At 41.7% G+C, this 144,179-nt stretch overlaps 5 protein-coding genes across 7 annotated transcripts; 2 read left to right on the top strand and 3 right to left on the bottom strand.

Moving 5' to 3' along the window:
* The first annotated feature begins 48,280 nt into the window (after window positions 1–48,280).
* On the top strand, window positions 48,281–50,620 carry svbp (small vasohibin binding protein). The gene is made up of 3 exons (XM_083972759.1): window positions 48,281–48,410; window positions 48,980–49,103; window positions 49,266–50,620. Exons 2-3 carry the CDS (start codon window positions 48,990–48,992, stop codon window positions 49,350–49,352), a joined length of 201 nt encoding a protein of 66 aa, XP_083828885.1. The 5' UTR covers window positions 48,281–48,410; window positions 48,980–48,989; the 3' UTR covers window positions 49,353–50,620.
* An 856-nt stretch (window positions 50,621–51,476) lies between these two features.
* On the bottom strand, window positions 51,477–56,505 carry fbxo2 (F-box protein 2). 2 transcript variants are annotated; one of them, XM_083971057.1, is made up of 6 exons: window positions 56,416–56,505; window positions 54,384–54,449; window positions 53,872–53,998; window positions 53,632–53,724; window positions 52,769–52,910; window positions 51,477–52,677 (listed from the first exon to the last, which is right to left on the bottom strand). In XM_083971057.1, exons 2-6 carry the CDS (start codon window positions 54,418–54,420, stop codon window positions 52,543–52,545), a joined length of 534 nt encoding a protein of 177 aa, XP_083827183.1. In that variant the 5' UTR covers window positions 54,421–54,449; window positions 56,416–56,505; the 3' UTR covers window positions 51,477–52,542. The 2 variants fall into 2 exon arrangements, with proteins under 2 accessions (XP_083827183.1, XP_083827182.1); XM_083971056.1 differs by having other exon boundaries at window positions 56,359–56,473.
* A 1,307-nt stretch (window positions 56,506–57,812) lies between these two features.
* LOC310985959 (integrin alpha-5-like) lies at window positions 57,813–96,323 on the bottom strand. Its single transcript, XM_083971642.1, has 30 exons — window positions 95,971–96,323; window positions 88,584–88,708; window positions 86,499–86,599; window positions 85,629–85,752; window positions 84,944–85,005; window positions 84,705–84,750; window positions 84,384–84,509; window positions 83,971–84,015; window positions 83,623–83,666; window positions 83,434–83,490; window positions 80,860–80,912; window positions 79,823–80,031; window positions 78,650–78,841; window positions 78,512–78,557; window positions 78,309–78,422; window positions 76,441–76,496; window positions 75,715–75,872; window positions 74,399–74,536; window positions 68,971–69,038; window positions 65,290–65,440; window positions 64,688–64,780; window positions 63,892–63,971; window positions 63,666–63,746; window positions 63,449–63,554; window positions 62,915–63,073; window positions 62,688–62,789; window positions 60,121–60,234; window positions 59,695–59,796; window positions 59,451–59,573; window positions 57,813–58,572 (listed from the first exon to the last, which is right to left on the bottom strand). The coding sequence occupies exons 1-30, from the start codon at window positions 96,171–96,173 to the stop codon at window positions 58,489–58,491; spliced, it is 3,162 nt and encodes a 1,053-aa protein (XP_083827768.1). The 5' UTR covers window positions 96,174–96,323; the 3' UTR covers window positions 57,813–58,488.
* A 14,768-nt stretch (window positions 96,324–111,091) lies between these two features.
* Window positions 111,092–120,293, bottom strand: bin2b (bridging integrator 2b). The gene is made up of 12 exons (XM_083971921.1): window positions 120,105–120,293; window positions 118,953–119,033; window positions 117,844–117,898; window positions 117,297–117,391; window positions 116,197–116,292; window positions 115,969–116,076; window positions 115,795–115,880; window positions 114,953–115,028; window positions 114,732–114,814; window positions 113,969–114,644; window positions 113,596–113,688; window positions 111,092–111,472 (listed from the first exon to the last, which is right to left on the bottom strand). The coding sequence occupies exons 1-12, from the start codon at window positions 120,195–120,197 to the stop codon at window positions 111,365–111,367; spliced, it is 1,650 nt and encodes a 549-aa protein (XP_083828047.1). The 5' UTR covers window positions 120,198–120,293; the 3' UTR covers window positions 111,092–111,364.
* A 4,427-nt stretch (window positions 120,294–124,720) lies between these two features.
* On the top strand, window positions 124,721–137,570 carry txnrd3 (thioredoxin reductase 3). Of its 2 annotated transcripts, none has more exons than XM_083971585.1 (16): window positions 124,721–125,100; window positions 125,865–125,925; window positions 126,794–126,903; window positions 127,912–128,013; window positions 128,261–128,333; window positions 128,438–128,557; window positions 128,659–128,801; window positions 129,243–129,358; window positions 130,788–131,013; window positions 131,150–131,242; window positions 132,110–132,186; window positions 133,134–133,290; window positions 133,439–133,546; window positions 134,266–134,361; window positions 134,466–134,600; window positions 136,329–137,570. In XM_083971585.1, exons 1-16 carry the CDS (start codon window positions 124,984–124,986, stop codon window positions 136,389–136,391), a joined length of 1,797 nt encoding a protein of 598 aa, XP_083827711.1. In that variant the 5' UTR covers window positions 124,721–124,983; the 3' UTR covers window positions 136,392–137,570. The 2 variants fall into 2 exon arrangements, with proteins under 2 accessions (XP_083827711.1, XP_083827712.1); XM_083971586.1 differs by lacking the exon at window positions 124,721–125,100 and adding an exon at window positions 125,271–125,329.
* The last annotated feature ends 6,609 nt before the right edge of the window (window positions 137,571–144,179 follow it).

Here is a 144,179-nt window from a genome sequence, read left to right as displayed (position 1 = left end):
TTGATCATACCTTTGATTTTGTGGTGGAAAACTTATTGTGATTGTGGAGTTTGTTTGCCCTTACTGTTTTAAGAGGCGCGTTGTTGTATAGAGACTTCTTTACACTAAGCCAGGCTACCAATTTCTCCATTTGCAACCCATGCACTAAGCTAACTGGCTAGATGTTATCTCCTTATTTACCATATTCAGCCATGCGGGTGTCCATGTTCTCATCTAACTCTTGGCTAGAACGCAAATGCATTTTACCAAAAATAAAAAGTAACAGTGACAGAACTTTGAATGACATTGTGGGTTGTCATCTGATTCTTTGACTAACACCGACTGTTGGTATCAAATATTGGTTTGGAGTGTTTTCCCAGCATTACGTCCCAAATTCCCAGCATCTGACCCTGACCCAGGGGAGCCTTTGACAACCCAAACAAACTGTTACTAACCACTTAGACTTAAACCCTGTCTGACTTCTCCCTTTCTCCCTGTAACACTGTGTTCTTCTCTGTTTTCCTTTTGCTTCCATCTCTCTTAACTGTTTTTCTCCTCCTCTTATCAGCCGGCACCTTCATTGCCTCTTTCTAAAATAAACTAACTAACCCCGCTTGTGAAACTCAATACTTGACAGCACAACACCAATAGTAGTACACCTCATAAAAGGCATGGGGGGTTTGAGCACTTCAAACAGAGGCTGGGATTTAAAGGCCATGTCTGTTTACTTACAACCCTCTCTGCCGCTCTTTAGATTCCAACCACTTCCTAATTCAATTACAGAGGCAAGCGGAAGATGAGGCTGAATCTTCAAGATACACTCTGACGTGGATTTTCCCATCCTACTGACTCACGTTAAAGGGGCTTTGCTGGTTTTGTGGGAGTCATGGAGGTCTGTGATGGAAAAAAATGGCCTTGGTGTGTTAAAGAGCTCAACCCTGGATGTTTTACAAACATAAATTTTGCAAATAACTAGAACAACAGTGATGAAATCGTTATCTGATTCATGACAAGTTGTGTGTTCGCTCCTCCAAGCACCTGGTGTCTGGTCAGTCTTTCCAAGTAGTAATAATCTGGTACAGAGCAGAGGAAGTGATTTGTTCTACATTCATTGCTTACATTGGAAAAGCAGAGAAAGAACTGGACACTTTGTGAGCAATGACAGCCGCAATAACTGGACAGACAGGAGAAAGACCACCACCTACTGAAGAAGTTGGAAAAAGAAAATCCATGGGAACGACGTCATTGTAAATGGATGGAATCGTCCAAAACTGGATACGGACAACTGACACATGGTCACATGTTTGTCTGGGCTGCACAGTGTCCAGACATTTGCAGACTAGGCTAAATCTAAATTGGGATGATCAACTGTGTACTGACAATTCAACATTTAAATTCAACTGAATTACTTTGTGAAAAGGTCTTATACTCATTCACGTCTGACACCATTTAGGCTTCACTTTGTGCCCTGGGCATATTGGATATCTGTGCTCACACATTATAAACACAATCAAGAACCATTAAATATAGTAGTCTGAAATCCAAGAAGGTGGGTCAAACAATCCAAGGCATAATCTTTCTATCTGCAGTCATGGATCATTCTACATCAATCATTGTCTGGTTTTCTAATGATAATGATAATAGCTGAGTCTCAATTCGGGGCTGCATCCTTCACAGGACACCTTTGAAGGCCGATTACACCACAGCACCGCGAAAAGGTCTGTCCCAATTCGAAGGCTCCTCCAAATGTGGCCGACAAATCCAGCCTTCTCTTGCCTGTTCTAGAAGGACTTATCCTTCGTGGCCTCCCGTATGCCAAGATTCTTTATGCCGTTAATTATTAGCTACTTAGCATGCTAGCTATCAGAAAGTTGAAGCAGCTCTGTGCTGTATCCATGGTAGCCCCACTTTGCAGCCAGCTTGGAGGTGTGAGCAGGTCTCTACAGGCCACATACAGTACTGTAGCACAAGGCAATTATCTGTGGAGCCGTTGGAAATTTAAAAACCCGTCACTTTCAAATATTTAACATTAGAACGTTGATTGCACTTGGAATTGCAATCAGGAAATGCTCTGAAGGCTTGACCATCCCATTTTACCAACGGTTGACATGGCCGTCGGAGGTGCATTCGAAGACGTTGCCTCCATAGACCACATAGAGTGGGTCCTCCGAGTGATGCAGCCCCTGAATTGGGACACAGCTAATGATCATGGCAGATAAAATTACACAAAAATGACTAAATCATAATTAAATTGGCAGTTTGGAAGCAACAGGGAAAAATGGCTCAGCATATTCCTGCACATACAATGAAATGCAAATGCAGAACTGTCTGTGTGGCTAAGTACTGTAACTAGACTGGCTAGTCAGTCACTCAGTGACCTGCTTAGCTGAACTATTACTGCTATGAGTCAGTTCAAAAGTGTAGATCTCTTTCTTCTGCTGTTTTGATGAACAACTTGAAGTGCAACTCCACCTTCTTCTAAGTAAAGAGGAACCAAAATGGATTTCAGTCAGATTTATGTTGTGGACACCAAAAGCTGGTTATTTCCAAGAGGTGAAAGTCTCAGTAATCGGAATTTGGTCCAGATACACGGTACTTAAGATGACAAATGTAGGAGACATTTTTATTACCAATTAGAAATTACAGTAACTGAATTTAACCCGTGACTGGTTATCAATACAGATGGAGAGGAAATATATTTCAGATTTGCTGGTTATCATGAATGTTGTACATTAACCTTTTTTTTTTTTTACATAAAAGCTTGTATTAAAACCAGACCAGCTACAGAGAAGTGGGTCTGCCCTTTCAAGCTGCCCTTTGTTATGCAGCAGCAGGCCCACATTCAGTGGTGGCATTGGGGGTAGTTTTCAGAACCGCGACAGCTGAGAAAACACAGCTCATATGTAGCTCGGTAGGATGCTCGTATGGATGATATTAGCATAGCTGCTGTTTACTCTGCACTGCTATGGAGCCAACCGCAGGCAAACACACACACATTACACAGCGACTCTGCTGCATATCCTCTGTTTAACAATATTAGAGCCAAACCCAAAAGATTTGGCCTTGCATGCAAGTGAGACCACAGGCTGTTAACCTCTGGACACACACACACACACACATAAACATACGCACACACACAGCTGCATCGTTCAGGTCGATCAACAGTTCAGTTATGGGGAACATGGTGTAGCTGTGAGACAGTGCTGTAAAGTGAAGTTCTTGTCAGCAGTAAAACAAGTGATGAGTGATTAAACTAACGACCGGTGCACAGCTCATTGAGGACTGTTGGTAAGCTGAGGATGATTTAGCTTCCAGTTAAAGGAAAAATCCACATTAAAACTATTAAAAAGTAAAACAATGTATATGTCTGTAAAATAAACACAACAGAATCAATGGAAGAAATGGGCTGCAAGTAGTACAAATGATCTACCTGATTCGTTTAAATGTGATTTTATATAATTTGACAACAATGCGTATAGCTGACGTGTGTTGTTTTGCGTTTGCATGAGTTCCTCTTTTTGTTTTGATGTGGAAATAAACAGCCTGTAGTGAGATGTGCTGATGGGTGCTCCACTGTGTGATGGAGAGATAACTGATGTGTGAGGAAATTGAGCACAATCCTGGAGTTTGAGCAGCACAAAGAGTGGTCTATTTAAATAAAATGTGTATGTGAGATAATATCATCATCTGTTTTCTGTACATACAAGTAAATTATACAGTAGCTTTTCTTATAGAGACTTCAAGCTATTGACTATGTAATAGAAATTAACAGGTGAGATATTCAGCATGGTCCTTTAGCAGGGCTAAATATAGATAAAGCCCAAAGTGAAAAATCATCTGACTCAGCAGCATTTTGGCTGATTGTTTTGGTTTTTCTGGTGCACCTCAGATTCATCATTCAAAATCTTGAGCTGATCCATTGCACTACCTGCGGTCACCATAACAGCAGAAATACAAAGTCAGACATAGAGCTAAAGTGACATTTGGTCTGTTCCTTCTAACAATATGTCAGTGTTGTGGTTAACAGTAAATGTAGATATTAAAAAATATTATGAAATAGATACTAAACTCTTGTTTTGTCTTGCACCCTCTTATTAGAAGGTTGCTGTGACCCTTTTGTTGTGTTATACCAACTTAGACTGTTCCCAGGTCACCAGAGGAATCTGGGTCTACAGCACTACAGCAGCATCTGATGGAAACACCCTTAACTCATTGTTTGTTATAAGCTAATGTATCTTGACACAGGTCATTGTAAGTCGTGTAAATTGTCTAAATTCTCCACAAAAACAGCAACTTCATCACATTTGCTCCTCAGTTTGGCAAAAACCTGACAACGGAGCTGTCACCACTGTTTTACAGTCTATTTCAAATTAAAAGTCTCAGTGACTGAGTGCAACGAGCCACGCCTAGCTGACTTGCAAAAAATACACAGTCCATCTCATCCTTTGCTGCACTAACTCTGCTTCTGTTGTTGTTCCCTTTACAGTATACTAACATGAAATGGAGGAACGTAGAGATAATCATGACAACAATCGACAATCTCAAACATGTAATTTAATTAAAAATATTTACAACCGCTTGTCTATCATGTGAGCAATGTAAATGAAATGTATAAATTTTACATTTTTGAGATTATGGATTGTTACATTCAAATTACGGTAATGTGTAGGATTTGAAGACCAAAAAGTCGCCCATTCAGAGCCTGTAATCTACACAGTGTCATTATACACTTTATATATAGATATATTTGTAATACTGCTATGTTTTTTAAAAAAAATTGTAGAAACAAAAGTTTGTGTGAAGCTGTAGTAATGTACAATACTGTGCAACCTGTGTTCATGTGGTGTCTCGCTTCTACGGCACGTACAGCCTGAGAGTGACTTGTGACAGTTTTATTATTCAATCAATCAATCAAAAACAATTGCTCTTACTCCATGCACAGAGTGAGGTGGGGTTCAATGAAACCTGTGTCAGCAGGAGTAGTATACAGGAATTTCCTACTCATACCGTCACATCCAAACTGCATATTTGTGGATCATCTGCGAAACAAATCATATCATCTTTTTAGTGTTTTTGTTGGCCTGTTTAAGTGTCAGTGAAGCCAACGCTAACTTATTTGGCCGTCTTTGCTGTCAGCAGACAGTAAAATGGAGAGAATTGATAACTTTGTAATGTAACAGGCATATGGAGAAACTCCACGAGGATCTATACCAGATCCCCGACAACGAGCTGACACAGGCCTCTGCTGACGCCTACGATGACCAAAAGCAAGCAGAGACAATCATGGACCTCTGCTGGAAAACACCAAAAATAATGGAAAAGGATGCTAATTATAAGTTCTTCCGAGGCTCAAACCAAAGATGTGTCACACACTAATTTACCATGCAGTCTGTGTGTGTGTTTGTGTGTGTGTGTGTGTACGTATTAGGGAGAGAGAAGAAGGCAGTGTGAAAACATGGATTGGTTTTCAGTAGCTCAGCGTTAATTTGACTGATGCCTCTCTGACAATGTGGTATTTGTGGTTAGTGTGTGTGCGTGTTGGTGGATACCCTAAGTCCAAAATGAAAAAAAAAACTCTTACATGCACTTACATCATCATTTTGGTTTGTGAACGATGCTAAAACAACACAGTCACAGACACACACACACACACACCATCATGCACACACAAACACGCGCGCTTTGGTTTTACCGTACTAGAACCGTAACCGTGCTGTCAGTGTAGTCTGTGTATTTTCAAAGAGCCAGTGTGTGTGTGTGTGTGTGTGTGTGTGTGTGTGTGTGTGTGTGTGTGTGTGTGTGTGTGTGTGTGTGTGTGTGTGTGTGTGTGTGTGTGTGTGTGTGTGTGTGTGTGTGTGTGTGTGTGTGTAACCATCTGTGTTCCACCACTGGTTGACTGTAATTTCATGTCGGTTTTAATCCTGGTGTGTCAATCTTCATTCCTGGATAATTCTGACTGGAAACACATAAAGTCAGCACATAGCTCCTTCAGTAATCACCCTCTTCGTCTATGTGTGTGTGTGTGTGTGTGTGTGTGTGTGTGTGTGTGTGTGCGCGTGTGTGCGTGTGAGGTTGTAAACAGCACCATTTCTCAAAGCAGTAAAACATTTCAGTGACTTTGTGCCTGAAATTGATTTCTCTTTGACCACCAACCTTGCTGTCCATCATGGCCAGTGAAACCAGCCCTAATAAAACAATGACATAATTCTTCATCATAGTAAACCTCTCACTCTAAACTCAGTTTGCTTGTAATGTAATGACCAATTCCACAGTGAACTGGCATTATTACGACTGTCTAATAAGAGAAATAATAAATAATATAATAATAATAAGGAAAACAAAAAAAAAAAGCTAAATCATCTCTCTGTGGTTGCATATTGACGAACACTGGATTAACAACCACATAAAGAGTTTCATGAAAAAATGATGATTAAGTTCTTTATAGGAATTTTAACTTTAAAGGAACTTTAAAACAGATGGATTGTTATATGGTAATAAGGTATATCTGTGGCTACGATCGTCTCAAGCGCCTTCTACAAAGGGAAACGTTTCGGATTTTCAAACTGGCGATAAGACGTCCGGACCTCAATGAAGAAATTGATCATTCTCATTTTCTGTTAAAATAAATTGTATATCCTGCTGCTTGTTATCAAGTGTGTATTTAGTGTTTTTCTTTTTGCTCATCCTGTTTCTCCAGGAGCTATGATGTCACTTCCTGTGATTATCTTGATAGGCTTCACCTGTGTCTCACCACTGATTTGTCACCCTGATGAAGACTACAGTATGTGCCACAACGCGTAGTTGCAGTTTTTACATAATCTTTTTACTATGAAGCCATGTCCAAGAGTGCCTTGGTCATCCTCTCTTTTTTGTGGTTACTATTTGTTTATAAGGAAATACACCTGGCAAATCACATTTGCAGATTTTTTAATATTGGAGTGATACAAAATTGGCTTGGGTAAGTGGTAGCTTCAGTTGCTGTTCAATGATCTGTGTAGCACTTGTATATAGTCTTTAGACTGGTGTGCCTCTATTTATTAGTTATGATGTGAGCCACTTAATTAAATTCTTAAACCATAACGTTATGTCTAGTAATAAGCCCACACTGTTCTAATTAATTGGGAAGGGCTGGGACAATGAAAACATCATTTTCTTTGTATCAGTACAGCGGTGACTTTGCTAAATTTAGAGAAGTTGGAATTTGGACAAGGTAATATTTCCTATTTAGGAAATTCATTCCCAGATTAAATTAAAGCAGGAAATTGGAGGCAAAATGCACCATAATTACTTATTTACATCAATTACTCCAAAGTTCATTTAGCATGTTCTTGTATCTCTTAACGCCCATCTTTATTTATAGTATATGTGCACCTGTTTTTCCAGTATTTACTGAGTAGAGTTGACAGTCAGCCTGTTTGTTACCCCCAGTTTAGGAAAATGTGCAACAGATTTATGACATTCAAAATTATAAGACTTACAAGGACATGTTTGATAAGATGATGTCATGAAACGTCTCACCTTCTCAGCTTCAGTAAATTTCACCATATAACCTGCCAACATCATTTCCATTACATGTATCGCTATGCATATCGCCTTCAAAATCCTGGCTCATCTGCACCATAACAAGCTAAATTGTTGTTCTTTCATTCATAGTTATTCAGCCCATGCATCAAAATGATAAACAACTATTGATCACATATCAGTTTTCTTTTCCTGTAAGAAAAAAAAAGCCCAGTGTGAAATGACTTAGTAAAATTCAATGTGCATTTATTTTTGAGATCCCAGACAGCCACCTGCCACATTTATATTTACACTTTTTTTTTTATTATGTTAGCCGTTATTACATTATGGATGTATTGTGTTATGTTGGCTGCTCAGTGCACTTCCTGTCCCCAACTCATAATGAATGGAAGGTCCCTTGCAAGAACAAATTGACAGCAAGGGGTGATTTATTTATCTCATTTCAGGATTGCTATTGGCTCTGTGTGTGTGTATGTGTGTTTGAGTGTGTGTGCGTCTTGAACCTGGCTTTCTTACATCCTGACTCACTGAGACAAACAACCTGACGTCAGTCCGGAGTTCTGTGGGACGTCTACTGCTCTGGTTCTTACTCTTCTTCTACAAGGTGAAAATGGAGGTTTCGATTGAGGAGGAAATATTGACCTATCTTATGTATGGTAGTGGGCCGGAGTGGGACTCATTTTCAGCTCTGGAGTTTCATGCCTCAGATTTGGGCCTCCCGGTTTACCCTTTGGTTGTGATTAATACTGTATTGATCTTTTTCAACTACATGATAAACCTGCATGTTTTGTATGGCGAGTTAAAAATGAATAATGCCCTGACTGATCAGCTGCTGATTGGCCATTATTCATCAAAGATATGTCATCAGTACATCAGGATTAATGGCTGTAGTCATGATCACACTAAAGTCAATCACATGTGATACTTTGGTTTTTCTAGATTCTTCAATGTCAGCAGGTGACAGGCCACCAAAAAAAAACATGCTGGCTGTGGAACTTTTACAAAGTGTCTGAGACTATAATATCATAAGCCAACTACAATGCATGTCAGTAGTGATCAGTGTCAGCCATGGATTGGCCAATCTCAACTATAGCTGATCAGTATCTGTGTAGGTGACCTAAAAATTGTATTGTACCTTGCAGGATGTGGTTTTTCTGTGTGTTTACATGAAAATCTCTATTTCTCTATTAACTTTGTGTTACCATACCTGTAGAGAGAACAGATTTTTGTATGGATCAACACTTCTAACCAAACGCAATAAAAGTGTAAAATACGGCAGCTTTAAGCTGTTCAGTAGAGACTCCCTGGATTTGTTGCTGTACCAAAGTCAGGCAGCAGACTCAGTGCCTGTTGGCCTGTGGATATTATTTATGGTGCATGTGGGGCTTTGAGAGATTCACTGCTGCACTTAGGTTAAGTTACACATCTTTTACTGCCTGTAAGTGTTAATAATTCTTTTGCCTTTTAAATTCAAATACTTTTATGGATTATAGTTTGTTTGTTTTTTTCCTGCTGCTGTCACGATGCAACATGTGTATAAGTTGGTAAAGCTTATCATTGTGAAGTAACACACTTAAATTAATAAATAATTTCATAATAATCTTCACGTAATTTATTGGTCCATATCTGGTATAGTATACCAAAGGAAACAAACACTAACATCCTGGTACAAGGCTACAGCTGTGCTCTGTTCATTTAAATTAAGATGAAATATGCTGTGGAAATGAAATTGTCTTGCTTTTAAATTAAAACTTGTCCTATACCAGTGCTTGATATGGGGAGTTGAGGGGGTTATTGTGACAAACGTGGAGCTGAAGGGACTCAGTCTGAAACTGTCAGAGGAATGTTCTGCTGAACATGAGGTGGTGCGATGGAATCTCATTCCCACCGTTTAGCGTAAATACCTCGGCATACCACGGTTGGCCAAGGCTGTTTGTTTGGCAGCGGGACGAGTGTTTGCATGTGCATGTGTGTGTTGATGACATACACACAAGCAAAGAAACAACAAAACTATTATGATAAAGTGTCAATGCCTGAGTACTGTATATATCAAGGCTGATTCACAGGTAGTCTGAATCAGAATATTAAAGTATGAATCCTACTGTATCAACTATGTGTAGCAATTTAAATTAGTGTAATTCCCTCAAAACACACACATGCACATAGACCAAACCAGACTGAGGGGAAGGCTGAGTGGTTCATTCATAAGGAGGTCCTGAGGGAGCGAGGTTGTGCCCGGCTTATAAAGGAGGGTTTATAGAGTGACCTGCAGCCCGTCTCACTCCTCTCAGACAGCTCATGACCTGTTTCACATGTTGTGTCTTTCTCTATGCCTCTAACTCTAAATATCAGATTGGATAACCATTACTTGAAATTATGTTTTTTTTTCTTGCTTTTTTTTTTTTTGAAAACCCCAGGTTAGCGTTTTCAAAACAGACCTGATTGTGCGATCGTTTATAAAACTGACAATTTAGATTTTAATTATCTCGGACTGCAGACAATTAGTTTTATCGCAGAGCACGCAAAAGTGTTGACACATTTTTCACCAGCATGACTGATTTGTGACAGTGAAAATAAGATAATGGAGCTGGAGAAACAATATCAAGTGAACATGAAACTGCAGAATTTAATTGTGTTAAATTAGCTAAACTTGGCTCAACACCATCAAAAATATTAACGCATTTTGCTTCCTTATCTGGTAAACTGATCGGAACCGTGAAATTATATTCTAATATACCGTATAATATTCTCAGTTATTTTGGCAATCCTCTGCAAAAGAAGAAGAATAGATGAAGTTGTTGTTAAGTAGCTCAACAAGCTTCGGGGAAGTGCATCAAGCTGAGTACATTGCACACAGGTACAATGAGGTCTTGTCTAGCCAGTGAGCAACGTTGATCATAACTGAAAGCTTTGCGATGATTGGGCCAACTTCTTGTTTGTGTCACTACTGCCAGCGTCCTGTCTGCCAAATGTTCTGCAATAACTTTTTATAAGTGTTTCTGACAGAACTGCAGGAATGTTAAAACTCTTTGGCGACTGCTGTACTATCACTGATAAGCCTTTTTTACTATGGCTCTTTCAAGCTACTGTCATAAGCACGGCAATTAGTCTACATTATGCATGCTCTCAACTGATTAAATGCATAACATGAATTATTTAAATTACTGTTTGTCCATCGTTAACTTGCTTAAAACCAAATGTCTGCAAACTGTACATATAGTTTGAACCATTTATCCAACATCATGAGATTCATGTCACTGCAAAATGGTCGGCATCATCATTTAGTTAAGCAAGATAGTCTACAACTAGGAGATCGCCAAGGATCTATGCACAACATACAGCTGAGGCTTGCAAGTCATTGGCTCTGCAGGTGGTAATGCTTTGAGACAGCAATGATGGAATCATCAACCTTCTAGGCTAACAATTCATCCTGATGATGATTGTCAGAGACAAAATTTCATAACAATCCATCCAGTTTTCAAGATATTCAACTCAACAACCACCACAGATGTGTAGTTCATGATATGAAAATGTATTTTGTGTTTTTTCATCAGTTTACAAAGCGATTTCCACTCAACATTAGCTGTTTTCTAGTTCTGGGTTCTCCTGCTTAATTCCACAGTCCAAAGACATGTAGGCCTACATTAGGTTGACTGGCAGCACTAAATTGCGCAAAGATGTGGATGTGAGCCTGTGAGATTATTTGTCTAGTATGTCAGCCCTGTGATAGACTGGTGATTGGTCCAAGGTGTACACCGAACATGGCAGGTTTTTGCTTTTGTTAGACACATGCACTTTTTATGTGCTAAATTAATATGTAACTCAGATATTAACCTGTGCTCTATGAGACTGTTTTTGCAAATTTGCATGTGAATGTCAATACTTACAAAAACCAGTCCATAAACAGGGATGGTGCTTGGTACTAGATTGAGAAAGGTTATTTTTAAGCAATGAGCCAAACACTAGTCTACTGCAGGCTGCAGTCATTACAGCTTACTTATCAAAGTCATTCAGACTCATTTCAGGGAGCAGAGACATGATGACTGATCAGCACGTGTTTTCGTCTACATCAGTGTGTGAGTAATCAGGTGAAAGGGGTTGCTGTGACCTGGACACACTCATTATGGAACAACCTTGTGTGTGTGTATGTGTGTGTGTGCAGGGTCAGAGGGTCATGGTCTGAGTCCTGTCTCAACAACACAGCGTCTGTGTCCTCCACCTTCAATAAATAGAGACAGTCATTCATACATACCACCCATCCATCAGAGCTCTCAACATATCACCACAGAAAAAGAGGGAGAGAGAGAGAGAGAGAGAGAGAGAGAGTGATGGCTTGTTATTGAACCACAGTGAGATACCTGAAATTATTTTCGTGATTAAAGATAAGTTTGATGTAGAGGGGATATTCTGGTTTTAGATACTCAAATGTGATGAACACATGTGATAGATGGTTGTATATAGTATCACTGTGTCCAACTACTATGGATTTAGAAATTTGAAAATGTAAAGCAGGATAGACTCGTTATCAAAATGGGTGGTATAGGTACATTTTTGCTATTGCTGCAGCTAATGTTAGCATTAACAGCTACCAAACCTGCTATGCCTGGCCCATTTATTGTCATGTAGCTACACTGCTCAGAGGGTGTGTGAAAACCTCTTGTGTTAAAAAGACAACCATGGCAAAGCTACAATCCAGCTAGCTACACTACCAACAGGTCCCAGCTAGAAAACCAGCAGCAGGGAAATCCCAGCCCTAAGCACTACCGGTAATTGTAAAATCCAGAGACCATGTTTTGCATTTGCATCTTGCCTGATCAAAACATTATGTATATATTTTTTATTGATTTTCTACCATCATCAAAAATATTAACTGTAAATATAACTATAGGCATTGCATTACTTTGCTTTGTATCATGTGTATTGTCTTTGTCTTTAAGCCAGGTCTTCAGTAGGTAGGTTAATAGTAGGCTATAGGCAAAAAGAAAAGTCAGTTCAGTATACACTTGTTTGAGCACACTTTCAGGTGAAGGTGACTTATGCAGATTTTTATCACCACACATCTTCTCTCATCTAGATTTTGGCATCTGGATAGTGAAAGCACAACGCTGACAGAAATACTAGTAAGGCAATCTAAAGGAACCTGAAATAAAACAAAAAAATGTCTGAGCACATTGTTTCCATTGTTCCTCCCTCAGCGTGTAATTGACGTTTGTAACCGGCTCACCATGCATGCAGATTTTTCATGGCTATGAGAGTAATCTGAGCTGGACTCAAGGTAGTAAATCTGCCCCTCAAACGTCTTTGCAGCTATAATAGTCTGAGCTCTTTCACATGTTTTATCTTCTCAACCTGTTCCAAAGAATAAGCCCAAACAGCATTTGAAGGAAACTTAGTTCGGCTGCTTGCATGTGGAACAAACCTGGGAGCTCTGGGAGAGTTTCCAATGACCCTGACCTGGCCACTGTTAAAATCCAAAACGAAACAGGTAAATCAACATGAAAACAATGCAGAGAAGCTACGGTCTCTCCTGCTTTAAATCTGATGATACGATCTTTGTCTGTCGCACTTGATTAAGTGTCTAGAAAATGGACAGTTCAGCTGAAAGAGAATAAAAGAAGGATAAAAGATGAGGCTGAGAGGAAGTGCGGTTCACAAGCAAAGCGTATGACAATAACATGCTAGTACTGTAGCAGGGTACCACACCATAATATCACAGCCACCTTACCCAAGTTGATTCTTTGCTTTAAAAAACTAATCAAGACAGCAACATGAAGTGATACTCTGTAGGAAATCAGAAGCAGTGTCTTTTTTATCTGTAAATTGGAACTGGATTAGTGTTCAATTCCCTGCCTGAATTATTATCACTGTCCTGCCCTGGTGTTGTACATCAACTGATAAATCAAGAGGCTCATCTTCTTGACTGTTCCCTCTTCTCCAATAGTCCTGTTCACATAGTCTCTCAACTCATGGAAAAATTCCTTGAGTTATAAGAACTTCTTGAGGTAGCAAATCACTCCCAAGCAGAGAGGAATAGCCTCAAACCTGGAGTTGCTGCAGACTAAACACTGTAAAAAGTTCTGTGAGGACAAATATGTGAACACTGTCTCTTTGATTGAAATACGGGAAGCCTGAGATCATTATTAAAACTTTCATTACCAGGCCAAGTTGATTTCATAAAGTAATAACAAGCATGGCAATAACTAAGACATTATTTCCTTTATCTATTCCCGGGCATGCTATCTATGTACTGCCACCCCCCAACTTGCATTTAGCTCTCAGCATCTCTGCCAGGTACAATTTTGAATCACTCCAATCACACAAGTGCATGACATACCGTCTGACTCACAGACTTTTAATTAGTTTTGCGGGAGTCAGGAAGGTCAATGAGCTGCTTGCAAACCACACACTCTGTATATCTTCAGCAAACAGTGATGATAACGATGATTCCTTTATTACTTTGGATGAGGTCAGTGTAATATCCTGGACTGTAATATGTCAGATTATCACATTAACAAGGCCATAAGACACTGCGATTGTTATCCTATCGCGCTACTTCTAAATCATTTGATGGGAGTGAAGGGAGGCGCTGGAGAGGAGAGATGGACTGACTCGACCCCAAGGACAATTAAAAAAGGGAGACTGAGCGTGAAAAAAAAATGTGTCATCTGAATGTCTGAGTGTACAAAGTATTCACCTCCCTTTAACATCTGGCTCATGTTTAGTATCTTTGTGGATTAGCTTGGTCTTGGCAGAGAAGCTTTTTTCCCATGCAGATAAAAATGCAAGGATGATGTGAACGATTTTATAGCTCAGGAAATGTGAAAGGAGGCAAAACAGGAACTCGTTCAGAAATGTCCGTATTTCTTTTGTTGTATGATTCTATGCAGACTTTGGTTCTTTTTAACCAGACTGAAAGGTCATCTCTGAAACTCAACCTTCACTGCCCTTTGTCAACTCTGAGGAGGTGGACCTTCTCATCTCATCTCATTCAGGTGTCAAAGTTTCCTTGGGAAAGATTTGAAACCCAAATTGCAGTTGCACTGTATGAATATGTATGAATAAATATGCCTTGTAATATAAAGTATAACTGGTGCTGTAAAATCTGTAAGTGCAGTTCATTTATACACTCCCATTTGGCTACGTTATGCAAAGATTGTAGGTATGTTTTTACTGTTAAACTGGACTATACCTACCGTAGACCAATCATGCTGTATGTCATTGAAGCTTTTAGGGATTATGCATAGCGTAATGGTAAATTTATGAGCTGTCAAATGGAGTTTCTGAGTTGTTCAATCAAATATCTTTAAAACACAGTGACACCTTTTTAGCCAGTCTCTCCTATGATGCAATGAACTATAGATCAGACGCATAAAAGTGCCAGAAATAGCTGGGTTAAGAATTTAAAAAATGATGTTCAGCCCCTGAATCCCAACACAACATTTACTGATTAGCATAAAACCAACTACAGCTGAGGCTGATAAAAATGTCATGCTCTGCAGGTATTTGGTCTAAGGGTCTTAATGTACTGGAGGGACAGATGATCACCAAAGTTATTATAATTCATCCTCAGTAGAAAATGAATTTGTGTAGCCTTTCCAGAATAATCTATCCAACGATTGTTTTTCACTGAAAGCCACACAAGGGATGAAGTAGGCTAAATGAGGTATCAACAGAGCCAACAGGATTCTTCCTCTGGGAATTATGACAATGCAAAGGGGCAACAGACCGACATTGCCATTCATAGAGCCATGCTAGGTTAAAAGTCCTTGAAACTTTTAGTGATGGTCCATTCCAAGTCTGATGCCTCGAAGATGTAGAAAGATAGATGTGTATGCGTGTGTGTGCTTTTAATTTAATAAAATCAATTTTCTGATTTAATTTAGCATAGAGTAGTTGTGCGTTTACTACTTACCATTTTCATCCTATGAGGTCATGTCTCCTGTCTAATTTATGCGGCTGCAGCTCTCTCTGTAGTCCTGCATCAGTCAGTACTTCACCCATGTGTCTCAGCATCTTCATTTAACCAGTGCCACATGAATTAACCACATCGACTCCTTTTTAAGAGTTTGATGCTAATATAGATACTGGCTCAGATTAAGGTTAAACTGAAATAAAATGTCTAGTATCACATGACACATCATTGTTCATTCCCTCCGAGCACAGCCTGGTCTTTCCTGTTGGCTCTATTTATTGACCCAACCCTGAATTAAATTATGATATATCAAGTTTTTAACAATGATTCTGAGTTTGAATGACAGAAATCTGTTCAGATCAGATTTTACTGACCACCACAGCCCTACATGGCCCATAGCCCAGACCCAGTCAGGCTGGTCTCAGGCTCAGGGATATAATCTAACCTCTAATTCATCACTGAAGTGGCAGAAATTTGTGATTAGTTCATTGAAACATGCTGCTAGTATGGCTAATGAAAATACCAAATGATGGGAAAATTCTTATGAAATTTAACAAACTAATTCATGTCTCTCAGAGGATGAGCAGTTGATAGTTTCGGCCCCACAGTTGTTAAACTCAAAAAAAGTTTTTAATGTTGCTGCATGTAGCCTACTGTTTTTGACCACTGACCGCATTATTGAGCAGTCTTATTATGTGTTATATTTCCTTCAGTCAATGTGTAAAAGCATGTACAACTGATGTGTATTTGCTTTTACAAATCCTACTAAATCTTAAAATCTGTCACATAAGTGAAAGTTTTTTTTGTTTTGTTTTTTCATTAATAATAACATTTAGATTGTGTTTTAATAGGAAAGGCCTGAGCCCAGAGTCATCTACTGCACAGGGACCTTAATCCCTATATGGCTGCTGCTGCCACTAACAGTATTACTTTTAGGTTTTTTGATAATAAACTCAGAACGTGTATTTGGTGGTATTTCAGGTAGGTTATAATTCAATAGCTAAATGTTTGTCATGGCTTCCTGCTTAGTTCAGGCATACAGAGACCTGATTCCCCTGGGATCCAACAGCTGAGTTACACACAGACGCTCACACACTTACTCACATTCATAACTTAGCAGAGATGGCATGGTTTGCATGCAACTCAAGACTGATGATTTTAAATGATCCTCATAAATACCACTGTACTCCTCTCTGCCTACACACACCCAGAGCCTGACAAGGTGAAAGTTATTGAAAGTAAGAGAGAACAAGAGCACGAGAGAAAGAGAGAGAGAGAGAATCATTCCAAGATGTAAGTGTGTGTGTGTGTGTGTGTGTGTGTAACTCCTCCAGGAGTCGCACTTAAATCAGGCCTTATTAAAACAGCCTTATTTCAGCCACATTCAACCACTGCTGCACTCCCAGGTTATCACAATAATAATAAATCCCATTCACTCTCTGGCTCAACAGACTGCTGTGTGTGTGGGCATGTGTGTGTGTATGTGTGTGTGTGTGCGTGCACGCACGCTCAAGTGTCTGTGAAACATTGTCTTTGACTTTGGAAACTCATTAGGAGTTGTTCAAATGCGGTCCACTTTGGAGGGAGGAGACTGCTGTTGTCTTGCCAACAAGTCATTTCGAAACTGGAAACTGCAGTGCATGTCTATACGTGTATTAAGTATTGATTATCTGCTATCTACTATCAGATGTACAGTGGACCTCATAATAGTGACAAGCTGCATGAGCAGAACCTGCTGTAGGTAGACACAGGGCTGAATGATTTGCAAAACATTCACATATAGGTGCATTGGTGGTCTACAAAGCATCATTGTAAGTCTGTGAAAACCAGAGTCATAAATCCTTCTTATTATGTCATAAAATCAGAACAACTAATGCTCTAAGGTTGTTTGTCAAGGGCTTCAACGTTTAAAAAGTTTAGCTCACTTTCACAAAGATGTTTTGTGGTTTCAGTAAGTCAATAATTTGAGTATAAACTACAGCCATGGGCTTTGAGCTGAACGCTATAGTGTGAGCATGCCAATATAATCAGAGTAACAATATCAACAATGTTCACCATCCATGTGAAAGGCTGACAAATGACTGAATTCCATACATGTTGATATACCTGGTTATAGAGAGAGAGAGAGAGAGAGAGAGAGAGAGAGAGAGAGAGAGAGAGAGAATACTTTATTGATCCCAATGGGCAATTCAGTTTGCAGTTGCACCTAGCCATGGTGAATAAATACATAAATAAACAAAGGACAATACAATACCACAACCAGCATGACGTGAAAAGAGTCTCAGCAACACATTCAAATTGACATTCAACATTTAAAAGTCAGGGGAAATAAGCCAAAGATATGGTGTGCCCCTACCCGCACACACACATACACTTAAGCAAGTAAAAAATAAAAAGGAGAAAAGAACCAAACTAACCTACCTATGCATGACAATCTTATTCAGAAGCCTGATAGAGGATGGGATAATATAGACAACTATATTGAACTAATGATGGTGCTAAATATCAAGACTAGATACAAGACTATAGATTTTATCAAGAGATGACACAGTGTTCAAGAAGAAGCTGGACTTCCCTCTTGTATCATTGCACTGCAGCTGTACGTGTACTGCTTTCAAAAGAAATGAAAGGAACTGATTTGATTGGACATGAGTGACGACCTTAACACTGGTAATGTATTCTGCCTGATTTATTCCCTTTCAAAGCTGCACCTCTTCTGTGCCAATGCCTCTTGTCACTACTAACGAGAAGTCTGTTGGACATTGTCTGCTTTATTAGGACCAGTTGCACGCTTGTCCCAAATATTGGTATCTCGTTTCCCGCCTGCCCTAAAGTTGATGGAGCACAGTAGGTCTGAACAAGAAGGCAGCTCCAACCTTTCTTGAAAGTCCTCAATTTGTGTAGATTGTATGTGTATATAAATACTAAAATAAAATGTCACAATTATTAGAAAAGGAGCGAATCACAAAGATTCTGATCATTTTTCTAAAAATGTAATACTTTAATCTCAATGAAATACAATAAAACCCTGAAAAAACTAGATAATTAAACAATTAGGCTATATCCCATTCCTGTGTGTAGAGAGCCAACAGGTCAGTCATCTTGTCCAGAGAAATTCTCAATTGTGCATGCTCAATATAATCTTACTAATCTTGTTAATCTCAGTTCTTTTACTTATATTAGGTTTTGATGAATTGTGATTGAACCATGCAAAATTCTGGAAATGGAATGAGATTATAAGACATTACATCAGCACAGAGAAAATGTTAGTATTACTACATGATCTGCATTTGCATTAACACCTTAGCTGGCTTGAACGCATATGAGTCGATGGGTTAATGTGATTAAGCATATATGATGGAGTGTGTGTGTTGGGTCAGTGGAAGCCCTCAGATCTATTTTCAGCACAAGTGTTCATTGTCCTGTCTGGAGCCAATTAGATAACCTGAATGCATCACAGACACAGTGTTTTGATACAGTGAAGCTTTGTCCTTTTGGTGTCAATGAGGAGATTCCTGAAGAATGCGCACACACACGCATACACACAAACGCATACACACAAACACACACACAAAAGCCACATGATTACAAATTCCTCATAACTCTGTCGCTAAATCACACTATCATTCTGTCACGCATCAACCCTCTTTGTCCTGTCCCACCCATCCATCCACCCACCCACCCACACACACACATTAAATGTGCTGTTGGCGAAGGTACTGGTGATGTTATTTGACAGAGTTCTGATCTGTGTCTGCCACACGCAAACGTCTGTGGTCCAAATCAAGTAATCTATCAAACATGTGTCCTTTCACAAAGCACAGCAGAGAACAAGGCACTTCACCCACGCACATACACGCACACACACACAGACACACCACAGTCCTAAGCATAGACGATATCAATCACTTCATTGGCATTCTTACATTGTAACACACTCTCCCACAATAAAACTGTATGTGTGGCTGACCACAGGCTCTGTGGGCCAGAGGAATGTGACAGTATCCCAGGGAAATACATTCAAGCCTGAAACACCCAGCCAGACCAAAACTGGTTAACACTTCTGTTATGTTGTGGGTCACTATGACCCATTACTGCTTTTGTTTGAAACAATGGTTGATCCCTTTCATACCTTCCTGACATCCGTTGACTTTTCCTTATCAAAGGTCACGACCTTGCAAACGTAAAGATTTGATGACGCTGATGATGTTACGGGTCGGTTTGATCCAGATGCCTTAATGTTTGCAAATAAAAATAAACTAATGTGTTTTTTATGTCTTTTGTTTGTGTGACTGTACTGTTGGTTCTGCTGTGCATTGGCCTGTCAGGGTAAAAATGACATTTCCCACAGTTTTCAGTGCCAAAGCCGAAAAGGATCCAAAAGCTGGACATGTTTCTGCATGGATGTTAGAGAATGTGGTTCATAAATCGGAGATTGTGGCTTTGCCTTTATACTTATATGTACAACTTATGTACAGCCCATTTTTTTCATCAGTTTTTTTCCAACAAGTCTGCTCACAGACGTTGATTTGACGATTCCTTCCTTCACACGCAGGCCTACATCTTTGAGATGTGGGAGGGTTTTGCGATGCTCTTTTCCAATGTACAGCTTCTATTGGCATTCGTGAACTAGCCTACATCTTGTGTAGCTTAGTTGAGTTGAGCCAGGCACCAATAAAATACTTACTGGTTCCTCTGGTTCCTACTGGCACTTAGATGAAGGTTTGGTGGAAGAAAGCAAGTCTAATGCTGATTAAGGAAGTAACCAGTATTTTTGTAAGTTCTGGGTACTTTTAAGGTACAGCACTGGCAGAAAAAAATGTAAACTGTTTCTTACTGTGTGGTTTAAGAGTAATATGGGGACAGGTTACACATGATGACACACAGCATTACTAACCAGCATCTTCAGCTGGTTCAGACTGTGTATATATGTGAAGTGTCACTTAAAAAACAGGACCTAATTGTATCATGTAGGATAAAATGCAGTGCTGTTTAGTAAATTAGTCTTTACTCACGAAAACATTAACCATTTTTGTTTCTCACTACTTCCCACCACCACACCCCTCTCCCTTCATAGGTAGTAATTTACAGAAATACGTAAAGCATTTTTTTTCTCTCTCTCTCTCTCTCTCTCTCTCTCTCTCTCTCTCTCTCTCTCTCTCTCTCTCTCTTCTACTCTTGATCTCTTGATCTGCATAGTGTTGTTTTCTATCAGTAGGAACAGTAAGTATTTTTATCACATTGCACAAATCAGGTCATGCAATGGAATTACACTGTAAATCACATTAAGTTTTTTATCACATTTTGTTACAGAGTTAGAGTTAATGTAACCACATGTGAATTGTTATTTCATTTTTGCCCAAAAATGAACAACACACACCAGAGGAGGCATCACTGTTTGACACTAGGCTGTTGAAATTGCAAAAAAAAGCAAGGGAGGTTGTGATGTTTGAGGGTCTGTAGGAAATATGTTCTTGGTGTTATTTCTAGACTATCAGTAAATGTAATCATATTGCATCAGCAGAGAGAAACATGTTATCTTGATGCATGTCTGATAACCCCTGTGGTGATACAATCAGACACCTACCACACACGCATACGCATACGCATGCACATACACGTAATCGTAACCGTAGACACACAGATACAAGCATTCATCCCCACAACATGGCAATTGCTTGTTCACGTCAGAGATGTTTATGCTGGCATGAATGGTGCCCGCAGAGCCGGAGGCCCTTACTGCTGTTTCCCCACCCAATAAAACACAAATCTGTTGACATGGATCAGGACTTAAGTGCCCCAATGGAATGTATACAGACATCCTGTATACTGTATATATATATATATACTGTATCCTATACACATGGAGCTCATAGAGTCAATTCTTCTGCAATTGCTACATGTGAACAAAACAGACCTAACTTCAGTAGAAAATGTTTGTATGAACATATTATTGCATAACACTGTTGATTTTATGTTTCTCTCTTCTGTTGTACAACAAATGCCATGGTAATTGACTGGCAGGGTAATGCGGGACAGTAGGGGTCTAGGGAGGTGAGAGCAGCTTGTGTTTATCTTGGATTGTCTCCTATCAAGGTAACATAGTTGATATTTAACTATAAAGTTGGTTTGCAGATGACTTTCTAAAATAACAAAGTCATGTTATCGTCTTAGTCCAATCAGTCTTCCTCATTACAGGAAAGAATGTACTGTACAAAAGGATGGCAGCACAGTGTGCTTACTTTTGTTGTTGTCTTGCAGTGATGTTGCACACCCAAAAGGGAACAGGCAGACAGATGGTGGGAGTTGAAAATTGATTATCATAACCATTGGATGTGTCAGGGGTTGGTTAGGGTCCAATAGATCTCACTGCCTATTATACTTGCTCCAGTTACCGTCTAAAACGCGATGCTGCCACATTCTCTACCACAACTCATCAATCAATTAGCACATAAAACCTCAGTGTGACTATTTGTTAATATTATTCATTTATCGTAGCTTGGCTTATTTACCTAACCTGACTGGGTTACTAGTCATGAACAAGTTGTGTATCTGGTTTCTGATATCAAAATTAAGAGAATGTGTTTAGTGAGGCCCTAGTGGTTGACCAAAGAGAAATGACTGTCTTTTTCTCATCATAGAGTTGTGTGTCTATGAAAATATTGTTGAGATAACTGAATTTTTCAGTTAATCAACACTATCTCTTCACTTTATTAAGATAATAAAACATAATAAAACACTGTCACACTTAGGCCAGTTAGCCAGACAGATCATTTTAATTGATCATTTTTAATCATAACCTGTGTATTTCATGTGTTTTCAATGCCAGAATTGATGCTTGTAAATTTTCAGAGGTGTGTCACTGCTTTTGGATGTAGCAACATTTTCAGAAGACATGTTCCCTCCATAGTTAGTGGGTTGCAATAAGCATTGCCAGCCGCATCAGCCATGTCATCTCATCTTGGGCCTGAGTGATACGATACCACCACACACAGGCTCACACCAGCTCTTGCAGTTGCAAATACCCAGCCGGTCAGTCGGGCCATCTGAGGAGGAGGTTCTGATGGCCGCTGGCCTCTCCTGGTTTCCCAGGGTTCAGTGTTTTTACGAGCAACTGGAAGCCATTATGGAGATGAGGGTGCTGAGCAGAGCGGAGCAGTCCTCTCCCAGTGATGACAGGCCTCTCAGTCTGGGTCCCCTTCCCTCCCAGCGTAAATTAAACACAATTGGCCTCTGTCCTGTCACACACATTCTCTGGACACGCAGTCATATGTACTCACACAAAAACATGCACAGTACCACATTACCATGCACTCTACATGTACCATGCACCATGAACAGATCTAGTGAAAAAAAATGCTTCATATATGACTAAAGCACTTGTAATGTATGCTGCATACTGTAAATGTTTTTTTCTCTTTAATCAAATAATGATAATAAAACCTGAACACAAATAACATTCTTTCTTTCTTTCTCTCTCTCTCCTTCTTTCTTTCACTCCTGGTCTGGCCTTAATTATGAAAGCATCCAAAGTTATGATTCCCAATAGAGGACAAAGTGTTTCCGAGCATCATTGGGATATGTGTGTGTGTGGGGAGGGGGTTATGGAATGTGTGTGTTGCTTAACTTCTGATAGGTAAATTTGGTTTTTTTTGTATTGATCCCAATCCAATACTGATATAATAATGAAGTGCCACATGTTTGTGTCTATGTACGTATCTGAGTTTTTAATCAACGATTTAAGAATTTCAAACGATTGTTTGTCAGTCAACTAGCGTATTAAAAGGCTGGCAGTTTGGTAAGTAGGTGAGTCGAAGGTGAAACTTGTTGATGTCAGTGTTAGGGTACACAGCTACTTTCTGGAGGCAAATACAACATTGTATACTTGTAGCCGAGCTATTCCCTTCACACTGAACAAAAATAATAACTGGGATGAATGGAAATCTGCTCTCACCAAGAAGTCTGATATTTACTTTCTCAGTTCACACTAATTCATCTGCGGAACAATTTACCATTTACTTGTCTGGGGTTGTCATGCAGAGACATTAATAATTTTACCTTTTAACATTTTTCATTTTCACAAACAAAGCTATTATTTTGGCCATTTCATAGGCATCTCACCTCTGGGTGGGATGGTCCCACTGCTCACAATAAATCTACCAGTAGTTCATCATGTCCTCTATATACTTGGAATAAATTTTACATTTTGGCTGCCCAAAAGGCACTCTTCTTAACTGTGATGGGTGGCTGGGCTGTAGTGATGCCCAACAGGGTTGAAGAGATGAAAACAACTCACAGCCAAATTCTCCTTGTGTTTCTTCAACCATCCATAATCATCAGAATATATCAGAGGACAAGCTGAAGTAAGTTTGGCTGCTGAGGATGGTTACAGCATTACATACGGTGCTGGCAAGTGGTTTAAATGTTACATACATGCCAAACTGATTCATGATATATGGGCCCTATGGACTGAAGGCTAAAAATATGCAGGATTTGAATTTATAAGGCAATATCCTTTAGATTGAGCTATTTGTTTTATTAAGGAAGGTTTACAGGGTAAAGAAATACTGCTTCAGTTTTCAAAGGAAGATCAAAGCTTGAGGGAAAACAACTGAATTAAAAATAAAATGGACACAATGTTAGTTGTTACATAACCTCACTGGCCTGTTTTTTATGTACTGTCACACACATAAGTCTCTTTATTGCTTCAAAGACAGCTGCTGGTGTTTGTTATTTATTAATGTTAGTTATTACTGTTTTTTTGTCATAAAATAACAATAAGTTCCTGTCATTTGTATTCAAAAACAATTAGGCCTATTTAGGCCCAATCCCATTTCTCTTTTTTACCCCTACCCCTTCCCCTACCCCTTGCCCCTCGCCCCTTGAAACGGAGCTACAAGGGGTAGGGGTAGAAAGTCAACCCCTCCGAATTGGGACACCCCTTCAACAATCACATACGTCATCACGTAGTCTCACTGGCTTTTACGTAAGCTGATGCGGCGAGCTTTTGCCAGAAATCAAATAGCGTGTTCCATATAACTTACGGTAATAAAATAAGATAAAACTTAATGCAGACTGATCGGTTCATTGTAAAACATTTATTTACTGATGTAAATGTGGTGATTTCTGTACACAGAGCCCAGAGGCAGCGCTGCCTGCTCCTCTGACTGGTACATGAAGCATAACTTTTCATCCAAATAAACTAATGCTACTGCCACAATTGTCAGATTTCATCAATGAGACCAACATTTAAATGCTGAAAAGAATTTAACATGCTGGTGGTAAACCTCTAAAAACCCGCGGATAAGTTAATTAACGACCGCCTTCTCTCCCGGCGGGACCGGGACGAGGACGTACTTTCGCCGGCGGAGCAGCGCTGCAGACCGGCTGCTGCCTCTGTGAGGAGCCGCTCCTCCTGGAGCTTCACTTCTCCGAAAAATCGTCGGAGCAAACTTCTAACCCGCCGTCATTTGGATAAACTAACCGCACATTTGGGACCTAAATAGTTACTTTCTCGCAAGAAAAAATATTAAAACTTAATAAAGTGACGTAATAACCGCGCTACAGTGAGAAATAAAACAGCTTTTCGTTTTACAGCCACCGCTGCCGGCTGCCGCAAGATGCATTCTGGGAAACTTTTCATACCCCTCCGTTTGGAGTGTGCCTCTGAAAAATCTCCGTTTGGAGGGCTATGTAGCCCTACCCCTTCCCCCTACCCCTCCGTCCTAACGGGGATTGGGACACCCCTACCCCTACACGTGAACGCGCAAAACGGAGGGGTAGGGGTAAGTGGTAGGGCCAAGGGGTGAAATGGGATTGGGCCTTATACGAGAAAGCCGCAAGTTAAACATATTGATGTTATTAAGGTGTTCTGTTGCAGTTAATTCACATTTGATGGGTTGAGATGTAAATATGTAACCCGGCCTGATCTGGCCCCATTTTTAATAATGCCTGCCCTATTGTGTATGTCAGCAAACCAATATAAAGCTGAAATGAAATATCTGTTAGTATTTCAAACTGAGGTTCAAGTCTTGGCTGCGTGAGGGAGAGGCCTTGCTGAAGACAACAGGAGAAGAGGTGAGACTGAGAGAGTTGGCTGACAACTGGGGAATGCGTTTCAATCCATCACACTGATGAACAGGTCGAAACAAAACAAGACGGCATACCAGAGGAGAGGAGTGGAGAGGAGAGGAGAGGAGAGGAGAGGAGAGGAGAGGAGAGGAGAGGAGAGGAGAGGAGAGGAGATTAACTAAGAGAGTAAAGGAAAGAAGAGGGGACAAGAGGAGATAAAAAAGGGGAAGACAAAAGAAGAGAGAATGGAGGAAGCAACTGGAAAGGATTAAAGCTGCAAGTAGAGGGAAGTAGAGACGATGAAAAGACAGGACAGAAAAAGAGGGAGATATAAGAGGGTCAGGAGGAATAATAATCAAATTGATAAATGGATACAAAAATAGAAGAACGGTAAACAAAAAGAGAAAAAAGGAGGGAAAAGAAGATGGGAGAGAAATCAAGAAGGAGTAAAGTGAAGAGGATTGAGTTGAGGATAGAAGAGGGGGACAAAGTGAGGATAGGAAATGAGAGCGAGCGAGTGGAAAAGGAGAGGGGACAAAGACTGAAGAGGAAAGGAGATGGAAATACTGTAAGTGAATAAAAATGAGGAAGATTGGAGATTTAGTCTATTTAAAGAAACCTTCCAAACACAAAGCGAAGCCGTGCTCGCAGCTCTCCATCAGCCTCTCAGTCGTTGTTCAAACAAACACCATCACCGCTGCTGCCTCCACCAGTCCTGCTGTGTTAATACGTCTTGAGGTGTTCCAGACCTCTCTAATATCCTGCCCTAAAGAGGCAATGGGCACAACGCCACACACACCATTCTTATTACTCTTCTCTCTCTCACACACACACACACACACACTCGAGACTAAGTTTTATTAGCACTGTGTTAAAGAAGATAAGGAATTCCAGGCTGAGGAGCAGGAGTGAGGAGAGTTCAGGAGATTACGTCGCGTGCTAATAAAGATGTTTGGGAGCAGAAGGCGCTCGTGTCTCGTGATGGATTATGCAGGAATGTTCAGCTATTCTGGTTTTAAAAGAACAAATAGGGGCTGCTCCTTGATGAATAATCAACATGCAGACATCAGACCCCCCCCCCCCCCCCAAAAAAAAAAAAAAGACAAAAAAAAAGACCTCTTCAATGTTTCAGCTGTCCTCAGTGTCTGCACCGCCCTGACCTCATGTTGAGTTCAGGGCCTGGGGACTGATGTGCATCTCAGGCTGTTAAATATGATGATCACAGAGAATTATAAGGCTTATTTTTTTTTAATAGAAACTGGATGTTTTGACTATATGCTATAGGCAGTTTCTGTAGCGGTAATGGGAGACTTCAGGAGAAAACTTTAAAGCTGCAAATTAATATTCAAATCTAAATGGTTCAGATGACTGTGAAAGATATGGCACACTGACATTGCAGCATGTTTAATATCATCAAATTGAACTTTTATCAACCTTATCTCTGCTGCTGTGAGGGGGTGAAATCTGTGCTATTAAACATCTACAATACATTTTCAGACTTGGTGTCATAGCCCCTGTGTGACGGCAGCAGTTCACCATATTTGTTTTCCCTGTGTGTCTTCTGTGTCTCCTCCCCATTGTCAGTGCGCTGCTCAGCAGGGTGTGGCTCAGCACTGACCTGGCTCACCTGTGCGCCATCACTCATCGAGCTCAGTATAAGAACCGCAGCCCAATCCGGATTATTCCACTCTCAATGTGGCAACTCTCCAGGCTACCTGCATGGGCTCTACAGTGAAAGACATTGATCGTTTGTTGTTGTTGTGGGAAAAATACTCACAAGTGTCTCTCCTCCCAAGAGGTCCTGCCAGAATCAGTGCTGTGCCTGCTTCACACCAGCTTTCTCCCTCCTCACTCCTGCAACTGCTCCGATCCTTCAACCTCCAATGCTTCCCAGACCTTTCTCCTTCTTTTGTTACAGCCATCCTGTTCCCCTGTCTGGGAATCTGCTCTGGGATCCAAATTGAATTTAATATCTAATTGTAACAAAAAGGAGCATTCATATCAACAGGTGGTCAGACACACAAGCTAACCCATCCATCCTTATCCCTGCAGAGGCACAGAGGGGCTGGAGCCAATCCCAGCACACATAGGGCAAGGTTGCCAGTCTATCAACCTCATGTCTTTTGATTGCGGAAGGAAAGCCAGAGAACCACATTTTTGGTCAATAAGAGACTCTAAATAGGTTTCCCTCCATATTTCTGTGACCATTTTCAGCTGAAAAGGAGAAAAAAACAATGCAATGACGACTGAAGTCAGTGTTTGCCTTCAAGCAAACTCACTGCTTCCATACAATGAAAAGCAACATTCACACTACTACTACTGATCACAATATCACCACAACAACTCTCACTCATTGTCACAGACTCATCATCCCAGCACCTGTCTCCTCCACTTTTTCACACATTTACCAACACTTTAAACTCGTTGCTCTGAGCCATGATCATTGAGGAAGTGGTTTTTAGGTAACATGATGCAGAGAAAGTTAGTGCTCCCTGAGGTCTTATTTATTATTCCACTGAGATAGTATTAAGTAAGCTGCAATTGTAGATAGCTGCTAATGCAGAACACCTTCTCAAGGGCAACACTGACAACTCACTCACATTTGTACAATACAGATGACAGAAAAAAATGTGTAAGGGAAACCATGAAACCATATGACGGTCAGTGTCTTTCCCAGGCAATGGGGTGCACATGTAGAAAAAAGGCTAGAGAATGAGATGAAATAAAGGGTAAAAAAAAAAAAACAAGTGAAGAAAGGATGGATGTTGGGCAGTATCATGAAAGACACTGTTTGCGTGTCGCGGTCCCCAAGCGTGGTGAATTTAACCCAGCAGGGGAAGCAAACGCTGGCTTTAGTTTGACTGTGAAGCAACAGAGCCAGATGTTGCATAATAGATGTCAAGTTAGAGACAAAAACAAACCACTGAGGTCTGAGGGTTTACAGAGCACGAATCAAGAGTTTTAAAATGGTTTTTACCTGCAGGAACATGTGTGTTAATGTGCCTACATGTATGTGCATTTAAAACCAGTATACACCCACTCCAGGGCCACACACGCACACACACACTTGGGCCTCCATGTTCCTCAGACAAATCTGAGCATTGCGGCTGCATGTTTCTCAGCCTCTGGTGCATGTGTGTGACATTCGGAGCCCATTAAGCTTGTCATCACATCCCATTCATCTATCCATAGCCATGTGATTCTTTCTCTCCGCAGCATGACCTGCTGTCACCATGGATGGAGCTGCGTGATTGGACAGAGACCAGGAAGTCCTCTGAAGGGTCATTAGCATAACGATGTTCATGGGAACATTTCAAAACGAGCGTGGTGGCGTGAGATCAGCAAAACCTCGCTGGAACAAGTTTCCCCTTTGCCTCACGAGTGTTCCTAGTTAGTCTCCATGATGTGTTATTCATCCTTTGGTCTCTGCTGCCTTCAGTGATGACAAGAGAAGCCACAGTCGGGATAAATAATCCCAGACAACTAGAACCGCATTAAAACACAAAATGGCATACACATGAGCACACATGCACAAACACTAAATCGTCTTATTTACGGGGTACACACACTCAGCAGGAAACATCATTTCATTTCTGTGGAAAACCATTGATTTGTATAGACCCACTGAAAACACATGTCAGTGTGATGCACACACAAACATACAAATGTAACATACTTGAGGATGTGCAACCAGTATTTGGCACACAGTACTTTCTGATACGAGCCTACTAGGCTACAGGAAAACACTATTGACAAAGTCCACACACAATGGCTTTAAAGGAAGTTTTCTCTAATATTAATAGAATATCACTGTCAGATTTTGTCCCTACTTACTATCACCGCAGAAGCTGGCCCACAGCCTGTAAAAAACATGTTTTTATGACCCAAACACTACTCAAATAAACAACTAAACATCAAACTTCATGAAGCATCCCTGTGTGGACGGTGTGGACCCAGTCGCCACATTTCTGGCTCGTATAGCCTACTATTGTACATTATGCTAAACACATAAGCTACTGAATATGAAAGAGCCTGCTACAAGGATTGGAGGGATACAGCACCGGCGGCGACACAGAAGCAGACAGAGAGAGAAGCCAAAAACAAGCAAAGTCGAGCAAACACACTGCTTGGCCAAAACATGGTTGTAAATTTCCTCTTACCTTTGCTGTTTTGCCGTGAAAAGTTTGTTTCATGGGTAAATCCACAATATTTCCAGTTTGAACTTCGACCGGTGTTACATCTAATCGGTCCGGAAGGGCTTTAGGAGCCGGGAAACCTTTACGAGCGCCGCACACAACAGCCTGCACGTCACGCATTTCAGGATTCTGCTGATTCTGATTGGCTGCCAGTACTGTCAATCACATCAACGTGGGTATAGCCTCATTCTATTGGCTCTAACGGTTTGAATGAGCTGTCAATCACTCGAATCAACCAATCCACTGCAGAGATAAGAAGGCGTCACTGCACCCAAACAAGCTGCTCTCAGTGCAGATTTACGCAGAGGGACGCAGAGGGCCTAGAAAGTTGTTATTAGTCGGGGTTGATTCTTTTTCAGTTAGTTTATGCAAATTGTGTGAAAATAAAGATTAAACATTGCTTTATAGTGGCAGGTGGTTCCAAGCTGTGCCAAAAATGGACATTTTGGAAAGCTCGCCTGAATATTTTGTAGTAAAATCTCAACAATTTTGTACTGCTTCACTTCATCAGAATCAACCACTGCAGAGATAATGTTTGAGCTTTAGCAGCATCATTCTGAAGGACACTCATCCAAAATATATATTTTTTATTTTTGGGGGGGCGAACATTAAATTTATTTAAATTTTGCTGTGTGTCAACTTCATTGTCCTACTCTTCACCAGTAACACATACTGAAATTTACACATCTCAGCAATTTCTCATTTTTTCCCCTTTACTATGACACCAAAAGTATTCAAATAGACCTTGTGGTTGCAGATATACTAATTTTATTCTTCTGTACCGCTTATCCTCACTAGGGTCACGGGGGAGCTGGACAGGTCACCAGTTAAAGGGATAGTTCAACATTATGGCAAATTTGCCTATTGCCATAATCCCTGTAGTCATAGGTGTAGGACGAGGTTTACCTTTAATTGTTGGTGCGTGTTGTTTTGAGATCTGTGGAGCAGAGACACAAGCTGCTCAGCTAACACGGTTAGCTGTCCCTCAAAAGTAATAACATATACAATCAAACAACTCCAAAATGCTCTAGTGGATTATTTCACACTATGAAATAATCATGTACAACACACAAAGAAAATACTCGGAACTACTTGCGCTTTTGAAATCTCTCCGCCCAGCAGCTGTGTCTGTATTTGATGAGTTTTGAGGGACAGGGCACAACATACTGTTCAGTTATGTTCAGAATGTAGTTCCGGCTGCACATTTGTCTCAAAAACATCTCTGTCTCGTAATGTTACATTACTATTTCACAGCGTGGCCAATGTGCGTCTCTCCCCTACTGATCTCAAAACAACATGCACCGACAGTAATGAACCTACCTCTATGACTATAGAGATTATGGCAGTAGGCAAATTTGCCAAAATGTTGAACTATCCCTTTAATCACAGGGCTAACATACAGACAGACAAACCATTCACACCTACGGGCAATATAGTGTCACCAATTAACCTAACCTGCATGTCTTTGATCTGTGGGAGGAAGCCGGAGTACCCAGAGAGAACCCACCTTCTTGCTGTGCGGTGTTAACAACTGCACCACCATGCCGCCCTGCACCAATCATGACTTAAACCGTCAACCACATAATAGAATTAATAGAATTATGTGACAATGGCTGCTACTGGTGATCTAGTACAGGAGGCTCTTCATGGTAACTGGCCCAGCTGTGTAGGTGAGATGTTTTATAAACTAATAATCCTCTTATCTGGGTCATCTGCTGCACTGCTGTGCTTGCTTCATGCTACACTACACCTGACACACACACACACACACACACACGCACACACACCTCACCTGTGTATAACTGTGCATGCTCCAGCACCTTTGTTATCTGATGGTGCTGCGCTTTCTCTCTGCCAGCAGCAGGACTGTCACTTGAGACACACAGGTGGCAAGGATTCCTGGTTTGTGAGTACATCTTCTCACCATACCTCAGCCCATATGGCACCAAAATAGATGTTTATACCTGCACAGACAAATACTACAATGCTTCACTACACTGTGCACCCTTTTCCCACGAAATATGTCATAATAATATGAAATATTTGTGTTAAAATACCCAGCACTTTTATATAACACATTTTAGCCAAAGTCTTGATAATCTACACCATTACAGTAATGCTTCATCAGCAACTTTTCAACACAAGGTAAAAATCCAATAATAGAATGACGTGGAAAAACCATTTCTACATAATGTGTTTAATTTTCATAATTTTCTCTTTCCCTGTTGTTTCCTGTGAACAGCTACCCAATAAACATGTAAAATGTACGTTCAAAAATGTAAATATTGTTTAATAATAATATAATTGTAATAAAATATTCAAATGAAAATGTCCAATTAGATGAGTTTTTGTCATTAGTTTCAGTCTTTTGTGTTACTCAGAAAAATACATGCTGACATTTGAAACCAATACCAATTAGGTACCTGGTGACATTAAAATTACTTTCTATAGCATTTCACTGCAGTGCTTATGCTTTTGAACCCACTTTACCAGACACAACAGCAGCTCTGCAGCTGTGTCAAACTGAGGCAGAGTGCAGTTACATCACACCAGGTGAACAGAGGCCTCAATAAACCCACTGACTTTGCCTTTGTGTAGAGATATAATAGCATGACAATACCCTGTTGGTGATTCCCCATCAGTGATGAAGGAGAATGAAGATATCATGGCAGTGTGATAAAGGAAGGTTGGCTTTATTATGAAGGCATCAAACCTGGTGCTCACTTTTGACTCATAGGAGTTCTACATTGTTGCAGAGTGAATGGAGAGAACTTTGAGGACATCAGTGTCTTACCTGAATGTGCTATTTTGAGGCCGATCTGTAAGGTGACTGGTGAAAGGAGAGATGGAAAGGCCCTGCAGCGCTGTTGACACTTATTATCAGATGCTCTCTGATTTGTAGTGGAGCAGCACATGGGGAAGCCCTCATGTTGAATATCATCTTACTATAAACTACATGATAAATGCACAGCAGAGCAGAGGGGAGCAGGGTGGAAGCATCACTTTATTCACAACAGGTGGCCATGCGTGCCAAGACCAAAATGACAAGCATCTTGCAGCAGGACAATGAGTCCAAAACACATGGTCAGAGTCATAAAGAACTACCTTAAGAGACAAGAAGAACGAGTTGTGCAACAGATTTTGATGGCCCCCGCAGAGCCCTGATCTGAACATGACTGAGTCAGTCTGGGATTACATGAAGACAGAGAAGACACTTAATCCATAGAAGAACTGTGCCAAGTTCTCCAAGATACTTGGAACAACCGATGTGCCAAGTACCTGCCAAAACTATTCAGGTATAATATTTGAAATGATCCTCACTTTACTTTTAGTGCCTCAAACATACTAGTATACTAGTATACATACTGTATGATCAGCTTTCCAGGACATACGCTTCAACTGGTGGCAGCAATGTCCGGTAGCTCTGAGTTTTTAGCTACTCAATCTTTACTTTATTTTTGTTGTGTTTTTTGTTGACTACTGATGGATATGTAGTATGTGAGGAGAGGAGTTTGTTCAGGGGGTGACCCTATAATGTAAAAGGTGTTCATAGTGATGAGGTACACTGGATTATTGCACTACATTGTATATGTATGTCATGATAGTTTTACAAATCGACTGTTTGGAAAAAGCAACCATAAACTCACTGTTTGCCGTACGTATCCAGCTCTAAATAACAGGTAGGTACAATACAGTTAGTGGATAGCTGGCAATGACAAACTTTAACAACGCTAACATAGAGTTGACATTAATTTTGATTGGAAATGAAAAACCAGTGTTAGCTAACTAACGTTGTGACATTTAGCTGACATTATGTTGTGTTCACAGCTGGGCGTTTTATAGGTCAAGATGGTGTCAGATTTTGGTTGCTTAACAACACAAATCAAAACCAATGAAATACCATTAGCTGTCATCAGTGTGTTCTGTGTCAAACTGACGTTGACATTGGATGAACGTCAGCTTCCAACAGCAATGGTGGCCAGCTGCCTTTCTACATAGATGTTGCAGCTACAGAGCCAGGCAATTTTGTCAGGAGCTTGCAGATATCACACTTTGAATGTCTCCTCTAAAATATGTTTGTCAATTTCAAATTAGGTGTGTAGAAAGGTATTTAAAGCGAGACATGATTTCTGAGTCAACACTACTGCTGAAAACATTACAAATGAACAGCACTCACACACCACAGACACATCTCTCAGCAGTCTGTCCTTAGATAGACAAATAGAAATGGTCTACTAAGACCACAAAAACTTTCAGCAGTTCTGTGGTGTCTTCATCAGGAGGTTTTGTATTTATCTTTCTGGCCCTGTATTTTTGTGTGGTAAACTATGCTTGTTTAAGCTGCTGATTAAGTGACTGGCGTCCCCTACTTTGAACTAAGCAGCCATGTTCCCATGTTGCAGGCACCTATGCTCTTTGCAGATCTGAGAACTCTTATCTCTTGCAGTTAGAGCATGACACTGGGGGCTAAGGGCACAGATTCATGCCAAATTGCCTTCTATCTTCCCACCTCTCTGAGCCTGTATGAGTGTGTGTATGTTTATGGAGTTCACATTGAGTGAGTGGCATGCCTGTCTCGCACGAAGAACTTCTGAGAGCGGTTTCACGCTAAAGGCCATTCCAACGTCAATCCACTTTGTCAGTCAATTTGCTTAATGGACCTCCTCACCTTTCATGTTGAGCTGTTTAACTGGCTCTTGCCCAGCCAACACTCTTCTTCCATGGCCCAGAGAGAGAGACAGTCACCAGAAATTAGTTCATATAAACAGCTCTGAGAATGGTGCAAAACTACTTGAACATTTTTGTCTTCATGTAACATGCGTTTTTGTAAATTACATTATCTACAAAGTTCTACAAATTAACATCTGGTCATGTCAATAGGCCATTTCACACAGCATGACTTTATACAAACATTGTCCTATTCCTAAGGTAATATGTGCATAGACAAGCACAGACAAATAAACCATCAGCTTTGTGAATGCATGTCCAAAGCCTTGATATCCGGCTGCCGCCCTGAGCGTCCAATCAGGTCTCTGATCCAGGCTGAAGCTGGTCCAAGAGTAACTCTCTGTGGCTGCTCTGAAGGAGCCAGGCCGTGACTAACATGAACCACCGTCACCATCACTGAGCTGCCAGCCAGGAAATAAATACAGCTGGAGAAGACTGAGGACCAACGCGCCTTTCAGCTCTGTTTGGTCCCAGGTGAACCGCCACAAGACGGGGAATTAGGATCAGCACACAAACTCTTGGCAAGTTTTTTAGAGAAGGTGACAAGACCTGAAGATTAAGTCACTCAGCAACTGCTTGTTCATATAGCTATAAAAATAACTATTATGAAAGGATGTATGAAAAATGTACATGATTTTAAAATTTGACATACGGCAGTTGCAGATGCATGTAATCAGTCAAATCACGTTCTGACTCAACTGAAACAGAGCAAAACTGACCCAGATGCTACAGTATTATTGACAGGTCCTCTACTGTCCCATCTGTCACATATGTCTTCGCTGTAACTTTTATTATAAAGCAGAAATTCCTAAAGAAAGAGGTTTTGCATGAAACATAATTCATCAAGATGATTTAACTCATCATTTGAAGTTTTATATGATGTCATTAGCAAGAAGTGCAATACAAATACAATTGATTGATTGATTGATTGATTGATTGATTGATTGATTGATTGATTGATTGATTGATTGATTGATTGATTGGTTGATTGATTGATTGATTGATTGATTGATTGATTGATTGATTGACTGATTGATTGATTGATTGATTGATTGATTGATTGATTGATTGATTGATTGATTGATTGATTGATTGATTGATCGGGAGCTTCAAGACTTGCAAAAAAAACCTGATGATGTCACCTTCACCCTGGTTATGGGTTATATATTTTTATCAAGTTGTGTACTTACGTTGTCCCAAATGTTTTGTGCACTTATTTCATAGTGTTGGAAAAACACTGACATTTGACTTAAAACCACTTCATTCCAAAGTTTTTATTGGTTCTAGTAAAACCAACAGACACCGAAGGAAGAATATTAGCTGATTAGATTCCCATCCAAATGTACCACAATTTTGAACCAATTTTTCAAAAAACTGGCATTGTCATATAGTATAGGTACTACTGCATCTCACAGCAAGAGGGCTCTGGGTTTGATCCCTAGGGTGCGAGCCTTTCTGTGCGGCCTGTGTCTTCAGCTTCCTTCCATAGTCCAAATGCATTCACACTTGCAGACAATTTAGAGTTGCCAATCAATGTAAGTGTGTGAGGTTGTTTGTCTCTATATGTCTCTATGTGTCAGCCCGGCGATAAACTTGCTCGCCCTATGTCAGCTGGATTGGTTCCAGCCCCCCAGTGAGCTTGCACAGGTATAGCTGGTGGGTGGGTGGATGGATGGATGGATGGATGGATGGATGGATGGATGGATGGATGGATGGATGGATGGATGGATGGATGGATGGATGGATGGATGCATGCATGCATGCATTTTCTTCACCACTGTTATGCATACAGATTTATCACCAATTCTTCAGTTGGATGCCATTAAACCTTTACAGAAGAAGAGAATGTAACACAATGTAATTAAAAAAGTAGCCTACCAGTTAAAACCTGGAGTGAATTAAATCAATGTAGAAAATGGCCTCCTCCCAAAAGAGCAGATGAAAGCTAACTGATTACTCCAACTGCATCTTCCAGCCAATCACAATAGGACTAATTATATAATTACTATGAATGTATTAACCCAACAAAAACATGCAGTTATGGACAGATGTAAACATTCTGCAGGACATTTACAATACACAATCCATGGCTGCATCTGTTGCCAAGTTGTGAACAAGCTCCTCTGATCCACGGCCCATTTGAGCTGCCTGGTGGAACCGTGTTGCCCAGGCCTGTGTAACTGTAGTGTTGGTGTGACCCATGTCCCGTTCCCTGTGGGCTAAGCAGAGGCATTCCAGCAGCTGTCACGCTCCCATCCTTAAGTAAACCCTGCTGGCGTAATCATTCGAGGGAAGCAGCCAGAGAAGTTGCTGAAACACTGGAATCACGCACTCACTTAACAGTGCCCGCATTGAGTGAGGCTCAGCAAGCGAGGCGGCCCAGGGAAGATCTGCAACACCTGCAACACCTGCCCCGTTTAATGCGTTGTTCACATGATGTGGGAGAGACTGCAGATATGAGATTCCAGCCTAAAGAAGAAGTTCACGTTCACGTCGAGATTTAAAAATACCTTTGAACTCTGTTCTGAGGTTGTAACTATAGCAAGCTCGGCGCCAGGCCTCTCTGAAACAACATAATAGTATGAAGTAAGAATTGTATAGTTTACTTTGCCAAGCTGATACGAATTCCCAGGCATTTTTTTAAGTGTCCACTGTAATTTCTTCAAAGCAAGAAAATAATAACAAAATACTTCTAAACATAAATCTGTCTTAGAAAAGAGGTCAAGGCAACAAGCAAAAACAGAAGTGAAACTGAGAATGCACACTGACCTTACAAATTGAAGCTCAGGGGAAACAGTATAGTGGCTGAGGCTATTTAGCTACACGGGGATAGAAAAATGGATTTATAGGAGAAGACATTTTTAAACTACAGGAACCACAAACAGTCTGTAGTGTTTTACCATTTTAACAGATGGACAGCAACTGAAATAAATGAATTCAAACAGAATGGTCAATTGTAATAAAAAAGATCAAAAAAGATCCCTATGATGTTGAGGGAACATGTGGTAATTCAACTAGTAATCAGTACCATTTCAGCCGCTCTGATGGAGCTGGGACTCCTTTTGATGCTGTAGGCACAAGAACTGCTAACTCAAACAAAACATGATTAATTTGACATGACAATAAAATAACTTCAGTCTATGAAACAAATACAGCAAAAACCAACAAAGAAAGTTGACTAAATGTCTGCAGTCCAAACAGACAGCACTGTCAAAAACTCACAATGCAGTGCAGTGCAAACCAAAACCTGTGTCCAATTATTTATATTTAATTATTAGTATGTGTGAATTCTGATTGCCAGGCTTAATAACATGAGAAAGACTCCTGAAATTAGTAAATGATACACAAGCTAAGTATTAACACCATGGCAACAGTCAACGGATGCAGACCTCATTTGTTGTGACCCTCATCTTAAAGTGGAGTTTGACCTGGCAACCCTTCATTCCTGTGTAAAGCCCACACCAGCTCGTGGCCGACATACACTCACCCAACTGTCACTCAGTGTAGCATGGCCTCAGTTATGCAGAATCTTAAGCCTTGAGGGAATTTAAATCTGTGGGTTGTATAACATTCCACCCCATGTACAGTCATCATGGTAATTAGGAATCAGGAAATTGTTTTTTTTTTTTAACATGTTTATTTGTACTGAAATTTGTCATTTTAACATGGGAGTCTATGTGGGCTGACTCACCTTTGCCACCATTTTCAGTTATGTCCATGTTGGCTACATTTTTCAGCGTTGGCGGTTGGTCCACACAACCGGAGGAAAGTCTTGTAGCTGTCAGCGGATGCAGAGTGTCCGTCCGAGGTAACTGGGTCGCAGTAGCAGCAGGGTAAGCAACTTTTTCCAGCTCTTCCTGGAATGTAACCAGGTCAGGTGAAATAATCTCTCCAGCGTGTTCTGGCTGTAACCCGGTTCTCCTATACCAAGTTAGACGTGCCCAGAAAACCTCCAATGGAAGATTCCACCCCCCAGGGCTGAAATCCAGCATTGCACAGTGTGTATGCAAACTCACACACTGTAGTATTAGGTGCACACATACAGCTGAACTGCATACGTACCTGGCTGTTGTTATGAGATATAGAGCATCATCCAGAGAGAGCCTTACATTCAAATACCATTAGTGTTATCTGCAGTGAATGTACACACAAACACATAGCCTACAATACAGACATCAACCCTCTGCATGCAGATACAAGTCATGTCATTGGGCATGTTTAGTCTATCAGACTTCTGTGGCAATGGACCATTTATCAATGGACCATTTCGAGGACGCTTGCTATTTTAAACTGCATTAAACTATATTGTTGTCTACTGTGTTTTTCAGTTTTCTGATGTGATGTGTGAATGGCCCTAACTAAATAAAGTTATTTTGAGTCTGAGTTGATTTGGCTACCAGACAGCAGTAAATTGTGAAGAAAAGGGCAGAAGGGGCCACTGAGGTATCTGCCCATGTTACTTACCATAGCAAGACTGCTGTGTTCCCCTCGTTCCATGCAGTCTTGTCTAACTTACACTTTCTCCCTCTCTCCAACACACACACACACACACACACACACACACACACACACACACACACACACACACACACACACACAGAGGAGGGCCTGTAAGCGTCCCCCTCAATTAGGTGTGTTTAGTTTTAACAGTGCGCCAGCGTTGGCTAAGCCACAGTTCCCTCGAGACCAAGCCGCCAATCTTACTGAGTCAACACATGTATACATACAGTACCCTGACTGCTCCACAGACTGAGTCACCAACACACACACACACAATCACACACAATTTGCTGACACCTGTAATAGGTCTACATCGTAGTTTGCTACTTCGAAACAGACAGCGCCCCCTCTGGAGGCTCTGGAGGATACACGTATCCATATCATCACCTGTCTGAGGTGTGTTTATGTGTGTGCGTGTGTGTGTGTGTAAGTGGGATACACTATACTCATTCATACAAAGACACCTGGCTGTCTTGGAGAGCATGTTTCTTTCTGTGTGTATGCGTGTGTTCGTGTGTGCGTGTGTGTGTACGTGTGTGTTTTTACAGCTGGGTCTAAGTAGGCAGCACAGTGTCCTCAGACGTCCCACAGAAACCATAACTTTTTGACCTTGAACCTCAGTCGCCACCACACGCCACCAGCTACACACTGCAGCCCAAGTCAACTGCAGCTACATTCACTTGACACCAGAGTCAAGTTCATGCAACCCTGCTATACACAGTTAACATGCAAACAATGACTGGGTTCAAGGAGTGAACCAGAATGTAGCTTCTATCCAAACCATATTCAAATTTTCACTTAGTCCACAAGCCAAGATTTTAATGAAGCTATAATAAACAGTACAATTATGCAGGACCCCCAGTCTGACCTGCCTGTTTTGGTACAAGGTGGAAAACATGAGGTTGAGCAAGTCTGTATATATTGCTGATATATGCTGTGTGCACATGTGCATGAGATGTATTGGGCCATATGATAATGGTTGTGATTATGCTGCACACACCTACAGGTACCTACCTACCTACCTACCTACCTACCTACCTACCTATACCTACCTAGTGTCATCTTAGCATTGATGCTAAATACTGTAGTTACCCTGTAGAAATTACATGCTGGGGTCACAAGAAAAATCAGCTGTTTTCACTTTTCACCAGTTATTGCTTCATAAGGTGATGGGAATACTATGAAAATTCTTCAGAACAAGTCCAGATTTGACAGCCAACTCACCTCTTCCTCTTTGGAAAAGACAAGTATTCAACAGAAGATTCAAAATAACATTGTGTCATAATGACACAAGAAAAAGAAATGAAAGAAAATAAAATGTGCTACCTTTACTGTAACTGTTTTAATCTCATGAAGCCAAGGCAGTTTTGTTTGAAGGATCACTGAATAAACTGTACAGAGAGCTTCTGTTCTATATTTGGTATTAGTCTATTTTCACACAGTTGATATTTTGACATGATTCTTATTAATGTTGAGTCTTGAATGTTCCTATATGCCTGACTTGCAATAATGTCATTTTTTTGCCAACTGTGTATTTTTTTTTCAGGCTTTCACGTTGCATGAGGGTTTCCCATTTTTCCAAAGAAAAGAGTGACTGTTGGTTGTAATTCAACATCATTCTGTTACATTTTGACCACAGGGCTGCAGTGTGCCTGGACCCTGTTGGGAAACACTGCTCTGGAGAATGCTCACTGAATCATTTGTGTGTTCACAGCCCTGTTGTGTGCATGTGCATGTGTGTGTGTGCGTGTGTGTGTGTGTGTGTGTGTGTGTGTGTGAGAGAGAGAGAGAGAGAGAGAGAGAGAGAGAGAGAGAGAGAGAGAGAGAGAGAGAGAGAGAGAGAGAGAGAGAAGGGCCAACAGGATTTTAACATATGTGCAGTCATTTTTATAACTGCCGGAGGGCACAGCCAGATTAGTCTGTGTGTGTGTTTACATATGTGTCGCACTGCATGATTGTGCATCTGTGTGTGTGTCAGTCAGCCCCTAAGAATGCGTGTATTGTTTATCACACTTTCAGTGTGTGTGTGCAAGGGAACAGACAGAGAAACGTAAACCCAACAGGGCTCACTGCTCTCCACAGCCCGTCCACAGGCCGCCCCAGACAGAAAATTGGGAGGGTTGGGGTCCAAATTACACTTGGTGAGAGAAGAGAACGCTGCATTTGTTTCCTGCACTATGTGTTTGCCGTGTGTACAGTGGCAAGAGTGTGTGTTGTGGAGTGTAATGGCTGTGTGGCATATGTTTTTCCCTGGCTTGGCCCACTGTGGGCAAGAGCAGCCTCACTGTGACAGGCTCTTTAAGGGGTATTATCGATTCTATCTAAACTAAACGGTGTCAGTGTTCAGTAGAATAAACACAAGAAACACTGGCACTGTGTGTGTGTGTGGAGGGGAGGGGGGGGGGGGGGGGGTAAAGTTCACAATACTCTTCCCCTGGGAGACACATGTGTGTGGAATATGGGTAAGCTACTGTATGCAATGCAATGCTCAGTCATTACTTGCTTAAACAGTTACATAATGTACACAGTACAATATGAAAGATTGTGAGGTGGCTCTTTATATTTTTTTAATCTGCAACTAAACTCAACCGTAAATCAAATCTACTCTGGTTCAAACAAAAATTGATTTTGTGCCATGAATATGAAGTGGACTAAATAACCACATCTTGGGTTTCACACCATTGCCTCCCCGGTGATTTGTATGTTCTCTTTATTCTATGACTGATACAAAAGGGGATAATGGCACACACTTGACTGCTGTCTCTCTTCACAGGCATCCACTGTGTTGTTTTTGGCTGCACCTGTAGAAGGTGACAGAACTAGTCCAGACCTTGAGGAAGACGTTTCACCCAGGCCTCCTCTCACCTCACCTCTATGGCCAACTGCTGACGAGAGTGACTGAACTTGTGCAATTGTCAGTTTGTCAGTGTCCAAAAAGATAATTTGATGGTGATATCCTGGTTTCAGTGCTGGAGAGATGTGATGATCTGACAAGCAAGTCATTTAAATCATGTACATGGATGGATGAAATTCTACTCTACTCTACTATACTTACATTACTAACATGAGTCTAATAACAGTTATTACTTTCACTATTACACAGCCTTTACAGGCTGCCCTTATCACGCATTGCAATATATTTACAGCACATGATATGCAAGTATTTCATGTTATTATTATTATTATTGGTGTTACTGTTGTTACAGAATGGATAAAAATGTATGAGATGAATGTGTAAAAGAAAATTATCTTACAGGTGTAAACTGTTGGCTTATAATAATAGTCCAGTGTAAATCAGTGTAATATACAATTGAAAGAATTAGAAAAAGCAGAGTGACTAAATGATGAAATAAAGTAAAGTAGGAGCCTAGGGTTATTAGAGGGCTGTAAAAATGGGTGAAATATTAATTCCTGGTGTATATTTTCACGTTCACCATATTAGCCTGTGTGTACAATTTAAGGGGGTGTGTGTCCATGCTCGGCAAAGTAAACACAGTGGTGTGTTCGGCTGATCGCTGGCGTTTAGAGGCTCTACTAAGTGGCACCTGGTCACTGCCAAAACAAACAAAACTGTGTGTGTGTGTTTGGGTGTGGGTGTGCGTATGCGAGGTGCATGTGTGTCTGTGCGCACACACGTGGACGAGTGTGTTGCTGCTAAGTGCCACTGTGTGTCGGCCAAAACAAACAGGCTTAATGAGAAACAGCTCTTGGGACAGGGAGAGAGAAAGTGAGCAAGAGAAGGAGAGAGAGAGGGTGATGGAGGAGACCCGGCCAGGCCAAATACACTGACCCTGCTGTCTCTCTCACATGGTCTTAAAGGACACACTGTTCCCCTCTGTCCTCCCCCTATAGCACGGCCATCACCTTCATCAGCCTCACCCCTCTCGCTCCTCCACGCTCCTTCCTGTCCCCCGGCTCTCACCCCTTCTATTCACCTCGGAGGTGTGAGGGCGAAGGGGGTGATAGGAGGAAGGTCTGGGGGTGTGTACAAGGTGAGTGAATGCAATTAGAAGTACATCTGTAACTGTGTGTGGGAGACACAGGGCAATTATGGCGAACAAGGCAGCCACATCTCCTATTCTTTTAAACGCACACAGTTTGAGGTTTCATTTAAAGGTGAATCAATACAGATGTTTCACTGAATAAACATCTGTTGATAGGGGATATTAAGGTTATTGATCACTGTTCTATATTCCCATACAGGTGGGGAGTTAGTGATGTTGTTTGTCGATGGAGGTAAAACCTGCACTGGCAAGGGGTCAAAGGTCAGGTCAAGGGTCAGGATCAATCAGCAGTGAACACAGATTAGAGAAAATAATAATTACAAGGTGGTGGAGTTTTCAGGTAAGATTTTAGGGAGGCATATGCTGTATTCAGTATGTATGATTTTGCTAATGAAGAAATGGGGTCGACATATTTTCAGTGAAGATATGTAATTTCAAGTTTGAAGTTATTCAGGTCACACTGACATGTTTAACTAAAAATACAATCCCCAAAAACAAGTTATATAGTTTCCATCCCAGCCTAACTCTGTTTTGTTATGTAAAAGACTGGAAGAGGAGACAGGAGATTACGGTCTAAAGTCTCTCAGTCTCCAGGAACATCCTGATGCTGAGGGGCGGGAGTCGCTGGTTCAGTGCAGATGTTCTGAGACTGGGTAGATGTCAGGAGACAAGACAGGGAGGCAGTGGGACACTCTAATCTGGAGAGATTAGAATGGATGTGGATCATTCATTCAGTTCATGTGTTATCAGAGAAATCCTTTACAGCAGCGAAATGAAAAAAATGAAATGAAAGTCTGTAGTTGTTCATGTTCTTAACTTCCATTGTTTGTGCAATTGGTTATTAGAACAATCATGCAGCACTTCTGAGCATGTGCAAGATGTAGATCTTAGAGTAGTATGACTTGGTCAAGAATTTGAGTGTCAACTTGGACTTCACTGCCGTTGGGGCCATGTCTTAGAGGTGAATCCTTAAAATTCTGATTGACTTGTGACTTGAAACCAACCTGCTAGAGCTTGATTGTGAAACTTCAGACTTGAGACTTGACCTTAAGAGACCAGAAACTTGACTTGAGACTTTTCCTGAAGGACTCAAGACTTAAGATGACCTTGAACTCTGCTTGGATGTGATCTGGACTTCTGGAGCTCTGCATGTCAGCCTTCATTAAGATAGTCAACGGTAGATGTTTTCCCTCAGGAATAGGAATCACATCATCATCATCATCACACTGTCTTTATACCCAGTGAAAATCTGTAAATATCATTACTCCTATCTTCCCATCTCCCCACCATACTCCTTAGTGGATACTGTTGAGATGCCCTTGAGCAAAGCATTAATCTCTTTGTTATTCCTGTCAGCTACCAACTGAAGCAGAGTGGTGTTAAGGAGGCATAACGCCTGAAAACCGACATCAAAACAGGAACCTCATACATCCTGACACGGTCTAGAGTTTGCATATCATCACATGTATGTTTGTGTGTCAGTGTGTGTATGTGTGTGCTGCATCACTCACACTGACCCTTGCTTGTCAGGTCATATCCTGTCCATATCTTTGCTGGTTGCTGTTTGCTCTGGCGGCTGCAGGTCTGTTGGGGTTCAGGTGTGAAGAGAGCAACACAGTGTGTTCACATGTTCATGTCTGAGGTTGTGTGTGTGTGTGTGTGTGTGTGTATGTGTGCATGCGTTAAGGTCTTTGTGTGTATGCGCGTACAGTGAGCGTATGTTTGCGGATGCGTGTGTGTGTCCAGTTATTTTAGGCACAGTCACCATGGTCGTTTATTTTTAGTCCTGAAAGACTTTGTGTATGAATATGTACATGTCTATGGGGATTTGTACACACCATGCTTACGTGTGTGCGTGCTGTGTATGTGTGTGTGTGTTCTTTGGCAGTGGACTGGCGAGCTGGATTAGGAGGTTGTGGTGAGTTTGTGTGTTCAGGGCCGCTGGTGTGAAAGAGCAGTCAGAGCTGTGCTTCCCCCTGGAGAGAGAGTTTAATTTAGAAGAACAAGGCTCCTAACACACACTTGCGCCGTTGCCGTCTCCCTGGCCCGTCTCTCCACACCTCATCCCTCCCCTCTCCAGCCCTCTCTGCCACTCTATAAAACTTAACCATCTCTCCATCTTCTCTTTCCTTACTTCTCAACCTTTTCATGTCTTTTCTCACTCTTTGACATTCCCCTGCTCTGCCTCAGTCTGACTGTAAAATTTCAACATCAGATGCTGAGGTTTCCACTGGCAGGTCAAAACCTCCCAACTACCCTTTTAGCTATTATGATGTTGGTAAATATAATGGTGTGTGTGTGTTTGGCCCTATGTGAATCATAGGCCCCATGAAAGCATTTTAAAGGTCCTATCTATATGACATTTTGATTATACAAAAGGTCTAGGCTTAATATCAACATCAAAGCCTCAGTCCACAGAGAAATGCATACAGTCTGTATTCAGAAATTGGGCCTTAAAATGAGCAGTAAGGACTTTTGTAACATTGTGATGTCACTGCTGTCATGCCAGTGGTTGACATTGATAGTATGTCCTGTAGCTTCACGACTGTCTTCTGAGCATCACAGATAAAAGGGCCACATATAGAGCTTATGGTAACTCTCCTCTTCTTAAAGAGGAACTATAGGAGTCTGACAGCTTTTCCGCTGTTTTGCTAACCCTCCTCTCGGTCATGTGGATTTGTTTACAACAAAGCCGACGAGATGAAGTTAATTAGTTAACTCAGGTTCGGGAGTAGAACCACGCCTCAACCACACCTCTAATCACTAAGCCAAGACTTCATATACCTGGTCAACCCCCTCTTCTTCTGTTTGCCTCAGACGTTTCAACCCACCCACCCCTCTTCCTTTTATCCAGGTACCCCGGATCTCATCATTCCCTCTGGCATCATCCAGGGGCACGCATCCAGCTCAAGCAGAATCCCTCTGAGACAGAACCCTCATCCCGAGTCTCACTCTTCCAGCCACCACTTCATCCTTCCAGACCAGCAGAGCCGACTTCAATTTTCACCTTCACCCATCCACGCCTCATCCACTCCCCTCAACGATTCCATTCATTAAACGTTTAATCTCACACTGTTGTGGCATGGTCCTTGCTAGTGAAAAATCAATCAATAGAGCGGTGGATAAAGTTATATATCATATATGATGTTACGACGTGTATATTTGTGTAGTTTAATCTGTCATAAACAAGAGAGTACGGGTTAAGGGGCACGTTTCTGTCGCGACTCGTGGGACAGAGCTGGGACACCGGGGTGGTGGGCCCGATCTTGCAACGTTGTTTTTCAGCAAAGAGACGCTGGAAGGCAGAGAGCCTCCATTCTCCCCCGTGACATTTATTGAACTCACAATCACAATAATCCAAAACTGCTTAATTAAGGTAAAAATTTAGCATAGTCAAATCCTGTGTAATTCCTCTTTAACATCATCTGCACAATATTAACAACATCTCTGGAAACTGGCTTGTTACGCTGTCATGCAGTCGCTCATTGTACCTGCACCACCTTCTTGCTGTGTTTGGTTTAGACATCACTGTGGGTGTTTGTGTTTTGCTCTTCCCAGAAATCACCTGTCAATCAGGCAGCGTGGTCAGCACTGACGTCTTTCACCTTGGATGTTTCTGCGGATGGTGCGCTTTTCTGACAGCTGATGACTACCTAACTGCCCCAGTTTGTCTACTGTTTATTTCACCTTCCCCAACTCTGGGGGTTTATGAAAACTAATTTAAAAGTCTTCATGAGCTATATTGAGTCAGAATAACTTGTGGGTTATATAGAGTGCTGACAGAAATCGGCAAAGCGGACAAAAAAGGTTCAGATTATCACTAAAATACCTGGAAATGCAGCTTATAGATTCAGCCAAAAGCAGTGTTATGTGGGTTGATGGACCACATTTAACCCTTGTTGTTGATGGCCAGGTTTTATATAAGTGTGTTTTTCCTTTATGCTGCCGTGCATATGGAGCAGCAGGTCTGGCTGTTGTCTGCAGTGTTCAGCAGAAGTTGTTCTTGGCAGGATATTATTCTTAGGGAGAGCGCTCTCCTGTAGTTGGAGGATAAATCCAGGTAAACCGTTGGTATGCCGCACGATAAATCTCTGTGGCGTAGCGCTGCCAGAGGGCACACATGCATACATTCAGCTCTCAAGTTCACAACAACACCAGAGACTTCCAGTGCTGTCAGGTAGTTTGGTCTGAGAGGACGATTTTCACTTCATATGTGAGAGTGTTTAGATATTCTGTCCCTTCATAATGACTGTTTTTGTTTCTGAGGTGATTAATGTGTTCTGGACCACCCTTCAGCTAGTGTCATGATCACTCCTCACCCAGCTGATTTATGCACTGAAGAGGTGCCCTGAGGGGAGTCTGTGCAAGTATGTGTGTATGGTCTGAGTAAAGCTTATCAGTTGACTGTACTAAATCAAAACTGAAAATGCAAGGAAAACACTTAAAAAACAGTTTGACTGTCAAAAAGAAAAAATAATTGAATCCATTTGCCCCATAGGCAGGTGTCAGAGGTCAGGGTTAGTGACATTAAAGACTCCAACAGGATTAGTTCATCAGAGGCTCTCCTGTCAGACTCCTCATTGCTCTGAATGCACCCCCACCATCAGATAAACACATTAGATTAATGTTTAATTATGTCGCAGCTCAGGATCTCTGTGTAAATGTAAACTCATTCACCTGATCGTATAGCCTACTACTGTATAACAAAACTGTTAGGCTATACAAGGGCGGCATCTTGTGGTGAGACCTGGTTTGAGCTGGACTCTAAAGCAGAGATCACTGAGGTGATGCTGAGGTTCTCTTAACAATTTTGTAAGTATCTTGTGTGTGATGATCCCTGCAGTTGACTGGAAATATTTTCACCCATTTCACTTTTGTAACTACAATTAGGACTGCTCACATGACAATTTTCATTTCATAGCCTAGGCTACATCTTTCCACAAATGATAGGCTACCTCCACAGAGTTTACTGTAAACAGTTTTCAATGTTGTTTCAAAAGGTGGAAATCTTTCATACTCTTTCCTTGTATGCCTAGTTGTAAAAAAAAAAAAAAGAAAGAAAGAAAGAAAGAAAGAAAGAAAGAAAGAAAAAAAGAAAAAGAAAGAAGTGTGTGGGGCATTAGCCTATAATGTTTCAGTGTTTATCCAGGGACAGCTTATTGGTAAAACGTGCATTAGATTTCTCATTCCTCTGTCTGTTTTCATTTCATTTTGATGACAACACATTACCAACACAGGTAAACACCACTCGGTGGCGGTAATGTGCAGTTAAGTTGCAAATTAACTTGCCTTTTTTAGGCAAAAGAAGAAATCCGGAACCGGAAACGCGGAACATGTTGTATTAGCGCTTCACGATGCAACTCGGAATTATTTACTGGTGACACAGTAGGAGCAGCTGTTCGGTTAGTAGCCAGCTGCTGCTGCCAAGGTAGTCTTTCTACCGATCAGATTCACGGTAACTGAGTTATATTCCTCTGCACCGTCCTGTATATTTCCCGGGTAAGTTTGACTTCATCTGGACTTTAATGTTGTTGGAGTTAAACATAAAGTAAACGACGGCTAGCTAACATTAGCTAGCTAATGTGAAACGTTAAGACTCTCGACTAAGGTTTAATCCTTAATCCGTGATGTTTTGCAGTTAACTGGGACAGGGTCTTCCGTAGCCGCTGTATTATCCCAGAAATACTGTTTTATATGTATTATTGGTACGGAACACATGGGTTAACTTAGTACCATCAGTCTCAGGCAGACTTGAAAACTTGTAATGAACTGTTAACGTAGCTCCTTAAAATTTCTGCCCTGCACATCAGTATCACTTTGTATTTATTTTTATTTTTTTATTTAGTAGATCGCTTAACCCTTAAACCTGTAAAGTGAAATTGAGGTAAAATAGAGTGACATGAATATGCCATTATATATTTATATACTATATAAATGAAGCATCATGGTGCAACAGAGATGCCCCCGCCTACCAGTGTTATGAGTGTAGCGGTACAGACTACATAAGGAAACATTGCTCTTAAAATGTGCCATTAATAGTGTCAACTATCTGCTGTCAAATCTAACAGGTCGACCACCATGGAGCCTGCCTGCCGTAAAGACAAGCCAAAGCTGAACTCCACCCCGACCAGAGGAGACAGAGCCAAGCAGAAATCTGCTCAGCAGGAGCTCAAACAGAGACAGAGAGCAGAGGTGACAAAAAAAAAAGTTAATCGCTATTATTTTTTAGTATTTTTAAACCTATGCACAAATCTCCCAGGGGAATTGTTTAAGTAGTCTGCTATCTATTATATTTCATATTGCTCTGCAGTCTTGTATACTTAACTGTGATATTTCCAACATCTTTATTTACAGATTTACGCTTTGAATAAGGTGATGACAGAGTTGGAGCAGCAGCAGTTTGAGGCCTTTTGTAAACAGATGCAGTCACAGGGAGAATAACAGCCCCACTTCCTCTGCCTTTCTATTTCGTCTGGATCTGGACCTGTCACACTCCAAATACGCCATGTACATACACTGTTACAGACACACTTGTATTTACACTGATGTGGTTAGAGTTGTTGTGCTGTCTTACCTCTCGAGAAAAAACTTTGAAGAATAGAAATAGACAATCTTTGTCCCTGATGTTTTACTGACTGAAGTTCCCAACTGAAAACACTGAGAACAGGAAGCCAGGTTGCACATTTCCTACAGACACATCAGGTCACGGACATTTCCTCTCCTTGATAATGACCCTTTGTAACATTTGAGTAGTGGTTAAATTGTTGTTGTTTTTTACATTTCTGTCCACATTCACATTTACATGTGTTGATAACTGAATGAAATGGTTCTTTAAAACCTCACATTTGCTAGTCAGCTTCCCCCTGTGGATCTACTTAATACTGTATTTAGGAAGGGAGTAGTGACTCCATCTACCTGGGTATAATAATCGGCTTACATTTTATCATATTGGTTGGTTTCACTCACACCCCACGAGCATGCACAACATGAGCGTTTCACTCAATCACTCATCACTCATTGCCTGAGATGTCTCTTTTATCATCTTGTTTGTGGCATTGCACAGATAGACTTTCAGTGTGCAATGAGGCTTAATCAGAGAAGCTCAGTGCTGCCTGCCGCTGTGTCGGTGGCTCACGTCAGGAATACATCAAACAATGCTGGGTGAAAAATTCAATGTGTGTTGGCCTACAAAACATTCACTCTGAAGATAATACCACCCTAATTGGTGAAGAGTGGTTGAAAAGTTTTAAGTGAGCTGCAGTTTGTGATTATAACACTAACAGTGCTGCAACTCAATCACATTTGTATTGGACGTTTCTTGGCTTTCTTAACATTGGCCATGGTCAAAACAAATTACACTAAACGTACAAAATAGTGGTACGGCTACTGTTGAATAACTGTAATATGCCACTGATTATGAGCAGGAGTGGCTGAACAAAGGGTAATTCAGTGATTAAATATTGCCTAATGTAGCTTTAATCTTAACAGTGCCCTTAAAATATCAGTGTTAATGGTGCTTGCTTTGAACACTATCTTGTCAGTGACATGCAATGCCAACTGGCCTGTATATGAATTTTTATTGAGTTTTATTGTCACAGTCACAAGTTTGCGACCTGATTTTTTTTTATTTATGGCTGACGCCCACGAAAATATTTATATTGTTTAACACATGTCAGCCACCTTCATTTGAGTTGCACAATTTGATTCAATGAAAATAAAACTGAGTATTTTTAAAACGTGTGTTTTTGTTTGATGGTGTCTGTGAAACAGATGAAATTATAGTATTTCTGACTATTTGTACTCCATGGTAGCTCTGAACCCAAATCATCAATTATGGATTAATTTATCAGGCTAAAAGGTTCTTGTCCTGGTTTGGGGCATGATTATTTGTAGCCTTGGATGAAGTTATCTTAAATAAAATTGGGCTTTTATTTTGAAACAATAGCAACACGGGTATGCATGAGTTGCAACCATAATCAGCATAAACATGTGACTGTAGTTATATCAACATAGGCTTGTAGTGGAGCTTAAGTGTGATGCACATTTACATCAATGTGAACAAGTGAATGCAATCAGATGAAAAGTCTTGTAGGGTTAAGTAGTTTAGTTGTTTTTATGGGTTAATTATTTTACCTCTTTATTACCATAGTATAGATGTATCAACATGGGAGAAGTTTCACTGACCAATGTTCTCAGCAGCGGAAAATATATAAGGAACAATAAATACTGTGCAATCACATGGTTACTTATTCTGATGTTTAATATGAACAACAACTGAAGCGCCTGACCTGTATCGACATGGTTTTATGCACCTCACCGCTGCCATGTGATTGACTGATTGTATAATTAGGTGGACAGGTTTTCTTAATAAAGTGCTTGGCGAGTTTAAGTACCACTGTACCATAAATTAGAGACATTGTGAGAACTCCTTGCTAACTTTGTCATCTTTGTTTTTTGTAAATAAGTATGGATGACAAACTACTGAGATTTTTTGTTTCATAGATGACACTTTATTTCATTATTTTCCCCCCACCCACCAAACCAGTCATGCATTTAAGCCCAACCATCAGTCACTGTGCAGAGGTAGTAGTTAATAGATCATGATTGTTTTAAGCAGTAATTTTAAAGTTAGTAAAGCCAAGCTGCCTGCTTCCATGATAGTGTTTTGTGGTGATTCACAGGTTAGTAGTTCTTCCACAGCATGAACAGCAATATGTGTGATTTATTGTACAGTGGCCTCAGAGAGTATCCAGACCCCTTCACATTTTCCCTTCAATACCCAATAACCCACAATGACAGTGAGTAAACATGTTTTTGCTAATTGATGGAATTCAAAAAGTGAAATCTCTGATTATTTAAAAGAAGTCCAACACTTAATTCAGTACTTTGAAGAAAATATTTGGCGGTTACAGCTTGACTCTTGCACAGCTGGTAGTTTAGCCACAATGTGAGACTCATCCCCAAAACCACTCCAGCACTACTTCCTTGTCTACTTTTGGTCATTGTCAAGCTGAAAAATGAATCATCACTGCAATCTGTGGTCATGTGCACTGTGACCATCACCACCACATTCAATCATCTCTTCCATGTCACAGTTACTAAGGCCACAGACCTCCTGGGAACACTCGAAGCTCAGCCACAGTTAAACCATGGAAGTCTACAGAGATGTCATGGCTTGATTTTCTTGTTTGGACCAATACATGTCTCCACTGTTGGACTCCGGTCAAGTCTTAGATACATCTTGAGGACAATAAAGGAAAGAGAATGCATTTTTAAGCAGATTTCGACTTGAGCGTGGGGGTCTCACTCCTTTTGGGAGAACACAATGACACATTTGCAAAAATATCATAAAACTGTTTTTCACTTTCATTAAGGGGTCATTATGGGTTATTTATTTGGAATTATATCTAGGGTGTGAAGAAAGTAAAGAAGTCTGAATGTTGCCAGAGCCCACTACACAGAGGTGTATAGTACAGCTACAGCAGGTGCATAAGGCAAAGCTGGTCCTGTTGAAACCTTGAACCCTTTACTTTGTCACTCTGGTGCCCTCATATGTTTGCTGCCCACCCCACCTCCTTCCTCCTTCTCCTTTCAGCATTTCATGTTCCCGTCTCACTCTTTTTCCTCTCAATCAGATGTCAACAGTGACACAGCTGCCGGTGACTCTCACTCCAAACCAACCGTCCCAGAACTTAGTGTCTTGTCCTCCATGTTCAAACGAGATGAAACGCATCCCCTCGCCATAGTCGGAAAATGTATGGCTGACCTGGAGTTCATACAGAGACAAAAAAACACTGTTATGTGAACAGTTGGGTTCGGACTCTATAATGGTGAATTCACATCTCAGCTCTGTGTACCTGTTTCCATGAGCAGTCGTCTGAAGACTCAGGGTCAAGAGTCACCGTGTCAGGTCTGTACTCCTGTATGACCTCGTGGTCCTCATTCAGCAGACACACGGTCATTTCGTAGGTGCAGCCACAGTCTGTCCTCCCACAGTACCTGCAGGATGAGCCACACATTAAAGCTACAGTTGGCAACTGTTTTTTAGTCATATTTGCTGGAACTGTCAATATATATTGATAGTACATGAAATGGGTAATTTAGGAAAAAATATCCAACTCCTCTGGCTCCACCTACAGCCTGTAATCACATTTCCCGGAGCTGTTCCACCAGTTAGGTAGAGGGGCCACGAGCAGCTGCCTCTCAATGACCAATCACAGCTCGTACAACCGCTGTAGACAGGTATCCCCTGCAGAGTATTGCTATCAGCCTGTCAAACGTAATGGCGGAGCAGCCGAGGAATATAAAACTGCTGATGCCACCGTTGACAACGACTGCGCAGCGAAAAAGAGTGAAAAAGCACATCGAATTGAAGCGAGTAGGAAGAAGACCGTTGTTGTTACAGTTAGCTAACTTCGCCCATGTGCTCAATGCTGAAAGAAATGTGAGATGGTTTTAGAGTCTCCGGCTGCTACGAATATGGTACGCCTGTTCTGTAGTACCTTTGGCTTGTGTGCGTACGCTCTGGCTGCCTCGTCCGTGGTGGTGGTGGCATTAGTGGTGGTGGGCAGAGGTTGGGGGAGGGGCCTGGACGTTGTATCATATTTAATTTTCAGACTAAGTCACAGAATTTCTTAGACTTACCAAATGTAGCTTTAACCAGTAACCCCAACCCTAACACAAAAGGTGTCTATATGCATGTCAGTCTTTCCTGTCTTACCAGTCTTCCACTTTGACAGGAGGCTGAGCGTCCAGCTGTTCGGAGGTGTAACCCTCGGCCAACAAGTCGATCACCTGTCTCTTCAGGCACAGCCTAGGACAGTGCATATTTTCACAAACTGAGATGTCTGGGCATGGGACCGATGAGACCACTCATACTCAATATTCTATAATTACAACCCAATCAAACACATGCTGATAATTTAGTCACACCAGTACTCATACAATGATAAATACTCACTCAAATGAGGTTGCAAAGTACTTGCTCACTCCATCAACACAGAAGTCATGGCCACAGTCTCCTGGCATGTCCTCGACTTTCCACTGGCTCCCCCCATTCACTGTCAGCTCCCAGAATTCCAGTTCCTCTGTGGGGGAAATGCACAGTCTCAAGCTGACAATAGTCATGTTGTGTATTTTCTGGCAGGTTTAGAAAGACTTAAGGGCAACAAAAGGACTCAAGGCCAAGACCAGAACTAATTCAGTCCCATTTTACTTGAGTGTATGTTGGTGTGTGAAGTCCATTCATTGCCTTTTCTAGAGAAGTAATTGCAAGAAAAGTGGAAGTATAGTGAAGCCTTTCTCTGTGGACTGAGGCTGTAATACTTTCACATTATTAATATAGAACCAAGGCCTGCTTTATGATCATAAAAGACATGGACATAATACAATATTTGACATTTATGGTAAGTTCAGCCAGTAACTTTCTGCACATCATTTACTTGAGTAAAACATTGAGTTGCAACATCTTACCATCCCCACTGGGATTCTTCAGCAGGTTTCTGGTCATGTCTACAGCTGATACAGAGAAGCCAGGACCTGTGAAAAGCAATTCGGATCAATACATCTCTCCACTGCAGTTTCTATCAGGCAATGTGGATTGAAGCTGCCCAAGCAGGCCACAGCATTAGAAACCTTTTCAAGGGGGTTGGAACTATTATAGTCTAATAAAGGACACAGTGTTGGGTCCAGCAGAGTTACAGAGACTAAGAATAAAAACAGGGTCACACGAGGGAGGACCCTAGGCCAAAACCGAGCCAGGGCATCTGTGCAGATTCCAGACCCAAACATTATAATACCCTTTCTGCTGACTCACAGCACTGCAGATGAGGCAAAAGCCTCCCTCTGTGCATGCTGAATAGGAGGTACCATAGAGGATCAGCCAGTCACCAGCCAGTGGGGATTTCAATATTGATCTGTACAGACAAATTCATCAATACAATGTGCAGTATGTGCCTATTTCCAAGAATCACAAGACCCAGTTGAATTATAGCCCATAGTGCTCCTCTTATTGTCGAATGACTTTGATAACAATGCAGGAGTGGGTTGTTAATCAGTGACATTATTAACCCTTTGCCAGTGTTTACAATTTGCAAAAGTGATCTTAGGAGTAAAACAAATCACCAAATAGTACACACAGGTGATTTTGTTTTCCCCCAACAGGACTGGTCAACCATGCTATGTGACCAGTTGGCTGGTTATGTGGCTGACAGACCAATCAGCACAGCCCATCAATACATCCCATTGGTTAATTGTCATTCAATCAGGGACTGACTACAACTGAAATGAAAATCATGGTTTGACAGCAACTGGTTATCTTTCAAATTGAATAGAACAAAAATAATTTTATTTGGAAGATGTAGAACAAATGCACAGTTTAAGTTCATTAAACTAAATTCCTGTAACAATTACATACCACATTATGCCTACTAATTATTCTTCAAAATGATGCACTGACATTGTAGAGTATGCAACAAATAATGTTCAAAGCCAGAAATAATGTTTTAGCAGAAAATACACAGAAACTGTTCAGTAATTGAGATGGGGCTTACAACTTTACAGTAGGAGTAATCTTAACTTTACATAACCTGACAGATGTTTTGCATATCTGTGAGTGGGGTAAGCTATAAGGGGTAAAAAAAAATGTTTTTAAAAGCAATGTCCAAGTTTGAAACTGTTTAAAAAGAAATATAAAGATTTAGTTCTTATGAAATAGATATGTACATTTATATGTTTGTTTACACTTGATTAATAGATATTGTTCAGTAGAGTAATCTATTATGTCTTCATTTCTGGAGAAGGTTATAGAATAGCCTACTTCTTCTTACTCTTGTTCGAGCAGGCAACTTCATTTATTTGTTTTGTATATTTGTTTGCATATTGTTTGAATATTTTGTCTGCTATGTTTTTGTAGTAGCCTACTTCCTTTGTTTTATTTTATGCATTTTTTGTTTGTATATGTACTTGCATATTCGAAATAATCATTTCAATCAATCAAAGTTATCAGGTCAGCTGGCATGAAAACAACCAGAGGCAGGGCACAAATAGGGCAAAAATCCAAGGACTAGTTTAAGATCAACTTGTTTTTTCATTGCCACTATTTCTTCTATATAATGCACAAAGTTACATAGCCACAAACTGAAAATGTTTATAAATTGAATTTGTGGGTCTCTCATCCACTCTGATTCCTGAATCAGAGTGGTCACAATACAGTCACAATACAAGCAGTAATAACAATAACTTTTTTTTAAAAAGTTGACCAAGGTCCATTTTATCTGATGCACAGAGAACAGACACTATCTGCATGCACTGGCTGTGTTTTCATTCTGCGTTTCACTGCTGGCTAAAGCTCCAAACACAAACAGCTGAGTCATCTGCCCCTGCAGACTTTTAAAGATGCAGCACATGCACATTAATGTCATGCTCTACTTGCTAAAAATGAACTCACCTCTGCTCATTTGGAACACATATGTCAACTCATATGAAAACAGAATGTGTTACTCACAGCCAGGGGAAAGCAAACACAGTCTTCCTTTTCCTTTTTGTCTCCTTCTTATATTGACACTTGAGCTCTTCTGCAGGCTAGCGCCCTCGTGACAGGGGCTTTTATAGCCGGGGAATGCACACACCCACCCACACACATACAGAACTACAGTGAAAGAGAGAGGGAGGGCATGGGAGAGCAGAGGAGACACAAAAAAACACCAGGTTGGGAGGGAGCATCCATCCAGCGGAACTCAGCAGAACCATACATGCACACACTCAGCACAAATATCCATTAGAGCAAGCACATCAATATCAACTGTGGGAAAAAAAACATTCAGTACTCTTCCATGATAAAAGGTCAGAGTTTGTTTTGCAACCTTCTGTAGAAGCCTAACTCATGGAGTACTAGTGGAGAAAGCACACACAGTTTAACTGCCATTTTGTGTCACTTCATTCATTTGTGCATGAATTGCTCAGACAGTAGGATATAACAGAATCTTGCTCTAGACAAGTGGCCGATATGACAAGTCTGCAGAGGACGAGAGCAATGTGTCATGCACAGGGAAACGTTTTCAATCTGAACCATGCAAATTTGAAGATTGACAGTGATAAATATATTGATTATGTAGAACGATGTGTGGTCAGAGTTAGACACTTGAAGGCTGTTTTCACATTCATTTGCTGTCAAATCCAAACTGACTAATGGCATCACAAAAGGTGTTGGACAATCTTATGAACTTATAACCAGATATGAAGTTGACCAAGTGTGATGCAAAAACTGAAATCTTTGATTGCACTTGAAGGCAACAGAGAACAGGCACTGTAAAGTGGTAGTAATATGTACCACCCACAGGGGGAAGTAATGTACTAAGTAAAGCAGATCAAATCATAAGATAAGAAAATTAAATGTATGATGTAAACATAGTAACTCCATGTAGAACATTTTGAAATAACATACAGTATAAAAGTTGGCATTGAAAACAAAAACCTGGGTTGAAAAAAATAAACAACATGATAAACATGTCATATTACAACAAGTTGTACTGGCACTGATGAATATTGGCACTTTATCCCAGTTTTTTATTTTTCAGATTAGGTTTTTGATGCCACATTTAATTTCCAATGCCAAAATGTAATGTCAATGCTGTAGTCCCATAGCTGTGATGCCTGTTGTTTGTATTTTCTCTTGTGTTTTGTACAGAAAACGACCCCCCATTCATGGCCAACAGAGCATTTGTCTTGGTTCAGGTGGTCTAATATGACTTACAGAACCTTTATAAAGTGCCTGGTCCACTGCCAACATTTTTGAAGGGTTCTCTTTTATCTCCGTTTACTCTCAGCTGGCACATCAATCAGCATTTTGGATGGGAATACAAAATTAGGCTTTATTCTGGGTCATATCACCGACAGGTCATAACACAATGAATACAATACATACATTGCAACACACACAAAATACCTCCCAATATGGGAGAGGAATGATTCAAGTTAAACATCGCAGTTTCACCAGGATTGTCCTGCAGACAGTACAGTACAACATTCACCAATCAATGAAAGAGAATCACTGTGCCATAAATAACAAGTGGTGTATACATCATACAAAAGCAGGGATTTCAAAAGATATTAAACAATGGGATTGCAAACATGGCTTACAATACACTTTTTTAGGGAAGGAAAGGAATACTGTAGAGTTAGTGCCTTTGTTGGGGGTGCATTTGTTTTCCTGTGTTGTGTGCTGTCCAAGGAATATGTTCCAAAGAAATGTTTTTTTCCACAGGGACAGAGCTTCTAAGAAGAAAGTTCATGTTGTTTCCTTTTCTGCAGAGGCTTCATAAATCTTGCTTTGACTGGACGTCCAAAAGACCAGTGCTTATATACATATACAAAACTGCTTGACCCTTGTAGTCATCTTTCCCGCTTTGGCATTTTAGTGCAGCACCAGATAGTTTGTATTCCAGTGATACAGCACCCATAACTGTCCCGTCATTAATAGGGTGCCTGCCTATCGATAGCAAGTCTCCTTCTGTGTTTGGGAATGTGACGGTAATTCCAGTTCCTTGGAAAAGCTGCAGGGGGAGGCTCCGTCTTGGATCTAAGCCTCAGAGGACGCCTGGGGTTTGAGCTGGGCCTTCTCCATGGTCGTTCCATACGGGTCTGACCTTTTAAAGAAGCCCATCTGAAGGGAAACAGGCAGAGAGTAAGATTAGTTACAAATCAATCTGGCAAAGTATAGAGGGGGATCTGTGGAAATCCCTTGATGGAGGCTTCTTTGCAGTTTGCTGTTGAGTTGAAAAGGCAGAAGATTCATCACCAAAGCACAGCTGTCTTATCTTAAATTAATGTTTAAATGTTATTCCTTTCAGTTCAAATGTTAACTCACCACTTCTTAAAAAAAGAAATATAAAAGTCTGCCCTTTGCAGTTGTTTATTATGTCCTTTTAATTGTCTGTATTTTATCTTCTCCAAGCATTTTATTCTCCAGGTTCTACAGTCACTTTATTCACACAACAATGTGTTGGCATAACAAAATGTACTTTTGAATACTAAAGTATTTTTTTAATTCAACTACTCCAGTACTTTAACTCAGGTAAAAATCTGACTGAAAAACTTTGCCAGTTTATATATTCTTTGACTCAAGTTGTGGAGATGTGGAGTGTGTCCACCTCTGCACTGAACCAGAAAGGAAAATCAAAACAACTAAGAGTTATGCTTACTCTGTGCACATACATCTCTTGCTAAATATATGTAACCAAAATAGACAAGCACATGTTAACAAAACTAATTGTTTCTGTCTGGCTAAAATGTTTGTTTGTTTTTCCCTCTGTGTTGACTAGAGGGCCATTTGTCCAGATCCTCCCTCAACTGGCAGTGAACTAAACCATTGTACATTATTGATACTCACACATTTGTTCTATTTCATAAGCTAGACATTCAATCTGCATCCCACTTAGCAAACAGCTACTGGTTAACTGTGAACAACTTTAATAAATGGCAGCCAGTCAAAAAGTGTGCCTTCTGTGGTTGAGGTGTTAGCAGGGATCATCAGCTCATTACCTTGTACAGTAGATATATAAGCAGGGCGAGTAACAGCAGCCCAGCTAGAACAGCCAGGATGATGATCCACACTGGAACAGAGAACAGACTATCCGGCTTGTTCCACACTACAGCCGTCACCACCTGAACAACAGGAAACCACAGCAATTACATGAGCCTCTGCAGGGTCGTACCATCTGCCACTGATGTTCATGTGTAAACATGATGTTTACAAAGTTGTGAAATTGCAATAGAGTTTAGTTACTTTTTTAGACCCCACTGGCTTGAACTTGGGAGGAATAGAATAAGGCATCTTGTCTACTTTGTAGTGGACAGAGCACTCCAGGACATACTGCTTGTAGGCTCTCTGTGGACACAGAAAAACACAGGTTTAATGAGGAGTTGATAGCTTTGGGGTTTATCCCCAAAAGCTACAGCTAAACATTGGTCCAGCTAAAGTCTAAAATGGTTATATACTATACATGCTATAGCCTACTGTCTATGTACTGTAGTATGGAGTTGGCACACACCATCTGTAACTGTTGCTTGGTGTCCAACAGGTGGCAGTATAAGAACAGAGATCATCCGACCTCATGTTGGTTTTCTCGCGCTGTCTAGATTGCTAGAGTTTCCTGTACTAACAGTGTACATATGGACGATCACTGCAGAGCAGAGTGACCTGTGGTCTCACCTCAATGAAGGTTTCAGCCCAGACTCTGGAGCGTACAGTCAGGATAACACTGGCTCCTCTCTCCAGTAGCCCCACATCACACTGCAGCTGCCAGCACTCCACTGTAGAGCAGGTCTGAGGAGGAACGGGGCCAAACAGTCAATGAAGCATTTAACATTGTAATGACTAGTTCCAACTTCTCCTGCAGGAATCACACATGAAAGAATTGTTCCCATTCATATTTCTGGTACTAATGAATTCAATGTCAACATAGTAATCGTATGAACATTGACAAATCTCACAGGAAATACAAGCAGGTCTGATCTCTAATTTCTTTTAAAACATGTTTCATGTCAATGTGTTTAATTTAATTTAATTAATCCCAAAACCTAGTGCAAATAGGTTTAGAACCTTTGTAACTAGACGGTTTGTTTGGACATATTGTTTGATAGAGGCTCATGATTTTAAATCAAGTCTGTCAGTTCTGAACTTAGAAATAAAAAGAAAACGGAGAGCTACTGTAAAGGATAGCAAACCATTCACTGTCTGACTCTGCACAATGTCAATTTGAAAGCTCTGTGCAGTCCTCTCCACTTTAAGAGATACATGCATCTTCATCTTTAAACATATCGCACATACAGGGAATCCAGTGTAGTTTTGATTTCGAAAAAGAACAAAGACAAAGATAAATAGTAGGATAGAGTTTCATCTCGTAGGACATTTGGCTGCCGTAATAGTCTCAAAGCAACAGGAGCCTCCTACTGTCTGTGACAATGCATGCAAAGCAACATGTACTTAGAAAGCATGTTTCTTGGAAGGATGAAACATTAGAACAAAATCATCTTCATTACTGTCAGACCAGACAGTAAACTGCACTTTTACAAAAAAAAGCTTGTTTGATACGGTTGTAAGAGCTGCTGTGACAGTGATCAGCTGTCTGTGTCTTAATGGTGTTTTTAGTTTCTGTCATTTTATTGCTCTTCTGCCCTGGTGGATATTAGAGAATGTCTCTGTCATTTTGTCTCTCTTCATTCATTCCACTCACAATGCCGAACTAAACAGATGTTTGCATTGATTTAAAGGTCTGTTTGAAACCAGACTATTGCTTCTTAAACACATTCAACCGTTTCAAAGAAATAAACCTGTGTAACAGGCAGTGTATTTACAAAGTAGAGTTTAAGTCAGACACAGTGAACTGTCCGTTTGGGTTGGCACTGATTTAAAGGCAATTTCACAAGTTAAATTAACAATCAAGTGAAGAATGTTTGGAAACATCTTCATGTGGTTGGATTCTCCAGCTTACTGATGGTCCATCGGAATACCATGAGAGATGAGCTGTCAGTGGCATTACAGTCAGTGGCATTACAGTCAGTGACGCAAGCTGCTCCAGAGCAACACAGGCCTGCATCACAAACCTAATTAATTTCATCTCAGAAACAATCACGGCAAGTAGCAGGAGATGATGTCCAGGACTCATTATATCTATCCCCATTTCCTCTGGCGAAAGAAATAATCTCATTAGGATTTAAATCTTTTTCAACTTCAAATGTCACATCTGCCTCTTCCTCCAACCTGATTGGATGACTTTAAATGCACAGCCCACTCAGCAGAGCCACACACACAGCCACATAAGAAACCCTGTGGAATTGAACACTCAACACAAGAGTCATTGACTTCATTTAAGAGCCTCTTTTGTGGTGTGCTTGGACTGAGCAGCTCAACAGGCCCACGTCAGCATGACCCAACTGCTACATGCTGAGTCAAGGAGGGAAGAGAGAAGGAGAAAAACAAACAGCTCCTGGGGTATTTATGAAATACATAGAGTCAACAATTCTATCCTGAAGAGGAACAAATGTGCTCAGGAGGTTTTTAGAGAGAAAAGACAAACCCAGCCACAGTTGGTTATTTTGTCTCTTTGCACCTCTAAATCTGTTGGGTTTAGGCCATCAGATGACACAACTAGGCTATCAACTTCATGCCTAGCTGGACAGCACATTGTTTCTGCTATGCAAAACACAACCATTCCCAGACATACAGTAAGTTTTCCCTGCCACCAACTTTTTTTTTCACCCCTGAGTTGCTAGCTGGTTAGTATGCCACTCTAGTGGGGGAGAAGACATGATAGAGATTGGGGTTTCTATTCACCTCTAGACATTCTATGTGAGTAGGCTGAATGATGCTAAGCTCACGTTTCTTATAGATCGATGGCTAATGTTAAATTAGCTCTTGTTATTCATGTCAAAAAAACAAAATTCCCAAATAGCTCCAAAGATTGTTAGATTAAAAACTCTTTCATATCAAGGTTTGTTTCCATTTCAGGTGCCTGGGAGTTAATCTGTAGGCTATATTAGTAACAAACTGTAACTGTAGCTTCAAGTGATGTCACATCTGCTGCTACTTCTGTAACACCTGAATCTTTGGCTGCATTTCTGGGTAATCTATAACATTAGGTTTTGACAAAGGAGACATATTTGTGGAAACGATCTTAATCCTTTTTTTTAATCGTAGGGCTGCAATACAAAATTGGTGAACTTCTCTTGCAATGCAACACTAAAAGTGCTGCATTGCAGGACTTCTTCAAAACGTACCAGGTTTCCTTGATCAGCTAGGGGATACGCCTCCCTCCTCTGGATGCTGTGCTCAGTGTTGGATTTCAGTGAAGTGGGACCCTCTGCTGTTGGAGGTTGGAGCTTCATACAAAAAGACATTGACTGAGTCACTAACAAACAATCAAAATGTTACGGACAAGAAGAGCAAGGGTAGTGGTCTGACTGTGCCGACCGAGTCCTGTGTAGGCCTATGTGTGTGTCCTCACCTTGAGTTTCAGTGCATTAATGGTGGTTTTGGAGGAGCAGCTGAGCGGCCCCTCAGTGACCACCTCCACAGGGTAGAGCAGCTCATGGGTTTGTGTCCTCAGAGGACATCTCACCTCTAACGTTGACTGGCTGACCACGCTGGGACCATTATTCACCAGCTGAAACAGAAAAAGTTTGAAGTTAGATGATGTTTCAGCTTAAACGCAATAGGGTTTTGGGGGAAATACACCTTTGGTATGCTAAGACATATTAAACTGATGAGACTGGCAGTGCACAGATGGTAATACCAGGTCTGAACTGGTTCTTCATGAAAGAGATGTCTGATGGAGGTTTTGTTTTGTGGAGATAAATACGAGGGATCAAACATAATTGTGTTGTGTGGCTACAATGAAATCTGTCAAAGTTTAGTTAAGTTTAAAGCAAATTATAATAGGTTATAATACTCCCTCTGCGCGGAGCTACGTCTTCAGAGCAGATTGGAGGCTCCACTGAGTCACTGATTAGCATGCTAACCTTGGTGGGAAGTAATTTACCTCATAGACATGCTGAAGCTCAGGGCCAACATCCTGCTCTTCCCTCAGAGTTTGATGGGCAGTCCAGTTGGGAGGGGGAAAGATGATTTTGTCTGGCCGAGAAACACTGCAACAAACACAGAGTTTAGCGGTTATCTCTGAAGGAATCACTGTGATACGATTGGTTATGTAACAGTGATGTAATGATGCTGTGGTCGACTGGGCAGTGAAGCCTCACCCCTGCAGAATGACATCGGCCATCGCAACCACCTCCAGCTCATACAGCACCACCTCACTCTCAGAGTTGTTTGCATTTTTACTACAACAGACAAAACAAAAAAATATACATTTTACCTGATTTGAAGAGAAAATGACTAATATTGATGATATTTACTGAATGCAATCTGAACCTGGATTTAGAAACATCTAAAAACCAAAATAAAAGAAATTCTACTGCAACCTACCTTCGTATTTGAAGCTCAAACTCCACAGTATTGTGAGTGTCCTTCAGTCTGGGCACAGTGAACCTCAAACCAGCCCATAACTAGGAAATGAACCACAGAAAAGGCAAACAATTTATATCAAGCACATGAGAAATGAATCATAAAAAGTGAAATTTCGTGAGCTTAGAATTATAGGGTTCTATCTCCGTTTTGGGTAGTTCCGAGATATAGAGCATCAAAGTTCCAACTCGGCTTGTGTTTTGGTTGATAGAACCTTTTTATTTTATGAATAACTAATTTAAAAAATGTTGAAAATTTAAAAATAACACCACACAGGCATTAACAGACAACTAATGGATGATATTATGCAAAAAACTCAATTCTGAAAAAAATGGAGATAGAACCTTATAATTCTAAGCTCACGATTTGTTTCTTGGTTCCCTCCACACTTCTCAGCAGACCTAAAAATGGCCTTGTTATCTTATTTAAGTCCATCTGATTCTGTTGGTTGTGATCAAAGCAGTTTTTATTCTTGCAAGTGCCAGGAAGAAATGTTTATTTTCTTACTGTGAACAGAAAGGAAATAGTCCTAAACCAAGCCTAAACTCTTATTCGGGGCTTAGTGACTCCCCAGCTTCATTTCACAAAAAGCCTTGATTGATGTTTTGTAGGTTTTATCAGATCAATATAAAAACATTTCGAGTTTGCTTGTGCATGAATTACGCTATGCAGGAATAAGTTAACTTGACCTAATCATACTGAGACACAAAAACTGTAAAGAGGCCAAAAACAATATCTGGGCTTTGTTGGCTCTTACACTGGTACCAGGCTTCATGGGGTTTCCCAGATCACACACAAGATAACGGGTCTGGTTTTCTGCCTCATAGCTGCACGTCAGCTGAGTTAAGCTCTGGAAAGGATACAAAAACATCAAACATTGTCAACCTGTTTACCTAAAATATTAAGATTACTAGATAACGGAGCACATAACATAAAACATTTTTCATGTCTTTCTTCAACAAGACACTGTCGATACGCTCTGGTGAGTTGAAAATAAAAGGTTAGATTACCATGTGTTTTCTGCCACAAGATGATCCCTGTTTAATTTTTTGTGGTGTATTTTTTGTATTATGTTTTTACTCTGCTTAGACCCCAGTGGCAATGTACACAATGTGGGTTTTCTACATCAATGTACAGCACTGCAGTGGAATGCTACTTTGGTGGGAAATCAAACAAAACTTGATGAGTAATAAGAAAACACTGTACATTTTTTATGAAAGCCAGGGTCTTGTTATCTGTGCTTAAGTTAGAGAACAATAATATTGCAGTAGTAGGGAAATCATAATAATTACCAGTATTCATGCACACAACAAAAAGCCTGAGCTGGGTGTATGGTAACAGTAACAGTGTCGTCCTTACCGCATTGGCGCGCGCTATCCCGCTGTAGTCAGCTTCAGGGGGAAGTACCACATAGAGCTCAGCCTCGTACGCCCCTCCCTCTCCCTCGTTCCTGGCATTGAAGGTGAGGCTCAAGGAGTTTTCATCCCCCAGGTACACCTGCGATCTGTCCCTGTTAGAGAAGAACCACAACATCTTAACTGAATGTCCTCTGAACAATGAAGTAACAACAAACGCTGTGCTTTGGTTTCTTATTAAAGGTAAAGGTAAATTGCGCCTGGAGTCTCTGGTCTGTCCAGGACGAATTTCTCCCAAGGGAGACAATAAAGACAAACTAACTAACTAACTAAATACAGACTATCCCGAAAATCATCACCATAATACCATCCTCACTATTACATTCAGACATATTTACATTTTGAATCATTCCCATGACAATCTCAGTTGTAAAATTCACATTCAATATCTTTTTGGTCACTTGAACACAACATCTGACATTTTCACCGAGTTAAGATATGTATGGATACATCAGCAGATCTCGTCTCAACCAACTCCTGAGGAATATGGGACTATATGATCTCCACCTGCTACTTTCTTTGTCTGTATGCTCATTTTTAACTTTCAAGTTTTTTATTCTTTTATTTCTATTTATTTCTTTATTTATTATCTAATCGATTTTTCCACTGAAAACTAGTGCCTGCTGTGGTTGACACAGATCACATCAAGATTTTGTAAAACCTAGTACATGCCTGTGTATCATCAGTGAGTGAAAATGAGTATGTGGTTAAAAACAGCTGAGGAATTTATTATTTGATTTATTGAGACTTTAGTCTTAATAGACCATAATAAGTCTAAATAAAGTGAACTAGCAGTCACTTCTAAGCTGCTGCCAACCAGATTGTATTTTATATTGCATTATTTAACCCTAACCCTTGATGACGCAGTAGAAACTGTTCTAAACTGGTGTGACTTCAACACTGGGTCATGCTGCATTCAGCTGCACACACAGTCAGTCGGTCATTGAGTCGATTTGCCTTTGTAGACTCAGCCAAGTTGTTGCAGGGCAGCCAAAAACAAGAATGCGAGCTGAAAGACACTAAAATAAGTCAACTGATAATTCTTGGTAGGTTCGTCTCTATAAGCCCCTTCACCTTACACTTATTAAAATCCATTGCAAATAAAGCCACTGATAAATGAATTTACTTGTTAGCACTGTCATTTAGCTCACAGCACCAACATGCCTTTGGCATTTACATGATGACTAGCATGGCTGCAAAACAAATGAGAATATATTGCCTTTTAAAAATGACAGTCTTGGAAAAACTAATTTATGTGGCAATCAAAATGATCAAAAAGTAACTTAAAATTACAGCGCCATCATGCCTATAGTTTAGTTTGTGCTATCTCTGTTGCCAGTTGTCAGTTGTAAGTGAGTTGGAGCAGGGTACGACCAACATGCCCAATAAGTGATTGTAATGAAAAGCAGGAACGTGAAGTTTCTCCAGACAATACTGCTCTGTTTTAAGACAGTCCCCAAAGGCCATTTATCCCTGCATATCTTTCCATGGCCGACCTGGGAAATGACCCAAATCTGATCACTGTGATTTGTCTCAGGAAACCGACCCCCACCGTATTCTGCATGTTCACAGTGACGCCCCTGTGTGCAAACACACTTTTGGCTAGTGATAAATCCTCTCAACACCCTGCAGTTCCATCCCTCCCCCAACAGCCCCACTGCGTGGTGATAAATTCATGTTTCTATTGAGCAGAAAGGAGGGAAAGGAGTCTGGTTGGGGGTCAGAATCAGGGTTCTTTCTTTATTCCCTGCTTCCTCCTCCCCTCCCCCTCTCTTTAGAGGGTTTGAACACAGTGACCCCTCGCTAGGTAAGACAACCACCAGATGATTTTAATTAGGCCCGGGAAAGTTTAGTGAATGCAGAGGAAGCAACACAGATACCTTAACACCAACACTGAGCAGATGCTGAGAGAGGACAGAAGTCTGCAGGCGTGTGACAGAGACATTCAACTCGATTTCATTTGTTGGAAAAATACAGTGAATCATAAAGCTCATGAAAGTGTAATTGAAGCCAGAGGATACGACCAAAACAACAGTGACAGCGCTCTAGGCTGTGAATGTTAAACATCCCACTGTTTGCAAATTCTTGGCGAGCCTGAGAAAAATGCTCTGTCTTATATGTCAGTGAGGGGAAATTCTGTTCAGTGAAAGTGCTGAATCATTTGGTCCCGTTGCAGCTACAAATGTAGATCTTTTGAGTTTTCATGGGAAACTTTTCGCACTGAGAGTATTTCTGCAGCTAAGAGAACTCACATGGCCGTGTAATAAAAAACAGAGGGAGCTGGCTGGGAGGAGAGAGTCTGAGTTGTGTGTGTTCGCTTTGTGAATGGACTCAGACGCTGCCTGTGATAAACAAGATTAATTAATAACAGTAAGTGAGCGTGGCCAAGAGCCTGTCCTGCATATCTGTCCTCCAGTGTAGACGTGTTGTAAACAGAACTTTACCATCTGTGTCTCGATTTCTATAAATCACAGTTTAATCTTTAGTTTACCTTTACTAAGCCTCCTCTCTTTCCCCAAACTCACTGCAGGTAACCATAGAAACACAACTTCTCGAACTCCGAGTTAACCCCAACCCTCTGTCTTGTTTCCTTTAAAACTCTTACTATAGCTCTGTTCTGAAATGTAACTTTTGAACCTGCATCATCAATACTTTTTACACTAACCATGGACTGAATGAAGTGAAGGCAGGCACGTGTCACGATCCACAGAGAATTAACATACAACTCTCCAGCTCCCTTTAAGCTCTATGGATAAATTTAGCTCCTTTGAGCTCATTGTTTTGGTTTTACTACAACTTCACTGTTGTGGTTCACTCTCACTGCTCCCTAAGGAGTTGGTGGGGACCAAAAAAGAGGTAAAAGTAGTGTAAATATTGGACCTAGGCTACATCCACACATCATCCATGCTACCCAGGAGTTTTTTAAAACCCCTCAATTGTGACTTTTGGAAAGGCTAGTACAGTACCCAATAGGCTAGTCACCCATGTTGGTCCTCTGACTGGGTCTTATCAGCTTCAACTACCAGCGATAAAGACAACGTGGATAACAAATTACTGAACTTGTTGACTTTCCAGGAGGTACATTTTTTTTTATCAAGCTGCAAGTGTCAACAATCTGCTTCCTGTTTACAGTGCACTTTATGTGGTCATGTGATATGCATTTTCAGGTGTCAGTAGAGAAGGAGAACAGGAAGGGGTTACAAACACTCATTTAGACAGAGATCATACTAGACTGGGCACAGCGTTACACTCATGTTCTGACCAGAAACATGACCCTGAATGAAGTCTAATGTCTATAATGCTAATGAATGTAAAAACACATGTTTACAACTTGTTCTGCTTCTGTCAAGGTACCAAAAATAAAAATTAATACTTTTTTAAACAGTGTGGCCTGTGCTGTGACAACTTTTATGGATTGTTTACTTTGTTCAGCCAAATGGCAACTGATGCTTAGGTTCTTAGTATTTTTTCTCCACAGTAACAAGAAACACAAAAGGCTTCATCTGAAATGTGTCAGACGAACAACCCACCAGGCACATTTTCTGTGGGAGATTAGTATTTAATATCTAGAGAGATTAGGGTTTGTTTGTTGAGTCAGGTAAATACAAAGGTGATTTCCTCTTACCCATAAACAGCCAGTTTGAGGTCAGGGACACAAATGTTGTCCTCTCCACAATCGAGTTGAATCTGGGCCTAAGAAAGAAAGAATAGACATTAATGGGGGGGGGGTTAACAGAGCACGGATGAGTGAGTGATGTATATGATGGGTGAAAGAGAGAGGGAGGGAGAGAGGGAGAGAGAGAGAGAGAGAGAGAGAGAGAGAGAGAGAGAGAGAGAGAGAGAGAGAGAGAGAGAGAGAGAGAGAGAGAGCCAGGGAGTACCCAGGGAACAGAGAACAAAGGTATGGGGTGATTAAGCTTTGGAGGAAGAGGATGTTTACAGAAGCCCATACACTAGACTCATGATTTAATGAAAGGATAAATCAAGACAAACTATACATATCCTACAGAACTGTACCAATATTTGTAACAACCAGATGCCAAGCTGTTGTGTGAAAGCAGTATCCTTTAATATTTGCAGCAGCGACGTAATATGTGCTTTACATGTGGGAAAGAAGAAAGGGAGGAACAGAGAAACATGGTGAAGGTTTAGGAGGATGAAAGGGCGATGAATCTGGTGTAAACAAGAAAGACATTTTTGTGGACCAGCCTCCATCAAAAAGAGTGAAAACCTTACATTTACAGCACAATCGGTCTTAATCTGCTCTTTAGTCTTACATGACAGATGACTTGGTAAAACCCACAGTAAAAGATACATTTGATTTGATTTGACGGTATTGTCTTTGCCGGCATGTCCCTTGAACTTTCAGCTTTATTTTCTCTTCTCTGTCTCCACCACTTCTCCCATGTAGCTTCATACTGTCAGTGTAGCCATGGCCCCATCTCTCCAACATATGGGAAACATTAGATTGTAAAAGAATGCTACGCAGAGCTACAGAGAGCAAGGAATCAGCCTGGCAATGGTTAACAGTGTCTGGGTGGAGATTCCTGATTCAAGTCCCTGGTTTTACACTCACCCTGGACTGCAGGCTATTGGTCACTTTACACCAAACAGACAGGAGTTCACACACTAGGTGACACAGTTACATTACATTACACAAGTGATGAGTCCCAATTTATCTTCCCTTCCTGCTAACCACTTTTCATCTTTCAAAAACTTTGACCCATGTGACCCATGAGTCTCTCCAGCTCTTAAACAAATTGACCATGCAGTTGCCCTTTTGGCCTTCTTTAAGATGTGAGGCAATGAAACACAGACATCTTAATTATACCTGGCAGAGCAATGACTATCCCACTTCTGTGGGACATGACCAGATTAAGAATCTGATTTAAGAGTTATAGGAATAGCATTTATTTGTTTGTTTGTTTTTTTTACAAAAATTGCCTGGAATTTTTTTTTGTCTAATTTCATTAGTCCATCCACCCATCCATCTCCTTCTGCTTATTCGGGGTCGGGTGACAGTGGCAACAGGCTAAGCAGCGTATTCCAGATGTCCCTCTCTTCAGCAACTATTCCCCATTACTTGTTGGAGATCCTAAGGGGTTCCCTAGTCATATGGGATATGTAATCCTTCCAGTGACTTCTGGGTCTACCCTGAAGTCCTCTCCCAGATGAATGTGCCCAGAGAACCTCCAAAAAAAAAAGGCACCAAGGAGGCATCCTGACTAGATGCTTGAACCACCTCAAAATCCCCAACTGGCTCTACTCTGAGCTCATCAACCTCTCTAAGGCTAAGCACAGACATCCTTTACCATCCACTCTGTTCATGACAAACAATCGAGTGGTAAATCAAGAGCTTTGCTCAGCTCTGTCTTCACCACAATGGTCCGCAACAATGTCTGCATTACTGCTGATGCAACACTAGTCCAATCACCGACTCAAATTCACTAGCGCACAATCCATTCACGTATATCATTGAGGGATAGTGAAATAACAGGAAAACCCCTATAAAACAGTACACTTCAACAGCACTCCAGACTAGATGTCCAAAAGTGATCAGGAAGGTCATCAACACCTCTCTAGAACACACAACCTGAATATTAACGTCTCTTTCTCTCTGGTTGGACCTCAAAAACTAGTTCACTCAGAAGAGAAAATGGTATCAGATATCAGATGTAACCTCAAAAATGAATTTACTCTGATCCGTCACAGATTTTTTTGTTTAAGGTTACAAAAAAAATCATAAAATCTCTCATGGAAAGAGGGTTAACATCAGAAAACTCCTCAAACTCTGAGGGTGTAATTTGAATCCTGTGTATAAAGAAAAACCACCATTAACAATAAAGACTGACTGAAACATTCACGGAACAGTGAGAACACAGATGCATGAAATGACTATTAGTGAAAAACCATTAATAGTGTGAATAATGGGTGTAACATCATAAGGAATTTAACTAATGTAGTTTTAAGTGTTGGTGTGGTCACAGTTGTGGCCTGTAGCACTGTAACCACACCCAGCAATGATCTAACATGACTATTGTGAATTATTATGTCACTGCACCAGTAAGAATTTTTAACTGCTTTAAATAAAATTATGTTGCATCCAGTCCTGCTCATTTGAAAGCAGTCGAATCCACTCCACTTAAAATTCATGCATTCAGAAGAGACAGAGCGGTGAGGCTGAGAGCTGCATCCAGGTATAGTGTGTGCTAAATTGTCAGCATGTGCACTAAAATCCTTAACACCACTAAAACAAAATAACTCATTATAGACTTCAGACAACACAACACAAATCATCAGCCTCTCTTCATTAAAGGATAATGCGTAGAGAGTTATCTCATTCAAATGTCTCGACATCCACATCCCAGGCTGTCCCTAATAGACATATAACACCACCACAGTTGTCGAAAAGGCCCAGCAGCGCCTCCACTTTCTGAGGATAAACAACTTGAGCGAGAAGCTGCTGGTGTCGACAATTGGGAGCATCCTGTCGTACTGTATGTATGGTTTGCTGTACAAAGAGACATCAAAAAAGGAGAGAAAGTAATCGGCTGGCCCCTCCCTTATCTGTCAGACATCACAAACAGTCCAATTCTCTCAAGAGCCAATCATATAAAGAACACACATCCAGGTCACACTTGTAAATAAACTCAGTCCACTCGCTGCCTTTTGCACACCAGCACCTGCACTTTATTTTACACGGTCCTTTTATTGTTCTCTGTTGTATTTTATGTCATTGTTGTATTTCATGTCATATTTATCATATTTATTGCTTGCATCACAGTTGGCTTTAGATTCAATTCAATTCAAAATGTTTGCACGAACAAGAGGTTTTCACACTGTGAGGCCAATGACCCAGGAGAGCAATACACGTGGGACAGAGGAGCAGACATGCTTGTATATAAATACATAGGCCGTATACTGTATCAAATAAATCAATATGTAATCTATGCCCGAGGCAACAATACCACACAAGTCATAAAAAAGTCAGTAAAAAAATAAAAAGCCATTCTTCTTCTCAGAGTCATAACTCAGTCTGATCCTAACACTGGCATGATACAGTACACATGTTTTAGATTCATTGTGACCGTTCTCACATGTCGACTGTGAATACATGTCTGTAAATCTATATCATGTGCGTCTGTATTCTCAGTGTGCAATGATGCACAGTGCAGATGTTTAGTTTGTGTCCAAATTCTCAATTTACATGCTGCAGTGAACCAATTGGTGTCTGTTATATAGGGAACATTAAATGACAATATAATACTTCCTGTTTACATCCCCAAGTCATCATGGGGAATGTTGTTTCAAAGATTGATTCAAAGATTCCCCAAATAAAAGAAAGAGGAATAATAATGGCAAATTATCTGACATAAAAAAAACCCATAATGTCCAATCACAATTGTACTTAGAATGCTATACTCACTCTATTCATATTTACAGTGTGTGCACCGTGCAACATCAAAAAACAAAAAAAAATCAACAATTTCAAATTGTGCTAGCGGGCAGGGACAGATTTGGGATGTTGTGAGGGGAAGGTGATCAGTGAAAATCCTCCCTCACCAGGAGAAGAGAAAAAAAATCGGTGTTTTCTGTTAAATAAAACAGCCACTTAGACACACACGACACTCACACACCCACACACCCACATCACATACTAACTTCACCTTATATCACTCACATAAACATGTGCACGTTTTCAGGCTCTGGCTCTTGCTTTGGTGCAGGAGACCACTGACAACATACATAAACAAACCACAACCAGATGTCTGGGAGCTGAGCGCCGCCCCACCCAAACGGAGCTGTCAGTCCTCCCTCTGTGTTTTTGCAGAGCCATGACTCGCCAGTCCTCCATAAACCTTCCAACTCTTCATATATAGGAAACAAAAAAAAAACACCAACGAAGACCAGAGAGTGCTGTAATCAGCTCCTGCTCTGTCAGGCTTGACCCTCAACCTCTAACCATATGTGGTTTAGAGTTAGAACGGGCCCTTACATTTGATGTCAATTTTTAAAATGGCGGCCTGTAACCTCTTTGCCTTTCAAATAAATGTCCTCTATGTAGACTATAAACAGTGGGATGTGTGCTGTGGTAGAAAGAGTAAGGCTAAACACATATAGTTCTGAGAACCATTGTGTATATAAGAACCACTTGTACATGGTTTCGGACTGTTTGGTAAAGTTTTGTAAAAATATTCATCATGCCATCTGTTATCCTCTCTCCCCACTCATAATCGTTATGGTGACCATCTGTTTAGTTCATAAAATACAAGGCGTGTGGCCGTATAAGTGGTGCGGTATCCATGTTTAGTGTGGTAATGTCATATACTGTACACGTCATATCCCTGGCGCTTCCAATGAGAAGCATGTTGAAGCAGCGCACACCATAAAAGCTAATCAGTATCACTGTTAAATGTTTCAAAATACAAAAATATATTAAGTTTCAAGTTTTTATATTTACCAATCCTTAGCCTATATGTCAATTAAAAAGTTAAAAACCAAAACCAAACATACACAGATTACTCAAGACTACTTTCAATTGCCAAAGTCAAACAGCAAAATCTTTGCAGATATTTTTCACTTCACCATTTTGCTTTGAAATGACTAAAATGATTGATTCAATAATAGTGCCTGTTGGAGCAATGGAAATTTTTGTCACTGCAGAATTTGGTTTTGATCCAATATTGAATCAAGAGCATAATTTCCACTGGGGAGAGGGAGGGGGATCACGCTCACTTTCCAAAATCCCTTTTTCCCTCTTGACTTTCAATACCTCAGTTTAATTTACTCACTAAACTCTCTCTAAACAGAATATTTGTACTGTGTGTTTCCAGAGGATGAGAAAGCAGGGTTGATACAAATGTTGATATTTTCATATAGATCATATTACTGTGAGCTCAACAAATGACACAGTGGGTGATCATGTGAGTTTTCGCCCCATGTTTTGCTTCTCAGGCTACACAGAAGCTACCTAAAAAAGTGTGATTGATGATGTAGCTTTAAGGCCTTCATGTAGCTATGTTTTCAAGCGTTTATCATTAGGTAACACTTACCTTCTGCTCTATGAGCTGCTCTGTCTGATAATTCAGGATTGGTCTGAGTCCATGCTGGGCCACTGTGGCATGAGGGTCCAGACTGAAGTTGAGACTGATGTAAATGGGAGAGAGTTTATCCCGAAACTCCTCTTCACCCTGCAACAAAGATGCACATGTCTAAGTAACTGGTGTTTGATAACTGTGTCAAATTCATATATTGTCTATTGAGGATGGATCAACCTCCAGCTGGTGCACAGCTTCAGTTTTCCAAAACAAGCAGAGGTGAAAACTATCTAAAGACAGTTAAATTAAAATCAGTGTAGATATTATAGCCAGTGTTTTAGTGAAATTATTGAGATAGGGTAACAATGTCACACTATATGAAATAAAACTGATGTAACAGGAACTGCTGGCTTAAAAGGAGGTTTTATGTGTCCCCTTTAAAGACAGGAGTACAAGGCAGGGCAGGTAAGTGTGGACAAACAGGTGAGCGAATGGTTGGCGGTCTCTGCTCGAACCCTCTGTTGTCCTGTCAAAGTGCTCTGATCATTATGGCCTTACAGTGAACATCTACACATGACCTAAGTGTTTTTGTCAGACAATTCACTTTGATCAGGTCACCAACTGAGTGACGGGAAAATTGGTACTATACAAGCCTCGGCACAAATAGCACTTCAAATGGAAAACTTCAAACTCTGCGTATTAGGAAATGACTTTAACCTCTGTCCTGGCAATGAGTTAATTGCATTCACCTGGTGCTGCAGGTGCAAAACAGTCTCTGATTAGAAGACTGCAATGAAAAGCAGCCGCAGCCGCGCTCTGGCACAGGATTAACAACATTTGTGAGGGATGTTAAAAGGCATAGGCTTGAGTGTCGCCTGGGAAATAGTAAATGCACATTACTTTCATGTTTGTAAATGATCTGTTTTTATTTTCATCATCAGATGACAGCATGCAATATGACTGAAATTAAAGAGACTAAAACAGTTTATGTACAATATGGGGCTTATTATCATAGTTTTGGCCAATGAACATTATAATGTGCACTCCTTTCAACAATGCACACAAACAGTCATCTGTAAACGGCTGCATCCTGGACTGTAGCCTTGTAACAAATCCAAACTTAAAGGAGCTCATGTGAGTTTTCTTGTTACTGTTTGGATCCAGTTTCTCACCAAAATAGATGATTTGTTATCCATGACCCATTACAAGCATGTCAGGAGCATTTACTTCGTTTTAAAACCTTTTTGAAACTGTTTTTGTGACTATTGTAAAACCATTCCAAATGTATATCCAGACTGCTAGCACTGAGCTATGAACACAGTGTGACTGACCCGTAGGTAGATTGTGGTGTCATGGCAGGAGCGCTCTCCATTGGCAAGGCTGAGGGTCTTCACCAAACTGGGCTGCTGGCTGTCCCGAAACAGGGTCCTCCTTGTGGACTCCTTTTGGTTTTGCTTCATACTGTCCAGCTGAACCTCAACTACAAAAGCTTTAAAATACACACAAAAAGACGCACACTCAAGGTATGAAAAAAGTGAATATGCTGTATATGCGTGCATATATAGGTCATGATACAAACAAAATGCATGTACATGTATGCATAGGCACACAAACACATTTGGACATACCATATTTATGTATCACCACATACATACACACACATGCAGTGGTAAACATTATTATGGTATAGCGCCTTTACGTGTTATTTTGTTCTACATACAGAAACACAGAGGGTATTGCTATGCAGACAACATAGACTATACACCACGCATTTGAAATAAACAAACACACACACACACACACACACACACACACACACACACACACACACACACACACACACACACACACACACACACACACACACTCGTCTAAACTACCAGAGCCCACCAAGTTACCCCTGTATTTACATGATTGTTCTTTTATCTTGATCTTAACTGCCAAATTGACCACAGTGAGGTCCAGCATACTTGTGGCTACACAAAGAAAGCACGGTAATAGGGACCATCTGTACGTGCGAGTGATCATGTGTGTGTGTGTGTGTGTGTGTGTCTCACCTAGATGAGAGGGGAGGTGCTTCCCACTAGCCAGCAGGCAGAAAGTGATGCTGACACTGGAGGTCGGACACAAAGCACACAGAAAAAAGAAAAAAAAAAACACTTAACATACAGTATACACACGCTGAGCTTACGCGGTTGTGTTTACTCTGATGTGGAGTACTTCACTTTTGTGTTCAAAGTTAGCAAAACAGATTTTAAAAGATTTTACATTACATAGCAATATACTGTAGCAGCAAACAACTGAAGTAGTGACAACGGGTTATCAGTTTTATGGTGATCAGTGGAAATATTAATAACAATCTCCCATTCCCATATTCTTCATGAGAATAAATCATAAACTAATAATCGGTGGATAATTAATTGGGGCATCGGCATCCTGAATGTTCAGTTATCTAAGTCTTTACTGTGGTTAGTCCCTGGAGATAAGTCCAAGGCTAACCCAGTGTGACCATGGAGTCAATACCATTCCAACTTTGATGAGAGGGGAAACCCACAAGCTGCTAACTGACTAGTCCACGATGCTTAATCAACTTGATGGGCACATTATTGACTGTTGCTGCTATCATTTGTTGGCTAACTGCCAGCACTGCTGTGGAGCACATCACAGCAAGCTCAGGCTAATTATTAGCCTGAAAAATACAGGCTACACAGCTATTATAGCTGTGGCTGATTTGTTTTTGTGTTGGCTCTTGTGAACACAGGATAACTTTAATTACTTGTTGTGTGTTTAGTGGGAACATTCACTGGGCTTCCCAACACTGAACAACTGAAAATGGACTTGTAAAGCATAATGGTCTGAGATGCTGGTGGTATATTTTTCCAGAAAAAATAAATTATTTTGATACTGTTTATGTCTGCAATGTCCATTCATTGTATTTACACTGATCTTACTGTACTTTTTATTGGTAGTGGCAAATTCTGCCAGGTCTGCTCTCCAAGCATGAGGGACCTGCAGGGAAGCAATGCACACGTGCTTCACTGTTGACTGTTCACTGTCTCTACATTATGTCAATGAGTTACTGCTCATCCTAATGAGACAACCTACTGCTGCTGTTTAAAAACTCTCAGATGACAAAACACAGAAAAACCACATGATTTTGTGTTTTCTATTAAATTACACTTGCTACTACCATGGTAACTATGGACAAAAACCTTCAGAGAATCAGCAGATACACATAAGGGTTGTACAAATGCCCAAATGAACTGACGGCACATTTTGCACTGATGCCAAACCATATCTGATTCATTTCAAGAAAGTTACAACCCTTTTTCCAACCTTTTCAGAGCTCAATACTTCCCTCTATTCTCTCCACCTTTTTCATATTTCCATAAAACTACTCCACCTTTCTACCACTTCCTCTTTTCCGCTCCCTCCTTCTCGTTTTTGTCTCCAAGGCAGCCAAAAACACCAATAAACACAAAAACAAGACTCACTTGTATCAACCCACCGGGCAGATACTGAAACACCAGCCAGTTTGGCAAATGCTTGCCACAGAAGTCTAAAAATGTTCCACATTTAATGTAATGGTTAAACTGAGCTTGTGGAAAGAGCTTGACTGAGATTGAAAGTGTGGTGTATTTTCCCTTTTATTCACTGGATCTAAGAATACTGAGTGTGTAGTTCAGAGCAGCCTGGACAGGAAACTGGTAGGAACATGAAGTCATTTGACATTCTCGTGAGGAGAAGTTTGGAAAGCTGCAATTGAACTAAGATGTGTGTTACATAACATTTGCGAGACTTTTCCATGTTCTGTTACTCTGTCAGGGAGCTCATTAACTGCTCCCACTACACTGACAAATGCTGCATGTTGGACAAAACTGTGTATTATCTTCCTATTAATACACAAAGGGAAGACGAACTTTACCAAGACACATCAATGGTTTCATTTCTAGTGGTCAGCTGACAGGTCTTCTCCTCCTGGTTGAACATGGTCGGCTGCACTGTGAGAGATGCACTGGCACTCACTATTGGCCGAGCCCTGATTGAACACAAACATACCATTGAAGAATAAGAACAAACAGAACTTACTTTTCATGTGTCATTACATAGCTTAGGGTGCTAACGTACCTGTACAGCACGGCTTTATCGACCCCAAACGCACCGACAACCAGATCTGTGAGAGAGAAAAGTTCAGTGAAGACATCATACATGAAGATAAGTGCTGATAGAGGTCTGGTGGGGGTGGTGGACTGTTCTCTGCAGTACCTGGGTAGCCATTTTGATCCAGATCTCTGTTGCCTCGCAGAGCAAAGCCAAAACTGGCTGGGAAGGAGCTGGAAGCCCATTGGCCAGATAGAGTCTGAGTGGGAATGTCCATCAGTCCTCCAGCACGACCATTATAAATGAGAACCAATCCCTGCTGGTCTTCTCCTCCATAGGGACAGCCAATGGCCATGTCTGATTGTAAACAGCAGCAACATAATATTACACTCTTTTCTCAAAATCTGTATACAAACTGTATAATATTTTGCATTCAGAGAAGCTCACACTTTGGTACACTTAAATCAGCAAAACTATAAACAATTACTGTGATCGACTGGGATAGGAGTCAAGTTTTTTTTCATGTGCAAGTTCAGTCCTGATTGTTATCCTCAGGTAATTTGCTTCTTTCCATGGTGATTTACTTCGTTAGACTTGGCTTGGCTTGAGTGAATGAAATGGTGACTCTTCCAGTAACTTGTCAGTTGCTGCCAAATTTGAAATAGCATTATAGCAGGTTTTGAGTGTGAGTGCTGAAGCATTTCATATTTTACTTGAGCATTATGATTCGCAAAACCCTTCAGCTTCTCAAATTTGAGTCTGATTCATATCGGTCTGAACTGAACATTTCTCAGTTTTACACTAAATGTCAACAAACGATCTGAAGATGTCCGTGTGGATTCTGAGAAACTGCCATTTTCCAATCATTATTTCACAAAAATAATATTATGTTTGTTCTAGAATGAACTTTAGACTGCTTAATGTTATTCACATGAAAGTCCTGCAGCCCGTGCATTTAAGAGTACAAAGCCCAAACATAACTTTTATGTTTGAAAGCAACACATCTTAAATTTTAGAGGGTGAAACGTTGATGTTAAAATACCCATTAAAACCATCATGGTTGACTGATGACACCGCACTGAGCTCAAATTGATGAAACTGAAATAGGCTCACATACTGTAATCAGTACTGTAAGAACCTTTAGGACATACTGGCGAATAATTTATCCCATACACCTTCACATAAGGTTTTACTATACTAGTTAAAGGTATTCAGAAAAGAAAATCAAATTTGTATTCCTTACTCAGGTAAACTCGTGCGGCAACTCGTGGAAACTCGTAGAAGGAGGTGCGACAAACAGGACAAACAGCCATTTCTGAACACCTTTAAGTTAAGTACCATTAAATCCATCTTGGTTGAGATCACCCAGAGGAGCCAGTGATGTCCCAAACCGACTGAAGGCCTGCTGACCAAGGAGGTGTGACTGGCTTGCCTCCAACTGCAAGGGGCCCCTTTGGAGGTACACATACACCTTTCCCAGCTCCTCCAGACGTCCATTAGGCCCCCGACGCATGAACATTGGAGCTCCCACCACCAGATCATCCAGACTGGGGAGACAAACAAAGACAAGACAACAGCTGGTTTTCAGGACCCAAATATAATCTTAGTTGCTATGTGATAGGGAGGTATCAAAACAAGAGCTGTTGCTCTCCACTTCTGGAGACAGTCTCACAAACAACAACTCACAAATTGCTCCTTCAACAATTTTCCCGTCTTTGTAAGTTTTGCTATTGTTGACATTAGCGTTTGCAATTGTTCACTTAACAGAAAAAACGTCAGCTCTGGTTTATTTGAGCAGGTTATGAGTTAATTTGAGTATTTCTATATCCTCTCTCCTCCTTAGAAACAATATTTTGGATTGCTCAACATGAACTCAGACAAAATGTAGAGAGTGACTAATAATCATGTCTGTCCCTATGACTCATTGATACTAAATAAATAGCAGTATAAAATGACTACATAAGGTATAACACTGTTGGGATTTTGAAATCCAATATAGTCTAAATTACTGCAGGGCTTTCTCTCTAAAATCACTTCAAGATGATGACAGTCATATGAAGGGCTAAAAAAAGGAAACCAAAAAATAGTTCTCACAGTGTGTTTCTAATGGGTCAAGAGAAGTGAAACAACCAATAAGGGCGCATATAGTCAGAGTACAAAATGTCTAAACAGAAGGGGAAATTCTTATGACACATTACAGAATGACATTAAGAGCTACTGTAACAAGTGTGTGGGAAAGTTGCGGACAGTCATGCTGTTGACCTCTGACTCAATGACCTTACACTTCACTTTCAGTCTTTCCATATCTTTACCCACTTCAGCTCCCTCCCTTTATTTTATTTTTTGTCTGTGTCACCGTCGCTCAGCTCACTCACCCGTCGTTGTTGATGTCCGTGGCTGCCACTGCGTAGCCAAAGTAAGACCCCATCTGGAAAGCATTACAAACAAGACCCAGTTAGCCTGTAATCACACCATGGTGTAGAGATCCCTTTTTTTCTTTCATTTTTTTCCCCCATGTCCTTTTTTCCCTTTTGTACCTTCCACCAACGCCCCCACAAGCTTTCGTCTTCAATCTCTCAATCCCACAATCCCCCGGGGTCTCCTCTCCTCCCTTTTCATGCAGCTCAGTGTCAGAGCTTCCGTAAGCTCCAGGAGAGGTAGGGGGTCTGAGGATCGGGGACTCAAACGTCTTTAAAACTCACTTGGAGAAAATGCTCATGGGGTTTAGGTTTTTCCGGTTTAATTTCATATGTATGATAAATTAGGGTCATGTTACATCCTAGGGTGACTCTCACTTTTCAAAGTGATTTGCAGAGCAGCTACACTGAGGTGAGTTTGGAGACCCTTGTGCAAAACAAAACTGAATACTGCCATTGTCTTTCTGTACCACACATGCAACACAGCACATATTAACATAAATCAAACTGAGGCGAAGGACAAAGTTCAGATCCATCGCGGTATCCAATGGGGTCACACTCTACCCCCCACATACATTCACACTAATACATGATCCAACACTTTCTGTGGAGATGAACCAGCTGAATGTTCACCTGAGGTGCAGAGGGATCAACCATTATTAATTAAACCAAGCTATTTAGAACCAGAGCAGTCCAACCCACCCCATGATGTGATACTATGCCCACAGTGGCCCAGGGACATTAAAGGAACTTCGAATATCGATAATATTACAACAAGCAACAACCTCTGTGCTGAAAAATTAGGCCTTCGAAGAAGTGCTCAAAACTGCAATTTCTTAAAAAAACATTTGAGACTGGTTCCAAAAATCAGTCAATCCCCACACTCTCATGTTAAAATGTCCAGCTTTACAGCAGTGTTTGGTTTCAAGAGATCCTCCTTCATAACAACTTTACTGTACGGGGGTGAAATTTTACATAGCTCATGCATTAAGATTTTATTGAAAAGGCTTTAAGTGCTGCATAATTTAGGGTGCACCACTTTGAGTGACAGGTATAGTTGCCAGCAGACAGCATACACCCAAGTCTCTGCTCACACGTGTCCATTTTTAATTAGCCAGGAGTTAGGTCGGTTATTGCCCAGATAGCGATGGTGGAGCAGCCCATTTAAAGAGCTACAAAACCATTTTTTAGACACATACATAGGTTACATCCCAGAGGCTACATGCATTTTTATTTGGTGTCTAAAGTATCTGGACACAAAAAGGATTCTTTAGACAATAACATATAGCTTGAAGACACTTATTAGCACAACAAATGACAAAAACTGAAGTTGCATTCACCCAATCAAAAGGGCCCTCCTGTACAAAGACGCTCTAGTGTGTTTTTGCAGCTGACTTTGACAGAGCAGTTCAAGCACCCACAGAGCACAGAGAGTTTACCTCAGATCACTCTCACTGCGACCTAACAGTTTACTCAGCGCCCTCCAGCCTGAGACTGACACTTCTGAACAGTCACTGTTGACCTCCCACACCGAATGCACAATACCACACACACACTCAAGACACATGATTTCCCTTGTGTGGATGGTCACACGCTCTTACTTGTTGCGATATGAAGTCTAGTTGAATTACATGAGAAAACAACAGACAAGACAGACAGACACAAAGGAAGAGCGTACATTTTTTCAAGTTTGTCTTTAAGCAACAAGCCTAAAATAACCATAAGTATGATAGATCCAGAAACTGATATGAAGTTAACGTGATGTTTCCAAACTCTGGGATAGAAAATGTGTATCCTCCCTAACCAGTTCCCTTTCCTACTTGTGCTTTAACGTTTGGGTTAACATTTTTGCAATCTTGCAATGGAAAGCTAATTGTGAAAGAACAAAAAGCAAATTTCACATCAAAAAATTGTAACGTTGGAAGATATCCACTTCATCTGACTTAATCAGATAGTTTCAGTCTGACCTTACACAGAATGAGGATTTTCATTTTCAATGAAATGGGGATTGTTTCAAAAATACCAGTAAAGTGTCTTTAAGAGCTGTGGTACTGTGCATCTTATCTGTTGCACTTTTGCTTCCAAATAAGTTTAGGCGGTCATCAGTGGGGAAAAACGCACAATAGATGACTAAATATTTTGTGTTCATCCAAAATGAAATTTGCTGCTGAGTAAGTGGCATTTGGTTTAAAAAATAATCTGGGTTATATTTTAAGCAACATGACTAAAATCCAGTGTGTGACAGAGCAATGCCCTCTCTCTCTGGTACTTCCATTTAAAAAGCACATGCTGAATCAATACAGTGACAACATGAACAGTATCCTGGTGTCTGCTGTTTCTGGGTTTGATTTACAGCTTTCAGAAGCCATGAGCTGTGCATACAGTAAGCTAGACCTCTGACCCTGGTATAGGCCTCCTCTCCACAGGGCAAATTCCTTCATCTTCAACACATGCCACTTTGGATGTGTACCCACATATGAAAATAGGGGCCAGCCTAAAGTACAGAAAATCTCCAGCCAGATGTGCACATACCTGCTCCCCTGTCAGGTTGAGCAGAGACTTCAGATCTCTTCCGTTTAATATGGACACCTATTTTGAGACAGACAGAAGTCGTTATTGATTATAAATTGTGGTTCTCTCAATCTCATGTATGTTTATGGGACTGTCATTTAATTTTGCAGACTATTTGCACTGAAAAATTAAAATGTGGGGACTCCTTACTAAACCATACAGCATGAGTCCTTTGGGAACTCCTGTGATGAAATCTGAAAGAGGCAAAAATGTTGAGAGAAGTTATTTCAAGACTGACAACTATGACTGCAATACAATGCTGGATAAAGTTTGTGACCCATGGCAAAACCACAGTTATCAGATTTTTTATTTTTTTTAAATGATTTTTGGGATTTCAAAACGTCCTCGCTTCCTGTAAGACTTAATAATCCCTTTCCGTTACAACACAGTCACATGTGCCAAGACTGAGCGGTTAACTATTACACTTGAGGGAGCAGTCAACAAACTCTGTAGTCAGCCATGCATTTTGGCTCTTAGTACTGTAAATATGACCCTCACCTTCCTCCCCATCCCCACTGAACTCGCCACCAGCCACAGAGTAGCCTGCAGGAGAGATGGAGGGTAAAGACAGAGCAGGAATAGTGGAAAACATTTGAGTTGAGAAATGGTGAATAAAACATTACTGACAGTCTGTTAAAGCTTGGACTTAGTAATATTAAAATATTCATTATAAGAAGCATGAAAGCAGGGAGCACTAGTGCAATATTCTGTAGTATTGTTGGTGGTTGGTTAACTTTTGCTTATCTGTATTACATGTAATGCCTTTTTTCTATCAAGAGAACTTGCTTGGCCCAAATTGTTGGACAGACAAATCAATGATTTGGATCATTAGATTTAAAAACATAAAGCAGCAGTAAATGTAGCTGTTGCAGCTTTGCAATGAGGGCACAACATCAACAGTACATTCTCACCCAGGTAACTGTCATCATAGCTCCCCTGCACCTGTTGGGTCTGAACCTGCCCGGCAACTGACAGCAGAAAATAAGAGGGGTAGTAGGCCTTAACAATCTCCTCTGTGGTGGCTGAGATCAGCTGACCTGAGGGATACAGGGGTGAAAAGGTCGGGGGTTAAAATAAGACATCTGACTTTTGAACTCGAGCTGAAGCCGTTCAACTGTAGTTCATTGACTGACAAAGATGACTGATTGATTTTCTGGATCCTTCAAAGGAAAGAAATCCATTGAGCGATATCTGCTGGACAGCCACACTGCTCCACATTCCTGTGAGCTCACCTTGCCAGTAAAAGCTGCCTGGTCCTCCAAGCACAACCCTCCCATCCTGTAACACACACACAACAGTAGCCAGAGTGGAGGAATCTATGTGTCACCAGTTTGATCACAAACTTCAAACAAACTCTTCAAGTCTGATCTACACAGTGTAATCTCCAGTGCTTACATCAGCCGAAACAGAGAAGCTGTGACTGTGTGATTATGTAGAAACCAGCAGAAACACTGACAAATATTTCTCTTACCTTGGTGAAATCAGCACTAAATCCCCCCTGACAATAGCCCTGTCCTGCAGGTCCATGTCTTTCTGCAAGGAACAGCACCAAAACATGGCAAACTAATAAATTCTCTATTTCACAAGAACCAAAAGACAAAACAGTGTGCGCTTTTGAAGGGAGAATTCAGTTGCACATTGTCCCAAAGCTGAACTCCATATGCAACACAGCAACAGAGGAAACACACAGAATTAAACAGACCATCAGCTGCACCAACTATTTGTATGATCTGCTTTCTGAAGCATCTCTTCTTATGGCTTTAATTTTACCTCACAATTTTGACTATCGGGCTCTCCTGATCTAAATTACTGACAGAAGCTATGCTAATATGCTGATGAGCAAACAGCTGCCAAGATGATTTTGAGTAGTAAAGTGTCTTTTTTCAATGCTTTTTCAGCAATGGATTTTTGATGGGTGTCAACAATATGTTCATGAAGTTCAAGATACACTGAACCTAAAAAATGTCTGAATCATGTCTCTGTCAGTTATGCCTCTAATTGGGAAATTACTTTCCTTATTTAAAAGTTCATTATTTGCCTCATTGAGCTCCTGAAGCACTGCTCATAACACTTTGGCCTCATCAACTTGTTTTTTGTGGATGTCATGGATGCTGCTTAAAGTCCCATGGAGATCAGCTACATGTAAGAAAACTCACCTGTTCGACAGGGGGCGTATTCAACAAAGGTTTTTAGGCCGTCTACAGAGAGGTAGCAGGTTCCTGTAACATCGGCAAAAGGAACGTCGTGTTCAGTCCTCCAGTAATACCTGGGAGCACAAGCCTAGCGAGATCACAGAGACAGCTCAGTGAGGACAGAAACCGTGTTATCAAGCTGTTGAACTGACCTCAGACTAACCCTAACTCTTTCTTCAGAATCAATGGTGAAGTCATAGCTTTGTGAGTGTGACTTGACAAGATCTGTCAAGATTTTTATGCTTAAAGTGGTCTATTGGAAATCTATGCATCCAGCTGCAAAAACTCACAACAGTTGTCAGAAGACAGAAGTGTTTGTGGACACAAAAAAGTGATTGTGAGGCACACTTTTGTTCAATCCTTCTTGACTTCAACATTTATGAATATGGCTTCCTGTTAATGGTTGTGAGGATAAGATCAGTTTTTGTTGTTGTTGTTAGCTTAGCCTAGTCTTAAGCCATGGTCTGTCAGTTTGCCTGGGTCCCAGAAAACTTCTGTTATGAGTTTTTTTAAGACAGTTTGTGTCATTGTAGGTATTGTGAGTTTTTGCAGTGCGTGTTCAGTTGAAAGCTGAACTCCATTGTAAAATTGGTGAAGGTGTTTTCTGAATTTGTAGCTCATTTGAGTCTTTGCATGTTTTTTTTTCCTAAATCGCAGTGCACTGAGCTCTCAGGACCATCACAACCCTGCTGATGTGATGGGAATGAACAAGGTCTACAATCAATTAACTGCAAATATGTTTTAAGAAACTGTTCGTATAGCAAGTAGGCTATCAGAAAAAAACAAAAAAAACAAGAAATTATCCAAAATATCAACCATGAAATGAATTCTTACCAGGATGCTGTTGCCATGGGAACGCACAATTGCTCCAAACCACTGGTGGGACTTGAACTCAACCTGAGTGTTCACACCATTAACATAAAAATACCGATCACCTGTAAGAAGAAACAGAAGAAAAAGTAAAAGACGTGTTTACCCACCTGTGTAAGCAGCACTTCAACAACTGGAGCACTGACAGATGCTACGTGTTTTGACTTCTGCTGAACCCCTGGAGAAACTTCAATGATGTCAGAAGTTGCTATTTTAACTAAGTCAGAGATCCCCCTGTCATCAGTGTTTGATTTTTGCACTGTCAGGGCTTCATTTGAGAGCGTTCCCCACATGTTCTTGGCTTTTTACATGGATATTTTATGGCCTTGTTCCCGGGGTCTGCAGTCTTAATCCATCCTCCATGCTATGGCAGACATCAAACAGCTCAAAGGGACTTGGAACTTGTTGTTACTGTAACCCAAACGGCTGTACTTCATTGTCAGGATCTGTTTTAAGAAGAGGCCCTGGCAGTACGAACGAAGGCAAGAAGCAACAATGAGGAAAGGGGGTGGAAGAGAGAGAGAGAGACTCTGTGTGTGTGTGTGTGGTTGCCTACCAAAACGCTTTACTTTTGCAACTTCTGTAACATTACACCTCCAATATTTTTACTTTCAATCACATGGTGTTAATAATTAATTTGGAAAAATAAGGCAGTAATATTTCAACTCTGATTACTGCTTCTTTGGAGCCGGGTAAGTCAGCCAGGCTGCTTTAATGGAGCAGTGCAAAAACAAGTTTCTAACTTGGAAAAACAGTTCACATCCTCATTCAAGTCCTAAATAATAGTTAGTGGTGCTGGAATATGCAGTCAGGCCTAATTTTTCCTACATGTGGAATCACACCTGCAGCGACGAAAAGTAATTGTCAAACATTTTTGCCATTCAGCATCATTGAAAAGTAATTTAACAAAACCCGAGGCCTCAGTGTGTCTGAAAGAGAAAGCCAAGCTAAGTCCTTCTTTGGGCACTACAAAACATCTAAATCACACTAAAATGTGCCTGTAACTGTGGTATATACTTTTTGATATATGTGGCTGCTGTGTGTAGCAGAGTGGTGACATTAAACTGTCCTGGCTGCAGCTCAGTGCCCTATTTGGTTAATGGAGTCTGGCCTATGTCCTCAAACACACCGTGATTCCTGAGGCCTGTAATGGGAAATGCAAGGCTACTGAATATAAAAGCATGTGTGAGAAGACATATTTGAGCATGTGAACATACTGAAAGTGTGGCTCTGCATCTTCTCTGCTTCTTGCATTTTCAGACACAGTTTGTGTTTGTAAATATTTTTAGGAGTGTATTTATGTAGGGAGAGTTTTTGCACAGGCTGGGTAAACCACCGTTCGATATCAGTGTGCAACTACGTACGATAAGTTCGACCCTGGCTGTGATCCTCAAACAGCCGTCCTTATCGTTTCCTGCATTTGCGATGTAAGTGATTATTTTCCTATCATTGCCAGGGGCAGCCCCAGCCCTCTAGGGTCCTTGTCCACGTAATGACTCTGCCCTAATTAAAGGGCGCTCACAACATCGGGCGCAAGTCCAGCAGGAAATCAAAGCACTGTGAAAACAGTGCAAACACAACTTATGGCCCAAAATGAAACCTCGCAGAGGGGCGGAGTGGAGAAAAGCCACAGCCACCATTAAAACACAGGAGAGACTTCAAAGGCTGGGTTCAAGCAGCATAAAGAAGTGTTGGATAAGGAGCTGTGAGATGGCTGGGAGCTGCACTTCTGACCTCAGGGTCAACCTCAGCAGCGCTTTAAGTTGGGATGCTACCTATGGCTTCAGTCAGCCACTTTTACGGCTGGTTAGAGACAGCTGAGAGTTTACTGCACAGTCTTGTCTCAACTGTTTAACAGTCGCATTAGGGAAAGGGACATTTTTATATCCTGGAACAATGTGAGTTACCAACTGCCGCTGTGATTATGATGTAGGGAAAATTGTCTCCCCAGGGTTTTAAATATAGAGTTTGACTTTTCGCAGATCACATTTTTATCCTTGTGGTTATAAAGAGGCCGACCATCAATTCAGATTTAATAAGACACCCTACCTTGCTTGTCAAAGTTGATAATGGTGCAGTTAGTTTGGCTCCAGGGGCACAAGTACACAGCGCCTCCTTCAGTGATGTCGGGTTGGCTGGTGTTGGCTTTTGGAGCACCGATCAAAACGTTGATACTATACAGGAGAAAAGACAAAGAAATGTTACATATTGTGGTGAAGAACTGAGTGCAAGAGAAGTTCAAGAAGTAAATATGATTGCTGTTCCAAAGGTAAAAAATTGTGAATGTCACATCAAATTAAGCATACGCCCAGCATGAAGTCTACATTCAGTTGAAAACCCTCATCCCTCCCTGCTAATGACTGAATTTGATAGTCAGTCTAACCATAGGAGCCTTTCATAAAAGCCAAAAACACTTATCGTTTCTATGAACTGCAAAATTAAGAACTATTCTTCACTATCAAAGCCATATGTAGTCGCCTTTCTCAATGTATGTTTTGATTAGACAGCAGGTCTCAGTTCTATCACAATACTGTGAAAGTATTAAAGTGACAGATAATTGCACACTGAGCCTTCAAACAAGTCGTCAGGTATTTCTGTAGTTTTGTGATGTCATCACTGTCAATCACGCCCCAAGCCCTGCCCACCTTGACCCAACATCCAGCCCAGCCTTGCAGGACTACGTTTCTCTGTTTACCTGTCAGACCCATATTTTATCAGGAAACAGCCAACCAATCAAACTAGAGATTCTGAGACTATCATTTGATCGGCTTTCTGGCTCCCAGACTTGAGCTATAGAGAGAAGCCTGAGAGAGGACATGTAAAATTACAACGAAAACATGGTCAGAGTGTAAAATATGGGGCCTTTAATAATGTGCCTATCAACAGCTTTGCCAAGATAGTTACTTCTGCTTGTTAGCTAGGAAGGTGGGTTTAAGTATTTCCACACATGGTTTCAAAAGAAAATGAGTAGGCAAGAGACTAAACAAGAACTATCTGGAGATACTTCTGCATATTTTCACTAAATGACAGTCTGGAAACGAATGAATGGTTAGAGTGCACCAGGGAGATAAAGCAAAACACATGCTGCAGCTAAACAGTTTTGCAGCATTTGTTTGCATGTCAGTGTGAATGTGATGCAAATGTATTCATGTCAAAGTGTGTGTGTACATATGAGTGTATATTAAAAACCAGCTACTTTCAAGGGTTTGAGACAGTCCTGCTAAAAAGGTCTGGCCCACAAAGAATGGCACAACTTAAGACATTGGTGACTGATGACATTAGCAGAGATCAGACACAGACTCTGCACTCCCCCCACCCCCAAAATGTCTGGAGAGCAGAAGAGGAATATTTACATGGCTGGATAAGCTTTCCTTATAAACCACTCACTCCACAGTCCCCTCGGCCGACACAGTGCAGGCTTTCAGTGGCTCTCTCTTTCAAAGGTACAAGACTTTTAAGCGCACGACACCCCCCTGTGATCTCTCCACATGTGGAGTTGTAATGTATACCTCGAGTCAATTAAAGGCACTTGTAATGAAAGCCTAACTTCCAACAATGGCCTCGTTAACAAGACCATTGTATCACTGAGATGATGGATGCTTCTGTGGAGACCTGAAACAAGGATTCCTTTCCTTCAACTCACGGTCACCGAGAACATCTGCAAACAGAAGAATGGCTTGTAGGCACGGCTATAGGTCAAAGATGCAACCTGTAATTTTTACTGCAGGATTTATGAGCTTCACTTGAAACGCATTTACATGGCCACAATATTTATTGCTAATGGTAGGCAGAGGCGGTCCTGGCTAGTTTTACGCCCTGGGCGAAACCATCCCTTGGTGCCCCAAAATTCAAAATTCAAAATCACCTGCCGGAGCGCCTTTAACACTGAATTTGATCTTACACATGATCTTATAGGCTACTGTGGTTCCTTTAAATTAAATCATCAATAAATGTGTTTGAATTTGTCAAACCACAGTTTAATTTGTTATTGATCATCCAGCCATATTTAAATGATTTTTTAAAATAGCCAATCACATAAAATGATATAGGCTTAGGCTATATTAAAACTGAGCAGCTTGACTACAGCCTCTGAACCTCTAAAAAAAATACACAATTTAAAATAGTTTTTGTTTGTGAGTGTAGGGCCAGCAACATGATGATATTTTGAATATAAAGTAATGACAGGAACCACTGTTCCATCTGTAGGCTAAACTAAAAATGTGCTTAAACTCACTTCTCTGCTGAAGTCGGTGTGGTTTTGGAAACAGCGTGACGTTGCTGTTAAACCAGCTCATTAGAAACATCATGACAGTCCAGGATCCTTTTTAACACGTGATCCTGTCGCAGTTCATTCATGTTGTTTACCAGAGACCGGACATTGAAGAGGAAGAAGAGGAATATTGCTGGGCATCCCGATAGCAACATTACCAAAATGAAGCCAACTTCAGGGCGAGGAGTTTAGCGCTTAACCCTCCTTTCTTTCCCCGCATGAGAGCACTCTGGGCCGGCGGAGCATCCGACGTGAGACCTCAGCAGTCGCAAGTTGATCCCCCCGCCCCCCTCGCCTCTCCTGACACACACACAACCTGTAGTAGACCTATGACTCTCAGCAGCAAGTTGACGTGACATAGGGGCGCCCCAGCGACCACTCCACTGACTTGACGGCGAGTTTTGTTTTGTTTTGTCTTTTTTTTTTTTTTTTTTTTTTGGAGAGCGCTCGTGCGCCCTCACAAAGATTGCGCCCTGGGCGGTCGCCCATATTGCCCATAGCTAAAACCGGCCCTGATGGTAGGTCTTTGTTCAACTGTTCGTATGCGTCATTACCTACTGAAAGCAATTTCACTAATAACTCATGTTCTCCAAAATACTGAGTAGTTTCTAAATTTGATGTATAAGCTTAGAATATACCTGTCATATCTACATGGGGGGCAAGTCGTCTTCCAACAGACCCTGACATGTTGTGCTGTCATGTTTCAGAAACGTATATGTTTGACTATTTGACTGAAATTACGATTGCAATATGAGTCATGAATATGATGTCAATGGGAATGGCAATTTTTGCAACTCACTTCCACTGGGGAAAAAGTATAAACGACAAGCATGTTCCCTTACATCTGGAAAATACGAACACCAATGCTTCATTTATGATATGATGTGATGTGTGTAATGCATATATGTTATATGATTGCTAGATGCCACTACATTCTTGACAATGGTCCTTTAAATGGACAGGGAGAAACTGCTCGCCATGTATAGTCATAATATGTGAGGGGTCACACAGAGATAACGCTTCATTTTAAAGAGTACAAGCCAAAGTTTGGGAACCACTGATGTGTAATGATATGATCTACCATTACACTGAGGAACACAATATATGTCCACAGAAGCCAGCAAAGCCTCCGTATCCCAGTTAACCCCATTCAGGGTTCTCAAGATTTTATCTGACTTATTACAATAAACAGCCAGACCTCTCAAATATCTGCTTTATTTGGTTAACATGTAAATATATACTCATTAAACTCATACATATGTGGGTGGCCCAGAATTATCTGACAAAATACTGAGTGAGTGTGCGTCCTTTCCTTTCCTGTCATTCACCGTGAGATCATGAGTGAATTTCTATGTGTAAATGAGAGCAAGTATGTATCTGTTCACCATAGGTAAGAGACATACAACTAAATATAGGTACAATGTTTTAGACTATTTTGTTTAGCATGATAGTATGACAGCAATTAGCACTAAAACAAGAACGGCTAAGGCAGATGGCAGTTGTCTAAGTCATTTACCAAAGCACTGCCGAACACGACTGGACACACCGGTGGGGTTCTTGTACTTACGCAGATTTCCTTTACGCATCGACAGAATTTACGCACTATTGAAGATCAGGGAACAAAAGTTTTTACTTTCAGTTTCTGGAGACAATGAATATCTGAACCAAATGTAACATCAATCCAGCCAATTACTGTGGAGATATATCACTGAAAGTAAAAATATCAAGCTTTTCATGTTGCTGAAGAAAAAGCCGGAAGATCACAAACATCAGTAGATTCATCTTCTGGAAATTATGAACATCTGTTGAACATTTTAGTCAGGACTGTATGTCATACCACAATGCAATGCACAACTGCTGAATTGTACTGAACTGAAATGAACTGTTGTTAATCAAGTGTGTTTAGTAGCAAACCAGCCAAATGAAGATCTCTGAACAGAGAGATATGTAATAAATCTTTGTCTTTCATCTTTTGAAGTTTCATTGGCAGAACCGAACCAAAGCTGCGAGTTGATATTAGCACATGTGTAATTCCATGCTAATCCTCTGTATCCTAACTGCAAAAACAGTGGTATGGTAATTAGTATATAAAATATGATACGTACAATTAGTGTGGCGCATGGAACTGGGACACAGCTCATTATTTAAGGTTTTCAAATGAATGTCAAGGAAAGCACATAGCACTGATGATTACAGCAAAAATAAACTTTAAATGTTGTCTTTTTTCCCCCCATCAAAAAAAAATCACTCAGCCAATTATTTCCAGCCAAGTTAATGTGCTGAAACGTTCCAAACCTCACTTGCTTTTTTGCTCAGTTGTGATTATCTCAATTGGTCAAAGTGAAATGAATGAGTCTAGGAAAACCCCTCATCAGTGATAATGCTCAAGTTGCCCAGTTTGAAAAGTTTCTCATTACTGTCGGAATACTTGCACTGTACTAACAGAAAACATGTCCATGTGTTGCTGTTTATTTATTAACAACAGCCTGATACACCTGATATGATGGAGGCACCAGCTCTAAACTAAACTGCACTATAAACTTAAACTGGACATGTGTGCTGAGACAGTGAATGGTGAGCAACAGGAGCAAACTCTGAACAGCCAAGCAGTCCACTAATTGTCAGGCATGACAACCAGGAAAACAATCCCATCAGCAGAGAGAAAACATCTTCCTTGTATAGTGAAGCATCATTTTCTTGCTGCCTTGTTTTCCCACCGCAAAACAAGAACCTTTAGATTCACATGGAGATGTTCAGCAATAATCGTCAGCTGTCAACACATTTGTATTCAGTCAAAACACAGTGCGGTATTGTTCATTGTAAGCAAAAAAAAAAAAAAAAAAAATGGCAGGGCTCTGCAACCTGGTCTAAATCAACATGTCGGTAATTACTTGACAACACGTCCTCTTACTGCCACAGGCTTAGTTAAGCAAACTGAGAGAATCTTAACCAATTTCCTCAAAGGAAAATATCCTCATTCATTAAACCAACATTGCTTTCACTCCTTGAGCCCTCGAGGATGTTAGTGACGGAAAAAACTGAGGCACACAGGGAGGTGTAAGTGGGATTTATAAGGCAAAGATCTCAGAGGTTTAACCTTTTACAGGCACTGCAGTGCACATACCTTTAAAAAAATGTCTGCTACAGCCAGGTTATCATAGAACAGATAAGAAACTGTTGATATGCTTGACATTCCTGTCATCATCTTTACAGAGCTCTATGGTGATATAAAACATCCACCAGAGATTCTCAGCTCTCAAGGACCACAGCTGTGAACAGCTGTCTGCAAGGACAAGCCAAAATGTGTTCGACTGAATGTTGAACGTTCCAGTTAGATTGTCAGCCAGTTCACTGTCCGCCTACTGTCGATCTGATCAGCCCACATGTAAATTTGCATGTCATATTTTAAAGTATTTTTTTTCTCAAACTGCCAAGTAACCAAGCCTAACCTATTGTGTGTAAGTTGTTTTCAACATTGTAATAAATCCTGTGTAAATTCAAACAATGTTTTGCAGTGATGCTGATTTATTTATGGAGATGCTTACTCATGCAGCTGCACCAGTCTACAGGTCATGTTTTATAATATAGCTGGGTACCAAAATGATCATTGAGAAATCTGAAAGTTAAATGTGGACGATGCTAACTGCCTGCCTGCTTGTTATCAATCACCTATGGGCTACTGGCTATAAGGTCGAGCTCATGGACCAGTGGCTTGAAACATGTGGTGCATTAAATGACATCTGGCCAGTATGTGTGTGATAATGTAATGCTAATGCTACAAAACCAGCACCACTTGTTGCTGCAGTGTGTGAGGTTCAGGGGTTGTAAATAATTAAAACTCTGTCCATAGTGATATACTTTTATGCCAGATCATCTCATTGCCACTGAGGTAATGAAGAGGCCCTACTTGTCCTGGGGAGTCAGATGGTCTGCAAGTTTAGTCTTATTTTAATGGTTAAATGATCCTTGGTCTGACAGAGGTTGCAAAATACTGACATGTAAGTGAGGTCCAACATTCAGCTCTTTTTTGAATAGACAAGTAAATATTGATGTTATGTTGTCAAACAATGGCACTTGATAGTCTTGGTGATTAACCCTCTCTGTGCCTCAAATGTAGAGCTAATATATGAGAGGAGGCACAAGTGGGACTTGTCTCTGTGCAGCTAATAAATGGAGCTCCATGAAGCCATCAGCCTAACTGATACACTTCACACCTCATTCATAACCTGGACAGGTTGAATGATGACTGTGTGTGTGTCTGTGTTCCTGACTAGTACCCAGAGGAGCATTTTCCCAGTGAGTAAAAACAGGTGATGGCACTAGTGTACATGCTGTGTCTGTGTAGCAAAACGGGCATGTTTGATCTTTGACTTTATCTCACTCAGCAGCTCTTCATCTGTCAACAAAAACCAGCAGGAAACTCCAACCGTCCCTTCGGTATACACTCACAAGAAGATTAGAGTATTTCTTACTTTGCTGTAGGTTAACCCCCACCTCCTTCAAACACACACACACACACACACACACACACACACACACACACACACACACACACAGATTTGTATGTCTGTTTCCAATCATAGTCGGGCTGGAATCCAGTGTGTGTGTGTGTGTGTGTGTGTGTGTGTGTGTGTGTGTGTGTGTTAACTTATAAATGATTCTACGTTGCAGTAAAAACACACAAAAAGCTCTACTTTCAGTCTACATATAAGTCCAACTGAATTGACTTCATGTTATGTGTAGTGTGATTATAAAAGTAGTGGTCTATAAATTTACTGATAGGCCTATAGCAGAGACACAACTTTATAGAGCATGCAGACATTGCAGTAGCCAAGGTATAGACAGTCATGCAGATTCTATAAAGCCCTTTAAATATGGTGAATCCAGTGGAACCAGTGGTTCTCAAAGTGGGGATCTGGTACAGGTTTCTTGAAGGGTCCCCATGAATAAATTGCTTTCACTATGACTCCATCTATGAATACCACAATAACAGAATAAATGAGTAAGAGAATAGGCTATTTTGACTACTCCAACAATATAAAATATTCAGATTCTACAAAAAAAAAAAAAAAAAAAAGAAAGAAAGAAAAGTGCAGAAGTGCTGTAAACTTTCCAACATCGACCTGTGGAGAACATCAAGCTGCGTGATGATGTTGGAGACTCTACCTGGATGAGTCGGTGAAGAACTCCACAGAATAGCCGAAATAACTTCCCCGTGGTCCGGAGAAAACGACGCGTGTGTCAGTGTCCAGGTTAAAAGCAGCGCAAAACTGCACCAAGACCACCACTACAGGTACAACCAGCACGGCGACACGGTGACAACATTTTCCCACTGACCGGGAAGGTGAAGGTCCAGGAACGGTGCCCATCTCTGCTTTTGCGCGTCTTTTCTTGCATTGAATAGCCGCAGCGCAAAACACATCATCCGTGCTTGTTCCTTACGTGGGACACTTTGGGGTCGGAATCATATAAGTGTTGTCCTGGATAATCCCTTTAGCTCCAACAGGTCCAGTGTACCGATCCAGAGTGAGTGGTGAAGTGTGAAGAAAAGCAGGAGTGAGTCAGACAGAGTTTGCAAGGGAGGGAGGAGGAGAGGAGGGAGGAGGAGGGGGATCGTTGCAACCTCGTTTTGGGGTGGAGCTTTAAATATTACCAGACAATCTGATGCTGTAAAACACAAGACACAGAGTAACGAATATCTCAGCAAAACCTCCAATCGGGGTTCAAATGTTTAAATCATAGACTGTTTAATATTATTAATAATAATACATAGTCCAATAAGGAGACAGCAGATTTGGGGGTGCTCCAGACAAACTCATCATTACAATCATAAACACATGAAGCCTGGTTTTAACAGGATTTCCACTGTGTATGAGAAGTCATAGCAGGAAGTGAATTTATAGCTGTCTGATATTGAGATGTGTTTGTAGTGGCAGATGTTTTGTTGTGTCACTGCAGGAAAAGCACAGGTCTTAATAATATCAATAATGGCTGTATTTCATATGAGACAGTTCCAGTGTTTTGGTATTGTGTATCCCTTACTGGGCTCATACTCAACCACACACTGAAGTGTTTAGGACTTGACCTATTTCACTGACTTGATATAGATCTGACTTTTAATAATTGTACAAGTCATGATTCATATTAAACAAGCAACAATTAGGCCAGCTGCAGACATTAATGTCATGTACACTGTAAAACATTTTAAGGTGCTTCCATTTCAAAAGCACAAGTTCCCTTAAATTAAAAAATACAAAGTGAGCTTAAATAGTTTATTAGCCTGATCTCTCACAGTGTAAAACTAAGAGGGTTGAGCTCCCTAAATGTTATAGATGGTTAAGATTACACGTGGTGTTGTGCTTTGCGACAAAAAACAAAGTTCAGCTCAGAGAATGAAGTAGCCATATGCCTGCCTGGGACTGTATTCAATCAATCCATGACCTCTATTGGCAACCAGGATGCACTGCATAAAGTTATGTGAAAACATTTAACAACTCCTCTGTATAAGTTTGTAGTAAGAGATCCAATGTTAAGGGGTTTACAGCTGCACTCACATGAAATAAAACACATAATGATGATGCAAATGTAATGTGAGAAAGTCAAAAGTCTAGTTACGAGGGCACATTGTATAATGGTGTTATATTGGGAGCTGTACAGTTTTTAAAAAAAAAAGAAGAAGAAAAATGTTCCCTCCTGCAGCACAGATAAAAACATTTCCAAACATCATAAATCAGCTTAATTCTAAAAAACAGTGTCTTATCTAATCTTTGCTGTTCCTGTTTGGCAACAGAGGGAAACAACACACCTGTGTTAGTCCAAACAGAAACCACCAAATTAAGTCTTAAAATACATTACCTGGGGTCACTTTTATGCTTATGGCCATAAAAAGTTGTTGTTTTGCTTTAACATACTCGTACGTGTCAAGACAGAAGTCAGTGTGACTAAACCTGGAAAACCCACAGACGTACATCTTCAGCTCCGTCTGTCATCAGTCAGTAAGGGCTAAACTTGCTGTCAGGGTGAACTGTCAGGCAGTATGTGATTATTTTATCCTGTGCGTGTGTGTGTGTATAGGAAAAGAGGGCCTTGGACTTGAAGAACTCTGAGTCACGATGTGTTACCTGCCAAGGGCAACAGAACGTGGACAAAGAAAGTTTTCACTGTGTGAACAGATTTCGACATGGCACAGAGGAAGTAAGCTGTGCCCTGCAGAGGCTGATACACCAGTTGGTTCCCCTCTACCACATGCCAGCTGGTGTTGTGTTATAAAGTGTGTGAGGAGTTTATTTCATGAATAGGAAACATATTCAACAGATTTTTACGGATACATCATCATATTTTGTTTCATTCATAGAGCAGAGGCTTGTTGTCCCATAGCTCACTCTAGACCAGTTTAATCCAATGGTAAACAATCAACAGCTTCAGGTTATGATCTTTAAAACTGTCACATTTTGAGACAAGATCTGGCACAACTTGAAAATTATGTGGGAGTGTATTTAAACAATCAGTGACCTTTACTGACAACAGGAATGGACGGCAACATGTGCCATACAACACATAGGTTTGTATAACAGGCCCAGCAGAAAAGAGGTTTTAAAAGGATAGCTCACCCAAAATTGAAATTGCACTCATTATCTACTCACCCTCATGTCGACTAAGGGCTGGGAGAAGTTTCAGAGTTATCCATGGCTTCTCTGAGTTACAGGGGGTCTCGGCGTAGCAGTGCATGTCCATATAGCCTAACGGTTGCAAATGGATACCAACTGTCTTCGTAACAAAAAGACACACCAAAAAACATCCAAATACCTCCATAGTGCTCGTATGTAATGTCCGTCTTGTATTGAAGCCCCGAAATGCGAAATTGTTCCGAAAAAAATTAAATAAGTCTATATTTCAAGCTTGTTTGTAGCGGAAGCTCCTCTTCCTGGTCCGTCCAAATCTCGCGAGATTTGCGCCCACGTCAGTGCGCGAGATCCATTTGCAACCGTTATATGGGCATGCACTGCTACGCCGAGACCCCCTGTAACTCAGAGAAGCCATGGAGGACTCTGAAACTTCTCCCAGCCCTTTGTCGACATGAGGGTGAGTAGATAATGAGTGAAATTTCAGTTTTGAGTGAACTATCCCTTTAAGCTGAACTCACACACAATAGTCACACTTTAACAATATACTGATGAAATATTATTGATAATATGCTGATGAAATACTATGTGAAGGTGTGAAGGTTTATGTAGCCTACAGTTTTCTCATAGCAAGTTAAATTGAAATAGCAGCCCTTGAAACCTGTATCCTGTTATATCTCACACAGGCTTCGCCCTCTACTGGACTCTATGGGTATATCCCTCCTCCAATCGCGTACGCGCGATGGCCCACTGAAATTTGCATGTACGTAGCCGGCCAGTATGGCGTGCCTACCTTTCCCGCCCTAGCGGGCTATATAAGCAGATGCACCGCCAGCTGCCCTCATTCCTTTTTACTTCAGCGCCGGCGAGTGCCCACTGTCACACTAGCTCCAAGGATGGAGTCGCCGCTTCAGGAACAACGCAACTGCCCGGCCTGCCCTAACGGCATCATCGCCCCGGCAGACCCACATCTTCTCTGCTTCGAGTGTCTCGGGAGGAAGCACGCCACCGCCGGGCTGGAGCAGCGCCCGGCCTGCCCGTGCTGCCGAGACATCCCCCGGGTTCGTCGCCAGCAGCGAGCGGACTACTTCACCGGCGGTGAAGCTCTTCTCACCCTGTCTCCTGATGGCAGTGAGGAGGAAGAGCGGGAGTCGGAGGACGACGCCATGGAGGAGGAGGATGCCGCTCCAGCGTACACCACCTCCACGCCGCCTGATGAAGCTTCGCCGCCTAGACCCTCAGCTTCTGCTGCAGACTCGCCGCCGCTACGAGACGAGGAGGATGAAGTCTCCCTCTCCGCCGGCTCGACGGTTTTTGGCGCCGCTTCTATCAAGCTCGACTTCCCGAGAGTCATGACCACTGCAGCGGAGTGTGCCGGGCTTCCCCTGCCCCCCCCGCTGCCCCCGAAGCCGGTGAGCCGTCTCCGCCAGGGGTTCTACGGCCCGGCTCAACCACCCCAACCCGTGTTCGTCTCCCCAGCGCTTCCCGACATCTGGCTATGCGTGAAGGCGTCTTGGCAGGAGCCGCTGAGGACCAAGGCGACAGTCACGGGGATGGCGCCTTTCCTGCGTGTGCAGGGCGAGACGGAGACTGTGTTCCCCGGTGTGCCCCCGCTCGAAGAAGCTCTGGCAGCGCTCATTATCCCACACTCAGCCGGCTGGTCAGGGCACAGAAAGCCACTACCACCGCTGCAGCAGGATAAGGACACGCTGGAATATTTTGACAAGATATTCCAGCTGGGCGCGCAACTAGCAGCAGCAGCAAACAACCTCGGTGTGTTGGGCGTAGCAGCGGCGGCTTCACTCCCGCGCGACGCCCCCCCTTCCCCTGACACTATGGAGTTTTTCGACCGGACCATCGGTCAGATGAACAACCTCATACAGGGAGTTGCTACTGCTGCCGGACGAGTGATGTCACTGTCGGTCGTCGGCTCTCGCCACGTCTGGCTAGGTCTCACCGCCCTCCCCAGAAGGGACCGAGAGGATCTTCTGGCTGCACCGGTCTCTACTGACGGTCTCTTTGGCTCCCTCACTACGGTGACGCAGCGGCTAAAGAGGCTGGAGGAGGAAAAGGCGCAGCTGAGCCGTCATCTACCGCTCGCTGTCGCCGCCAAGCAGAAGGGAGAGGTCCAGCTGCCCCGCCGCAACGCTACGGCGAGGCGGAGAGATCGCCGCCAGCGAAGAGGCTTCTCCGCGGCGAATCCCCCAGCTGACCCACAGCCGGCCCCAGCGGGCCCGCCGCAGCAACGCCCCGCACGGGACCCCAGCGCGTCCCGTCCCGCGGCGGCTCGCAGCACGCCCAGGCCGAAGCTGTCCTGGGGCACACAGCGACCTAAGTGACAGTTAACGGGAGGGACGGCGCCGGCAGGCTGCCTCGCCGCCCTCCCTCATTGTTCATATGGTTCTGTATGTTCTGCTTGTGTTCACTGTTCTGTGGATGTGAAAAATGTTTTTATTAAAACATGTTACTCCACTAACAGAGCAAAAATTCCCCCTTCCACCCCCACCGTGCTCCCCGCATGCCACGCAGCCCCGGCCGGTGTAGCCACCGCTACACCGTCGGGCAGGCTGCCGGTGGCTTGTGTTACACCGTCACATCCCCGCAGCGGGCCCGACAGACAAGGCCCCCCGGTCACGGTTTCACAAGCACACTCACACAACACACCCTCTACCGTCCCCGTTGTGGGAGACGCGGTAGAGCGGAGCACCGTTGTCAACCGGGTAAAAGCTACCGTTGTCCCTCTATATGAGCGCTACAACCGGCGAGGCTGCACGAGAAAACATCGCTCCCCACTGGTTGTAGCGACCACACAGTTAGCCCCGCGCGCTGCTAGCCGACACCGTGTCAATTCCACGGTGCGTCCGGCTCAGCGTGTTGACCGGCTGACGAGCGATGATTGTCACCGCCGAGCTAACGGCTACAGCGGTGACAAGCATCGTTCACAGCAGCACGGCAGGGCTGTGTTTCCGGACAATGAGACGGCTGCCTCACGCTCGTTTAACCCGCGCCGCTCCAGTGAAGCGGCCGGGCTAACACGAACTGTTCCCCCGGTAAACAGCAGTAGAGCGGCCAACGTGTCTGACCGCTCTGGTTCTGTGACTGTTATTTCCGCGGGCGGATCTAACAGCAACAGCGACGCCATGACGGTCAAGCGCCGGGCGGCGGTGGTGCGTTCAGGTGACACCACGCCGGCTCGGACAACAGAGATGCGTTCACGGACGGCCCCGAGAGCTCGGACAACGGGCCTGGTGCGTTCAGGGACGACTCAGCCCTTTCACAGAGGGCCCCCCATGGGCCAAACTCCCGTTTATGGCGGGTTTGGCGGCGGAGAGGGCCGAAATTGTGTACCACAGCTTTCTAAAAGCTGCTCCACAGCTGTCTGCGCGCCCTCTCACGTGTTTTTACGAAGCATGGCAGAGCAGCTGCGTACTGACAGACTGGCTGGACAGGACCATCAGACTAGGATATTCTCTCCAGTTCTGCGGGCTCCCCCCAGCGTTCAGGGGCATACAAGAGATGAATCTATCCTCTCAACAAGAGATAGAGTTCCTCGAGGGGGAAATTCAGGACCTGCTATCAAAACAGGCCGTGTCAATTGTCCCTCTTCACGACAAGGAACGAGGTTTTTACTCCCCGTACTTTTTGGTTCCCAAAAAGACAGGGGGCTACAGACCCATCCTGGACCTCCGTGCCCTGAACACACGTATCGGTCGCAAAACGTTCCGCATGCTAACCACAAGGAGGCTGCTGGAACTCGTCCAACCAGGCGATTGGTTCTCAACCATCGACTTGAAGGACGCTTATTTTCACGTCGAGGTGGCACCAAAACACAGGAAGTTCCTGCGTTTTGCATTCCAGGGAACAGCCTACGAATACAACAGGCTGCCATTTGGCTATTCCCTGGCCCCTCGTACGTTCAGCAAATGTGTGGACGCAGCGCTACAGCCGCTGCGCAGCCAGGGGATGAGGGTCTTCTTTTATCTAGACGACCTCATCGTGATGGCCAGGTCCAAACAATGGGCCATTTTTCACACAGCTCAGTTGATACTTCACCTGACCAAGTTGGGTTTTGCCATCAACTGGAAGAAGAGCAACCCCCAACCAAACCAGCGGGCCGAATACTTGGGGATTGTGCTCGACTCTGTCAGCCTGAGAGCCACTCTGTCGGAGTCCAGACGGACGACCCTACAGCAGGAGGTTCTCAAGCTGCAACAGGGTCTACGTGTCACAGCCTTGACCGTCATGCAAGCACTGGGGCACATGGCAGCAGCTCACCCGGTGGTTCCACTAGGACTGCTGCACATGCGTCGCCTGCAGAGATGGTTCGCCAGCCTACGCTTAGACCTCAAGAGGCAGAAGTTTCGGCTGCTGACGGTCCCCCCAACAGTGCGGGGCAACCTGCAGTACTGGGGGTCCCCACGACATTTGCTGACCGGGACACCACTAGGACGAGTGACCTCGTACACGTCGGTGTTCACGGACGCCTCCCTGATGGGGTGGGGAGGCACCTGCCTGGGGAGGGCGATAGGTGGTGTGTGGCCTCCGGGGGAGGACCGCCACATCAACCTCCTCGAGTTACAGGCAGTGTTCCTGGTTCTCCAACACTTCAGTCACCGGTTAAGGGGGAGACACGTGTTGGTGAGGACCGACAATCGCACCACAGTCGCTTACATCAACAGACAGGGCGGTGTACGTTCCGCTGCCCTGTTAACGATGGCGGAGAACCTGTGGTCATGGGCTTCAGAGCACCTACAATCTCTGAGAGCCCTCCACGTTCCAGGAATCGAGAACAGGGGGGCCGACCTCATGTCAAGGGGCGGCCCCCTGGAAGACGAGTGGAGACTGCAACCAGAAGTGGTACAGCAGATCTGGACACGATTCGGGAGGGCAACGGTGGACCTGTTTGCCAACAGGTCGAACACCCACTGCCCCCATTGGTTCTCCCTGAGCCCGCAAGACCATCCACCCTTGGGGGTGGACGCGTTTGCACACGCTCCATGGCCAAGAGGGCTTCTTTATGCCTTCCCCCCCCTCCGTCTCATCCCCCAGCTACTGGAGAGAGTGAGAGTGGAGCGGCTGAGGGTCATTCTGGTGGCTCCCGACCGGCGGTCGGCTCCGTGGTACGCAGAGCTGACCACAATGATGGCGGCCCCACCATGGCCCATTCCCCAAATCCGGGGGGCACTGTCACAGGAGGCAGACGCGATACAGGCGCTGCCGACCCTGGGCCAGCCGCTTCAAGCCTGGGCCCTGAAAGGGACAGGTTAATGCGGACTGGGCTGACTGCGCAGGTGGTGAAAACCATCCAAGCGGCTAGGGCTGGATCCACCATTGCCTGTTACAGGGCTAAGTGGTTAGGTTTCCAGCATTGGTGCGAAGAGAGGGAAGTGGACCCACTGACATGTTCAGTGGGGGACACTCTTTCCTTTCTACAGCTTTTGGTTGATAGAGGGCTGTCTCACGCGACTGTTAAGGTTTACGCTGCAGCCATCTCGTCATGCCATGAAGGGTTGGGCGGAGGTCCAGTCTTCGCCCACCCTCTGGTAAAACGGTTCCTACAGGGGGTCAGAAGGCTACGACCAGTGGCACGCACTTCTGTACCACAGTGGGAATTGCCACTGGTGCTCGAGGCCCTCACAAGGGACCCCTATGAGCCTTTGGAACGCTCCTCCTTAAAGGTGTTGTCGTTCAAGACAGCGTTGCTTCTTGCTCTGACGTCAGCCAAGAGAGTGAGCGAATTGTGTGCCCTGTCAGTCCAACCGAGTTGTTTACTCCTTCGCGGGGACCGCAGTGGTGCCATCCTTAAACCGAACCCCTCCTTTCTTCCTAAGAACATAAGGAGCTCATTTCGGTCCAGAATCATCCAGTTGGAGGCTTTTCACCCTCCCCCTCATGAGGATTCGAGGGAGGCGAAACTGCATCTCCTATGCCCTGTGCGTGCGTTGACATACTATGTCGACCGAACAGCCACTGTCAGGAACACCGACCAGTTGTTTGTGTGTTATGGTGACGGGACGGCTGGCAGAGCCCTGTCCAAGAAACGCTTGGCGAGGTGGCTGTGTGAATGCATCCTCTCAGCCTACAGTCAAGCGGGTCGAGAACCGCCCACGGTGGTCCGGGCGCACTCCACAAGAAGTGTGGCGACGTCTACGGCCCTGTTCAGTGGTGCGAGTGTTGAGGACATATGTACGGCGGCATCGTGGTCTTCACCCTGCCCGTTCATAAGGTTCTATCTCTTGGATGTATCAGGCTCCTTCTCCAGGTCTGTGCTCACTGTAGGGTCACAGGACATGTGAGAGGAAGGATGTGTCAAGTGTTTTAAATACTTGATCCCCACAGGGTGTCATGCACCTGCATTGGACTGTGCTCTGCTAGGACACTGTCAATGAGGTGCGCAGGAGGTTTAGGGTTGAGACCCCTGCGAGGTTAGACCACAACTTCACCCAGCCTAGTCAGGTGCTGCTAACTGGGATGAAGTTGGACCCGTTATCACTCCATACGGTGGTTAAGATTAATAAAGTGGTGACTGGGTCTTGGTACCTGACCGGTAGCTGGTGTGGTCAGTGGGCGGAGCCTCTCCCGCGGCAGGGAGTACATAAATCGGGGCTTCGCCTACTGTACCCATAGAGTCCAGTAGAGGGCGAAGCCTGTGTGAGATATAACGAAGGTTACGATATAGTAACCCTAGTTATATTAACACAGGCGGAGCCCTCTACTTAGGGCCCTGCCGCTCTTTCGCCTTACGCTGAAGTTTGGTGGAATGAGGGCAGCTGGCGGTGCATCTGCTTATATAGCCCGCTAGGGCGGGAAAGGTAGGCACGCCATACTGGCCGGCTACGTACATGCAAATTTCAGTGGGCCATCGCGCGTACGCGATTGGAGGAGGGATATACCCATAGAGTCCAGTAGAGGGCTCCGCCTGTGTTAATATAACTAGGGTTACTATATCGTAACCTTCGTTATTGCATTCAAATAATGTAAAAACTAGACAGAAACTGTTAAATAAATGGAACCGGTATATTGCCACCAATAAACTAAACATTTTTTGGGGAAAAAAAACATGATAAAACTAGGCTATTTGTAAATGCAACAAAAAAACATGTTTTGGGGGAAACAGTTGGTGTCATACATGTGAAAAGTGCTGAATTACCACCTGACTCTGCACTTCACCTCAGCTCCTCTGCATGTTTTAGCATCTTTATGTTCATTGTTTGGGTTTTATGGTCTCTGACTTCATTGTTAAAGTGTGTTTTCACTGCTCTCAGACCGTATTTCCAACAGTAGGCAGCAACTTCCAAAAAGAAAAACACTTGAACTTTATGTTCACTGAGCGGCACCAGAGGGGCAGACAGACAAATTAGCAGGTACGTAACTTAGGCAGCATTTGGCAGTAATACCTACCTTTCTCAGGACAGTGGCATTTACATTCAGTTTGTCCTCACCAAAATAAGTTGTGTTTGTGTGTGTTTCCCTCAGAATACATTTTTTGTTTTTTAGTGCAATATTATTTACATATGCAACCTTAAAATCCATTGATAACTTGGACATAATAGTCACCTAATAGCCCATACCACAGTGTCTGCTGTATGTACTCACCTAACCCTACCTCAGTAATGTTTTTTCTAACTAACGTTCCAAAGAAGAAAGTAGGAGACAGTCGGAAAGCAGAGGCAATTGATCATGGGTAACCTTTACTGATTTGGATCACCGCTGTGGAAAAAGATCATGTACACTTCCAAGCTGAAAGGAGCTTGCTGAAACTGCAAAAGCCCAAAAGCCGTCTGTGCTAGTTACATCTGCAGGCTAATTGGAAAAGCCTGAGAAAAGAAACACACTCTGGAGCACCTATTTCAGCATTTCGGCAATTATTTTGCTATGTGGACGCTTGTAAATTTTAAAAGGTTTTTATTTTCCACCGGTCAACTTGCCAGCCATGAGGTGGATTTTATTTACGTCTTTACAAAGCCAAAACTACCCCCCACCCACCTCTAACAAACTCTCACACACACACACTCAGTGTAGTCTCCATTATGTCATGGTAAAGGTGATAAGAGATGTAACACATACCCACTATGAGGGTCTGTATGTCTCGAGCACTTTCTGGGAGATGGAGGAAAGTACACTCTTCCCTCCACAAACATGCACAATCACACACACACACACACACACACAAGCCCACCGACATAGGGAAAACAGAATTACCACAATTAAACAAAATAGCTGCTAATGTGGGAGTTGTGGGGAGTTTTTTTTTTTGCTAAAGTCACCTTTGACGTATTTGCAAGGACTGACATCACTGACCTCAGGAGGATCAGACGCCCATGATCCTGTCATGACTTTATACAACATGTATCCAAAGAATGACTGGAAGGAACAATGGGCCAAATTACTGTGCAAGCAGATGTGATGTTAACTTGAAGACAGAAAATAACTTTGTGGTACACCCAAGGTATAATCTCTAAGAATTTCATGCAACTCTCCATCTCCTGTTGATCTTCAATATATCAACCAGTGAATCTACGAAAGTGGTTCTTTCCTTTTGTTTCCACAGGGTTGTTAGCATGAGCCACGATATCCTCTACATATGATGGGCTTTAAAGTTGCAATAATCAGTAGCTCAGAAGAACACATGTAGACCTGAGTAAAGATGGTTAAATCTTTATCAGTTTAGCCATATGAACATTAAATGGCGACAAAATGTTAATCTTGGTTTTACGGCTTGTGTTCTGCCCTTATAACTAATGATAACAATGTGTTAAGAGCCTACAATTTACACCTCAGAACAACATAGGTGAGGGTAACTGTATTTACAGAAAACAGTGAGCATGCACAACAAGAGGAAAAGGGTGTTGTAGTATCGAGAACTATTCTGAAAGCGATGAACTTCCTGTGTCAGAAAGCATCCACCCTGTTTCACTGACAACATGTTATTCACACCTAGCTTCAAGGACGTTTCTGTGTGTCTCAGCCTGACCATTGACCTTTCCCTGACCTCTAGTTGTGCTGAGTAGAAGGGGGAGGGAGGAAAAAGAATAATGTTACAGGAGGAAATAAAGCATAAAGAGCGCCCCTCTTTTCACACACAGGATAATGTGGTTGTTCATGGTTTTGCATGAGTGTTTTCTCAATCTGTCCTCTCAGTGCAAGATTATGATCTATGAGGTCATTAAAATGTGACTTAATTTTACATTTTGTTGACAATATTCATACATACAGTTGTACATTAACTATGTACACAACTGAAAATACCACTCTAAATATATAGCCTATTTGTGAATGAAGTTCTGGGCAGAACGTGCAGCTGTGAAAATCCTTGGTTTTCTTTATCATCAAGCAATAGCAAATCTAATTTTGATCAGATGAATTCAGAATGGGTGAGGAACGTGACCATGCAGCGGTTGAAACCTCATAGCTCTCCCGGGGACATTCTCCTAGTTTATCTATCTTCTGCCTTGTCAACACAGCGCTGCTTCCTAATGAACCCCAGTTAATACAGCAGTTGCCCTGTATAACCTACACGCCTATTCCACAGAGGAACCACGAAGAAAAACTCACACTGCAAACAAGCAAGGAAGCACGAGGCCAGCAGGGAAGAAAAGGGGCCTCTGAGTGCTGTTCTCGCCCAGACAGAGGCCCCTCATTGAGAAAAAGACAAGTTATAATGCATTATATTCATATTGGAGCAGCGCCCAGAGTCGTCCACTGTGAATATAACCTTTCAATATTAACCTCTCAGAGACAGACCAGCTCTATTAATAACAGAATCCCAGTTACTGTTGGATTTCTCTCAAAAGGGGAGACTTGTGCGGTTGTCTGTGTCCTCAGTATTCCCACAGGTTTCCTGAAAAATATTCCAAGGAAAGGTTACTACAGGAATCCGCAGCAATGCCTGGTTTCTCTGTCAGATCCTCGGTCATCGGTAAAGTAACACTGCAACAGAAATAAAGAATAAAACCAGGAGTATCAGAGATCATCACCGCTATCAACCAGAAAACATGTTTTCCCCCAAGTTAGGAGCTTGAAGATGAAATATCTTCATCCTGTGTTCAGGAAAATGTTCCAGTAGATGAAAATGTTGTCTCTGCTTCAGTGGTAAAAACAACAAGCTGTAAATAAGAGACCATATAAGTTGTAAACAATTTCATATCCAGATGCCGTTTCATAATCATCATGAAGAAACCACTGACTCTGCTACTTACACTGATCTCATGTTCTTCTTCCAGGAAACAGGGGCAAAAAGGAGACTAATCCAAGTCAGCCCACTGTTACACTAAGTCCTTGTGTCACTGACTGTGGTGACTTCATTTAGCAGGAATGGTGTAGAGTGAGGGTTACTACAATACTGCAGACTCCCACAGTCCTACAGCAGTACATACTCATCTGTAGCAGAGGATACTCCAGGCAATAGGGCCAACATTTATTCCTCCATCCAAGCCATTAACTTCAGCTATTGCATTTAAGTTACTCAGTACCTTGAAATTCATCTTGGCAAGGACTGGTCCCACAGGGCAGAAGTTTGGCCTGTAAGCCACCTGACTTCATGAGGTTGATGAGGACCATTGTTACAAGCCGCCATCATCTAATTTCCTTCAGATTTTTTTTTATCACATCCGTCAGTGAAAAAGAAACTTTCACCCTGTCGGGAAAAGGTTCAAGGTTGTAAATATAAATTGATAATAATCTCACCCAATCCACGTTTATAAAGCTTTCAATCATAGTACATGATCTTCATCAATAGGTAATCAGTGTATGTATTATGGGTGTTTCTGTAGAACTTTGATGCTGTTGTGAACCTCTGCACACCCTATATGTAATATGATTGTTAATGTTGTTGACAGCTGTGTTTTTTTGTCATCAAACATCATTTCATGGCACCTACTACGCCCCAATGAGCCACACAATGGGAGCACTTCTTGCCAGGTTCTGTAAGACTGTTCTCTAGGGGGTAATAAAAGTCTCATGCTAACCCCTCTATTGAACAGACCAGAGAGGCATGCCTAGTTTCCATACCCAAAAGACCAATTTTTAGCCTTGTTAGCTGCATGGCTCTTGCTATGGTGATGGTGCGGCCTATCAGTAGATCCACCACTTTGGTCCAGAGAGTAAAATATCTCTAACAACTACTGGGTGGACTGAAATTACATTTGGTACAGCCATCCACACTGCCAAATCCTAACTTTGCCCATCCTCTAACTAACTTCATCTAGCAATATCATAAGGTTCACATTTGTGAAATCACATTTTGCAAAAAATCTTTGACATTTGGTTCAGACGTTTATGTCCACTTAAGGATGATTTGTGATCCCTTAACTTTTTTATGTAACACCATCATCAGGGTTAGAGTTCAGCTAAATACTGAATTTAAATGTTTGCAAGCTAACAGTGTGAAAATGGTTTAAGATGTAGCTACTATCTTAACATTAGCATATTAGCACTGACCAAAGTACTCACATTGATCACTCACTAAACACTCAACAGATTACTGACAGAACAGACATACACCGATCAGGCATAACATTATGAGTGGTTTAACCAGCGACAGGGTCATGGGCGACCAAGGCTCAATGATACACATGGGGAGCGAAGGCCAGCGCAAAGGAAACCAGAACTGTGCCAACGTATAGCCAAATTATTAAATTAATCAGTGCAGTGATTAACTACAGTTTTGAATGTTCATACAGTATAGTCTACAAAAGTAGGATCTTCGCAGTCGATGCATAAAGCTTAGTCAAATCATCATCAACACAGAATTGATGTCATTTCTCTTTGAGGTATCGGGAAGCTCTGCCACTTTTCTCAATTACCATGATTGCGGCAATAGCCTTCATAATGTTTGCAATGAACAATCACAAGTGTAAAGCACCACAGGAATGGTAATCGTCTCTTTAAAGTCTTGTTTTCAGACTAAATGTGGTTCCGCTTTGTGTCAGTCCTTTGGATACGTGAAAATTGCAGCTAATTCATTTACTTGTTCGGAGCCATGTTGACAATGATGACAGCTGTTCATGACAGCCGTTTACCGCAGCAAACACAAGTCCAAAGGCTCCATACACTGACTGTATATCAAAAAGGTCTAAACCCAAAAGGTAAACCACAGCAATCTGCCTGAAGAGCCATAAAACACCTATGTCACAGAGTTGCTTTGTAACTGTAGTTAGTTACCTGCATCCTGTGCTTTATTTCTGAGTGTTACCTTATTAGCCAGGTGGCTGCAGTATTAGTCTGGAGATGTGTACAGGCTGACACGCACTTCAATTCCCCATGTCCACAGGGCAAAACTGTCAAATTGGGGAAGTGAACTGCAGCTCAGTAGGGTTTTCTATACAAGAGCGACCTCTCTTCCATAAACCTCTCACAGTCAATCAGTCAACATGTCTCAGTTTTCAGGTCTTGACAATATTTTCACATTCCATTCTGGTGAATCATTGTGGTCCTCTCTCAAGCTGATGCTGTTATCTGCAGTCTTGCAGCAACAATTTCCTTTATTTACAAAATGCAAATCCTATTTACTGAATAGTATCCACTTCTTAGAGTGGAGGTTCACAGGGCATACATTACTTTATCAAAATTTCAGACTTTCCTCTTTTCTTTTACTTAGAACTTTATTTGGAAGTTTAGACAAGAATAAAAACATCATTATAAAATGTTTTGTTTCACAGTGTTGAATAGAAAGACATTGAAAACACAAAAAGAGCAAATACTGTAACTTTTTGGAAGTTCTCTTATGTTCTGCAGCTCAGTCACTTCTTTTCCACAAGCTACATCATAGCATGTGAGTAACCACGTGGGATTTGTGCTCATCTGTTTCTACAGCCTCTGCACCCAAAACATATGGGTTCACTCCCTCTGTGAGTGGGTGTGTGTGTGCATGTGTGAGTCATCATAACCGTTCAGAGGAGGAAGAAGAAAGTTTTACAGACTGAGGAGTGACTATTGCTTCACTCAACAGACTGGATGAGGTTTTCCGAGAAGGTCCCAGAGTTGTTTTCTTGATCCATGTGCTGGTTACAGCTCTCCTCCCCGCTCCCTTGCACCAGGCCTCCCTGCTGTGAGAAACATTTAACACATTTAAGACCTTAAAGAAGTGAATCCATCCTCTGATCAGACACTTTGTGAATGTTAGATTTAACTTTACTTAACTACTGTCATTCAGTAATGTTAACATTATTTGCAGTTAGGAGATGTCCTTCATGTTAATCATCCACAAAACATCTGAGTGACAGCTGATAAATGATGATAAATAGAACGATAGAATGATAGAAAAAAACGATAGATCGAACGATAGATTGAACGATAGATCGATCGATAGATTGATAGATCAATAGATTATAAAAACAGGAAATTAAAGCAGAAGTAAGCGACCCGGTCGTTTTGGCTAATGCTGCGTTCCAGGCAGGCTTTTGAAACCGTAAATTACAGCTTCATGTCACAACTTACGATTTTGTAGCGTTCCAGGCAACCCACTCGTGTTTTTCCGACCTGTTTTACCTGTGAAAGTCACTATAACGGCCACTCGTAACTTCTGACCCGTGAACTCGTACCAGATCGAACTGGTACGACTTCACAGGTCGGAAAAACACGAGTTACGGGCTGCCTTGAACGCACCATAACAGTCCTCGTCCCTACGTCACCACATTCACGGCGTCCCTTGGCTGCACACACAGCCCTGCATGCCGTTCTCTCTCCTCATTGGATACAAACTGTAGGATACGAGAAACGTTTTCTCCTCGGCGCAGAGCAGAGTGACTGACAGACCCGTGTTTCCGTCCAAACACTCTATGTAAGTGATTGCTGTCGGAAGATATAACTATTTAAGACTTATATTAACACAAATATATCGCTTACTTCTGCTTTAAAGCAGAAGTGAGTGATGCGGTCGTTTTCGCTAATGCTGCGTTCCAGGCAGGCTTTTGAAATCGTAAATTACAGCTTCAAGTCACAACTTTGTAGCGTTTCAGGCAACCCACTTGTGTTTTTCCGACCTCTTTTACCGGTGAAAGTCACTATAACGGCCACTCGTAACTTCCGACCGGTGAACTCGTACCAGATCGAACTGGTACCACTTCACGGTCGGAAAAATACGAGTTTCCTTGAACGCACCATAACAGTCCTCGTCGCTACGTCACCACATTCACGGCGTTCCTTGGCTGCACACACAGCCCTGCATGCCGTTCTCTCTCCTCATTGGATAAAAACTGTAGGATACGATAAATGTTTTCTCTTCGGCTCAGAGCAGAGCAGAGGGACTGAGAGACCCGTGTTTCAGTCCAAACACTCTATGTAAGTGATTGCTGTCGGAAGATATAACTATTTAAGACTTATATTAACACAAATATATCACTCACTTCTGCTTTAAGTGAAACATTTACTTCAAAACTAAAAGGAAACTAAATTCATTGCATTACATTATTGATTATATTTATTTGAATAAGTATAGTTTTAATGAAATATAGATGTTTTATAAATTGTGTCAAATGCGAAAGAAAGTAAAATAATTACATATTTCTTTGACTTAATTCAACCTTTGATTAATAGGCTCACCATATCTTTAATGGTGAGCCTATTAAAAAGACTTCCTGGTGTAGAAAACCTGCTCTTAAAAGTTAATCACCACTGAATTTTCCAAAACACTGACATCGCCGGGGACATTACCTGCAGCAGCTCGATCCGCTCGACTGCCTCTAACCTCTAACAGACTAAGGAGCTAGTTTTGGTGCTTTGACTGAGGCTGAAGAAACTCCTGTCAATTCACAGGAATTCAAAAACTGAAGCTACTTTCAGCCTTAGGATGTTTTGTGAAGGGGGGTCCTGCTGTTTAGTAAGAATATTCTAATTTGAAACATTTTCGGCTTTCAGATCCAGTTTCTCTGCACTGGAAAATTTCCATTGTGACTTCAGTTTAACTAGTTACCCACAGAAAAATTAAAAATAAACTCAACAAGAAATAGAAAGTAAAAGTAGTAGAAGTACAGTTTTGAAAAGTACGTTATCAACTGGATGAACAGAAAATCCCCAGAATGTACTGACTTAAACAACATATTCAGGTTCAGAGAAAGGTCTACAAGCAAAAGGAGGGAGCGGACTTAACAGGAAATGTGCCTCTGTCTATCTCTTCTATCTCTAAAGAACCACGGGAAGTGAGATATGCTTTACAAGAACACACACAAACCTCTTGAGTGTCGGCAAGAACAAGATTTACATCCCCCTGTTCAGACTGGAGCAGGCTGTCTTCAGGCGCTGCATGGCTCTCCAGCACCACCTCCTGGTGTGAAACAAAAGGTACAGCAAAGAGAGCTGAATTTACAATTTACACAGACATCAATGGAGCTAAATGAGGGAACAGTTTCTTTCTCTAACCTGGTGAAACAAAACTTTAACTCAAAGTTTAATGGTCATCCTGATTCTAACATACCACATCACCTCTGTCTATAACAGTGTCTGTCTGCTGTCTGGTGCTGAGCAGGAAATGTACAGTGGGTTTATGGAGCTGCTTGCTAAAAGAAAGAAAAACATTTCACATTGTGATTTCATGTGTTGGGTACCTTGTTTACGGAGCCAGAGTCATCTCCTGATTCAGCCGTGTCCTGGCTGGAAGATGCTGCTGTTGCTTCCTCCTGGTTCTCAGCAGGAAGGAGGGCGCTCCTGTCTGAGGCCTGGAAGGAGAGGCGAGGAGCAGGCACTGGTGGAGGTTTGGTCTCAGCTTCCTCTGACGGTGGATCACTCACATTGTCCTGCTCAGGACTATGCGGGGCATCGCTGTCTGCAGAATCAGTGGGATTGGACACTTCCTGACCTGCTGCTGCCTCCGACTTCGTGACTCCCACCCCGGAGTCACCCGACAGGTTTGTAGCGAGCTCTGCTTCTGCTTCAGCTGCTGCCTCCTCCTCCTCCTGCTCTGCTGCCCCTGCACTTTGACCACTTGTGCTTCTGTCGCTGTTGTCATTGTCACATACAGACTGCCTCTTGGGTGTGTTGATGCCGCTGGAGCTGAGATCAGAGTCTGATGAGTTGATGTCTTTGGACGAGATGCTGCTTTCTTCTGGTGGGTTGGTTTCCTCAGAGATGCTTTTAGTGCTCTGTTCAGGGGAAGAAGGTGCAGCGTCTTTTCCATTTTGGGTGGAGGCATGGATGGAGACATGGTCAGTTGGGAATGCAGTGTTGCAGGGGATGGGATTGGAGATGACCAGAGACTTTCTCTTCTTTGACTTGGACGTTGTGCTATTTGAAGAAAATGTACACATTTTGTAAATCAGAAAAAGCTTGTTTTCAGCATATAGAAAAACAAATTACAAACAAATTATTTACCTGTTCAGACCCTTGATGATGAAGGCTTTCCCTGAGTGTTGAGTCTCAAGTTTCTTCATCACATTGTAAAGTTCACGGTTGAGCTGCAGGACAAATTGCAACACGATTCCCTCATTCAATCTGATATTAATCTTTAGTCACAGTGATAGTTGTGATGGCTGTTTTCACACCATCATATACTTCATTACAGGTGTGATGTGATGAAATAAAATATGTCTTACCACACTCATCTCCTTGTAGAAGACGTCTCTCAAGTTTGATATGTTTTGGAACACGGTCACGTAGCAACCTATACGGCTACAGAGACAAAGAGAGCAGTTCAGTTTATTCGTGTGACTTTCTGGAAAGACCACTTATGTCGTCCAATATTTCAGGAGCAGCCTCAAGAATAAAAGTCCTGCTTAGACTATTTCCAGTATGCAACACTACGATGCAAATTTATCCATTAGATCTACACTTGTTTTGTTCTGTAGTCAGTCACAACAATAGTGGATAAATGAAGTCAATGTTGATGTTGACAATGCTGAAAGACTAACTGGCCAACAATAAACAAACATAAACAAGTAATATTAACTACAATTTTCATATGAACCCTTCACATTTACTATGTAAAGTCCTGTTCAGACCCGTCGTTGACATCCTTCCTGGGTGATTGAATCACAAGTGGTCAGCTCTGAGCAAAGGTGTGAACAGACCCATGATGCATTGAAATGCATGTGAGATCATTTAGAGGTTGTCTGGACCACAAGTTGACTATTTCAAATATTCAAATATATTCCATATCGATCAAAATAGCCTTGATTATGATTCTTGATATAATCAAGGGGCTCTAACAGTCATGGCAGGTGTGAACTGACATATTTTTAGTAGTCTCGTTCATGACAAACAGGAGAGTGACGCGAGACCCTGTTCTGTTTTTTTTATTTGCCATAAAAGTCTTAACTTGTTTTCTCTTCATCTCCTCCTTCAAAATAAGTTCACTTGAGCTTTTAACCTCTTTATTCATGATGTTCAGCTTTCACTCATCTTATCATGGACCAAAATCTCACCCAGTCAAACATACCTCTGATAGAGGACAGGCAGCTCCTCCCTCAGCTCTTTATTCATTTCTTCAAAGACATTTTGGGCCTTGTTAAACTCTTCTTCTGCCTGTTACAGAGGGTTTAGAAATAGTTTTTAAAAAAAAGAAAAACAACTTGATGTGTTTTATCAGTTGTCATCGTCATATTTATGTTACCTTTGTTATTTTGGCCTCATCCTTTTTCTTGGCACTCTGCAGTGCCTCCAGGTGATGACGAGCTGAGTCATAGTCCACCAGCTTGCGTCCGCGTTTAGCAACTCGTTCCTGAGAAAACAGATTTTATCAGTTCTACCAGCTCGAGGCGTCATCTTTCTTACAGCATCAGGATGGATCGTGTCAGCACACATCAGCAAAGAGCAAACAGATTCATGAGCCTGACGTTACCTTGACCTCGGGGAACTGGCTTGTGTAGTTCTCCATTGTTCGGACGATCTGGTCGTTCAGTTTCTCTTCAAAGTCGTTCCACAGTAAGTCTTCACTCTAAGAGACAAAGTCAGTATCACACCACTGCCGCTGAATAAGCCTTACTAACTGCTACACAACTTAAACCAAGACAGCCATACTGTCGGCAAAATACTGTTTACAATGACGGCTATGACCACTAGTGCTAGTGAAAAGCTTCATTCAATTACATTAATACTAGGTAAAAACTGACCACAGCAACTGAATTTGCAGTTATGATAAGATTGGTCAATTATCAAAGAGTAATAGATCAAATGCAATTTATGTAGATCAAATTCAGAATTAATAGTTTTGACATTCATTCACTTGTCAAAATCTGCATCCCAACTGTCAGCAAGTACAACACCATCCCTCTCATTAGGTTATGACTCTATCTTGAGTTCATTTAAAATACTCAATCAAGATCCTGAAACAACACTTATTTGTGTTGTTGTGACATCACAGAACTGCACTGCACTGATCTGGGATGTATGGCACAGTTGCCTTTCCTCACTGATCAAATTATGAAACCATGAGTTTGTCAAAAACGGATTCTCTGGACCAGTGAAACCAAGACAAAACTCTTTGACCTCGCTTCTAAATGTCAGGAAACCCAGACGATGATGTTTTAAATTGGTCGTCCTTCGGGAAGTTTCTTCTATCTCCACACAGGATCTCTGGAGCTCAGCCAGAGTCATGTCGTCGCCTCTCTTATGAGGACCCAAACTCAAGGTAGAGTACTGACTGTTCCACCAATGTAAGAAATATGGGGGGCACTTGAGCTAAGTTTCAAGTCTGAATACCTGAGTTAATAATGTCAATGGGATATTTCAGATTCTTTGTTTTAAAATTATGAGCTCTGAAGAAATTCCAAATGTGTCCTTGATGTGTTACATCCAGCTTGTACCAGCCTGCTCAGTGAAACCAAATTTCCTGAAAGCAAGCATAACCGGCTGAAACCCAACGGATCTGATCAAATTACCAGGCTCTCATATAACTGCCTCGGCACATACAGTACGTGTATTCCCACATCATGTACTCACATCTGTAATGACGGCCAGGTCCTCCACTCCGTTCCAGTCTGGTTCGTAGATTTCTCCCAACGTCTGGGAGAGCCGCTTGGACGTCTCGTGCACAGCTGTGGGGATAAAGGGAAGGAAACTGTAGCGGCTAAAATAAAATGTTATAATGTCATCATGACTCCATATGGATCAGCTTATCATTTGCATCAGCAGCACTTGGAGCACTGTGGTGGTATTGTCTTTTGGGGTTTGTGGCGCTGTTACACCCACACCAAGAAGGTCAGAACAACACTGGTTTCCTGAGTGGAGCTCACAATGCGGGAACAAGAGCTGATACAACAGCAGAAACACAACGGTTTCTGGCACATGAGTCACATATGCGCTGCTGGGTCTGCCTTTTTTCAATGTGGAGTTTTATTTGCTTTTGTATAACATAGCAACGCAGACAGAATTGCAAAAGTCACACAAAGGATCTAAGAATAGAAGAAATTCACTTCCCCATTACTCATCTTCTCTTCTGAGCAGAAAGTGCTGCTTTCTGGGTTTGTACGGTGCTTTAAATACCCACCTTTCACTGCTGTGTAGTAGGCTTTCACATCTTTAAACAACCTGCCCCCATCAATCTGTGTGCAGAAGCAAAAAAAAATTCAGTCAATTTCAGTAACATTATCACTATGACTACCAATGATCATATGATCGCCATTTCCCCAAAAACCTACAGACATGAAATCAGTACGTTTCTCTTCACCTGTTTGCTTCTATTTACAGTTTTACCTCTTATGTTGAGCTGCACAACTAAGTATAATCTCACCACAGCGTTTAGCTTCAATTAAATTACAATGAAAACGCTTTTTGTGGTGATAAGTTGTGGTGAAGTGAAAGCAGCATTGTGCAAAACTTCCTTCCTGTAGCTGCTCATCAGGTTCCCTCCAACATGTGCTGTATGGTTGTTGCCTCACACCCCGAATGGGCCTTTACAAACCTTAAAGTGAACTGTAGCAAATTGTGGCCACGAGTGGTAAGAGGACCATGTTGAACACTAAACCAACAGTGGCACAAGTACACAAGTGAGAAAAGAGCTGTGAAACCTGTTAAATGTCAGTCATTTCTGTCATATGAAGCTGGTTAGCATTAGCACTAAAGCTAATGGTCATATCAGACCGAATGAGGCTGAAACAGCAAAACCTCTGATTGTATTAAACTAAGTGAGGGGTACGTTTCAGAAGTTACATAGTGTTGCTTTAAATCCACCCAAATATGAAAACTAGGTCAAGTGATTATTTCAAAAAGACATGAATTTATCAAAATTAATACAAGTATAGACAGTATTGTTTCTTCTAATACCAAAGTTAATGTTTGTGAACAAATATTTTTATACCAAGAGAGATACCAATTTTGCAGAAACAATGAGAAAATGGAGTTTCAGCCTGTTTGAAGTGTTTCCTGTTATCGTGGGCAAGTGGTTGAACTTGTGGGTTTGGCATCTCAATGCAACAACAAAAACATAACACTTTCTAGAGTTAGCAGTAATGCATTCAAGGGTAAAAAAAATTGTTGTTTAACATTAGAAGCAGACTTCACATGAGCTTTATTTGAGGCGCAGAGAGAAAGCCGAAGGACTGCCACATAAAGAGACCTTCTTCTGTTGAAAGATGTAGAGCGCCGGTGTAGGCCTACCTGTTGTTTGTTGAGGCTCTGGAAACATTGCTCAAACTGCTCATCCTTGGTCTCCATGGTTTTGCCGAGTTTCTGGAGGACCTGAGAGAAGACAACAGGGTGAGAAAGTTTCAGCACATGACAGACGAGGGTTTCGAGCGTCAGTGATCGCTGGAGTGGTACCGAGTGGGTGATTTATCTGCAACAAGTTCAACTGGGGATTCATTGGAATATGTTGGCCTGCTTGGTGACACACTATTTGCACCATCTACAGTAGGCTACCACATACACCAACATGTGGGTAATGATTATAGGGTGCTTCACAGTCCACTGCCTGCAGGTGTTTGACTGACTGAATGACACATGTCATGCCTTTTAGCATTAAATCTGCAACAAAAACCTCTCACTACATTCCCAGCCTCTGCTATAGAAATAGTCAAGAAAACTTTCAAATGCCCAATTCAGGCTTCGATCTTGCAACTTCAGGGGGGAAACTCCAGCCAGAAGCTGCAGTTGTTGTTTTTAGGTTTAGGTGGAGCAGTTAAATCAAACATGTCAACCACAAACTGAGTGAGAGAGGCTCAACAAGCAAGAGGAAGTGCTCAGTCAGGAAGTGGCAGCTTTTGTGTCCGCACTCCGCACACAGCTGTACAGCTCTCAACAACAGCACGATGCTCAGCATGAACAGGGGACCGTCCAGTGACCTTTTTATCAATGCATCAGACTGAGAATCAGCTAGTCTAGATAATTTATAACATGCAGAGGACAAGGCCTGGAGAGTGTGGCTTAGGATCTGCAAAGATACCTTCTAGTCACTATCACAGCTTCTAATCCAGTTAAGACACATTTCTACCTCTCATACTGGAGCATTTCATTACCACTTGACAGACAGATAACTGTAGGCTACTAAAGACTGAGAGGGGAACACTGGCAAAGCAACAACTATGAGCAAAACATCCACATTTCTAACTTCTCCTTAAACAGTGGGCTAGAATTAAACTGTTTCTCTTCTTTTAATCTCTTTTTGAAGAACATGCCAGATGTGGTCAAAAGAAATTGCTTAACAGTTATTTAGCTGATGTCACCACAAGACTAATCTGGTGTAGGTCTGCCTACAACAAGCTCCGATACAGATGTTGATCTCAATATAAAAGTTAGTTCCCTTTGGCTCACCTTCTCCTGAGCTCGGTTCAGGGACTTCTGGACCCGCTTGGCGAAAATCCCGGCTCCAGCCTGCAGGTTCGGGCCCATCTTATTGTCAGCCATCGTAACTTTCGTCGCTGTGTGTGTTTCTCCTCTGTGAACGTCGCCCACCTCCCGTCTGCTTCCTCTTGAGAAACTAAATTGACTCACCGAGAGTGAGCTGCGAATTCAACTCAAGGCGATGGAGGTGGAGCAAATGTCAAGACGCAGACTCACACACACACACATTATACACACGCTTTTTAATGAGCCCAGCTGAGTCCTTCACGTCATCATGAGGGACAGCCCCCTCTTGTTCAAACTTGTTGAAGGTTATTTCTGAGAAGTGTCTCTGCGTGTCCTGACCTGTAGACTAGAGCAGACGGGGCGGACTGAGGTAGGCTACAGCTGCCTGCACGCCGCTCCCTCTGCTCCGCGCCTCCGGTAAAGCTGGAAGTCGTCCAGCGGCACTCACCTGAAAACTATGAGCGCAGATTGCGTTTCTCTGATGATGCGTACCTGATTCAGCAACGTGACGTCACCAGATGCTGCGTTCAGGTGTGCCTCAAAAACCCAGTTCATTTGAGTTGTCAAATTACAAATCTTGTGTCAACTCTCATTGTGAAATTAAGCCTCCATGTAATTCTGGATGTAGATCTCTGTAGGCTAGTTCCCTTTCGGATTAGTTCAATTTTTTAACTCTGAAACAAATAGCCTATCAGCAAGGCCTTTTTGCTGTGTTACGCCTTTGTTGACACTTCTGCTCCTCATAATAATTGCCTGACTAACAGTTCCACCACAACGTGACACTGTCAGTAGCCTATTACAGCAAAGAAACAAGACATAGCCTAGGCTACTACATTTCTTTTGACTGAAAGCATATGGCCAAAGGTGACGTCTTCAAATGTTTCAATCAACAGTCCAAAACTCAAAGACATTAATGTTCTATGAGATGTGGCATGAAGAGCCACGGCCTATAAGCTTTATCTTTGGTCTGTAGCCTATTGTTTTTGGATATGGGATAGTGAAGGATCCTCATTGAGCTCATAAAGACCAAACCTTCCACCAAGTTGTTGGTCCTAGAAACTAAAGGCAACAGGCAGGGTCATTTCTGTATACTTTCGATTACTTTATAATGAGTGTGTTCCTGTTGCATCGCCTTCCCCCTCCTTAACACATAGGACATGTGGGGCATGCAGGATAACTTCAGGACTGTAGGGGTTGTCAGGTTGAAAAAACAGGAAAGCTGATATTCGTGTTCGTTTATTCCAAGAGAGGACAAACAACGACGTTCCGGTCAACTATTTATTAAATTGGATCATCAAAGAAATCAGATACAAACAACTCTCCTGTTCAGGAAATCGCAGTCTGCAAGCAGTTAGCTGCAACCACCATCCCAAGAGAGGGAGAATTCTCTGTCATCTTTGTCATCAAGACAAAAACGTTACATAGCCTACATTTTAATAATTCGCACTATGTGTGTGTAATTAACTCTTATTGGTCAGAAACAGGTGGGGAGTGGCTGTGGTTTAAACTCAACCCTCCCTTCGTTGGTGCCCTCTGGCTGGCACATGTTGGTCCCATCTTCAGCACATGGACCTCCGGATCTGAAACACAACAAAATCCTCCCTACACTGACATAACTTTCCATCCCAGGTGTCTGGGGGTCCAAGGCAGATAAGAGAGGTCATTAAAACTTCTTCCTCACAATGCTGCATTCAGCAGGCCACCGGCCTCTCCTCCCTACGGCCTTGGAAATGTCCTGCCTTCACTGTGGCTCTGTGTGCCCTCAGCTTACCTCTGAATGATCAAACAGGTACAATTTATTGCAGTATGAATCAGGCTCAACACAAATCTATATGGTTTGCTTACAAGTTTCAGCTGTCTTTAAGCTCAATGGGTTAGTCAAAAATATAAGGCACAACAGGTTAGTTAAAACACAAGGCTAACTCTACTACTACTTAAAGTGAATGCATAAACAGGTACATAAATCCTTCTATGTGTCCTGCTCCTATCTCTCCATATGTTAACAACAACAGGACACAACAGGTCAGATTCAGCTAAAAACAACTTACATAAGGCAAATGTTTCACACCACACAGGATTAATTTGTTTAATTGGGTAAAACGAGTAAGTGCTCAATCTAATAAAAAATCATCAGTGAGATATATTCAGTGTTGATCAGTAATGTCAAAGTGGAGAATATATGTTCAGTGTTAGTTCTGATGAGGTGTCTGTGTCCAGTTTTGCAGTCTCCAGTAGAGACACAGGTTCAGCCTTATCTCATCAGTCAGTGAGACAATGGCGCTCTGTTTTATTTGTTAGTCAGTAAGGCACAATATCAAACTCAGTTAGTAAAAGGCAAACATTCAGTGTTCAGATAGTTTTCACCCTAACAGGGTCCATCCTGTTTTCACCCTCTTTGACCTTTCTCATCCTCCTTTTTTCCACTATTTTGTCTATATTTTCTTGTCTGTAACTCACACACCAAATAAACAACAAGCTAAAAGCAGACTGTGAAATATACAAATATGGCCAGTCAAATGTTAAAGGGAAAAATGGGTGCTTTTGCATTTCCTCAGAAGCCACAACACTGTCTCCAATTACAGCCATAATATGGAGAACAAGATTGTGATTTCCACTGAAACAGCTGAAGTCAGCTGTACTATCTGCCAGACACAATAACTTTGGCCAACAATCAAAGGCAAACAAACAACAAAAGATTGTTTCACTCCACCCTGCTTGTCCTTTTGCCTGGAACTTAGTTTTCCCCATTTCCCTAAAGATTTTTTTATATATATATAATTTTGTATTCCTGGGAAGGGATTTACATCTGTTACTTTAACTCACACCCACACTGCATCCTTGGTGCTTCCACCCAGTGGTGATGTGTGGAAATACAGCACAAAATGCAGTACAGTACTTCTACTTCTTATCATACAATGTTTTCATTCCTTGTTTCACTATTTGGAAGGCAACAATGTTGTCCTAACTGTTTACGGTTTTGCAAAAATGAAATGGCCTTCATGGGCTGCTGCTTTTGCACAGCCACCCACCACTACTGCTTCCACTACGGACTGTGTGGCTGCACAGGCCAAATCAGCAGGACAAGCAATGATAAGTAATATCCTGTTTAATTTTGGGACACCAGCATACTCACCACTTTCCCTCCAATCAGCATTTCACAAGCATACTTGTTTCTCTCGTTTTTGGCAAGTCAAGTCAAGTGCTAATAGCATGGAGCATAGCTACAACTAAAGAATTTTTTTTCTATATGATTTTTCCCATCTAGTTTGGTGTCTCCCATCTACTCTTCTTGGCTATGTGCAGCATGATACTTGTTCAGATCTGTAGAGCAGAGAAATTTTGAACTCGATCAAATAGCCTATAGATGATATAAAATATGAGGTATAGCAAAAAAATATATGTTGTATATTTAGGTACAAGCCTGTACCAGAATACACTTGAGCAATGAACTTTAGAAAGTGCTGTGTATAGATATAATACATAGGACTATCTTTAATTGATATTTAGTAGTTAGCTTTTTTCGTTTTAATTTTGTTATTTAGCTCTTACTTTGGGACTGTAAGTCTGCCAATAGCAGCACACTAGTGATCAATACTTTACTTTAATAGCAACTTTTGACCTTTGCTATTAATGTTAAAGTTGGTAATAAAATAAAATACATTTCCTTTACCATTTTACATTGGACATTTAATAAACTAAGAGTGAATATGTTGGCACATCTTATTAAATATTCTTGTTACACCCCCAGCCCAGGTTTAAAAATCATTTGTTCGTCTTCTACCCTCTCCAGTTTTTGACATTTTAAGTCAGCTGTTTTTCTGTTGGCTGATGTTGCTGAATTTGCATCATATCACTTGCAATGTTAATATTCAATATTTTATAAAGTTGGCTTTTCTGCCCCTTTTATGGGCCTTTTTTATTCCCCTAATCTTATTTGTGCTTGTTTGTGCTTGTTCATGCTTCTTTATGTCCTCCTCTGTGGAAGTAGGCTATAGGCCACATTTACAACTATGCGTAAGCACAGTGCATCCGTGCAATAACGCCCTTCATATCTTTATGAATAGAAGTATGCTGCACCTGTTACTTGTCATTGCTAACTTCCACCGGCAGATGGCGCCAAATAACAAACATTTTTCAAGTCAAGACAACACAGAGAGACAGAAATCTAAATCTCTAATCTGCCACATATCAGTTATCGATTTCAAATAATGTGCCTTTCCGTATTCAACACGGATGTATTATGTCGATAAATATATCTTTAATTCTTTTAACTTTTATCACTCAGCTTTAGCTGTCTTCCAGAGGTGCCTGTAGGCCCCCTCGCCTGAGCCCACTTTAAATGAGGTCTTTATTTTTGTGTTAACTAGCGTTTAACTCGGAAATCATTTGATTTTAATAAAGATATTCGGGCGAGTAATAGTTTCGTGCCCATACGGCATGTAAAATCGGCAACCCTCTGTGACGTCTTCTGGGTGGGCGTGTTTTCAAGCACAAGGCTGAGCGTGTGGGCGGAGCCATTCCCGCGGACTATCAGTTACTACGTGGTGGGCGGTGAACGCGGTGACGCAGATCGAGCGCACCCAAGAAATAATAAAAAGACGTTTGGCGCCGGTACCGCTGACAGCAGAGGAAGAGAGGAGCCAGGCAGACGACAGCCAGACACACACACTGCTGTTGGGCGGCTTTCTAGTAATTTCCCTCTTGGAGCAAGGAACGAGAGATATCCGTATATTTAGGAAGAGGGAATCGCAGCGTAGCAGTAACTCAGTTTTCCCTCTCGCTCTAGTCGGCCATCTAACCGAAGCTTGCCCCGCGCAGGCAGGCAGACGGAAATACCTCGAAAATGCCTCCTATCGAAAACGACACCGGGAAGAGTGAACTCAGATGTCGGATACAGCAGCTTATTGATACCAACCAAGTGGTGGTTTTCAGCAAAAGCTACTGTCCGTTCTGTCTCAAGGTAAAGTGGTGGTGGTGGTGGTGGTGGGGGAGGAGGGGGTGATGGTAGGGGGAGGCAGGACCTCGCTCGCGCCGGTCGGAAACTTCCATTTTCTCCCGCGAACTACACGGGCTCGGTCTAATTGCTGGCTCGTCCTGTGCCTGCTATGTTAATGTTAATGTAGCCGGCAATTTGGGGGGTGGGTGGGGGGGTTGTTCGTCTTTTTGGATGCAAAGTTGATTAGCACAAAGTTGGTAAAACTACACAACGACGTCTAAAGTGGTATCGTTTGATAACTATGTGATTATTCGTTGGGTAACGTTAGAGCAGCAGGTTGGTTAGTGACAGTCACTAGTGTGTAGTCGCGTAATAGAAGTTGCATAATTTATAGCTTATAAGTTAGCTAGCTGTAAGTTAACACCTAAACCGTCTTTGTTCATACAGCTATTTCCTCTATAGAAACAATGTGCCACAACTTGTTCAACTGTAGGGCACACTTAATTAGTAAAGTCCCACTTTTGTTTTGTAGTATCAAAATCCTGTCGTCCTACATAACCCGGGTTTTAGGAGTGTTGGCCAACACTTGACATAGGATTGTACACAACTAGACTAAAACTCACACACACACATTGAAAAGCTGGGAGTATATCTGCCAACAAAGTTTGTCATTGTGTTATCAGATGAAGTCCTGCTATTGATGTCTTGGCGTGTATTGTTCACATTGAGAACTTGTGCCCCATGGCAGAGGGAAATAATACATCATCCTGTATAATGTGTCTTCACAGGTGAAAGAGCTGTTCACAGAGCTGAAAATCGAGTGTAACGTGGTGGAGCTGGACCTCATAGGTAAGATGTGATGAGGTTTACACCCAGAAAACTTGCAAGGTTGACTTTCGCCCTATTTGAAGCAAATTAAATGAATGTGTTACCAAAGTCTGTCCTGTAATTGTAAGCAGTTGCATTTATTTCATTTTGGACTTTTCATTGTGCGATGCAATATATGTGATTATGTGTCGATCAGGTTTCTGCCTATATATTTAAATATTGCCCCCCATGGTTAATGCTAATGGGAGGGGGGGCTGTTTTCCCCCAAAACTCTGCTGTGGTCTTCATTTGCAGCAGCATAAAACATGCTGAGTCACTCACTGACGATATCTTGGCCTCATGCCATATGACAGTACTTCGACCTCTCTGCTCTGTCTTGTCGAGTTTATGCAGTTACAGTCTCAGCTGTTATGTTAAAGGTAGAACATAAACATCGATAATACTCTGAACAGTGGGATAAATTCAATGAGAATCCTAAGAGATGGTTTGCTAGACACCTTTCCTGTCTTAATCAGTAGGCATATTGAACTATGTTTAGCATGTCAACCACTTTGTGTTATCAGTTGGCTCTAATTAGAGATGCAGACCCAGCTACGAGTTAAACTTACTTCAACCTGCTTTTACTTATTAAAAGTGGCACAATAAAACACTCAAAGATTTGCCATTACAGAAAAAAGACTTGGTGAAGCTATGGTGGAGTGTGCTGCCTCTTTATCTGTAGTTTTACATATACTTTGTGTATTCTGGTATAAGTTGATAAGATCTGCAACAAACACAGTGCAGAATGAATGCAAATAATACCACATGAAAAGCAGAACTGGGGAGGAAAGAGTGTCTTTCACACCATTTGCATTAACTTGGATGTAAACACGTTTACTCTTCTGTCCAGAGGATGGAACCAACTACCAGGAGATGCTGCTCGAGATGACCGGACAAAAAACAGTTCCTAATGTCTTTATCAATAAGACACACGTTGGTGGCTGTGACAAAACAATGCAGGTAAGAATGTGTCTGTTATTATACATCTCGTCTTGTGTTTCTCTGACTCCGTCCTTTTGTAACACAGCAATGTAACTTGCACATTCCCTTAATGCAGCATTGCTTTGAAATGTTACACAATTAAGTGACTTGTTAAGACTCCAGAAGCTGTGTCCAAACAAAGCTGTTTGGCTTAAATGGTGAGAGGCTCAATCCACTAGTTTTCTGTTTGCATGAAAAGGACATAAGTGCACAGACGTGTTTTTCAATAAGAGAATGGATAGACCCTTTGTCATAATATATACACCACAAACATTTTACATGTGCCAAGAGCTCATGCCAGTGAGCGATGCATATCGGCAAAACATAATAATCAGGTTTCAGATCAGGTTGTGCATTCCTAGTAGGGCAACAAGTCATGGTTATCCTGTTTTTGTTGTTTTGTTTTTTTTCCCCACACAATTAATCCAAGTAAGTTATTGTATTCATTTTGCTCGGTTGCCCGCCTAATAGTCCAAAATCAAAAGATATAGCTTGAATGAATAAACTTAATGCAGTGTTACTTTTTTTACAGCTTCTTCTCAGATACGTTGGAATGACATTTCTTTATCCAGCTCTTTGCTGTCCTCCCAGTTTATAAATCTGAAATGCAAACACAAGTCTGCCTTTTAGGCTGGCTTGTCCTTTGAGTTGAGCTGGGTGTACCGTGTTTTTTGTCATTCTAATGGTCGGATATTGTTGCGCAAGAAAGCAGGTCACGCAAGACTAACAGTTACAACTTCCACGAAACAAAATCCATGGACTGTAAAGGGTGTATAATAGACAGGATTAATGGATATGGATTTGTTCAATTAAAGATTGATTTGAATCTGAAAAAAAAAATCTTTTACTCAGCCCAACTGTTATGAGAAAACCCACAAAAGACTTAAGTTATTTTACAGTTTCTTACTATATTTGAAGTTGGCTGAGTATATTGTAAGTATATTCATAAGTGCTGTATTGCTCAGTTTGTGTTCATGTTTCCGTCAGGCTCACAAAGACGGCAGTCTGCAGCAGCTGCTGAGTAGTGAATCCTACGACTACGACCTGATCGTCATCGGAGGAGGATCCGGAGGCCTTGCCAGCTCAAAGGTGAGAAAAGTTGAAGCACATCCAGTCAAGTGTCGCCTGTTAAAACCTTTATTGTCTTGCCTGTTGCTCTATTGTGCAATTTTTACGGTCTGCATTATATCAGAGAATCAGATTGAAACCAAAGTTTATGTTGTAATGAGTATCCACCGTTGTGTTAAGCCATTTCCACTTACCACTTGCAACGGTATTGCAGAAATATTGGCAAATATACATGACAGTGCACTAACACTGGCTCTGTTGACAACAGGAAGCTGCTTTGTTGGGGAAGAAGGTCATGGTCCTGGACTATGTTGTGCCCACACCAAAAGGAACCACCTGGGGTAAGATACTTCGACCTAAGTCAGATGCATGTAAAAAGTATTCATCTTAGTCCACGTTGGCTGCTGACTGACCCTTTTCATGTGTTTTTTGTTGTGGTGATCAGGTCTCGGTGGAACTTGTGTGAATGTCGGCTGCATTCCCAAGAAGCTGATGCACCAGACGGCCATGTTGGGCACGTCCCTGCAGGACGCACGCAAATACGGCTGGGAGTTTGACGAGACAGGTGAGGGCACAGCGCCGATCCGGTGGGGCGCCAGGGGTGGCCATCTTGCTGCGGTAAAGTCGAGCTTGATTCCACTGATTGTCGTCTCCATCTGTCCACAGTGAAACACAACTGGGAGACGATGAAGACGGCGGTGAACAACTACATCGGCTCATTAAACTGGGGCTACAGGGTGGCACTGAGGGACAAGCAGGTCAACTATGTCAACGCCTATGCAGAGTTCATTGAACCTCACAAGATAAAGGTAACGGAGTACTTTTGGAGGAACTGTGCGTGTGCGTGTGTTTGTGTGTACAGATCTTTAACTGGCATTTCTGGTTTGGTTTGGTTCGACTTCACTGGTTTTCCCATAACCACAAAGCGTGGTTTCTCCTATTTACATAGCTGGCTAAATACGGGCCACGCTATCAAACCAATGATCTCATGAGAGATCTTGATCAACTCTTCTGAAATGGTGTCAGGCCTGTTGTGGTGTCTTGTTTTTGTTTGGTTGTCTTCAACCAAGAAAACATTGAAAACAAAGCCTCCCTTACCAACTTCCTTTTTGGCTTTATTGCTGTGTTTGTTTTTTCTATTTGACTAAGAATACTTGAGAAGAACAAGCTGCACCCAAAGCAAAACACAATGATCCTGATTCCTGCACATCATCAATGTCTTGAGAGCCTCTGCTTGTGTTTTCTGACAGGCGACAAACAAACGAGGGAAAGAGACCTTTTACACCGCAGCGAAGTTCGTCTTGGCCACAGGCGAGAGGCCGCGCTACCTGGGCATTCCTGGAGACAAGGAGTACTGCATCACCAGGTGAGCATGATGCCAGGTGCACAGTGGATCTGACATCATCAGTCACCTCTCTGATAACATGCTGTGTTACTGGAAGCCCCATCTAGAGTTCATTTGTTTCACCAGGGTTTGGATTAGGGCTGCAACAACGAATAGATAAAAATCTATTATTAAAAGCGTTGGCAACGAATTTCATTACCGATTAGTTGTGTCACGCGATTAATGTCACTCACTATGTGGCGGAGCTGTTTACTTCATGTTGAGCGGAGCGTTAAGAGTGTAGGGACGAGTAGCAGCAGCGTGAGGCAGTGATGCAACATGACGGATGCAAACTGCCGTTAAACACCACAGAAGAAGAGTGGAGAGCCGATATTTTAAAACATTGACCCGAGGCGGAGAAAATGTTTTGGCCAAAATCTTTTAAGTGTGAGAGCATTTCACTAACGGCCGTTAGTCCAAGACGACCAGAGGCCGATACACAGTCACGTTTTGTTTTTTGTTTTTTTTTAGAAATACCTGACAGTTGTGTTCATCTGTAATCTACCTGTTGACCAAAAGCTACTCGTGATTGTTTAGTAGGCTAATGCTCACAGAGGTCTATGAACCAGCCTTTATATAGACGTCTGACGCGGCCCGACTTAATTCTCGGTCCGAACCTGTGCAACCAGTTGGGTTGGTCGGACTCGCACCTGACCGGCCTGTTGAGAACTCGCATGTCGGAGCCCATACAGACCCATGAACATCTGGGAGCTCATAAGAACAGACAAGCAGCCCACTGCAGTAGACAGGCACGGGTGTGTGCGTGTGAATGAGACAACCTACAGTAACCATGTTGAAACAATTCATGTTAACAGTGTTTAGTCCATGGCCTGTTGTTAAAGCTATTTGACATGAACGTTTAGTTGTTTTTTTCTTTAGCCTAATTATTCTTAATAATTTATTACTTTGATGTTCAAGCAGCAACCTGTCATTTATTTGTACACTTTTCTGCACCGTCAATTTGAAATAATGTTCTGTTTTTGAATGAAGAGACGGAAATTAAAAATCCTAGTTTAGATTCAGCAGATGTATGATCTGTGAAAACACAAACACATCCTTTAATGATCTGTACTCGTGTGTGCTCCGCAGGTGGCCGTGCCTCAGGGCGTCCATTAGCCTCCCATGTCTTAATGTTATGTGAGATTATCCTCAGGTGTTTTTATGTGATTGTGGGGCTGTTTTGGCAACCAACAGTCTCATGCTGCTAGGTTATGTGGTAGTGTGACGTAAGACGCAGCCCCAGGCCCTGCACCTCTGTGTGGACACTGGACAGTGTTATTTTTGTGTCCGAAATCATTTTGTATATTCCAAGCATGTACAGTGAAGACAAAATAAACCCGAAACCTTCTGCCTCGGCTTCCTGTTTTCCCTGCTACGTTTGACACCTTCTGTGCTTCTGTTTTTCTCAAAGTGACGACCTCTTCTCGTTGCCTCACTGCCCGGGGAAGACCCTGGTGATCGGGGCGTCGTACGTGGCTCTGGAGTGCGGCGGCTTCCTGGCCGGCTTGGGTCTGGATGTCACCGTCATGGTCCGGTCCATTCTGCTGAGGGGTTTCGACCAGGACATGGCCAATCGGGCCGGAGAGCACATGGAGGAGCATGGTGTCAAGTTCCTCCGCAAATATGTTCCAGTGAAGGTGAGCGTTGACTTTACAGACAGACAGGATGGATGTAAGACTTTAACCAGTGTAACCAGATCTATTCTCTTCCCCATATTGCATCATAAAACTTATCTTTCGTTTTCCCTCTGCTTCACCTGCGTGTGTGTGACAGATAGAGGAGCTGGAAGCAGGCACTCCTGGCAGGCTGAAGGTGACAGCCAAGTCCACAGAAGGCGATGAGATCATCGAGGGAGAATACAACACTGTACGTACTGATTGATCACTTCCTCCCTCCCTTTACTCCCATCTATTACTGTTGCAGTAGAAAACCTTGTCGGCTATTTGTGATGTTTCAGAGTATTAAAATTACAAAATAAAATGTATCACTAAATTAATTAAACTTTATCGACAAGCTAATAATATGAATTCACTAAAGAAATTATTAAAACTCATAACTATGAAATGTCATTTAGATTATTTTTCATTTAGGCCATTTGACTTTATTTTCTTGAGCATCAACGCCACTAAAGTAATTCATAATCATCCAGCTGAACAAAAACTGAACATCTTTAGCTAATGCTGCTAATTCAGTCTAGCTCACTAGAGAGAACAGCTTGTGATTCCTGATTATTACTCTGCAACAATGTACAGAGACAGTGTTGGCTAGCTCCTCTTAGTTCAAGTCAAATAAATAGACGGGGATAAATTATCTTCCATGTACTGTGTTGATACATAGCAGCTACTCTACACAGTTGAGTCAGAATTAGTTTGACATTATTTCTCTAGCTAACAGATTTGGTTGAGCTTGCTTCCTTATTTTTATTTTTTACATTATCTGTAAATCAGATTTTTATTATCTGATATTTCAAATATCATGTTTTAAGTCAAAACTTCAAAATCAGAGTTTGATGAGAATTTTTTTTAAAAAAGGAAAGAAATATGCTATGTTGTGATTTTCAGCTGTCATCACACAGACCAGGGTTGAAGAAATGGTCAAGTTAGATAAATAACAAACACATTTATTATCGTCTTTAGGTTTGATATTTCTGTTCTTTTGCACAGGAAGCACCAGCAACTTCACTAACAGTGGATTTTTTTTTAAAACTAAAAAGGCTGTTTCCTTCTTCTTTAGGTGTTGATAGCAGTCGGCCGAGATGCGTGCACAGACAAGATCGGTCTGGACAAGACCGGTGTCAAAGTCAACCCCAAGTAAGTTTCATAACTCAATTTACATTTTTTCTTCCTGCCTATTACATCCACGCCTTTTGCATATGGCGGCCTGTGCCTTTAAGACTCCGGTACAGTCATGGTGATTCAGCAGTTATTGCCGTCTCATGGCTCTCTGCAGGGGGGGGCTGTGAGCACGCTTTGGGATTTGATCAGGGGAGAGGAGGGGTGTCTCGTTAGTACAATAACAAAGCCCTTGTATAGTGTATCAGCAGGTTATTCATGGAGAATAAATTATCTTAATAAGATCTTCACACGTTACTATGTGACTTAATGTGACTCTTAAATGCACTTCCTTTTGTGCCTTTTTCTGGTTATGTATGATTTCAGAGTTTTGTTTGAAAACTTAAGATGTAAAGCTAAAATATTCTCACAGATTAATTTGTGTTGCAGTCGGTTATTTGTTTATTTAATATTACAGGTGCTTTGAATCTGGCCTTTCTCAGAGGTTTTGGTCTTTTCCACTATTTTGTGAATGACTGAATAGTTCAGCCTATGAGGCCGATGGGGATTAAGACAGCATGAGGCCAGCTTAAAAGAGCACTCTGAGTCATATGCCCCAGTCTTATGACCATAGTAGTATTCAGATGAAGCGAACACACGGCCTCGGGGCTCCTGGGTTCACGGGCCAATCAGCAGGTTGATTTGTGTCTCCTGCTGCACAGAGAACAAATGGAAGCGTGGCCTGTGAAAGTCCTGCTACAGCCACGTGTCTCCATGCTGCACAACATTACCTTAGACCCACTTAATATGATCTCTGCCTTGTGATGGGCAGACAGTCCTCTGTTGCTGCCGATCCTTTGGCCAAATATGTGTTTACCTATTCTTGTTTGTTTTACTATGTTTGCATATTTCACGTGGTCAGAATGATAAAATATTGGTTATTTTCCGTGTACTGAGGCTGAGCGTTTCTCTGTGCTGACCTCTAGGAATGGAAAAATCCCAGTGAACGACGAAGAGCAGACCAACGTGCCCCACATCTACGCCATCGGAGATATTCTGGAAGACAAGTGGGAGCTCACACCCGTCGCCATCCAGGCCGGCAAGCTGCTGGCACGACGCCTCTACGGGGGATCAACGCTCAAGGTGCACCAGCATCACCAGACACTTCTGCCGTAGACCTATCGAAACCTTCCACTGTTTAATTAATCACTTGGATATTGTACCATGTGACAGCAAGAGGCTTCATTTTCCCCGACAACAATCGGTAATTAATTGTCTGTGCTCTGTGCAGTGCGACTACATCAACGTTCCCACAACTGTTTTCACCCCGCTGGAGTACGGCTCCTGTGGTCTGCCAGAGGAGAAAGCCGTTGAGCTCTACGGGCAGGACAACATCGAGGTAACACACACACACACCCACAGAGTCACCTGAATCATTTATTAGAGATCTGGTTTACCTCACAGTGAACCTTGTGATTGTCTGGACTAAAGTCTGGCCCTAAAACAAGAGTTCTGCTTTGTAATCTGGATTCCCAAAATCAGAGAAGACTTGTAATCCTCTTACATGAGTAGACTTGGCTCAAAACATATTTTTGAAACGTAATGTTCTTAAGAGTAAAAACTTGAGAAACTGCTTCTGTTGAAACAACATTCATTACAATTCTGGTTTAATTTTCCATTCAACTCTATCAGAAACTGCAGCACACTGGAGGTTTGAGAGGTGCAGATCTGCTGGTTCCTGATCTCTGCACACTTGTCATGTTAAACTTGTCATGTTAAACACTTTTTGTAGAAAAACAATAGGGGAAATACTTTAAGCAAAAACAAATACTTGCCTTGGAATTATGCAGATTGATGTTATGATATTTATCTATTTGATCTGATATGTGTTTTCTTTGATTAATTAAAAAGCTCATCCAGTTTGATCATCTGTGTATGTTTGAGACTGTTTGGCTGACACCTACCAGCCCAGATAGACTGTGACCTCAGATTTCTTTTAGCATGTCCTGCCTAAATAAAATCGCTTGTGCCGAGAGGAACAGGTGGATTTCATGTCTTATAAAATGTCTGTCTCACAGTCGTTGACCGTCACTTTGTCCCTCTGGTCTCTGTGTTCAGGTGTACCACAGTTTCTTCTGGCCTCTGGAGTTCACCGTGCCCAACAGGGACAACAACAAATGCTACTCCAAGATCATCTGCAATAAACTGGACAGTGTAAGGTTCTTTTACACTGTTTTTCTTTTAATGTAGACAGAAACAACCTGTCGGCTGAGCTCCTTGAATGTGCCACGTGAATGAAGGATCTTTTTGTTTTGCAGCTTCGAGTCGTTGGGTTCCACTACCTTGGCCCCAATGCAGGAGAGGTGACGCAAGGCTTCGGCGCAGCCATGAAATGTCGAGTCACCAAGGAGCAGCTGGACGGCACCATCGGCATCCACCCAACTTGTGCTGAGGTGAGAAGACAACATTAAACATATTATTAAAAGACAGTATATAACCTTTTTTCCCCCTTTTTTATTTATTTATTTATTTTACCTTCTGTAACTTAGTGGTTTGGTTCACTGTGGTCACTTTTTTCAAATTCGAGTTAGTGATCACATATGGCTCTGTGGTCAGTTAAAAAAATTGTTTTACAGTTTGACTCTGGACTGAATTTCTGGTTACAATAAGACCTTTTTGTTATTCCAAAACACATCAGAAAGATTTTGCCTCCTGGAAAAATTTAAGCTTTTCACGTTTTTCTCTTTAAATATTTATCAAAGTTTTTGTAATGAGATCCAAAGAAAAAAACCCTCAATGGCATAAAACCTCCAGTCCACACAGCCTCCACGTCACTGACAAACAGACTTCATAGAGACAAAAAATCCAAACATAGTAATCGATCGAGTCTTTTGAGCAACTTTAGTGCAACCAGGTCTGGAGCAGTCTGATGTTTCTTTATCAAACTGGGCTTAGTTCTTATCTAACGTTTCTCATTTTGTTTTTAACCAATGTTGCAACAGTGTTGTGTTGACTAACCGGTAATGAGACGGCAGGAAATTACAAAACACAGATAAAAATGCAGAACATACATGCTCAATACAGAGAGCTATGTTTGTTAATAGAGATGTTTCAAGCTGATTTAATGTAAAGCATCAACAGTAAAATCTAAAAAATGATGAAATCACTGCACATTAATGACATTTTTTTTAATCAATTTGGCTTTGCTAAGGGACTACAAAACCCATTCAGAAACACATCCATTATAATTTTTACACTTTAATTTATACCGTGATATGAATTTTAGGTCATACCGCCCAGCCCTAAGTTAGGCCAACCTTATCAGCATTACTAAGTCATGAAGTTTGTAATTGGTTAGTTTTCTGACTGTAGGAGTTTGGTAGATGAGAACAGCACTGGGAGTTTGTCGGTATTAAATCACCACAGAGGATGAAAGAAACAAGCAGATGAAGACCGACTGTAAACACAACACATGACATCAGTTGTTTACGGTGGTTTTTACCTGTGTCCATTAACACTGACCACCCTCAGTCCAGGTTTATTCCAGGTTTATACTAGGTTTTCACCCTGGGGTTTAAGTCTAATTCACACATAAAACACATTTGATCAGAGCACATTGAACAGGGCAGCCACAGCTTAAAGTATTAACATCTCTCTTTTCTGAGGTCTAAGTTTTATTTTTATCATCTTAGTAAAAGGCTCATTTATCTTTTTTTTTAGTTTGTTACAGATTTTAAGATGAATTAATATTTAAATGTTTTTTCTTTTGCTGTGGTGCATGGTGTGCATGAATTAGCTTAATTAATCTTAATAGCCTAAGATCTTAACATTATACATTCACTATGTTAATTAGGTTCTATGTTGTTAATTGCAGCACATTAAGAGGCTCAAGTGCCTCTTGTTTGATGTTTTCCATATTGGAATTTAAATTTTATAACAAACTTGCCCACATATCTTCACCTGTTGTTATTAAGGATGTTTACCACTCTGTAATATGGAGATTCAACTGGACATTTTATAGTTTCATCCTCACAATCGCAATGTTTCTCTCTTAAATATAAAAAAAGTCACTAGTCAAAAATGTTTGTTGTTCAGTCCCTGGCTGCCTAAAGAACTAGTTTGGTGTGTGTCCCTTAGAAAGTGTCTCTGCTTGACTTGTGTGTCTCCTTTTTGCTTTTTAGATCTTCACCACCTTGGATGTGAGCAAGAGCTCCGGTGGAGACATTAGCACAGCCGGCTGCTGAGGTTAAACCCTGCTCGTTTAGCGGGCTGCTCTTGTGTTAGACTCTCCTCCAGACCTCTGTCATCTCAGCTCCCACCCAGCCTTTAAGCTCAGCCTCACCTCCAGTCGCTCACTCTACAGGGCAGTTGTTTCTCAGGACAAACCGAACACCATATCCGGCGTCTGCATCAATAAAAGCACTTGTTGAGGCTCGCTGGGAGCTAAGAGGTGACTGGAACGAGTCCGAGCTGAGGACATGTCAGTGTCCAGCTCCGGCCTGGAGTAGTTTAACATGAGGGCAGCCTGCTGAACAGCGGGGTTACTCTGCTGATATTTCCACTGGGCTCCACCAGTGTGCTCTTCTCAGAGGAGTGCCAACTCACACGCTAATGTTCATGTGTGTGTGTTTGGGCTGTTTGTGACGTCCTGGCCCGTAACCCAAAATAATGAGGTGGGCAAGGATCGATGTCCCTCTGCAGAAGCACCTGATGGTGGTCCGTACCCTTCGTCCAACCCCCCCCCAACTTAAGACACTTGTCGTTCACTCCCCAGTGTGTACTCATGGTATACAAACTGAAAACGATCTAAAAGTAGAACAGATTTTGAATATGCGCACACGGGATTTGATTGGATGCACGGCTCTGAACTCTGCTCCCCCTTGTGATGGACATGTATTATTTAATCCGTGTGTATGTGTAGATAAAACGTCATCGTGTCTCTTCTGTTCATCATTCCTCTGACCAGGTGTGTAAGGTTATATCGAGATGTGTACATGTTGCCGTGTGGAGGCACCAGGGTTTCCCGCCTTGGAGAGACCCGTGTTTATTCTACCAAAGTGTTTAACATGACAAGTGTGCAGAGATCAGGAGCCAGCAGATCTGCACCTCTCAAACCTCCAGTGTGCTGCAGTTTCTGATAGAGTTGAATGGAAATTTTAAAACCAGAATTGTACTGAATGTTGTTTCAACAGAAGCAGTTTCTCAAGTTTGTACTCTTATTAATTTAATGCTTGTTTGTTTGCATCTTGCTGTTTGCCTCTGCATTATGTGTATGTAAAAGATATAATCAGTCTGCTAGAGGACAGTATACGGACTGCTGTCAGTGCGTGACATTGGTCATCTTTATGAATGACTTGTTCGCTGGTGTCAAACCACTGTAGATAACTTTCTCTAAGATGTAATAAAGGAAGAATTCACCATCAGTGTTGTCAGACCTGTTTACTTGTGATTACTGGTTTCAAACTTACCTACAGCTGAAAACTAAACAGACGTAGTAGTGTCGTTTCTACAGGGTAATTTCGCCCAAGCAACATTCTTAAAAAAAGGTCTTTATAATAACACATTGCCTTACACTGGTATTTAAAGTAGCAAAGAGGAAGAACCAGTCTGATATTTTGTTTCCAAATACAACATAATCCCTGTTATTAAGAACTAAGGAACACAATCTGAAAAGGTTATTGCACTTGTTACATCGAAGTGTTAAGGTCATCTAGTGAGTGTATAACAACACTGATAGATTGATTTACAACAGAAATGAGAACTACTGATTAATTCCGGTAAGAGTTTCTCATGTAAACAGACTTACTTTAAATTTTCAAATCAGCTCTGCAATGTTTTTCTGTGTAAAGCCCAATAACAGTGGAAAAAATATGAATTGTGTAAAACTTAGGAAACGCTTAAATCATCAGTTCTTCATGTTTGGTTTTGTATGCAAGAAATTATTTTTATTGTTCTAAAAATAAGTGCAACACCACTTTTACAAACGTGTCATTTTATTTCAAAATGTCACTTTTTTTTTAAAATAACATCACTTGTCACCATCTCCCCACCAAGCAGCCAATCACATGACCTTCACTTAGTCCGTCACAGCTTTATCACAAGCACAAAGATCATCTTTGGGGTCAATCTAGCTTGGAGACTTGGAGAGACATCTATAATCAAATGATACAGTGAATTACAACTTAAATGTATTTATTCAAATGGAAAATGTATCACACTGCAGCACAGTTTTGAATACTCAGGGGATGGGGCGGGGGAATATTGTTAGTGCTTGTTCATGCACGGACACAGTGGATCAAAATGGGGCGGCCTATTCTCGCCATCGACATCAGAGAGCAGCGGGGGAATAATAGCGTAATTTACCCGTGTGTGTGTCCGTGGGACTATTCAGCCTCCACAAGTGGCGGTCCTGATCAATAGCACCTGGGCTGGTGTGAAGCCTTTGTTGGGCTCAATCGGCTCACATCTGAAAACGGTGTCACCTGCACCGGCTGTCATGGCAACTGCAGCTTTGATGAGTTTCATTTGGCCGGTACCCATTTCATTGAGGACGGTCTGTCAGTGATATGAGATGATAACTGCTTCACTGGTATTTGTTATTCTGGTGAAGGAGACAAACAGGCCCGAGCTGACATGTGTCTGAACTCCTGTGACTGCTGCTGTGTTTAGCGCACCAACTCTGCCTCACCCTTCCTTTAGGAGTTGATCATCTACTAACTTTATGTAAGATCATTTCTATGACTCAGTAAGCATTTGCTTGTGACTCATGTGAATCAAATGTATACGCCTTCTATACGTTTCCAATTGGTTTCCCTATAGGTAAAACAATACTTCTACAGAGCAGAGCAGCAGGTATGAGATCACTGTCCCATGACACCCTCATTTGTACATCAGAGACTCTCATAACCTCAGTATTGTGTACTGGAATTAATTAAATCTGTGTTCTTCAATGCGTCAATTGTCAAATCAACAAACATATTTACAAATGAGGAGGAGCTGCATAAAAGTTTGTATCTCTTTATTGCCTTTGTGCATTTCTTTATAGTCATTTTGCTTTTCTTTGTGGTCATTTTGTCTTTTTTCTGGTTGTTTTGGTCATTATGCACCATTCACTTTGCATCTTTGTGCATATTTTTGCATCGTGACTGTTGTGTAGGATATATTTTTGGTTATTTTGTAGAAATTTCTCGTTCAACGGTTACTACATTTTCATTTGAGGATTTCATGGAAGTTGTTCTGTTTAGATTAGACAATGAATCAGATATATTTTATCAACATGAATCTAACAATGATGAAAATCTTGACAAGAACGCCGGAAAAATGTTTTAAGTGATTAATCACTATTTATTTTGTCAAGGCCAACCAGTGATGCAAAAGCCAAATCTATTTACTCATCCACCCAGTAACAAGGAAGTGATATTTGAGCAGGCACAAATAATAGACATGTTGTTCCTCTTTCTCTGTTATCTAATTTAAATCTGTTTGTTTCCCTGATCTGATCTGATCTGATCTGATCTGGCTGCCGAAAACTTCTATCAGATTACAAATAGAAACCCGAACCCTCACTGACACCGTGGCGTCTCACTATGACTCGCAGTTTTAAGCACACGCCTTATCTTCTCTGAACAGCACGAGCTTCCCTTTGAAACCCGTACTTACACAATCAAATCTCAATGTTGGGTCATAATGACTAGGAAATATTTCTCAATTGTTCTTGAGATAAATGATTAACCTAAATTCAGTCTATGATTTTCAATTATATCACTTAAGTGTCCTGAAGTGTTGTTTAACATAGTTATTGATTGATAGGTTTCTACTTGAGACATGCAATCAGGAGTGGTTCTACCGGGAAACATTTCTCTCATTTCCTGCATGAGGAAAGTGGGCGAGACTGGAGGTTCTCTCTGCTTTTTATCATCATGGGACAAGACAATGAAACACTAGTTACATTAATTACAAAATAAAACATATTTTTTTCATTTGAGATTCACATGAGTGGCTCCATAACATATTTGTCATTCATTATTTTGTGATACATTTACAATCTTTCAGTCCTCTAACATTTTGAGAATAAACAATGTCTTGATCATTATTGACAATTTATCACTTAATACAGAAATTCTTATAATACCAAATTAAATTTAACAGCACACCAGGAACAAGATCTGGGTATGTGGACAAGTGTGTCATCTAGTTAATGTGCATATAAATGTTCCTCAGCTACTTTGACTCAGTCATTGGTTGTTCTTTGCAAGGCTTTGCAGACTGTGCTGGTGCTGACAGTCAGTGGCCTTTAGATGGCAGCCCAATCTCACAAACTGCTGCATCCTGTTCTGGCCTTGAAGGTGCAAAGAGGACTTTTTTTGACTGAATTGTGATGAAAAGAATAGTTGTCCAGGTCAAGGTCATCCATGCAAGATGAATGGAATCAAAAAATTGGCTTTAGAGATGTAAACATAAAGACTGTTTTGGTTCCACAAATATATCCTCTCATGGATCAACACGTGTCAGTATCGATCTTTAAAGAAATGTTGTCTCTCGTCTCGTGTAAAAGGCTTCATATTACACAGACTTTATGGCTTTGTCACTAGTTCTCAAAATGTAAGGCAACAACTCACAGAAATATTAAAAACAGTTTTGCTCCGAGAAGTTACCACACCAACTTTTTTGGCAACTTAATGAGGTGAAATGTTTCAAGTTCTGTTTTTTTTTCTCCTTTTTTGTCTTTTCCCATTGCAGTGATAGACATTGCTGTAGTCTGCTCCACTTGTACATGATGTACCCTGTAAACCAGCATGCGCGCGCCTCCTCTTCTGCTGCAGAAAATGTGTTAGTAATGAATCGTTGAAGGGCAGTTTTTTCTACAAGAAGTGGAGGGCTTGCAGCGTATAGAGTATCTCTCCAGCTGGGAGTTGAGGCTTGGACCTGTGTCAGATGCACAGAGCGGGAACACAGCTCTGCTTTCAGTAGAATAGTTTCCTCATTTCACATACCATAAAACTGCTGAACAGAGGAAAAGGTTTAGGAAACTGTTCCGGTGTCCTCATGTAGCAACTATCCTGATCAGTCACTTTTACTTGATCTATATTGTTATAGATGTGTTTAGAGGTCTTTGTGTATTGTGACTCAAAGTCAAGTACAGTAATTTACCCCTAATTGTGTCAGTCATTGTCAGTTGACTGACACTCAACAGGGCGTCGAACTAAGGTGAGCTCAGCCAGGCCAGACAACTCTAAAGTAACTGAGAAGTTGGAACCCCAACTCAACTTCAGAGCATTCATGCTACATTACTAACTCGGAGGAGGAAAAAACATGAAGTTTGGTATATTGTGGTGGCTGCTGATATGAAAAATGTATGCAACAGCAATTTATTCTTATTTAAGAAGCAGATTAAGATGCGTGAAAACTTTGTCGAATAACTTTTGTTACAATTCCATTCTTACCAATAACGATGAGGGCCGCAATGCTTCATTGCAGTCACTGTCACTGTCACGGAAAATCTGAGCTCTGAGATGATACCCAAATTTCTGAATTTGATGCTATTCAATTTATTTTTCACAACTGCTCACTAGTTGCAAGTTTTCTTGTACGCAGCATCTAAAGAAATTGTAGCTTGCTGACTTGTATTGTGGGTAATGTACTGTAGGCACCAGGTTTTGACAAGTTAAACTGTCCATTATTGCTATGTAGTGTCGTGCTAAATCATAAATAAATAAGCAGGTAGAAAGTTTACCATGTTCACCATCTTACTTTAACATCATTATATGGTAATATTAGCTAACTATCAGTAAACACACTGGCCAGAAGGGGCAGAAGTGTTGACAAAATCTGGGCCTTAATGGCTACCACGACTGATAACAGAAATGCGTAAATAAACTAAAATAAAGCAGGCACAAAAGACAAGAAGAAGATTCTGTTTCACTGTAGGCACTGTTGTAGGAATAAAACGTTGCCAAATATCAATTCAACGCTGTCGTTTCACTCATAATTCAAATTTCGTTGAAATCAGTTATTGCAGCCATATTAAATCTCATTTTCTTTAGGAAAGTTGTGGCTCTCAAATCTGAACATGTTCTACCATGTTTTTTGGTAGACAAGGACAAGTATATCACGTTGAACTACAATTAAGACTGGTTGACATTTGGAAAAGTAGCAGGCCTGCTTTCCTTCACTGACAAACAGAATTAAGGTGGAATGCCGACTTTGCCTCAGCTTGCTGCCTCATTGAGCAGCATGAAAGAAAAATCGAGATTCAGTGTGGAAGTAAACTGAACTTCAACACATTGGAAGTTTTGCTTTAAATCAAAACTTCTTTTTTTGACTTGTTTATTTCTTTAATCAATTGCCTATAGCTAATATATGAATGATTCCAGTTATTACAGTAAGTTATTATTATATTCTCGTCTAATTTAATTTTCCATTATTCCTTTTATTATTGTAATTTATTTGTGTCTATTTCTATCTGTTTCTCCTGCCAAATTGTTTGGCCCTGCAGTTAAAACAGCTCCATTTGCCAGGACCTTTCAATTTTTGAGGCAATTGTTTTTGTTGAGTGTGTGGAGATTTTATAACCTCATTTATCTGTCAGCAGAACTCAGCTTCATGCTCATTTTCCACCAGTACCTCTACTATCAGCAGTTGAGAATGTGATTGCTCAAGACTCATTTGGCATCAGTTTGTGGTGGTTTTGTCTTTCTCTATTGTTATTTTTCATCTCTTTGTGAATGGTTTTGTCTTTCTCTGATTGTCTTGCATCTGCTTCAGTTCATTTTGCAGGTGGATTCCAGGAGACCCTCTGATCCTTTGGGACCCTGGGTAGGTTTGTTCAGCATCCATCCATGTTTGGAGGAAAAGAGAGTTGCTTATCACCTTCCTCAGTGACCAAATTTAAACTGGCAGGTTTCCGTGCCAACCCTGCTTCTTTAACCTTTGACCATGTGTTGACTCTGCTTGACACCTCTTGTTTGATTGGTCAGTCACTGGGGGAATGTGCGCCGACTCCCGGCCAGTCCTAACCCCACCAACGGTTACCCATCATTCCATTCTCAGACAGTAAACACTGACAGGCTTCACACCGCCTTACCATCAGGCCTGGGGTTTGATCAGTCGCGTGGCTCCTAACCCATCCTGACTTCTCCCAGGGATCTGATCCACGATGCCTGGGAAGATGGACATGAGGAATGCAGGGAAGGTCAGAGGTCAAAAGCTGCTCAGCAGGAAGTCCTCCCTGCTCTAATTAGCTAAACCTGAGATTGATGGAGCTACAAGACGCTGACTGGCTCACCCCTTTTGGGGCCTTGCAGTTCAAAATAGGAGAAGTTGTATCACACGCCAGATTAAAGTCCAACTCACTGCAGTCATGTGCTCTCTGCCTTTGAGGTTATACTCCCTGCGATGCCCCCTTCACATACAATGTGTGTCAAATGCGTATACTTTGTGATTCTTCTTCTTTTTCATCCCATATTTACCAAATGCTCAACTTGTTGCACAGGAGCCAAAGTTCCAAAGTGGATCAAGAGATTATGGTTTGGTTGAAATTTGTTCCATCAGACTCATCCCATGAAGTGATCTTCTTTCTTGACACTCTACCAGAATTTCCTGAGTAATCCTTGACTGACAGTTCAGGCAATAGCAGAGTGTCGTTGTGGCTTCAGCTTTTTGGCAACAAGTGCTTGGCCACAAAGACGTACGCAAGAAATATTGCACAGATAACTTGGCAAATGAACTGTAGTAGAAGTGCGTCATCATTAAAGTCTAATCAGATTCATCACTTTAAAACATCTGTCATGCACAGTCATAGTAAAACCGCAAGTGTGCCTAATGAGTATAACCCACAGTTATTGCTGAGTGATTTCTTGCAAGCATTAACATCTTTTTTGCCTTCAAAATCCATTACATCTAAGTAAATCATTACATTTAACACAATACTCCATCTTTAACATCTGGTCCTGTATTAATGTTCTCATTAGTTCTAACACTGTATAACAGTGATATTAATTAATACCACCCTAATGATAATACTAAATGTTGTA

The sequence above is a fragment of the Trachurus trachurus genome, assembly GCF_905171665.1.
Source record: "Trachurus trachurus genome assembly, chromosome: 5".
NCBI classification, from domain to species: Eukaryota; Metazoa; Chordata; class Actinopteri; order Carangiformes; family Carangidae; genus Trachurus; species Trachurus trachurus.
The sequence above is the reverse complement of the archived record's forward strand: the minus strand, read 5'-3'. Positions and strand labels throughout refer to the sequence as shown.

What these genes read in the sequence shown, in the direction of transcription:
- svbp (XM_083972759.1), top strand. Translation starts at nt 48,990, where the DNA reads ATGGAGCCTGCCTGCCGTAAAGACAAGCCAAAGCTGAACTCCACCCCG. An exon ending in AACAGAGACAGAGAGCAGAG is followed by an intron (nt 49,104 to 49,265) that starts GTGACAAAAAAA and finishes CTTTATTTACAG; the next exon opens with ATTTACGCTTTGAATAAGGT.
- fbxo2 (XM_083971056.1), bottom strand. An exon ending in CCTGTCAAAGTGGAAGACTG is followed by an intron (nt 52,911 to 53,631) that starts GTAAGACAGGAA and finishes CTCATCCTGCAG; the next exon opens with GTACTGTGGGAGGACAGACT. An exon ending in ACGACTGCTCATGGAAACAG is followed by an intron (nt 52,678 to 52,768) that starts GTACACAGAGCT and finishes TATGAACTCCAG; the next exon opens with GTCAGCCATACATTTTCCGA.
- LOC310985959 (XM_083971642.1), bottom strand. Translation starts at nt 96,173, where the DNA reads ATGGGCACCGTTCCTGGACCTTCACCTTCCCGGTCAGTGGGAAAATGT. An exon ending in TTAGTGCTGATTTCACCAAG is followed by an intron (nt 84,751 to 84,943) that starts GTAAGAGAAATA and finishes TGTGTGTTACAG; the next exon opens with GATGGGAGGGTTGTGCTTGG. An exon ending in GGATAGCGCGCGCCAATGCG is followed by an intron (nt 64,781 to 65,289) that starts GTAAGGACGACA and finishes TATCCTTTCCAG; the next exon opens with AGCTTAACTCAGCTGACGTG.
- bin2b (XM_083971921.1), bottom strand. Translation starts at nt 120,197, where the DNA reads ATGGCTGACAATAAGATGGGCCCGAACCTGCAGGCTGGAGCCGGGATT. An exon ending in TCTACAAGGAGATGAGTGTG is followed by an intron (nt 114,815 to 114,952) that starts GTAAGACATATT and finishes TTTGTCCTGCAG; the next exon opens with CTCAACCGTGAACTTTACAA. An exon ending in ATCATCAAGGGTCTGAACAG is followed by an intron (nt 114,645 to 114,731) that starts GTAAATAATTTG and finishes TTCTTCAAATAG; the next exon opens with CACAACGTCCAAGTCAAAGA.
- txnrd3 (XM_083971585.1), top strand. Translation starts at nt 124,984, where the DNA reads ATGCCTCCTATCGAAAACGACACCGGGAAGAGTGAACTCAGATGTCGG. An exon ending in ACTGTCCGTTCTGTCTCAAG is followed by an intron (nt 125,101 to 125,864) that starts GTAAAGTGGTGG and finishes GTGTCTTCACAG; the next exon opens with GTGAAAGAGCTGTTCACAGA. An exon ending in GCAAATATGTTCCAGTGAAG is followed by an intron (nt 131,014 to 131,149) that starts GTGAGCGTTGAC and finishes TGTGTGTGACAG; the next exon opens with ATAGAGGAGCTGGAAGCAGG.